The sequence below is a fragment of the Trachypithecus francoisi genome, unplaced genomic scaffold (genome assembly GCF_009764315.1).
Source record: "Trachypithecus francoisi isolate TF-2019V2 unplaced genomic scaffold, Tfra_2.0 Lachesis_group3, whole genome shotgun sequence".
In the NCBI taxonomy this organism is placed as follows: domain Eukaryota; kingdom Metazoa; phylum Chordata; class Mammalia; order Primates; family Cercopithecidae; genus Trachypithecus; species Trachypithecus francoisi.
Window position 1 is genome coordinate 133,431,703 of NW_022681468.1, and position 144,179 is coordinate 133,575,881.

At 37.0% G+C, this 144,179-nt stretch overlaps 2 protein-coding genes across 11 annotated transcripts; one reads left to right on the top strand and one right to left on the bottom strand.

Annotated features, from left to right (window-relative positions):
• Positions 1-245: 245 nt before the first annotated feature.
• MNS1 (meiosis specific nuclear structural 1) lies at positions 246-36,867 on the top strand. Of its 2 annotated transcripts, none has more exons than XM_033190013.1 (10): positions 246-416; positions 1,133-1,354; positions 8,866-8,993; positions 20,569-20,671; positions 22,825-23,054; positions 23,636-23,852; positions 23,950-24,057; positions 31,324-31,581; positions 34,241-34,366; positions 36,475-36,867. In XM_033190013.1, the coding sequence occupies exons 1-10, from the start codon at positions 414-416 to the stop codon at positions 36,565-36,567; spliced, it is 1,488 nt and encodes a 495-aa protein (XP_033045904.1). In that variant the 5' UTR covers positions 246-413; the 3' UTR covers positions 36,568-36,867. The 2 variants fall into 2 exon arrangements, with proteins under 2 accessions (XP_033045904.1, XP_033045905.1); XM_033190014.1 differs by having other exon boundaries at positions 263-324.
• Positions 36,868-37,115: 248 nt separating this feature from the next.
• Positions 37,116-116,745, bottom strand: TEX9 (testis expressed 9). 9 transcript variants are annotated; one of them, XM_033190018.1, is made up of 12 exons: positions 107,775-107,883; positions 107,336-107,427; positions 99,341-99,404; positions 89,813-89,892; positions 84,673-84,721; positions 83,802-83,884; positions 81,762-81,937; positions 78,963-79,045; positions 78,376-78,549; positions 58,624-58,758; positions 38,097-38,231; positions 37,116-37,422 (listed from the first exon to the last, which is right to left on the bottom strand). In XM_033190018.1, the coding sequence occupies exons 4-12, from the start codon at positions 89,848-89,850 to the stop codon at positions 37,345-37,347; spliced, it is 951 nt and encodes a 316-aa protein (XP_033045909.1). In that variant the 5' UTR covers positions 89,851-89,892; positions 99,341-99,404; positions 107,336-107,427; positions 107,775-107,883; the 3' UTR covers positions 37,116-37,344. The 9 variants fall into 9 exon arrangements, with proteins under 9 accessions (XP_033045909.1, XP_033045906.1, XP_033045911.1 ...); XM_033190015.1 differs by lacking the exon at positions 107,775-107,883 and adding an exon at positions 107,529-107,733; XM_033190020.1 differs by lacking the exons at positions 107,336-107,427; positions 107,775-107,883 and adding an exon at positions 116,575-116,745.
• Between the last annotated feature and the right edge of the window lie 27,434 nt (positions 116,746-144,179).

Consider the following 144,179-nt stretch of genomic DNA (forward strand, 5'->3'; position numbering starts at 1 on the left):
TATTTCTCTGTGCACAGTTTTCACAGGCCTGATCTTCGCTCCCAAACCCACTCAAACCAGAGTTCGGCCGCTGGAGGGAAATCGAGTTTCCCTAGCCCACTGCGAAGTGCTTGGGGTCAGGCCGCAATCTGAACGTCCCGCTTTTGTAGTTTAGACCTATAGAAGTAGCCCTCCTGCCCAGTTCCTAAGAAGCTCAATGCCGATTGGATCTTGCCGCGTCCAATGGGAGGCCACGCTCTGCGTGGGTCAGTCTTGGTCGAGCGGAGGGCGCGCAGCTCCACCGTTGCCAGGACGCCGCGTAAACACCCGAGCGCGCGCAGCGAGGTGCCCTCCTAGGGGCTGCTGGCTGCTGCGTTTGCGGTGGGAGGTGGTGGCCGCGGTCCCACGAGAGGGGGTATTTTTCGTCAGCCAAGATGGTGAGCCAGTTGGGGGACTCGAAACTACTTGTTTATTTGTTGATTTAAGTCTAGTTTGGCGCTCATCTGCTTCTAAAAAAGGATTTTAAGTGCTTAATCTGGGCATTAATGGGGAACTTGTATTTGCTTTCGGAGGCCTCAGGTGCTATTAGAAGGGACGGTCGCGGTGATTTCCAGGCTTTTTGGCTCTTTTCGGATAGTGTATTAAATACATCTTTAAATCTGCCCAATAGAACCTCTGAAGAAATAAGTAGAAATAAAAGTGTAGGAGAAAGCGAATGGAGAAATAGCAGCAGCGAGCTGACCTGTTACACTTATATTAGGAAAACCTGAGCAGCTTCTGAACAGCACTTTATGGCCCTGTGTGGTAGTCGTGGTGGTGGTGGTGGGTGGAATGAGGGGAGGAGAAATTCCCGGGTGGTAGTAAGGATGTGGGTCTGTAGGGTGCGATTAATCCTAGTACAGCTATTTTTTAGCTGCAGAAACTTGGGTAAAGTTACTTTTCATGTTTCATCCATAAAATAGGAAATAATAGCAGTACCTCTTTGATTGATATGTGAACATATTTATCTACCACGTTTACTTTTTATTCGGTATACTCCTTTGAATTTAGGAAGGAAGCCAGGCTCTTTGTATCCTTTGTTACTAAGGTTTATATCAATTTTTTTTTAGATTTTGGAATATCAAAATACGCATCTTTCTTTCTTCCATCGTAGGCTTCCAAAAGGAGAAATATGAGCTGTAGTGAAAGGCATCAGAAATTAGTAGATGAAAACTACTGCAAGAAATTACATGTCCAAGCGCTAAAAAACATCAACAGTCAAATCAGGAATCGAATGGTGCAGAATGAAAATGATAACCGTGTTGAGCGCAAGCAGTTTTTCAGATTATTACAAAATGAACAATTTGAGTTGGATATGGAAGAGGCCATTCAAAAGGTAAGTTTTACTATTCATTGTTACATTTTGTTTTCTTGGAAATGATGAAAGTGAGCTGCTAATGCTGGAAATGAGCAGATAAACGGCAGCAGCAGGTAAGGGATGCCGGATTGTGCCTCAGCTCAGTGTAATCGGAAAGAGCTGGGTTTCTGGAGCCGGCCTGTCTTTGAATCCTACTACTGCTATACCTTAGCTACGGACCCTTGAGTAAGTTGCTTTTACTTTTTTTTTTTTTTTTTTTTTTTGAGACGGAGTGTCACTCGGTCACCAAGGTTGCAGTGCAGTGGCACGATCTTGGCTCACTGCAACCTCCGCCTCCGGGGTTCAAGCGATTCTTCTGCCTCAGCCTCCCGAGTAGCTGGGACTACAAGCGCCTGCCACCTCGCCTGGCTAATTTTTTAATTTTTAGTAGAGATGGGGTTTCACCATAATTGACCAGGCTGGTCTGGAACTCCTGACCTCGTGATCTGCCCGCCTCGGCCTCCCAAAGTGCTGATATTATAGGGGTGAGCCACCACGCCCGGCCTGCTTTTTTATGCTTTTTCTATAAAATGGGGAATAATAATAGTACCTCCTACTTAGGATTGTTTTAATAATGAGTTAATACATGCAAGGCCTTTGGAATAATGCCTGATACAGAATAAGCGCTCAGATTTTTTTTTTAACATAAATATGAACTCAGTCATTACTACAAGTTTTGTTCATGTAAGTACAGTTGTGTTGCCTTTACATAAATTTCTAAAAACAAAAGTTTAAGGGTGCCTTTAAAAAATGTACTGAAATTAACGTGTACATTATTAAATGGCAGAAAATGAACACTTTCGTATATCTCAACATTTTAAGGGATTAAGGTGGTAGAAAAGGGAAACTAATAAGAATGGAGACATGACAGAAGTGAATTCTCATAAATACATAAAAGGTATTCTGATATGTCAGTAGTTTTTGAGTACCTGCTGTATGTTAAACATTTTGGAGGATTTTGTGGAGAATAACAAAAGCAAATTTAAAAAATGGTATCCACCCTTTCTGTGTTCCAAATTCAAAAGCTTAGATACGATTTTTTTTTTTTAACTCTGCGAAAGCAGATCTTAGGGGTTGGATATTTTTCCTATTCTTTTTATTATTTTTTCTTTAATCTGAAAGAAAATCCCAGGTATCAACACCAACACTCTCCTACATACTTAAGAATACATCTAACAAAATATGGATGTTTTCTTATATGGAGTACCATACTATTATCTCGCCCATTCCATAAACACATTTCTGTGGTTGTATCAAAAATCTGCTTTTACAGTTGGTTTGTTTTAACCAAGATCCAAGCAAGGTTCATACAGTGTATTTGGTGGTTATGTCTGTTTAAGTCCCTTTTAATTGAAAACAGCCCCTCCTTCACCTTTTTTTTTTGACTTCATGTTTTTAGCTTGTTAAACTAAGCCAGTTGTTTTATCCAGCAGCCCACATTCTGAATATACATGTTTGCTTCCTCATGTTCATTCAATTTATTTCCCTAAATTTATATTTCCTCTAAATAGAACCTAGCCATAAAGACACAATTAGATTGCGGTCCACCTTTTTTGGCGAGAATGCTCCATAGGTGATGCTGTCCTTGTCATTGTGTCACAACAGGGAGCACATGAGGTCTGGTTGTTCCACTTTTAGTGATACCAGTATTGATCAGTGCGTTTAGGGAGACAGTCGTTTTTCCACTGTAAAGATTCCCATAAACTTTCATTTGTGGTTTCACAAAAGAATTTTTTCTTTCATTAGTGGTTACAAAAACTGATTTTCTGATTCTTTTACTCCTTTCACATTTAATTAGCTGAAATTCCTCTGTAAAGAACGTTACCTCGGGCCAGCGCAACTGCTCACCCCTATAATTCTAGCACTTTGGGAGGCCAAGATGGAAGGATCGCTTAAGCCCAGGAGTTCAAGGCTGCAGTGAGCTATGATCTTGCCACTGCACTCCAGCCTGGGTGACAGAGACCCTGTTCCCCTGCCCCTGCCCTGCAAAAAAAAGAAAAGAAAAAAAGAACTTGTATTATTGACTAGGGTTATTTATTCTTACTGAAAAAGGAAACAGTTAATTTTCAGAGTAAGGAGTTGGTGTCCTGTTTTCTTCCATTGGTGTCTACCTATGTTGTGGTTGTTTTTAAAATTTTGTTTTATTTAGTTTTTGATTTTGTCTTTTTAAAAATACCTTTATGGACTAATAGATATTTATGTACTTAATTGCATTTATTATTATTTTTGATGCTCAAATTATCTCATCCTTGGCTAATGGATGCCCTTTTATATTGCCTCTGTCTTTTTTTTTTTTTTTTTTTTTTTTGAGACAGAGTCTTCATCTGTCTCCCAGGCTAGAGTGCAGCTACACCATCTTGGCTCACTGCAACCTCTGCCTTCTGCGTTCAAGAGATTCTCCTCCCTCAGCCTCCCAAGTAGCTGGGATTACAGGCCTGCACCACCATGCTAGGCTAATTTTTGTATTTTTAGTAGAGATGGGATTTCACCATGTTGGCCAGGCTGGTCTTGAACTCCTGACTTCAAGTGATCCGCCTGCCTCGGCCTCCCAAAGTGCTGGGATTACATGTGTCAGCCACTGTGCCCGGCCCTCTGTGCCCTTTTGATAATATTTCCTTAATCTTTGATACCTTCCTTGCTTTCTGTCAAAACAAAATGTTCTAGGCTTGTGATAATTTTATGTGTCAACTTGACTGGGCCTTGGGGTTTCTAGGTATTTGATAAAACATCATTCTGGGTGTTTCTGTAGCTTGTTTTGGATGAGATTAGCATTTAAATCTGTAAACTGAGTATAAAGCACATTGCCCTCTCTAATATAGGTGGGCCTCATCCGATCAGTTGAAGGCCTGAATAGAACAAAAAGATTGACCTTCCTTTGAATAAGACAGAATTCTTCATGCCTGATTGCCTTTCAGCTGGGACATTTGCTTTTTTTCTTGTCATTGAATTCAAACTAAAACATTGTCTCTTTCTGGGTCTTGAGCCTGCTGGTTCTGAGGTTTTAGGACTCAAATTAGAACAAAACCATTAGTTCTTCAGCTTGCCAGCTCACCTGGCAGATCTTAGAACTTGTCTGCCTTCATAATCACTCACTCTAGAGAACGCTGACAAATACAAAGCTTATCTCTTATATTTCTTGTCATACACCTGGAATCAGCCATTGTGCCAGGAAGCCCTGTTATCATTTAGTGGAAATAATATTTCAAGAAAATTTGGGTGCTTGGTTTACTCATAATTCTTGGGTTATAATTGCTTCCAGGTCTCTTCAGTGAACAATCTTGGAAATATGCATATTTTTAACTTTTTATTTTGAGATAAGTTTAGATTTATAGGAGAGTTGCAAAAATAGTGTAGAGAATTTGCATATACCCTTCACGTGACTACTTCTTAACATCTTATGTAGATGAAAATCATAGAAAAGTTACCAAAATGGAGAATTTAGCTTTGATAGAATACTGTTAACTATGAGATTTATTCAGATTTCATCAGTTTGTCCACTAATGTCTTTTTTTGCTAGTTGAGGACCACAGATTGCATTTAGTTGTCATGTCTCCTTAGTTTTTAGCCTTGAGAGGAATATGACTATGTCCTGAGTCACATAGCATGCTGCTACAACTTCTGCTTTTCCAATTACAGATTAAATCCTCCTTATTCTTGTTCTGTAAATGATTAGGAAAGACACCAGAGATAAGACCCCTCAAGATCATTACCCTTTCTCATGGAATGTTCCTTGGAATGCAACTAATTAAATTGCTATAATATATACACTGACCTTATATGGAAAATGTTGCAACCCTGTTAAGCTTCTCTATCTCTGCCTATATAAGTGAAACCTTAACTTCCCCACGTTGGAACAATGACCCATTATTTTGCAGTTTGCGTTTCCTGAGTGACTATCCTCAAGCTTTGCACTTGAATAAACTATAGTCATATACACACACACACACATATATATGTATTTTTTTTTTTTTTTTTTTTGAGGCAGAGTTTTGCTCTTGTTGCCCGGGCTGGAGTGCAATGGCACAATCTTGGCTCACTGCAACCTCTGCCTCCTGGGTTCAAGTGATTCTCCTGCCTCAGCCTTCCAAGGAGCTGGGATTATAGGCATGCGCCACCACGCCCGGCTAATTCTGTATTTTTAGTAGAGATGGGGTTTCTCCATGTTGGTCAGGCTGATCTCCAACTCCCAACCTGAGATGATCTGTCCTCCTCCGCCTCCCGAAGTGCTGGGATTACAGGCATGAGCCACTGTGCCTGGCCAGTCATTGTTTCTCCTCCATTCTTTGTCTCCTCTAGTTTGTAAGAATTCTTCGCTTTTTCCTGTCTTTCATGACCTTGACAATTTTGAAGAGTACACGTTAGTTGCTGTAGTAGTTTTCAATTGCTAAGTAACAAATTACCACAAACTTAGCAGCTTAAAACAACACCCATTTATTATCTCAGTTTCTGCAAGTCAGAAATCTAGGTGTGGTGTAGCTGGATTCTAAATATATTCCTGAGAGATAATTGAAGACATATATCTACATAAAAACTCATACATGAGTTTCTATAGCAGCATTATTCATAACACCCAAAAAGTAGAAACAACCCAGATGCCAATCAGCTGATAAATGGATAAACAAAATGTGTTACATCTATACAATGGAATATTACACAGCCATAAAAAGGAAAGAATTACTGATACATGCTACAACATGTATGAACCTTAAAAACATTATGCTAAGTGGAATAAACCAGATACAAAAGGCCACATATTGTGTGAATTCATTTATATGAAATATCCAGAATATGCAAATCCATAGAGACAAAAAATAGATTAGTGGGTGGCAGGGATTGGGGGAAAAGGTGAGAGGAATAGTGAGTGACTGCTAGTAGGTTACAGGTTTCTTTTGGGGTGATGTAAATATTCTGGAGTGTTGACATTTTATGCCACACACAAATGTAGACACGGATGTGCTATATATAGTGTGTACACACAATCATCTATATAGATCTATGGCATTTATTAAAATATATAATATTTATAACATATGGCAGCTTTATAGCTGCCATAGCACAAATGTTTATAATATGTAGCAGAATTATTCATAAATGTCAAAATTTAGAAGCAGCCAAGATGTCCTTCAATAGATAATGGATAAACTGTGATACATCCAGATAATGGAATATTATTCAGTGCCAAAATGAAATGAGCTATGAAGCCATGAAAAGATGTGGAGGAACTTTAAATGCATATTACTAAGTGAAAGAAGCCAGTCCAAAAAGGCTCCATTCTGTATAATTCCAACTATGTGATGTATAATTCCAACTATGTGACATTCTGGGAAAGGCAAAACTATGGAAACAGTAAAAATGTAAGTTGTTTTTAGGATTTTAGGTGAGGAAGGTTTGAATAGACAGACCACAGAGGATTTTTAGGGTAGTAAAATGATTGTGTACAATACTATTATGGTAGATACATATGATTATGGATTGCCAAAACCCATAGAATGTGTACCACCAAGAATGAACCTTAATGTAAACTATGGACTTTGGGTGATAATGATGCATAGGTTTAAGTAATGTAAATACAGCTTTATTGAGTGTAACAAATGTACAGTCTAATGGAGGAGGTTGACAGTAGGGGAGGCTGAGCATGTGTGGGGACAGGGAGTATATGGGAACTCTGTGTACTTTCTGCTCAATTTTGTTGTGAACCCAAAACTTCAAAGTCAAAGTCTATTTTTTTTAAGGATCTGGAACGAAATAGTGGTTATAGACACACAATATTGTGAATATACAAAATCATTGAATTGTGAATTGTAAAAGGTGAATTTTATGCTATATGAATTATGTTTCAATTATTAAAAAATAACATGTACCAAGAATGTTACATAAATAGCATCAAACTGTATGTAATCTTTTGGAATTAGCTTTTTTCACTTAGCATAGTTCCTGGAGATTCATCCAAGTTTTGCTTGCATTCTTTTTTATTGCTTCATTTCTTTTTATTGCTGAGTACTATCCCATAGTATGGATGTACCACAGTTTGACCATTCACAGGATGAAGGATGTCTTGAGTATTTTCAGTATTGGCTATTATGAATAAATCTGCTGCAAACATTTGTATACGGGTTTTTAAATAAAAAGTTTTCATTTCCCTGGGGTAAATGGTTAAGAGGTACAGTTGTTGAGTTGTATGATAATTGCATGGAGACTTTTTTTTTTTTTTAAAGAGACACGATCTTGTTCTGTTGCCCAGCTGGAGTGCAGTGGCGTGATCATGGCTTACTGCAGCCTTGAACTCCTGGTCTCAGGTGGTCCTCCCACCTCAACCTCCTAATGTAGCCAGAACTACAGATTTGTGCCACCACACCTGACTAATTTTCTGTAAAGACGGCATCTCTCTATGTTGCCCAGGCTGGTCTCAAACTCCTGGCCTTAAGGATCCTCCTGCCTTAGCCTCCCAGAGTACTGGGATTACAGGTGTAAGCCACAGCACTCAGCTGCATGTTAGTTTTATATCAAACTATCAAGCTGATTTTCAGAATGCCTGTACCATTTTACATTCCCACGCAGCAATACATGAGTAATAGTTTCTTGCCAACATCTGGTGTTGGCACTGTTTTTTGTTTTAGCCATTCCAATAGGTACGTACTAATATCTCATTGTAATTTTAATTTGCATTTCTTGATGGCTAATGATGTTGAACGTCTTTTCATGTGTTTTCATTAGATACTGAATTTAATCAAGCCAAGATCTTTCTGCCATTTTACAGGAAATATAAAAGAGAAATAAGTTCAGTGATATATCCTGGGGAAGCAGTCAGTCAAATGCAAAATGTAGAACATTCTACAGGATGTATGTCCTAATTTCTATAATAAATCAGTGGCTTGGGGGAAGAATGTATGTTGAGAGGTGATTGTTACAGAATATATAAGAGACTTAAGAAAAATAATAATTAGATGCAATATGTGGATCTTGTTTGGATTTTGATTTGAGCAAACCAACTAGAAAAGTATCTTGAAACAACTGGGGAAGCTTGAATATGGACATGGTATTAGACATTAAGGAATTATTGTTAATTAGACATGTTGACGACATGATTGTTTTAAAAAATTCTGATCAGGTAGATATTTGTACTGAATTATTTACATGGTAAATGACATGATGTCTAGGATTGTTTTAAAACACCCTAGCAGAAAAAGGGAAAAAAGAGTGAAATGGAAGGTAGAGAAAAAAGATTAGCAGAATGTTGACAGTTTTTGAAAACATGGGTGGTGGGTACCTGAGAGTGTACTTTAATATTCTTCTTGCTATTGGCAATACTTGAAATTTTCCATGATAAAATGTTTTGAAAAAGTATTTATTAAAACAACATTTTGTATTTTAAAATAAAACATCAATTGTTGGCCTTAAGGAATTTAGTTTTCTGTTATAAAACAAATTCAACCTTGATGAAAAAAATCTGATTCTAGAGCACAAACAACAAAGTTACATTTTTCCTTCAGGCAGAAGAAAACAAGAGATTGAAAGAACTCCAGCTCAAACAAGAAGAAAAACTGGCTATGGAATTGGCAAAACTAAAACATGAAAGTCTAAAGGACGAAAAGATGAGGCAACAAGTAAGAGAAAACAGGTATCTTGGTTTCTCTAAATTTCATTTATTTAGTCTTTATCTTTAAACTCTTACATAATTCTTAGCGCCTGAAAGTGAAATTTCTTTGTTTATATCTTTTCACTTAGTTAATATTTTGCCTGAAAATACTTATTGCTTTAAGTTCTATAAATATTTATTTGAGAAAATAAGTTGTATTCATGGAAGTACGAATATTTACAGTGAAAAATAAGTATCAGTCCCCCTGCTCTTTCCTTTACGCATAACTTTTAAAATGACCTCTTATAAAAAATGAATTCCTAATCTTAAGAGAAACCTTAGGTAATAACTAGTTTAATTTTATACCTCTACATACATTTCCTACAGTATTTCTGGAAGGACTTGAGCCTGTGTTTCAGTACCTCTAGTAACTGCAGTAGGAACTTTTTAAAAGTTTAATGTTAAATAATCTTCCCCCCCCCATTGTTTTAAAATTAATTTCTCTGTAACTTCATGCATCTATCTTCTTTAGGATGTCCTTTCATACATTTGAACACACTAAGTGTTTTCTTCTGTAAGTTAACTATCCCTTATTCCTTCAGTTGTTTCTTATATAACCTGGCTTTAAGTTTATTCATCATCCTGGTTTCTTCTCTGATTACAGTTTAAATTATTAGTGTTCCTTAGTGGCCCCCACCCTTCTGTATAATACTCCAGGAAAGACTGCCAGCTACTCCAGATGACAGGACATTATTCTAGAATGTTTCTTGATCCTGCCTAAGGTCGAATTACTTTTTAGGAACAGCCTTGTCACAGTGTTCATCAAAACTCAGGGCCAAGTAAATGCTAATCATATACTTATGTAATTGAATATATTGGAAATTTACTTTGATAGTTATTACATTTTATCTTAATTGAGCAGGATATCTACAGAATATTACAGGAACCATGGATGCGCTTCAGGGATTTTTGAACCTTGTTAAATTACATTAATATGTTTGGCAAATGTATCCATGTGTATTTTTCTGGCTCCACAACTCTAATCAGATTCTCTAAGAGATTACTGATCCTTAGAAAAGAAATTTAGAATTACTGCTAAAATCTGCATATTGTTCTAGTCTCATACTATCTTTTTGGACCCTAATTCTCCAGTCATCATTAGCTGTTACTCATGGTTTTTTTAATCACCTGAAGATGAAATATTTCTTATCTCTAATTCACTGAAAACAAGAATTAAATAGAAGAGCTTTTCACTTGTAGCAATTGCAGATTAGGTTATTCAGATAAGTATTCCTCCTGAGAAAACGTCTAGGGAAAGCATAAAATTAAGATCTGTGAAAGGAAGGAAACCAGAATGTGAGCTTGGCATTTGTAGTGGCATTTCCTCTAGAGGTTTCTGCTGATTCCAAAAAATGGCTGAGAGTTAAGTGAAGCAGAGCTTGGCCAATAAGCATACGGCAGTATGTTCAACAGCGTTCTACAAGCTGTACACTTAAGATTTGTGCACTTTAGTGTGTGTTTTACTTCAATAATACAGAATTAGATTTTATTAGATAGACATAGATTAAGGGATAATCCGTGAAAAGGTTCTGGAAAATATTCAGAATAAAGCATGGAGAGACAAAAGGACAGAAAAATACAGATGAGAATTTAAAAGAGGTATGGGCTATGGTACAAAATTCTAGCAGATGTATTAATATAATTTTAGTCTTGGTAGAGAGGTGAAAGAGGATAATACAGAAGCATTATTTGAAGAGATGCTGGCCAGGAATTTTCAGAAAATTGTAAGTAATGAAAACTATACTTTCAATAATCCTAATAAAACTTTTAAAATCCAACAGTAATAGAAAATCATAAAAAAAGCAGCCAGAACAAAAAAGATTATTACCTCCAAAGAGACAACAGTAAGAAGTATGACTTAATCCTGAATAGAAACAGTTGAAATTAAAAGATAGCAGATTTACCTGGGTATGAAAAAAATAGAATGAACGAGTAAGACCTAGTATTTGATAGCACAACAGGGTAACTAGAGTCAGTAATAATTTCACTGGACATTTAAAAATAACTGAAAGAGTATAATTTGATTATTTGTAACACAAAGGATAAATGCTTGAGGGGATTGATACCTCATTTTCCATGATGTGATTATTATGCATTGCATGCCTACATCAAAACATCTCATGTACCCCATAAATATATACAAATATATACTGTGTACCCACAAAAACTAAAAGGAAAAAAGTGCTTGAGTATATACAAAAAAATTTACAAATCACCCAGAATTGTATACCTTGTGAAAAATTTTTTCAAACCAATTCATTCAGTTGAGTACTCTTTCACATAGAGTATGCTCCCTTTCAGCAGTGTCAGAATTGCTAAGAGTTTTTTATTTTGTGCAAAAGCCATACTAAAATTTTGACTGTCATGCAGAAATGGACCATATTTCAAATTGGTATATTAATGTGCAAATTGGCAGGTCTAAATTCAGGGAAATGCTCTGGTGCTTAAAATGTATCCTAATTTATTTAAAATCACCTATATTAAGATTAAGCTTTTTTAATGTAAAAGAAATTAATTTTTTAAATGCATGGCACATTTAAAAAATCTTTGAAGTTTATTTTGAAAATATTTCTTTGAGCTCAGAAATGATAAGACTCCTGTTAATTGATTTTGGAACACATGGTTTTGTACTCCAAGAAAGTACTTAAAGGATAATTTAACTTTAGTGCTGTTTTTAACTGGAGTTGGGAAACTTACTGTTTATTTTCAGGAATCCTATTTTAAATTATGGCACTAAACAATTAGTAGTTATAATTAATTGCCCAATTAATTAAATGTATTTATTACACAGTTAACACATACTGTTATGAAAGCAAAAGCAAGTACCTCATATCTCATTTATATTTAAGGTCAGTAAAAACCATTTCAAAGAAAAGACAGACACAGTTTTTCCTTCTTAATACTATTACCATTACCTTGCTAATACCAGTACAATTATGTTCTGGACTGATAATCAAGCTGTTAATTCATAAAATAGATGAGATGAATTAAAAGAGCACAAAATAACATTTTCTGATAATGTTATTCTCAGAAATAACAGAAGATTGATCACCAGTACTCCTGCATTAAAGGGAATACTAGCAGTTCTTCATTAGGTATTGATAGAAGAAGAAAAATGATCCCAAGCTTAATTTTGGAACTGCAAGAGGTACATATGTAGTAAATTTCGGTGAAATTTGAATGTATAAAACATTATGTCTTTTGGGAATTAAAACATGTACGAGTTAAAAATATGACAAAAATGAGATAGGAAGTAAATGAAGTTAAAGTCAAGAATCTTGCATTGTCAAATAATAATGGATAAATTTATTCTCCTGGAAGCAAACATGCTGTAATATCTGTAATAAAAATTTGGAAAAGAAAATATAACTGACTAATAGAGAATAAAATGTGATAATGGGAATTGATGATTCCAAAAAAGTCATGTAAAAAAGAGTTAACATAGCAGGCTTGAGGCTGCTATCTTAGAAAGTCCTGCTTGTAAGTTTGGTCCTTGGGTGGTGTCTGGAAACTGGGCTTTTGAGAAGTTTCTTACCACCTTAACTGCTAAGAGCGACTCACTGTGCCTAAACTGTGAAAACAATATGGATTATACTGAAAACCCATTTTCTTTCTGGGAGTCTGAGATACTGGTACATTTTAAGTAGAGGGTGCCCCCCAATTAGAACCCTGGGCACTGAGTCTGTGATGAGCTCTAATGGTGTCTGGCAGACATTTCACACGTCACAACTCATTGCTGGGGAATTAAGCATATCCTGTGTGTTTCCACAGGTAGAGGCCTTTTCCACCTAGTTTTCTCTGGATTTCACCCCATGTGCCTTTTTCCTTTGCCAATTTTGCTGTGTATCCTTTCTTTAAAGTAAATCATAGCCGTTGAGTATAACTATATGCTGAGTCCTGTATCCTCCTAGTGAATCATCTAACCTGATGGTGGTCTTGGGAACCCCCAACACAGAAGCAAAAGCGAGAGAAGAGAGAACACAGGACAGGGAGGACAAGTAGAAAGAAGATACAAGCTTGTAAATGGAAACCCAATTATATTAGTAGTTATAGTAAACATATTTGAACCATTTACCAAAATTGATGAAATGTTGTATCAGAATAAAAATAGCAACAGATTTTCAGAGGAATCAATTTATACACAGTATTTTCTCTGTCCGTAGTGGAATTAAACTAGATGTAAGCAATTAAAAAAAAAAAAAAAAACTAGGCAATCTTTATATGCTTAGGTATTTAAAAATGTGCTTCTACCTTACCCTTTGGTCAAAAAGTACAGCTGCTCCTTGATGTACGATGGATTCATGTCCCAATAAACTACATTTCCAATTTATGACAGGTTTATTGGGATGCATCCCCATCGTAAATTGAGGAACCTACTGTGAATGCATATGGTTTTCTCACCATTGTAAAGTCAAACCATCATTAGTCAGAGACTGTCTATAATCCAAATTGAAATTAGAAAGTATTTTTAACAGAATAATAATGAAAATACCACATAGTGAAAGTGGCAGGATTGGATTGACATTAGCAAAATAGCAGAGTAGGCAGCTCCCAGCTCCCAGCCCATCCCTCCACCAGAAACATCAGAAAACAAGCAGAAACTCTCCGAACCAATTTTATAAGAACTTTAGACAGCATTCAAAGGTTTACTGCAATCAAGCGAATGCTGAAACAAGAAAAAGCCTAAAAATGGTAGGAAAGTTTTGTGGTATCTTCACTTGCCCTTTCCTCATTCTCTCCTAGCTCAGAGGCAGGTAGTCCTTGTTCCCAGTGTAGGACCTTGGTCCCTGTTTCAGGAGGAGCAGAGCAGATCTTATTCACAAATTGTTGGGCATGTCTGTTCTAACCTACCTTGGAGCTACCTGAAAACCTAACACAAGGCACCTGTTTTACCTCACTCAGAACTCATTTAGGCCAGAAGGACAAATTGTATCTCTGACAAGGATTTAGTATCTGAAATATATAAAGAACTCATACAATTCAATAATTTTAAAAACCCAGTTCATAAATGGACAAAGAACTTAGACGTTTCTCTAAAGAAGATGTTCAGTGAATGATAAGTACATGAAAATATACTCAACATTATTTGTCATTAGGGAAATGTAAATCAAAACCACAAGAAGAAACTGTTTCACATCTAATAGGCAATTTTAATAAAAGTAGTGGAAAATAATAGGTATTGCCAAGAAAGTGGAAAAATTGGAACCCTCAGAAGTTGCTGGTAGAACTGTAAAATGATGGAGGTGCTATGGGAAAAAGTTAAACATAGGATTACCATATGAGCCAGCAATTCCAATCCTAGGTATAAATATACAAAAAATTCAATAGTGAGACTTAAATGGATACTTGTATACAAGCATTTGGTGCAGCATTATTTACAATAGCGAAAATGTTGAAACAACCTGAATGTCTATCAGATAGGTAGATAAACAAAGTGCAGCATATATACACTATACAATATCCTTCAGTTATAAAAAAATAATGAAGCACTGATACATGCTAAAACATGAGTGAACCTTGAAAACATTATGCTAAGTAAGCCAGACATAAAAGGACAAGTATTGTATAATTCCACTTCTGTGAAATACCTAGAATAGGCCAATAGACAAAATGTAGATTAGGAATTACCAGGGGTTAGGGAGAGGGAAGAATGGGGAGTTATTGTTTAAGAGGCACAGCATTTCGCTTTGAGGGGAATGAAAAAGTTTTGGAAATAGTGTTGATGATTGCAGATCACTGTGAATGTAATTAACACCACTGAGTTGTACATTTAAAAATGGCTAGGATGGCAAATTTTTGTTACCTATATTTTCACACGGTAAAAAATGGTATAGAGCTAAAAAAAAAAAAGAAAGAAACCAACTTCTGGCATATAGTTAAGGCTGTTCCTCAAGGGTAGGTCTTAATCTGAAATAACTATATTAGAAAGGAAGACTCCATCTGGAATTATTAGAAAACGAACTGCAAATTCTCTTCTGGAATGATTACAAAAAGAAAGTAGGAGGAAGGCAATAATAAACATAAGAGCAGAAACGAATGAGTTAGAATATAAACAGAGTAGAATAAATAAAGCCAAGAATTGTGCCATAAAAAGGTGAATAAAATTGATGACCCCTTGGTAGGAATGATAGAGTAAAAGGGAATGCACAAATAACTAGTTTTTGGAATGGATAATGGGATATCACTATAGATCATACAAACACTTAATGGACCAAAGCAGGATATTGCAAACAATTTTGTGAAAATAAATTTGAAAATGTAGATGAAATAGATAAATTCTTAGCACATTTTACCAAACTGATTGGCACAAGAAGAAATAGCTAAATGTTCCTATAACTTTTAAAGATATTGCATCTGTAATTTAACCTTGTCCACAAATAAACCTACAGGGCTATGTGAATTTTACCATTCAGGACAAAGTAACACCAGTCTTACATAGTTCTGTAGAACAGAAAAAGAGGAAGCACTTCCCAATTTGTTTTAATCAGATCAGTACCTGAATAGGATATTATGAGAAACCTGCAGACTAATCTCTCTCATGAATTTAGCTCCTGTAATCTGAAGTATTAGTCAATATGAAGTCCAGTGCTGTATAAGAAAGATAAATCATCCTGACCAAATTTAATTTATTCCAGGAATGCAAAGGTGGTTTAACATTTTTAAAAGTCAGTAAATGTAATTCATTTTATTAAAAATTATATGATTAGAAAAAGACCATTGATATGAATCATCACTCTATGATTTTAAAAAAAAGAGTGTAGCAAACTAGGGATAAAGGGAATTTACGGCAATATTACCCTTAATAGCAAAATGTTAAACACTTTTCCTCTGACATTGAAAAGAAGACAGCGATGCCTGCTCTGACAACTTCTAGTCATCTTTGTATTATACATACTAATCAGTGCAGTAGGGCAAGAAAAAGCAAAGACAGGTGCCAGGATTGGCAGTAAAGGAATAAAACTTTAATTATTCACAGATGATATGATTATATGTGTAGAAAATCCAAAAGCATCTACAAATAGCTGGATGCAGTGGCTCATGCCTGTAGTCCCAGCACTTTGCAAGGCCAAGGTGGGTGGATCACCTGAGGTCAGGAGTTTGAAACCAGCCTAGCCAACATGGTGTAATTCCATCTGTACTCAAAACACAAAAAATTAACTGGGCATGGTGGCACACAACTGTAGTCCCAGCTACTCGGGAGGCTGAGACGGGAGAATTACGTGAACCTGGGTGGCGGAGCTTGCAGTGAGCTGAGATCACACCACTGCACTCCAGCCTGAGTGACAGAGCAAGACTCCGTCTCCACACACACAAAAAAAGAAAGAATCTAAAAATAAGAATAATAAATCATTCTACCAAAAAAGTATATGCACTTATATGTTTACTGCTGTGCTATTCATAATAGCAAAGACATGGAATCAATCCAGTTGCCCATCAGTGGGAAATTGGATGAAGAAAATGTGGTACATATATACCATGGAATACTCTACAGCCATTAAAAGAATGAAATTATGTCCCTTGCAGAAACATGGATGGAGCTGGAGGCTGTTATCCTAAGCAAATTAATGAAGTAACAGAAAACCAAATACTGCATATTCTTACTTATAGGTGGGAGCTAAACATTGATTACACATAGACATATATGGGAACAATAGACACTGTGGACTACGAGAGGGTGAAGGAGGAGTGGGTTAAAAAACAACCCATTTGATTCTGTGCTCACTACCTGGGTGACAGGAGCTGTACTCCAAACCTCAGTATCACACAATATTCCCATGTAACAAATCTGCACATGTACCCCCAGTATCTAGAAGTTGAAATAAAAACTTAAAAACCACTTTAGTAGACAGTTTGGCAGCTTCTTAAAAAGCTGAACATGCGTATAAGAATGCTTGTGATTTTTGCACATTAATTTTATATCCTGAGACTTTGCTGAAGTTGCTTATCAGCTTAAGGAGATTTTGGGCTGAGACAATGGGGTTTTCTAAATATACAATCATGTCATCTGCAAACAGGGACAATTTGACTTCTTCTTTTCCTAACTGGATACCCTTGATTTCTTTCTCTTGCCTGATTGCCCTGGCCAGAACTTCCACCACTATGTTGAATAGGAGTGGTGAGAGAGGGCATCCCTGTCTTGTGCCAGTTTTCAAAGGGAATTTTTCCAGTTTTTGCCCATTCAGTATGATATTGGCTGTGGGTTTGTCATAAATAGCTCTTATTATTTTGAGGTACGTTCCATCAATACCGAATTTATTGAGCGTTTTTAGCATGAAGGGCTGTTGAATTTTGTCAAAAGCCTTTTCTGCATCTATTGAGATAATCATGTGGTTCTTGTCTTTGGTTCTGTTTACATGCTGGATTATGTTTATTGATTTGTGAATATTGAACCAGCCTTGCATCCCAGGGATGAAGCCCACTTGATCATGGTGGATAAGCTTTTTGATGTGCTGCTGAATCCGGTTTGCCAGTATTTTATTGAGGATTTTTGCATCGATGTTCATCAGGGATATTGGTCTAAAATTCTCTTTTTTTGTTGTGTTTCTGCCAGGCTTTGGTATCAGGATGACGCTGGCCTCATAAAATGAGTTAGGGAGGATTCCCTCTTTTTCTATTGATTGGAATAGTTTCAGAAGGAATGGTACCAGCTCCTCCTTGTACCTCTGGTAGAATTCAGCTGTGAATCCATCTGGTCCTGGACTTTTTTTGGTTGGTAGGCTATTAATTATTGCCTCAATTTCAGAGCCTGCTATTGGTCTATTCAGGGATTCAAGCTACCAATGAGTTTCTTCACAGAATTGGAAAAAACTGCTTTAAAGTTCATATGGAACCAAAAAAGAGCCCGCATTGCCAAGACAATCCTAAGTCAAAAGAACAAAGCTGGAGGCATCACGCTACCTGACTTCAAACTATACTACAAGGCTACAGTAACCAAAACAGCATGGTACTGGTACCAAAACAGAGATATAGACCAATGGAACAGAACAGAGTCCTCAGAAATAATACCACACATCTACAGCCATCTGATCTTTGACAAACCTGAGAGAAACAAGAAATGGGGAAAGGATTCCCTATTTAATAAATGGTGCTGGGAAAATTGGCTAGCCATAAGTAGAAAGCTGAAACTGGATCCTTTCCTTACTCCTTATACGAAGATTAATTCAAGATGGATTAGAGACTTAAATGTTAGACCTAATACCATAAAAACCCTAGAAGAAAACCTAGGTAGTACCATTCAGGAAATAGGCATGGGCAAGGACTTCATGTCTAAAACACCAAAAGCAACGGCAACAAAAGCAAAAATTGACAACTGGGATCTAATGAAACTAAAGAGCTTCTGCACAGCAAAAGAAACTACCATCAGAGTGAACAGGCAACCTACAGAATGGGAGAAAATTTTTGCAATCTACTCATCTGACAAAGGGCTAATATCCAGAACCTACAAAGAACTCAAATTTACAAGAAAAAAACAACCCCATCAAAAAGTGGGCAAAGGATATGAACAGACATTTCTCAAAAGAAGACATTCATACAGCCAATAGACACATGAAAAAATGCTCATCATCACTAGCCATCAGAGAAATGCAAATCAAAACCACAATGAGATACCATCTCACACCAGTTAGAATGGCAATCATTAAAAAGTCAGGCAACAACAGGTGCTGGAGAGGATGTGGAGAAATAGGAACACTTTTACACTGTTGGTGGGATTGTAAACTAGTTCAACCATTATGGAAAACAGTATGGCGATTCCTCAGGGATCTAGAACTAGATGTACCATATGACCCAGCCATCCCACTACTGGGTATATACCCAAAGGATTATAAATCATGCTGCTATAAAGACACATGCACACGTATGTTTATTGCGGCACTATTCACAATAGCAAAGACTTGGAATCAACCCAAATGTCCATCTGTGACAGACTGGATTAAGAAAATGTGGCACATATACACCATGGAATATTATGCACCCATAAAAAAGGATGAATTTGCGTCCTTTGTAGGGACATGGATGCAGCTGGAAACCATCATTCTTAGCAAACTATCACAAGAACAGAAAACCAAACACCGCATGTTCTCACTCATAGGTGGGAACTGAACAATGACATCACTTGGACTCGGGAAGGGGAACATCACACATCGGGGCCTATCATGAGGAGGGGAGAGGGGGGAGGGATTGCATTGGGAGTTATACCTGATATAAATGACGAATTGATGGGTGAACATGGCACAAGTATACATATGTAACAAACCTGCACGTTATGCACATGTACCCTAGAACTTAAAGTATTAAAAAAAAAAAAAAAAGCTGAACATGCATCTACTGTATGACCTGATCATTCCACCCCTAGCTATTTATCCAAGAGAAATGAAAGCCTATGACCACAAATAACTGGTACTGAGATTTCCATAGCAGCTTTATTTGCAATATCCACATACTTGAAAGAACTCAAATGTCTGTCAGCATGCGAATAGATAAGCATGTGAGTGGATATCAATAATCTAAAATAATATCCTGCAATAAAAAGGAGTAAGCAATTACTATATGCAATAAATGGATGCATTTGAAAATACTGAGTGAAAGAAGCCAGAGAAAAAATGGTACCTGCAGTATGATTCCATTTATATGAATTCTGGAAAATTCATAATGCCTAAAGTGACAGCAAATTAGCTTGCCTCAGGATAAGTACAAACATAAAGGGGTAGAAGAGAGGTACCACAGGTTTATAAGGAAATGATTGGGATGTGTTCATGATCTTGATTGTAGTGATGGATTCACAGGTGCATACATATGTCAAAACTTAACAAACTATCCTTTAAACATGTTCAGTTTATTGAATACTGTACATCCATAAAACTGAAAACTAAAAAATTCAGTGATGTTGGATATAAAGTTAGTATATAAACATTGTATTTCTGTAAATTATCAACAATTAGAAAATGAGATTTGAAAAATCTGTACAAGAATATGAAAAATACCTAATGAAAAGTATAAAACTACCAAAATAAAACACAGATATAAAACACTAATAGACTTTTAAAAAACTAAATAATTAGAAGGATATACTATGTTTATTGAAGACTCAGTAATGTAAAGATATTGGTATTTTCCAAATCAATTTATGAATTCATTACAATCACAGCCAGTTTTGTTTATTGTGAAGTCTGACAAGCTGATTCTAAAATGTATATGGAAATGAAAGTATCAAGAATGGCTAAGACAGTCTTTAAGAAGATGACAAAAATTGGAGACTTATCCAGGATATGAAGATGTATTATAATTTACGGTAGTTGAGATAGTGTGGTATTGACATAGGATAAGCAAACAGATCAATGTAGTAGAACACAGCAGTCCTTTTCAACCAGAAAATGTAAGCCCTAATGCCCTAACGGCTTCCATTATATATAATGAATTATCTCTCCTATGGATCTAAAATAATAACCCGCTGTATTCCTTCTTTGAGTAAATTAAAAATACAGTCACTCAGTTTTCTGTGAGGTTTTCATTCTCTTATGGTCCTAACATTTAAATTTGTTTTTGTTTTTTTAAACAGCATTGAGCTCAGAGAATTGGAGAAGAAATTAAAAGCAGCTTACATGAATAAAGAAAGGGCAGCTCAGATTGCTGAAAAGGATGCCATTAAATATGAACAAATGGTAATCGGGTTTCTGGTCATTGTTTTTAGCTTCATTTAGAAAAGAAAAATTAGACTTGTTTCTTAAAAATTGTCATATTGTATAAAGAATTTACATTGCTAGATTTCTTAAATATTTGTAAATTTTCAGATCCTTAAGATGTAGAAAATCCTGAGTGATTTCATTTTTAGTATTAGAGCCTTTCGGAAACACAGGTTGCTGCTTAGAATGACCAGCTATATTCAGTAACTCCCAGCATTCTTTACAGTCTCTGATTATTCATTGACAAACTAGTACAGTACAGATTGTTAGCACGATAAGTATATTTTAGAATGTTATGAAATTTTTAAGTTTTTAAATGTGTTTAAGAGTAAACTACTTGATAATTTTATGTAGGAAACTTTCCTGTTTTATAAAAGCCGTCTCTTTTTCTCGTGTTTCTCTTTGCTTTTATCCCCTTTTCTAACTCCTGATAGGGTACCAAGTTGAAGATAAGAGTTACTGTTGGACATAGGAATCTCAGGCATACTCACTAGGAGTGTTACGCTGTATGAATATAAAATAGGGTTTACTGAATTAACAGTTAATTAAAAGGGTCCACATCATCCCTTGAGCTCTCATTATCAAACAGAAGGGCCAGACAATTATATATGAATGTACATATACACATACATATCTATTGTGTATGTCCACATAAACATATGTACACGCACACAGCCACTCTTATGGGGTGATATCAAAATACTTAACCAGTGCAGTGCAGTATGGGTATCAATTAAGAATAGATGCCATAAATGACACATATGTGTGTGGTGTGTGTGTACAATTGTGTTAGTATAGAAAATGTCTAGCGGGTACACAGCATGCTGTTAACAGCAATACCTTTAGGTGTGGCAGGTGATAAGAGAAGGTGGAGAGACTTCATTTGCTAAGACATAGTTCTGTCCTTTGAAAAAGAAAGTAGCACAAACAATATCCTGTTTGTCCAGTGGTTTGCAGTTTTAATTATCCCGATAGTTGAGGTTATTCAAGGTAGTTGTAGACGTTTTAATCTGACTCCTAAGAGAATGGTTGCTATTTTCCAAATAAAAATTGATCCACAAAATCAAAGTCAAATACTGCTAGGACTTGACGAGGTGTCATGTAAGTACTAGTTTTGGCTTTTTCTCTGAGCCTTAGTTTTCTTATCTGTAAAATGAGAACATTGTTTTCTGTAAGTGTGTGGTAATCTACACATAAATGTTATTGTCATCTCATTTTTTAAGAAAGAATTTAGTAGAGCATGTACAAAGAAGATAATCAGAAAAATTTTGGTCAAGTCATATTATCAGAGTATATGTTAAAGGCTTCAGTCATGTCAGGAATGACATTCAGTATTCATATTTTAATCTGTTTACTCTTTATGTTGCTGCTGACCATTCCATCATTTGGGATGTGATCATAAAAATAAAGCGTAGTTTAAAAAATTGCCTCAATATATTTCATTTAAAACTTATTTTATTAAATGATTTGAAAATGCTCAAAAGAAATAAGGGGTTTAACCCATCCAAGAAGAAAGACTGTCTCTTGACAATGAGAATGGTCTTGAGTGAATCAAAAGCTGCAGAAAATAGGCATAATAGCATCTGTGATTCTTTTCAGATAAAGGGCCTTTAATAAATCAGAAAGGGGAAATGTCAAGGGCCAATGGCAGGAAAGAAAGTTTAGGCTAGGAGAAACTTAAGAGCTGCTCAAAGCCATTTAATAGCAGACCTGTAAGAAAGAGGTAGTACCATCTTTAAATAGCAGCTGATAAACGATGAAGCTAAAAATGATGAAAATTGCCTAGCTCACTTTATAAATAGAATAATAAGATAATGACTGCTTTAGCAGCTAAACAGTTATTAAGAAAGTACTTATAATTTTATTCATTGTTTTTTGAATGTGGAGTTATTAATAAACCTTATCAGGTATTGTCCTGAGAGAGCTACTTGAAAGGATAGGAAAGCTTCTTTCGGGTCTGACTCATTATTCACACCCTTCAGGTAATAATAACTTACTTTTGCTTTTTAACCTAGACAGATGAAAAAATTTATATAAAAGACTTTATAATATTCAGTAACATTGGTGTAAATTATACTATCGTACTATGTTCAAATTTGAAAATGGAAAGATCAATTTTGTTTGAATAACAGAAACGTGATGCTGAAATAGCCAAAACCATGATGGAAGAACACAAGAGAATAATAAAGGAAGAGAATGCTGCAGAAGACAAACGAAACAAAGTGAAAGCACAATACTATCTTGACTTAGAGAAACAACTTGAAGAACAAGAGAAAAAAAAGCAGGAAGCTTATGAGCAGTTGCTAAAAGAGAAACTCATGATTGATGAAATTGTTAGGAAGATCTATGAAGAAGATCGGTTGTAAGTTTATCCTAACTTTCTTACATGCCTAAATGTTCACTTTAGATTGATCGTAGGTTTGTTGTGAGGAACTGAAACACCTAGAACAGTGCCTAATACATAGTAAGTGCTCAATAAATATTAGCTATGAACACATAAATTGGGACCAACTCCTTGTCATCTCTGTTAGCATAATTAATAAATGAATTATCTGATGATTAATAAATGCTTATGATTGAATGACCTAAACCTTTGTTTTTCTTATATATGCCCATATCATATGTCAGAGGACATGTATTCTGATGAATTTTTTTGGTAGACAGCTTAAGTATAGAGTGCTGCAAAGCTAATGTTTGTAGCATTTATGAAATAAGATGCATAAAACTTCATTAATAGGTTAGAGGAGACTATCACAGTATTTTACCCAAAGAAAAATTCATACCTGGCATTATATTTAGCACATAGTAAGCATTCAAAATGTTTGTTGCATGCACGAATGAAAAAAACTATAGTGTTTTTCTGTACATTATTGTGAACAAAATGAAATTACTTTTTTATATTTTATTGTTTGTGTTAAATCCGTACTTGTTATTGCTTTTCAGGGAAAAACAACAAAAGTTAGAAAAAATGAATGCAATGCGAAGGTATATAGAAGAGTTTCAGAAAGAGCAGGCTCTCTGGAGAAAAAAGAAACGTGAGGAGATGGAAGAAGAAAACAGAAAAATCATAGAGTTTGCTAACATGCAGCAGCAAAGAGAAGAAGATCGGATGGCAAAAGTTCAAGAAAATGAGGAGAAAAGGCTACAGCTTCAGAATGCGGTATTAAAATAACCACTTCTTTAACACTACTAAATTCTGAAATATTAGTTACAGAATTTGGGTCCTATAAATATTTGTTTTTTAAAAAATTTAATAGTTGACACAGAAATTAGAAGAAATGCTGCGGCAACGTGAAGATTTGGAACAAGTGCGACAAGAATTATACCAGGAAGAACAAGCTGAAATATATAAGAGGAAGCTAAAAGTAAGTTTCAGAAATGGAAAGAATGATTAACATAAAGAAGAATATAATTTTGAGATGAAGCAGAAGAGAAATAGTACATTTAAATCCAACCATACTGGTAATTACATTATATGTAAATGGTATACTACAGTTAAAAGAAATTTTCAAGCTGGCTAAAAAGATAGACTCAGGCATCAATTTATAAACTATTAGAAAAAGCATGATGCAACTATGTTGTCTGTAATCGTAACTTAAATATGAAGACACATAGTTTAAAAGCAAAAGGATGGTGAAAGATATATAACATACAGACACTAATCAAAAGCAGGTTGGAGTTGCTATGTTAATATGAGACAAAGTCAACTTCAGGACAAGCAATTCATGATAATACAGTAAATTCATCTGGAAGATGTAATAGTCCTAAAGGCGTGTGAACCTAAATAATAAAGCTTCACAATACATGAAGAAAAACTGAAAGGAGAAATAGGCAAATCCGCAATCAGAGTTCCAAGATTTTTTTTTTCTTTTTTTCTTTCCAACTTTTACTTTAGGTTCAGGAGGTACATGTGCTGGTTTGTTACAGGGATAAATTTGTGTGTCATGGGGGTTTGGTGTAACATTATTTTGTCACCCAAGTAATGAGCATAGTACTTGATAGGTAGTTTATTGATCCTCCCCTCTTCCCATCTCCACCCTCAAGTAGGCCCCAGTGTCTGTTTTCCTTCTTTGTGTCCATGTGTACTCAATATTTAGCTCCTACTTATATGTGAAGACATGTAGTATTTGGTTTTCTATCCCTGCATTAATAAGCATAGGCTAACGGCCTCCAGCTCCATCCATGTTGATGCAAAGGATGTGATTTTGTTCTTTTTATGGCTGTATGGTATTCTGTGGTGTATATGCACATTTTCTTTATCCAGTCCACCATTGATGGGTATCTAGGTGGATTCCATATCTTTGCTATTGTGAATAGTGCTGCTATAAATACACACATGCATGTGTCATTATGGTAGAATGATTTATATTCCCTTGGGTATATACCCAGCAATGGGATTGCTGGGTCAAATGTTAATTGTTTTCATTCTTTGAGGAGTCGCCACACTGCTTTTTACAGTGGTTGAATTAGTTTACATTCCCACTAACAGTGTATAAGCATTCCTTTTTCTCCACAACCTTGCCAGCATCCATTATTTTGTGACTTTTTAATAGCCATTCTGACTGATGTGAGATAGTATCTCATTGTGGTTTTGGTTTGCATTTCTCTAATGATAGTAATATTGAGCACTTTTTCATATGCTTGTTGGCTACATATGTATCATCTTTTGAGAGGTGTCAGTTCATGTCCTTAGCCTATTCTTTATTTTTTAATTTGTTATTTATTTTTTAGACAGAGTCTCGCTTTGTTGCCCAGATTGGAGTGCAGTGGCGTGATCTCGGCTCACTGCAAGCTCCGCCTCCCAGGTTCATGCCATTCCTGGGACTACGGGCACCCAGCACCATGCCCAGCTAATTTTTTCTTTTGTATTTTCAGTAGAGACGGCATTTCACCATGTTAGCCAGGATGGTCTCAATCTCCTGACCTCATGATCCACCTGCCTCGGCCTTCCCAAAGTGCTGGGATTACAGATGGGAGCCACCACACCTGGCCAGCCTATTTTTTAAATAGGGTCATTAATTTGTTTACATTCCTTAGAGATTATGGATATTAGACCTTTGTCAAATGCGTAGTTTACAAATATTTTCTCCCATTCTGTAGGTTGTATGTTTAGTCTGTTGATAACTTTATTTCCTGTGAAGAAACTCTTTAGTTTAACTAGGTCCCACTTGTCAGTTTTTGTTTTCGTTACAATTGCTTTTCGAGTCTTCATCATGAAATCTTTGCCAGGTCCTATGTCCAGAATGGTATTTCAATGCATAGTTCTCATTAATCTATAGACTAAGTAGTCAGAACCGCAGGATATAGTGTTGAAAGCAATATCAATAAATTTGACCTGACATTTAGAGAATACTCCACCCAACAACAGCAGAATACAAATTCCATTCAAACATGGAACATTCACCAAGATAGATCATATTCTAGGACATAAAGGAAGTCTCAATAAATTTTCAAGGTTTTACATAATACCAGATATGTTTTCTGACAACAGTGGAATGAAATTAAAAATCAGTAATGAGGCCGGGCGCGGTGGCTCAAGCCTGTAATCCCAGCACTTTGGGAGGCCGAGACGGGTGGATCACGAGGTCAGGAGATCGAGACCATCCTGGCTAACACGGTGAATCCCCGTCTCTACTAAAAAATACAAAAAATTAGCCGGGCGAGATGGCGGGCGCCTGTAGTCCCAGCTACTCGGGAGGCTGAGGCAGGAGAATGGCGTAAACCCGGGAGGCGGAGCTTGCAGTGAGCCAAGATCGCGCCACAGCACTCCAGCCTGGGCAACAGAGCCAGACTCCGTCTCAAAAAAAAAAAAAAAAAAAAAAAATCAGTAATGAAAATATACCTGCAGAATCCTTAAATATATTATAATTAAACAATATATTTCTAAATAAGCAATAAGAAAAGGAATAAATCATAATGGAAATTAGAAAAATATTTCAAACTAAATTATTTTAAAAACAGCCTATCAAAATATGTGATGTGCAGTTAATGCAGTGCTTAGAGGAAAGTTTCTATCTTTAAATGCATGTATTAGAAAAAATGGTTAAAAATTAATGAGCCTATGTCTGCCCACTTACACAGACATGTTTATGCAGCAGCATTCATAATAGTCTAAAAGTAGAAATAACCCAAAAGTAGAAATAACCCAAATGTCTGATGAATGGAAAAACAAAATACAGTATATCCATGTAATAAAATGTTATTCAGCTATTAAAAGAATGACAGACTGATCATGGTAAAACATGGATAAGCCTTTAATTACAAATGTAAAAGTATGTGCCTCAAGAATGTTATATAAATGATATCAAACTGTATGTAACTTTTTTGAGTTGGCATTTTTATTCAGCATAATTTCCTGGAAATTCATCCAAGTTGCTTGTGTTGATCATTTGTTACTTTTTATTGCTGAGTAACATTCCATTGGTATGTATGTACCATTTCATTTGACCGTTTGCCCACTAAAGGGCATTTGGAATGCTTCCAGTATTTAGCTCTGATGAGTAAATCTGCTGTGAACATTCAGGTAAAGGTTTTTGGTTTTTGCTTTTGTTTTTGGTTTTTTTTATTATACTTTAAGTTCTAGGGTACATGTGCATAACGTGCAGGTTTGTTACATATGTATACTTGTGCCATGTCGGTGTGCTGCACCCATCAACTCGTCAGCACCCATCAACTCGTCATTTACATCAGGTATAACTCCCAATGCAATCCCTCCCCCCTCCCCCCTCCCCATGATAGGCCCCAGGGTGTGATGTTCCCCTTCCCGAGTCCAAGTGATGTCATTGTTCAGTTCCTACCTATGAGTGAGAACAGGTAAAGGTTTTTGTATAAACATCAGCTTTCATTTCTCTGCAATAAATGCTCAAGAATGTATTAGCTGGGTTTTGTGGTAATTGCACGTCAGCTGTGTAACAGACTACGAAAGTGATTTCCAGAACAGCTGTAGCATTTAACATTCCCATCAGAAATGTGTGAGTTACGCAGTCTGTCTGTGTTCTCACCAGCATTTGGTGTTGCCACCGTTTATTTTTTAATTTTTTTTCTCCTCTGTCCTCAGAAGCTCAACAATTTTTTATTATAGCCACTTTTAAATATCCATGTAGTGATATCTTGTGGTTTTATTTTGCATTTCCCTGATGGCTAATGATGCTGAACATCTTTTCACGTGCTTATCTGCCATCCTCTTCGGTGTAAGATCCCCTTTGATGAAAAAGTTCTTCGTGTCTTTTGCTGATTCTCTAATTGGGTTGTTTGTCCATTTATTGTTGGGTTTTGAGAGTTCTTCATATATTCTAGATGCTAGTCCTTTGTCAGGTGGGTGGTTTGCAAATATTTTCTCCTACTCTGTAGCTTTGTCTTCTCATCCTTTTAACGTGATCTTAGAGCATGGTTTTTCTTAGAGCAAATGTTTTCCATTTCTATGAAGTTCACTTTATCAGTTTTTCTTTTTATGGATCATGCCTTTGGTGTCAACTCTAGAAACTCTTTGCCTAGTTCTTGAAGAATTTCTCCTTTTTTTTCCTAAAAGTTTTTTTTTTGTTTTTGTGTTTTGTGTGTGTGTGTGTGTGTGTGTGTGTGTGTGTGTTTGCTTTTCCATTTTACATTTCAGTCTGTGATCTGTTTTAATTTTTGGTACAAACTATGAGACTTAAGTCAAATACAGTTTTTGCCATTGGATTTAGTCCAATTGTTTCACACCATTTGTTGAAGTGGCTGTTTCTCCAACATTGAATTGCTTTTGCACCTTTCTTAAAACACAGCTGGCATGTTTGTATGGGTCTATTCCTGTGGTCTTTATTTTGTTCTGTTGGTCTATGTATCCATCCCTCCACCAATACTACACAGTTCTGAATACTGCAGCTATACGGCAAGTCTTAAAATTTTTTTTTTTTTTGCTATTCTAGTTCCTTTGCCTTTCCATATGAATTTTTGAAGAATCTCTATAAATAATTTTTGCTGGGATTTTGATAGGAATTGAATTAAATATGAATATCAGTTTGGGGAGAATTGAAAAATTCACTATATTAAATTCATGAACACAATTCGGCTCTCCCTTTATTTAGATCTTTGAATTTTTTCATCAGGATTCTCTAGTTTCAGCATACAAATCCTGTATGTGTTTGGTCACATCTAAGTATTTCATTTTTTGAGCGATTGTAAATGGAATGTTAGCTTTTATTTTGGTGTCCGTGTACTCATTGCTAGTGAATTGATATTTTTGTGTTTATCTTGTATCTTACAACCTTGCTGAATTCACTTGTTAGCTGTAGGAATTTTTTTCCCTACATAGTCAGGCATGTCTTCTGCCCAGAGATACAGGCTGTTTCTTCCTTTCTGATCTGTATATTTTTATTTCCTTTCCTTACCTTACATGATGGCTAAAACTTCCAGCACCACTGGCTAGAGCTATGTTGAAGAATAGTGATGAGAGTAGACATCACCTTTCCTTATTGCTGATCTTAGGGGGAAGCATTAAGTTTTTAACCATTGAGTATAATGTTAATTATAGGTTTTTTGTAGGTGTTCTTTATCAAGTTGAGGAAGTTCTCTTCTATACCTGTTTCTCTGAGGGCTTCTTATCATGAAGGAGTGTTAAATTTTGTTAAATGTTTTTTTCTACTGATACGATTATGTACTTTTTCTTCTTTAACCTAGTATATTACATTGATTGATTTTTGAGTATTGAACCAGCCTTGCATCCCTGTAATAAACACTACTTGATCATGGTGAATAATTCTTTTAATGTATGATCTGTTTTCTAATATTGGGTTAAGGATTTGTGCATCCATATTCATGAGGAATATTGGTCTCTAATTTTTTATATTGGTAGCAGGGTAATACTATCTTCATAAAATGAATGGGGAAATGTTTCCTCCTCTTCAGTTTTCTGGAAGAGATTGTGTAGAATTGGTGTTAAACGTCTGATAGAATTTTCCAGTGAAACCATTCTGACTTGGGGTTTTATTTTGGGGGAATTTCAAGTTATTAATTCAGTCTCCTTAATAGTGATAGGACTATTCAAATTACCTTATTTCATATTTGGTGAGTTTTGGTAGCTTGTGTTTCTCAAGGAAGTGATCCATTTCATCTAAGTTGTCAAATTTATGTGTGTATAATAATTTCTAGTATTCCTGTATTATCCTTTTGCTGTCTGTAGGGTCTCTAGTGATATCCTATGTTTTATTCCTGATATTGGTAATTTGTTTATTCATTAATTTTTTTTTTCTTGGTCAGCCTTGTTAAAGGTCTGTCCATTTCACTGATTTTTTTAAGAACCAGCCTTGGCCGGGCGCGGTGGCTCAAGCCTGTAATCCCAGCACTTTGGGAGGCCGAGACGGGCAGATCACGAGGTCAGGAGATCGAGACCATCCTGGCTAACACGGTGAAACCCCGTCTCTACTAAAAATACAAAAAACTAGCCGGGCAAGGTGGCAGACGCCTGTAGTCCCAGCTACTCGGGAGGCTGAGGCAGGAGAATGGTGTAAACCCGGGAGGCAGAGCTTGCAGTGAGCTGAGATCCGGCCACTGCACTCCAGCCTGGGAGACAGAGCCAGACTCCGTCTCAAAAAAAAAAAAAAAAAAAAAAAAAAAACAACCAGCCTTTTGTTTCACTGATAATTGTCTATTTTCTATTTTTAATTCCATTGATTTCTATAGTTTTCTTTATTATTTTCTTCCTTCTGCTTATTTTTGGTTTACTTTACAGTTCTTTTTATAGGTTCTTGAAGTGGGGGCTTAGATTATTGAGACTTTTATAGATATAGGTATATATAGATATATATATTCAAATATAGATATTTGACTTTTCCTACACACATGCATTTAGTGCTATATATACCTTTTCCTAAATGTATGCATTTAGTGCTATAAATGTCATCTTTTGTGAGATGCTTTAGCAGCATCTCACAAATTTTGCTATCTCATTTTTATTAACTACAATGTATTTATTTTCCTTGGCATTCCCTCTTTGGCCCATGAATTATTTAGAAGTGAGGGACCATTGTAAAATTATATTTTTTAGTATGTATGAAATTTTTCATAATAAAATGTTCAGAAAATAAAAGCTTATAGGAAAGGATTTAACTGCTCCAACTATATTTGAATTTCCCTAAAGAAGTACTGATTGTCATTGAGAGATCATTGTCTTTAAATTTTAGAGAATTTTGGAGAATGAAGGGAATATTAGAAAACTAGAGAGGGGTAAGTGCAGTTTTGATTTTGAGGAGGGAGTTGGAAACTGAAAAATACTTATGGGTGGTTTGGACAGCTTTTGTAATCAACAATCTAGAATGATTCATAGTTACCATAGATTTCAGATGCATAAACTCAGGTGTGCAAAAAAAGCTTCTGTAACAGCTCTTTTCAAAGCAGTTATGTGTTAAAACTGAGTAGAGAAACAAAATGGTAAATATAAAATTTATTCATGAGTAGCAGAAAACAATCCAAAGGTAAACATATTCTTTATCCAGCTAGTTTTAAAGGGATAGACAATGTATTATCATGAAAAGCCTTATAATTTTCTCAGTTTGTAATACTAAATTTAACCAATACTAATTTAACCAAATTTTCCCTTATAAATCTGGTGTAAGGAAATAGTTACTAAATTAACTTTTAGCTGTATTGTTGTTTAGGAAGAAGCAGAAAAGAAACTGAGAAAGCAAAAAGAGATGAAGCAAGATTTTGAAGAACAAATGGCCTTGAAGGAATTAGTACTACAGGCTGCAAAAGAGGAAGAGGAGAACTTTAGAAAAACTATGCTAGCTAAATTTGCTGAGGATGATCGAATAGAATTAATGAATGCTCAGAAACAAAGAATGAAGCAGCTGGAACACAGGAGGGCTGTGGAAAAACTTATTGAAGAGCGTCGCCAACAATTCCTTGCAGACAAAGTAAGAAAAAGTTGTGGGGTTTTTTTGGTCATTATCATTAAACAGCAATTAGCTCATGTATCATCCACTAAACATTTACTGAGAAGCTTTATATGCCAGACAATGTTAGTATGTTTACTAATATATATATAAATTTTCTGACCATTTTTGCTTCTAGAAAATATTTATTGATGCTTTCTATGTGCTAAACACTGGTTGGTATTGAGAACATAAAAGGTAAATAAAACTAAGTCCATGTCACCTATGAATTTATGGAATATATAAAAAGTAATTATAAATATGTCACGTACATGTGATAATAGGTTACAGAGCTATGGATGTTTTGGTATGGCAGAGAGAGAAACAGATCATGAACACCCTGCATGCTATTTTAAGAAGGTGGGCTTTTCTAAGGGAAGCCACTGAAGATTGGAAAGCTGTATAATTAAGATCTGCACTTTGAAAGACAATTCAAGTGAGAGCATTGAAGGTACATTAAGAGACGAGTAAGCTTGGAGATAGGCAGATCAGTAAGTAAGTTATTACAATAATCCCAGTGACAAGTGGTGAAACCCATGCAAATGGAGAGAGGATCCACCCAAGAGATATTAAGGATATGGAATTGATGGGGCTTGGTGACCAGTGAGATCTAGAGAGGTGAGTGAAGACTTAAGGATACTACTAATAAATAATACTATCGTTCCATCTTTTTAATTATTTTTTATTATTTTTATTTTAAGTTCCAGGATGCATGTGCAGAACATGCGGGTTTGTTACACAGGTATATACGTGCCATGGTGGTTTGCTGCACCTATCAACCTGTCATCTAGGTTTTAAGCTTTGCATGCATTAGGTATTTGTCCTAATGCTCTCCCTTCCCCTTATCCTCCCCTACCCCCCAACAGGCCCTTGTGTGTGATGTTCCTCTCCCTGTGTCCACGTATTACTACTGTCTTTAATGGGTGACTGGGTGATATCCTAAGGAATGAGTATAGAGGAAAAGAAACAGATTTTGAGGGGGCAAATAATTCTATTTTGTCCACCCAAAATGATTTGGGTGGCCCAGGGGAAGATTACTAGTTGGAAATGTAGATTTAAGTGTTGGAGATGGAATTAAGTTTTTGGCTTTGGACACATTGATTTATGTCTCATCCGTAAAACTAAATACTTATATTCTCTCACTTGATTTTTGTGGTTTAAGAACCAAATGGATAATATGTAGGTGTTTTGAAAATTGGTAGGAAGAGAAGAATTTACTTTTAAAAGGAAGACTCAGTGAGACTTACATGACTTCTTTTAAAACTATACAACGTAGGAGTCAAAATAATGCAAATGTTTCAAATATGAGAAATTCATGGGAATACAAGTGCTGTTATATTTCAGATTGGAGCTCATCTGTTCTCAGAAGCTAAGCAGAATCAGGCCTGGTTAGTACTTTGGATAGGAGAAAGCTCCTGGAAAAGTTAGCAAGACAACTAACTAGAAATCAGACTAAAACTAAATGGAAATCAGATAAAGTCACCTAATGCATAGACACTTATACAAATAATTTATGCCTTAATTTTTAAAGACTTATAAATGTTCCCAATATGAAGCTGTCGGCTTAGTTTTGTCAGTTCGATTGGGCAGCATTTTTGCTCTGCCCCCAAGGCAAGGACAGATCTTCATGATGAAACTCATTAACACCATTATACAATCCTATAAGGTCTAACTATGTTTTCTGGATTTCAGAGATATTCCTAAATAGGTATCTATAATTCTGTCTACCTCTACAAAAATCATATGGTCAGACAAAATCTGAAACTTCCCAGGAGGTAGTTTCCTACCACCAAAGCTATTCAGAATTTGTCCTAAATGGATACGTTGATTTCATAACTACCTAAACTATTTAATTTACTGTAAATTTTTCTTTTTAGGATAAACATTGAATGTGGCCTACCAGATCCTTCTTAGGAAATCCTGCATTAGCCCAAATTAGACTCTACCATTGGACAAAAACCTATCAAGTTTGCTTTCCCCTGTAACATTACAGAACTTTCCTGTATCTCCTCTTTATAAGGAATGGGTGAATTAAGATAGAATTAGGTTTGATTGCAAGTACAGTCTCAAATTAACAGTGGCTTAGTAGATTACTGTTCTGTCACGTAGTTCAAGTCATCTTTTCTATATGGCCCAGAATTTTGATGTGATTACGAGTATTCAAGAGCTCTTTCCTAAGAAATACTAGTGGAATTCTCATGCTTCATATCTTTTAATATATATATATAATATATTTTTAAAATATTTTAAATATATATTTCATATCCTTTAGATATTTCTGATCTTCTTTATTCACTTTTTGTTTTACACTGAAAACTCTTCAGCATCTGGCATATGGTAAGCATTCAGTAAATATTTACTGTATTAGGCAGTCACTCCTTTGAGTATTTTTTCCCTTGGTAATGAAGACACTTTCCTGAAAATATTTGTTTGCCTCCTTGTAATTTTAAAGGAATAATGATAGTAAAAAATACATAGATACGTGTACAGACATAAAATATATATTATCTAGAATCTTTTGAACTTAGTGTCATAAATAGTTCATCAGTTTGATCTAATTCATTGCATGAGTAGTTTTATTTGAACACTTCGTATAAGATTAATGTACTTTGTGATAACAAAATTTGATCTGCATTTCCAGCAACATGAACTAGAAGAGTGGCAGTTGCAGCAAAAGCGGCAAGGATTTATTAATGCAATTATTGAAGAAGAAAGGCTAAAACTTCTCAAAGAGCATGCTACAAACTTACTAGGCTATCTCCCTAAAGTAAGTGAGATTTATCTCAAGTTGTAATCTTCATGACCTTTAATAATGAAAAAAACATGGTATTTGGATTTTAGAGTGCCTAGGTTTTGCTCACTTCTTGCTCGGTTATGAAGCAGCGATGGGATCCTGTCCAGGCACTGAACCTCTCTGGGCCCATTTCAGTATATCTACAATGATTGGTCTTGGCACATTATTAGAGGTATGAGCTTGATTTACTGAATTTGTACTTTATTTACCACCCAGGCTGAAGTGCAGTGGCAGAATGTCAGCTTACTGCAACCTCCGCCTCCCAGGTTCAGGTGATTCTCCTGTTTCAGCCTCCTGAGTAGCTGGGATTACAGGCGTTTGCCACCACACCCAGCTAATTTTTGTATTTTTTAGTAAAGACAGGGTTTTGCCATGTTGGCCAGGCTGGTCTTGAACTGTTGGCCTCAGGTGATCCATCCGCCTTGGCCTCCCAAAGTGCTGGGATTACAGGCGTGGGCCACTACACATGGCATGAGCTTGTATTTTAGAGGTTCTTTTCTCCCCTTTTAGTGTATGAACTCTAAAGCTACCCTACAACAACTGTAGTACTTTTATGCCAAAGCTGAGAATGTGTATGAACACATTGTCATTGGTAACAACATAGGAACATGCTTGAACCGAGTTTGAGACAGATCTGCTCTATAGTAGGAAGTTGTAAGTAGTTAAACTTGATTTTTAAAATTCCAGAAGATAGTGAATTTTAATGTATACCGGAGACACACTGTGACTTCAAATAAAATAGTAACTGGCTGGGCATGGTGATGCATGCCTATAATCCCAGCACTTGGGGAGGCTGAGGCAGGAGGATCACTTGAGCCCAGGAGTTCAAGACCAGCCTGGGCAACATAGGGAGATCCCATTACTACACAAAATAAAAAGTTAACTGGATGTGGTGATGTACGCCTGTAGTCCCAGCTACTCTGGAGGCTGAGGTTGGAGGATTGCTTGAGCCTGGAAAGTTGAAGCTGCAGTGACCCATGATCTTGCCACTGCACTCCAGCCTGGGTAACAGGCTGTCTGTTAAAAGACCCTGGGTAACAGGCTGTCTGTTAAAAGACCCTGTCTTAAAAAAGTAGTAACAGTTTCATAGGACACATAAACATCTAGACTTATATAAATAAGATCATCATCTTTCAGCTATAGAAATGCCATTTCATATTTTATTCAGTAGAATCAAGTGCATATTTTACATTCAGTCTGGTGCTAAGGAAGGAAAAATATATAAAATATATAGGTAATTATTGCCTGGCCACAGGACTTTTGATAGTCTAATTGGTTACATAGGATTAAGGAATGCAAAATGATGATAAAATCCATATGTAATTAATAAATTTCATAAAATAAATTATAAATTGTAGGAATGTCTTTGGGATGTGATATTTTTGCAGAGGAAATAATTGTGGAGGCAGCAGGAGGGATTAATAAACTTGATATCCAAAAATGATCTTTATACTTTAGGTCCTAATGGCACCAAATGACCTCAGTTATCCTTAAAATTCTTTAGATTGCAAGATAAGTAAATATTTAATTTTGTTTTAAAGAGCCCTTTGCAGTATACTGTAGGGGAAAAGAAAAATAGAACAGTGAAGAATTCCAGAGGGTTTGCTTAAATGGCTTAGCTCCAAACCTGGATTCTTTTCTGCAACATTGATTGATTGATGATTAGCCATAGAACTGACGCAAGAAGAACCAATCCCACGCATGAATCTATCGAAGCTCACCCTTATATCATATTATAGAGCTATTTAAAGAAAAGGGTAGGGTACACTATAGATGAAGTGTCTTCCTATCTAGGTAATCCAAGCAGTAGAACTTGTAGAAGAGCTCAGATTCGTATGACAAGCTCCTACACTAGAGCTGATAAATCAGAAAATTGGGTCAGTCTAGGAATATTCACTATATGTGTAAAGTCTTATTTTTTTTGAAAAGTGTTGATTTTTTTTTAAAGTTTCATTAATCTATTGAATAGATTTCATTACCTTGGTGATAACTTTACTAACCTCATGTCTTTGTCAGTCTTAAAAGCATTTAGTGAAATATTCTGGTATTCAAAAGTAACCCACAAAATATTTTTCTTGTAGGGAGTATTTAAAAAAGAGGATGATATTGATCTGCTTGGTGAAGAGTTTAGGAAAGTATATCAGCAAAGGAGTGAAATTTGTGAAAAGAAATGATATCATCGAAATTGGGTAAACCCTAGATTTTTTGTATGTTACCACTAGATGTCAGCATAACTTTTGTTTTACAGTTCAGTGGCAGTAAGAATCCATTGTTTATTTGGATTTTGTAAGTCATCACTGAATTTATAACTTGTAAACAATTATCAGATAAAAATTAATTTTAATCAAACTGTTATGTTTTGTACTGATAATTTGAAAATCTGATTTCTACCACACTACAGAGCATTGTTTGCATCCCCATCCTCAAGACAGTATATTTACCTTGACTAATACAGAACTCTACCCCAAAGTGAACTAACTGCCTTCTCTCTGTGTTTAGAAACTTTACTGACTCGATTTAGGAAACTTGACTGACTCGATTTAGGCAGGGAAATAAATATTTGGAATTTTCTTTTAAAGCATCTTTTTCAGTCTACTTTAAAGGAGGAGAACTGTAAATGAAAAGAGTCAAGAATTTTATTATCTAATGTGCTTAATTGTCACGTTCAGTAAGAACTTAACAAACTCAAAAATAGCTAATAAGTCATAAGAGAGCAGAATCAAAATTTAAATTGTTGCTTTATTTTACAAAATATTTTTTTCTAATAACTACATATCAGAATAATGCATCAGTTTTATATCTCCCAAATCTAAAAAGGGAATTCTTTGAAATTATTTTGATTTCATAATCAAATATATTACTTATGAAGAGTAAAAATAATTCAAACCATTACAATAAGTAAAATGGGTATCCACCACATACTGTCATAGAGAGTAACTGAAGTAGATCACTTAGGAATCTCCCCATTCAAGTGCTTTCATAAATTCCTCCTCAGTGAAAGACAGCATCTTGGCAGCTTCAATATGCATCTGTTAAAAAAAAAATCAGTATTATCTGATTTAGTATTAAGAGTAGGCCACCAAACAACAGGAAGTTTGTAAAAATGTGTCGATAATATATTGTCAGAATGTAAGTTCTGTTGTAGGAATGTATACTGTTAATTCCAATAAGCATATTTGAAATGGTAGTAAGTACATTCAAGGACCAACCTATAGAATACTTTTTGTCTAACAGTAGTATTGAACCAACTTACTTTTAAGATAGATAATAATCCTATAATATTGTAATACCTGACCTTTGCAAAGAAGGAAAGTGTCAGAACTATGAATTTTTAGATAAAGCAGCAATAGTGGTTTGGAAGCAATGTTCACTCTAAGGTTTGAAGAGGCAAACAGTCCCCTAAGATAATAGTCGTTCTTTAATGCGGTACTTTCTGTAGTTGAGATGTACCTATACTGTATTTACCAGTCCCATTTTCTACACTAATTTACTTACGTGAAAATATCCACTTGCTTAGATGACACATACATAAATCTCACTATACATGTTAGATTTCATATGATTTCATATGAGTAATGCATTTTATATGAAATTCATTGCCTAAAGATGTCAAAAATTAAACATAGCTAAAGTGAAAAATGCTGAATTGTTTAGTAAGAAAGGTACAAATAATATGATGATTTAACTTTAATGACAGACTCACCTTTTGCCTTTTTAAAACATCAATTAATTTTAACTGTTTCTTGAACCCTATCATTAATTCTCCTTTTTGTTTTTCTAGCTTCTTGTTTTCTGATTTTAACACTTCAATTTTTTTGTGTTCTTCATTTGCTGTGTCCTACAAAAGGAAAAAAAGTGCCATATATTCTTTTTTAATATACAGCCTTTCAATGGAAAGAATTATAGACTATCGTCACAACAGTAATAAAAAGTACTTTTTAAAACTGAAATATAAATTTTTTTGTAGATAAAAATTGCTTTCCATTACTGAATTACTGGAATTTGATAGCTTTTAGTCATGCTTAGGTACTTCACATTTTAAAAAAAGTTTTAAAAATAACTCAGTTCTAATTCCAGTAACAGCAAAGTAGCTTGTATTGAACCAACATAAACTCTGGATTTGTGAATTTTAAAAAATATATTTGAAAAACATTTAAAAAATGTATTTGAAGGCATAGATGAATAATCAATAATAAGTAGAAACTGGAAGTGGTATGATCCTTGAAAGAGCAGAAATACTGGTTGAGATCCACATTCAACTAGCTTCTCCTGAAAGCGCTTTCCAGTTCGTGGGTTCACAGAGATGAGAACTCAAGCAAAAAGTAGTAGTCTTATTGGACTGAGGAGTCAGAGAGCAGGGCTGCCAAGGTGGTACAAATTTTTAAGTAGGAAATTCTAGAAAAAAGAGAGCCCTCAAAACATGCATACGTATTTCCCTCAAATGCTTGGCAGACATCTAAATACCATTTACAGGGTGAGACACCTAGGTACCTGTGAAAGGAAATGGCTGTAGTCTTTAGCTAAGCAGAGAATTTACCCACTTCCCATGACAAGGGGGAGACCAAGTTTGTAATCTTGGTAAAAATGGACTGGATAAGGTCTTTAGCAATTTGAGCAAAGCGGAAAAAGGGTCAGTAGAAATCATTAAGTATAGGAAGATCTATACTTGAAATGTTAAAGGAAGAAATTCATACAAAAGGAAAATGATACCAGAAGGAAATCTGAATCTCTGTACACACACATAAAAAAGATGGAGAAAAAAATAGAAATAGTAATGTGAAATCTATCTATAGATATGTGTGTGTGTGTGTGTGTGTGTGTGTGTGTATATGTATACACACCTTTTCTTTTCAAAAAAAAAAAAACACCTCTTTAAAAGATACAGTGTTGTCAGCAAAATGGTGGATTAGGAAGCTCCAGGCCTTTGCTCCCCCATTAAAAGACTGAATATATGATACACAGACCACAGTAGCTTTGGGAGAGCTCTAGAAACCAGTCAGTCAGCAGAAGCAACCAAGAGAATGCCTAACTAAGAGAAGGCCATACTCAAAATAGTAGGAAATGTCGTGGTGTTTTTCTCACCCTTTCCCCACATACTCCCTCGCACAGCACAGTCAGGAAGAAGCCACCCAATTCCCAGTTCCCTCCCTTGGAATGGAAGGAAAAGAGTAGACTTGCTTGCAACATTCTGGTTTTTCTGGGGCCTGCCTGAGGGACTGGTATCTGTCTTGCCTGACTCAGTACTGACGGGAACAGCTGCGTCATTTGGATATCAGGTTGGAAGTTGCAGAAACAGGTGGTTGGTACCACTGAATGTGAGAGGTGCAGTGAGTCCACAGAACTGCAGGAACCTGGTGGCAAAAAATTATAGGCAGAGGAATACAATACAGCATCTAAATCTGTGAGAAGTAGTGAGACTTTTAGGTAATTAGGACATTTAAAAGAAGCCATGTGTATAGAAAACTGGAATTAAAACACACAGGCCAAGGAAAGACACATCCCCAGAAAAGGTTTGAAGAGAACCTCAAGACTTTACTCCATGCTGATTAGTGAAGGTCTTTGCTTGCATGCAGCCAGTCTGCAAGACCGAGAGAACTGTTTTTTCAAACATCCATTTTTCAACGTTAAGATCACAAGACATCCGGCCGGGCGCGGTGGCTCAAGCCTGTAATCCCAGCACTTTGGGAGGCCGAGACGGGCGAATCACGAGGTCAGGAGATCGAAACCATCCTGGCTAACACGGTGAAACCCCGTCTCTACTAAAAATACAAAAAAATTAGCTGGGCGAGGTGGCGGGCGCCTGTAGTCCCAGCTACTCGGGAGGCTGAGGCAGGAGAATGGCGGGAACCCGGGAGGCGGAGCTTGCAGTGAGCTGAGATCCGGCCACTGCACTCCAGCCTGGGGGCAGAGCGAGACTCTGTCTCAAAAAAAAAAAAAAAAAAAAAAAAAGATCACAAGACATCCAAAGAAACAGGGAAACATGGACCATATTAAAGGAACAAAATTAATATCCAGAAATTTATCCTAAAGAAACAAAGGCTTCTCACTTATTAGACAAGGACTTTAAAGTAACTGCCATAAATATGCTGCATGAGCTGAAGGAGAATATTGACAACTAAATGAAATCAGGATACCTATATAATAATAAAATGAGACTATTAACAAAAATTACAAAAAAGAACAAAACAAATTCTAAAGCTGCAAAATACAGTAACTGAATTGAAAAATTCACTTGAACGGTTCCAGCAGAACAGGTCTTATACCTGCTGAACAGGTATAAGAAAGAATGAGCGAGCTTTCAGACAGGTCATTTGAAATGAGCAGGTCAGAGAAGCCAAAAGTAAAAGAATGAAGAAGAAAAGTGAACAGCAGCTAAGGGACACCATCAAGTGGGCCAATATGTATATTAGTGTAATCTTAGGAGAGAGAGAAAAGGAGACAAATTACTTATTTGAAGAAGTAATAGCTGAAAAATTGCCAAATTTAAGGAAAAATGGATATACAAATACAAAAAGCTCCATGAACTCCAAGTAGGATAAACCCAAAGAGACCCACAGCAAGACACATTTTAATCAGCCGAGTGTCAAAGAGAAAATCTTGATAGCAACAAGACAAAAGGGCTCATCACATGCAAGGGAGCATCTGTAAGATTATCAACAGATTTTTCAGCAGAAACTTTGCAGGCCAGAAGTCAGTAGGATGATATATTTAAAGTGCTGAAAGAAAAAACACCTAGAAGAATACTATATCCAGCAAAGTATCCTTCAAAAATGAAAAAGAAATAAAGACATTCCTAGATAAAAGCTGAGGAAATTCATTACCACTATAGCTTCCCTACAAAATCCTAAAGAAAATCCTTCAAGTTGAAACAGAAGGACACTAGACAATAACAAAGCTATATGCAAAGATGAAATTCTCCAGTAAATGTAAATATTTGGACAAATATAAAGGCCTGTATTATTTTAATTTTGGTTGACATCTCACTTTTCATTCTTTCATAGAATTTAAAAGACAAAAGCATAAAAAATACTATAAATCTTTGTTAATGGGTACATAACCTAAAGATCTAATTTGTGACACCAGTAACACAAGGTAGAAGAGGGGCTGAAAAGGAATAGAGTCTTTATATACGATTGAAGTTGCATCATTACACAAAATGAACTAAACACTAAGGAAGGCAATAAGGGAAGAAATGAGAGGCTAAAAGTCCTCAAGACATACAGAAAACTGTGAACAAATAGCAACAGGCCTCCCAATAACTTTAAATGTAAATGGACAAAACTCCCTAACCAAAATAAATTGAATAGAAGAATGGATTTTTAAAAACTAAAATCCAACTTTATGCTGTCTACATGCAACTAACTTTAGATCCAGAGATATGCACAGATTGAAGGTAAAAGGATAGAAAAAGATAATCTGAAATTTTGTAACCAAAAGAAAACAGAAGTGACTACAGTAATATCTGACAAAATACTTTAAGTCAAAACTGTTAAAACATACCAAGAAGGACATTATATAAGAACATATGAGCCAAACAAAAGGGCCAGTTCAGCAAGAAGATAGATACAATTATATATGTACCAAACATTAAAGTGCCCAAATATATGAAGCCAAGCATTGACAGACTTGGAGAAAAGACCACTCTACAATAAAAGTAGACGTCAATACCCCACTTCCCATAATCGATGGAACTACTGGATAGAAGACCAATAAAGAAATAAGGGACTTGAACAACATTATAGACCAATTAGATTTAAAAGACATAAAAAACAGTTCTCTAACACAAAGGCGTAAGAAGGATATAATGGACTCTAGGGACTTATGGGTGAAGGGTGAGAGGGATAAAAGATTAATTGGGTTCAGTATACATTGCTCGGGTGATGGGTGTACCAAAATCTCAGAAATCACCGCTAAAGAACTTATCTGTGTAAGCAACACCACCTGTTCCCCCAAAACGACTGAAATAATAAAGAAAAAATAGAATCATATGCCACAACAGACAAATATGGAGAGACAGGAAGTAGATTAGTGGTTGCCTAGGGCTAGAATGTGGTGCAGGGTGTTGGGGGAATACAGAGTGGCTGTGAATGGGTACAGAGGTTCTTTTTGGGGTGATAAAATTGCAAAATTGATTGTGGTGATGGTTGCACAACTTTGTGACTACAAAAAACAACTTATTTGTATATTTTAAGTGGGCTGTATGGTATATGAATTATATCTCAACAAAGATGTTAATGAAAATTAATGAGGAGAATACAGTTTTCTCAAGTGCACATGGAACATTCCCCACATTTTATAAGACTGAAATCATACAAAGTATATTTTCCAATCACAGTTGATTCATAGAAATCAATAGTGGACAGAAAACTGGAAAATCCACAAATATGTGGGGATTGAACAAAAAACTCAAACTACCAAGGGCTCAAAGAAGAAATCACAATGGAAATTAGAAAATAATCATGAGACAAATTAAAACAAAGCTACAATATGCCAAAACTATAGGACAGAGTATAAACACTGCTAAGAGGGAAATCTGTAGTTGTAAATGTTGACATTAGGAAATGGAACAGAACAGAGCCCTCAGAAATAACACCACACATCTACAGCCATCTGATCTTTGACAAACCTGACAAAAACAAGAAATGGAGAAAGGATTCCCTATTTAATAAATGGTGCTGAGAAAATTGGCTAGCCATAAGTAGAAAGCTGAAACTGGATCCTTTCCTTACTCCTTATACGAAAATTAATTCAAGATGGATTAGAGACTTAAATGTTAGACCTAAAACCATAAAAACCCTAGAAGAAAACCTAAGTAATACCATTCAGGACTTAGGCATGGGCAAGGACTTCATGGCTAAAACACCAAAAGCAACGGCAACAAAAGCAAAAATTGACAAATGGGATCTAATGAAACTAAAGAGCTTCTGCACAGCAAAAGAAACTACCATCAGAGTGAACAGGCAACCTACAGAATGGGAGAAAATTTTTGCAATCTACTCATCTGACAAAGGGCTAATATCCAGAACCTACAAAGAACTCAAACAAATTTACAAGAAAAAACAAACAACCCCATCAAAAAGTGGGCAAAGGATATGAACAGACACTTCTCAAAAGAAGATACTCATACAGCCAACAGACACATGAAAAAATGCTCATCATCACTAGCCATCAGAGAAATGCAAATCAAAACCACAATGAGATACCATCTCACACCAGTTAGAATGGCAATCATTAAAAAGTCAGCAAACAACAGGTGCTGGAGAGGATGTGGAGAAATAGGAACACTTTTACACTGTTGGTGGGACTGTAAACTAGTGCAACCATTGTGGAAGACAGTGTGGCGATTCCTCAAGCATCTAGAACTAGAAATACCATTTGACCCAGCCATCCCATTACTGGGTATATACCCAAAGGATTATAAATCATGCTGCTATAAAGACACATGCACACGTATGTTTACTGCGGCACTATTCACAATAGCAAAGACTTGGAATCAACCCAAATGTCCATCAGTGACAGACTGGATTAAGAAAGTGTGGCACATATACACCATGGAATACTATGCAGCCATAAAAAAGGATGAGTTCGTGTCCTTTGTAGGGACATAGATGCAGCCGGAAACCATCATTCTCAGCAAACTATCACAAGAACAGAAAACCAAACACCACATGTTCTCACTCATAGGTGTGAATTGAACAATGAGATCATTTGGACACAGGGAGGGGAACATCACACAATGGGGCCTACTGTGGGGAGTGGGGAGGAGGGATAGCATTAGGATATACACCTAATGTAAATGACGAGTTAATGGGTGCAGCACACCAACATGGCACGTGTATACATATGTAACAAACCTGCACGTTGTGCACATGTACCCTAGAACTTAAAGTATAATAATAAAAAAATGTTTTAAATTAACAATGTAGTTTATAGATAAAACATATGACAATAGCAGAAACGTGGGGGGTAATGGAAGTATACTGCTAAAAGGCTCTTAAATTATTCATAAAATGCTATATTACTTGAAGTAGACAGTGATAAACATATATATAACAAATGCTGAAATGCATACAAAGAAGTACAGATAATGAGCTAATAAAGGCGATAAAATGGAATCTTTATAAAAGCAATTCAAAAAGAAAGGAAAGAAAACATATGGGCCAAATAAAAACAATAGCTAGCTAACAGACTTAATCCCAACCATATTATTAATCATTTTAAATGTAATGGTGTAAGCACCTCAATTAAAAAGAGACTGTCAGATTGGATTTTGACAGTCTTTTGTTTTGACAGGATTTTGACAGATATTGAAGCAAAGTCAACTAAATGCTAACGGGAAGACGCAAAGGAGTTACAAGTAAAAGAACGGTAAAAGATAAGACAATGCTAACACGAACTAAAATAAAGCTTCAGTTGCATGAATATCAAATAAAGTTAATACAGGTTGAAGTCTGAAATCCAAAATGCTCTAAAATCTAAAACTTTTTGAGTGCTGACATGATGCTCAAAGATGAAATGTCCACTTTAGCATTTCTAAAACACTTCTGGTACCAAGCATTTCTGATAAGGGATACTCAACCTGTATCAGAATGCAGGAACAAAAATAAATATAAATAAATAATAAGAGGTCAATTCATTCAAGAAGATTTAACAATCTTCTTAGATATTGGGTATTAGTATACCTAATAACCAAGTCTCAAAATACATGATGCAAAAATTGAGAAGACTGAAAGGGAAAACAGACAAACTCACAGTTCTATTCAGTTCAGTACCCCCCTCTCTTTTATCACTGATAGAGCAAGGACACAGAGAATACATAAGATACAGAAGTGTTGAACAACACTATCAAGCAATTTGACATAATTGACATTTATAGAATACTCCACCTAACAAATACAGAATGCACATTCCTATCAAGGGCACATGAAATATTTACCAATTTAAACCATATTCTGGGCCAAAAAAGTATCCACGCATTTAGAATGATTCAGATAAAACCAAGTGCATTCTCTGTCCACAATGGAATTAAAAATCAGTAAGAATAGTATCTGGGGAAAATCCCCAAATATTTGAAAAATGAAATGACAAACTTTTAAAGTCTGTCATGGCTCAGAGGAAATAAAAAAGAAAATTAGAAAGTATTCTGAATAGAATAAAAATGAAAATACAAAAAATCTAAATTGGTGGGAAGTAGCTAAGGAAATTCATAGAGAAATATTTACAGTATTTAAAATGCTTATATTAGAAAAGATGAAAGGATACAAATCAACAGTCTCCACTTCCATTTTAAAAAAATTAGAAAAAGAGGCTAGGCGCAGTGGCTCACATCTGTTTAATCCCAGCACTTTGGGAGGTCGAGGTAGACAGATCACGAGGTCAGGAGTTCGAGACCAGCCTGGCCAACATGGTGAAACCCCCTCTCTACTAAAAATAAAAAACTAGCCAGGCATGGTGGCGGGGGCCTGTAATCCCAGCTACTCAGGAGGCTGAGGCAGAACTGCCTGAACCCGGGAGGTGGAGGTTGCAGTGAGCCAAGTTTGCACCACTGCACTCCACCCTGGGTGACACAGCAAGACTCTGTCTAGAGGGAAAAAAAAAAGAAACCAGAAAAAGAACAAATTGAACCCAAAAGTAAGGAGAGGGAAAGAAGAGCAGAAATCAATAAAAAAATAAAAAACCAGTAGAGGAAAATCAGTAAAACCAGAATTAGTAAACCTCTAGTAAGACTGATCAGAAAAAGTAAAAAAGACACAAATTATCAATACAAGAATGTGAGGGGGGAATGACCCACGGGAATGTAGGAGGAATATTCAAAGGAAAATAAGGAACTAGTGTAAAAAACCGTATGCCAGTAAATTTGACAACATAAATGAAATGGACAGATTCCTTGACAGATACAAACACCCAAAACATAATAAAATATAGCCTCTATAAAGAATACTTCTATATCTATTAAAGAAATAGAATTTGAAGTATAAAATCTTTCCACAAGAAAACCTCAAGCCCAGATGGCTTCACCTGTGAACTCTACCAGACAAACAGAAAATAATACCAACCCTACAAAAACTTCTCTGAAAGTTGAGCTTCTCCAGAAGAATGATTTGGAAGTTCATTTAATAAAGGCAGCATTACCCTGAAACCAAAACCAAAACAAACACAAAGCAAAAAACCTAAAGATGAAAACAATGTGTAAGAAAACTAAAACAGGCCGGGCGCGGTGGCTCAAGCCTGTAATCCCAGCACTTTGGGAGGCCGAGACGGGCGGATCACAAGGTCAGGAGATGGAGACCATCCGGCTAACATGGTGAAACCCCGTCTCTACTAAAAAATACAAAAAAAAAAACTAGCCGGGCGTGGTGGCGGGCGCCTGTAATCCCAGCTACTCGGGAGGCTGAGGCAGGAGAATGGCGTAAACCCGGGAGGCGGAGCTTGCAGTGAGCTGAGATCCGGACACTGCACTCCAGCCTGGGCGACAGAGCCAGACTCTGTCTCAAAAAAAAAAAAACTAAAACAAGACTACAGACTAAACAGACTAGAACTATGTTCCCATGTATAGAGACATTCACAAAAATGTAACCAATAATATATAAAAGAGATGATACACCATCACCAAGTGGAGTATATCCCAGGAATACAAGGTTGTTTTAACATTTGAAAGACTAAAAAAGAAAAATATAATTTCAATAGATCCAGAAAAAAGCATTTGACAAAATTCAACATTCATTCCTGGTAAGATCTCTCAGGAAATTGCAGTCAGTTTTTCTAAAACTTGTGAACTAAAAATGATTTATTTTGAAGGTGTTAAATAAATTTTAAAAAAGAAAAACAGTGAAGAATACACAAGGGACCATATGTAGCCCACAAAGCCAATGCATTTACTAGTTGGTCTTTTACAGAAAAAGTCTGTAGAAAATCCTAAGGCTTCTAGAGTAAGTGAGTTCAGCAAAGTTGAAGATATAGACTCAATATGCAAACATAAATTGTATTTCTCCATTATAGCAACAAACAATGGGAAACTGGAATTTAAAGAACATTTATAATATCAAAAATAGGAAATACCAAGAGGTAAGTTTGAAAAAAATGTGTAAAACCTGTATTCTCCAAACTATATAGATAGCTATATAGTTTGGAGAAATTGAAGAAGGCTTAAATAAACAGATATTTTCTATTCATGATTTTAAAGACACTATTAAGATGTCAATTTTCCCAAAATTGATCTATAGATTCAATGCAATGCCAATCAAAACTCCAACATGTGATTCTAAAACTTACATGGAAATGCAAAAGAACTAGAATAGCCAGTTGTAATAAATGCTCATTGGATCTTTAAAAAAAAAAAAAGGCATTTATTGGCCATTTATTGGCTTGGTTACTTGCTCAAAGCACCATATACTTCCCACAGCATTTATTGCAGTTGCATCTTAGCTTTGATAGATTATCTAAATTCGATAATTAGGTTTTGCTTCATGGATTATCTAAACATTCAATTTCATTATAAGATAGGTGCACAGCTACAAGGATTACATCTGGTTTTTTTTTTTTTATTTTTATATCTTTACCCTCCACTAAAGGTCTGGCAGGTACCTAGCAAGTCCTCATAAATATTTCTAAATGAATTAATAAATAATTAGAAATTACCTATTCCTAAATGAAATAACATGAACTCTGGTGTCATATTTTAAATGGATTTCAAGACACCGTCTATCCCAATGCCCTGTTTTTAGGTAGAATTCCAGTTAAACTATACTTCCATCATTGCTCCCTTCAGTATGTTTCGGAGCACTCGGACAGCATCTGCTTTAAGTTTACTGACTTTTAATTTCAAAAGCTACTGTTACTTTAAAGCATAATTACTTATTTCCTAACCTCTGTGGAGAAAAAGGTTATCATTTTTTTAAAGTAGATCTTTAACTTTCTGATGATGATGAGGTAATCTTGTTCTATTTTTTGAAACCTTACTATCATATCAAACCCTGTCATATTTTCTTAAATGTATAGACTTGAATAATTTTAATTGCCTATTAACTATTATATGTCTATTCAGAATGGGAAGCAAAGTACAAATAATTAAAATGGAAAAAATACACCTGCTCACAAAAGAAAATTTATATACAGATTAGACTCTCCGGAAAAAGTTATTGCATATCCCAAAAATCTCCCTCAAAGATAGAGCCTAGAAATAGGCAAAATAATTGAAAAATCAAAAGTCTGAGATACACAGTTTTTCAGAAACGTAAAATAAGTTACATTTAAGAATTCTGACATCAGACTGGGCACGTGGCTCATGCTTGTAATCCTAGCACTTTGGGAGGCCGAGGCAGGTAGATCATTTGAGGTCAGGAGTTCAAGACCAGCCTGGCCAACATGGTGAAACCCCACCTCTTCTAAAAATATAAAAATTAGCTGGGCTTGGTGGCGGGTGCCTGTAGTCCCTAGTACTTGGGAGGCTGAGGCAGGAGAATCGCTTGAACCCGGGAGATGGAGGTTGTAGTCAGCAGAGATCATGCCACTGTACTCCAGCTTGGGCGAAAGAGCAAGACTCTGACACACACAAATAATTCTGACATCAAAAGTCTACTTTCTAGTAAATAGTGGGCTGGGCACAGTCGCTCACACCTGTAATCCCAGCACTTTCTGAGGCCAAGGTGGGAAGCTTACTTGAGCTCAGGAGTTCAAAACCAGCCTGAGCAACAAAGTGAGACCCCCCCCGTCTCTACAAAAAGTAAAATAAATTTTAAAATAAAATTTAAAATATGATAAATAGTAATGCAATATATACACAAAATGTTATCCCACTGTGGTAATTTAAATCAATTACCCATAGTGCAGAGCTGAGGTCAGAATTTTGTATCTTGAACACCTCTAGATTATTTTTAGTATTGATGGTTCTATTCTGAGTTGTTCACATACCAAGTTCTCATTACTTGAATTTTCAAAATGGGGGACTAACCAGGGAAACAACTTGATCCATGAAGAATGAAGAAAAGACAGGACAATAGTCCACCCAGGAGTAACACAGAGCCAGAGGATGCTCCCCCGCCCAGGGGAGCAGTGAGTGAATGTGTGATGTCGGGAAACCACGCCTCTCCCAGGGCTGTTTGTAACCTCGGGTCAGGAGATCTCTTTGTGAACCCACTCCACCAGGGCCTTCAGTCTGACAGACAGAGCTACTTGGAATCTTGGCAGAGCAGCCACTCAGGTATGCGTGGAGACCCTGGAGCTTAGATACTGGGGCTTTCTCGAAAAAGTAGCTGCAGCTCCTGCAAAGTAGGAGGTTAGACCCACATACATACCCTTAAGAAAGAGAGGCTGAATCTACAGGGCTGAGCGATAGCCTGCAGGCCCCACTTCCACGACACGTCACAAGATAAGACCCACTGGTTTGGAACTCCAGCCAGCCATTGGTTAGTGGCATTGCACCTCCCTAAGAAGGAGCTCCAGGGGTGGAGAGGTAGCTCTTTTTTAAAGGAGGCATGGGGTGGGCTGCCATCTTTGCTATTTGGGCAACTGAGCCATTCCAGCCCTCCGGCTTTGCAGAGTCCGAGCCAACCAGGGGCAGAAGGGCTCCCCCAGTACAGCACAGCCCCTCTCCCAAAATGTGGCCAGACTGGTTCTTTAAGCAGGTCCCTGATCCCACTCCTCCTCACCAGGCCAATTCCTCCTGGGACAGCACTCTCAGAGGCAGAGGGGCAGGACACCATCTTTGCTATTTGGGCGACTTAGCTGATCCAACCTTTGGGCCTCAGAGTGTCTGAGGTGACCAGGTACTGAAGTGGAACACAGCATAGCTACTCTACCAAAATATGGCCAGGCTGCTTTTTTCAACAGGTCCGCAAATCCCCTTCCTCCTCACTGGGTGGGACCTCCCAACTGGGGTCTCCAGCCACCTCCTACAGGTCTGGCAACAAGCCCATACCTTCCTGGGATGAAGCTTCCAGAAGGAGGGACAGGCCATAATCTGCTGCTTCACAGTCTTCACTGGTGATACCTCCAGGTTCTGGAAAATCCGAGGTCACTAGGGACTGGAACAGGCCCCCAGCATACCATAGGAGCCCTATAGAAAAGTGGTCAGACTATTATGTGGGTACCCATTCCCATATCGCCTCACCAGGAGGGTACTCTAGGCCTGAGCCTCTAGCCACCCCCTACCAGAGCTATCAAGCCAGTGGCAACTTGGCAACTTCCTGGACAGAGCCTCCAGGGGCAACTGAAAGCCTCTCTGCCACTGCCTCTGCAGCTGCCCTTGCCACTCTCAAACTAATGAAGGAGCAAAGACCCTAAGTCCTTTATCCATACCTCCAACAAGCTGCAGTCAACCCAAGGAGAGGAGGCCAGTCCCTCTCCCATGGGTCTGACAACACCCCAACCCCCACTGCTCATCACCAGACAGGGAACCCCTGGCTTGGGCCTACCGCACAGACCCACCATCCTGGGCTGATTGTACTAAGCAATTGCTGACCTGCATCTCTCTGGGGTGGAGCTCCCAGTAGACAAGCAAACAACCTCTGGTCACAACCACTACTAAGATTCCCTTCCTCTGCTTCCTCCAAGTTGGGGAAGGAACATAAACACTGAGATAGCCCCAGAACTGCAGTGGGCATCCCAGGAGTGCCAAGTTGTGATCTACAGCCAGCACTCAAGCGAAGAGGAACCCACACTTTCACAGCATTAAGAAGAAACATGGCTACAACTGTGAGGAAACATAGGGGAGCCACACAACCAAGCAAGAGTCTACCAAATGACCAATAAGCCTAAGTGCCAACTACAGGATCACATTCCCCAAAGTTTTAACACCAAAAATACCTGAAACATACCCTTCTGTGAAACCAGATACAAGAGGTCAGCTTCAAATAAAGACCCCGAACAAAGCATCAGCCCAGTGAAAGCATCCAGAAAAGAAATGTACTGACTATATTCAATCTACACTGCAGTTAAAGGAACACCCACACACACAGATGACAAAGAACTAATGCAGAAACTCCAGTAACTCAAATGGCCAGAGTGTCATATGCCTTCCAAACAACCATACCAGTTCTTCAACAAGAGTTCTTAACCAGGCTGAACTGGCTGGAATGACAGAAATAGAATTCAGAATACGGATGGGAACAAAGATCATCGAGATTCAGGAGGATGCAAAACCCAATCTAAGGAAAATAAGAATCACAGTAAAGTGGTACAAGAGCTGAAGGATGAAAGAGCCAGTATAAAAATGAACCTAATGGGTCTGACAGAGCAGAGCTGAATAACACAATTAAAGAATTTCCCAATGCAATCACAAGTATTAACAGCAGAAAAACCAAGCTGAGGAAAGAATCTCAGAACTTGAAGATTGGTTCTCTGAAGTCAGACAAAAAGAAAAAAAATAAAAAGGAATGAACAAAACCTCCAAGAAGTATGAGATTATATACAGAGACCAAATCTATGAATCACTGGCATCACTGAAAGGGAGGGGAGAAAACAAACAACTTGGAAAATGTATTTCAGGATATTGTCCATGAAAACTTACCCAAACTTGCTGGAGAGGCCAACAGTCAAATTCAAGAAATACAGAGAATTCCTGCAAGATTCTACACAAGAAGATCATCCCCAAGACACATAATTGTCAGATTTTCCAAAGTTGAAATGAAAGAATGTTAAAAACAGCTAGAGAGAAAGGGCAGGTCCTCCTACAAAGGGAATCCCATAAGGCTAATAGCGGACTTCTCAGTGGAAACCCAACAAGCCAGAAGAGATTTAGGACCTATATTCAATATTCTTAAAGAAAAAAAAAGTCCTCAAGAATTTCATATTAAGCCAACTAAGCTACCTAAGTGAAGCAGAAATAAGATCCTCTTCAGATAAGCGAATGTTAAGGGAACTTGTTACCACCAGACCTGCCTTACAAGAGCTCTTGAAAGAAGCATTAAACACAGAAAGCAAAGACCACTACCAGCTAAGACAAAAACACACAGACCAATGTCACTGTAAAGCAATCACACAAACAAGTCAACCTAATAACCAGCTAACAGCAAAACAGCAGATCAAATCCACACACATCAATACTAACCTTGAATATAAACAGCCTGAATGCCCCCACTTAAAAGGCATGGAGTGACAAGCTGTATAAAAAAGCAACACCCGGCCGGGCGCGGTGGCTCAAGCCTGTAATCCCAGCACTTTGGGAGGCCAAGACAGGCGGATCACGAGGTCACAAGATTAAGACCATCCTGACTAACATGGTGAAACTCTGTCTCTACTAAAAAAAAAATACAAAGAAAAAAAAACTAGCCGGGCGAGGTGGCAGGTGCCTGTAGTCCCAGCTACTCAGGAGCCTGAGGCAGGAGAATGGCGTAAACCTGGGAGGCGGAGCTTGGAGTGAGCTGAGATCCGGCCACTGCACTCCAGCCTGGGCAACAGAGCGAGACTCCCTCTCAAAAAAAAAAAAAAAAAAAAGCAAGACCCAAATGGTATGCTGTCTTCAAGTGACCCATCTGACATTTAATGACTCTCAAAGGCTCAAACAGATAGAGGAAAATCTACCAGGAAAATAGAAAGCAAAAAAAGCAAGGTTGCAATTCTAATTTCAGACAAAACGTTTCAAACCAACAAAGATCAAAAAGACAAAGAAAGGCATTACAGAATGGTAAAGTACTGAATTCAATAAGAAGACCTAATTAGCCTAAATATACATGCACACAACACAGGAGCACCCAGATTCATAAGGCAAGTTCTTAGAAACCTACAAAGAGACATAGACTCTCACATCATAATAGTAGGAGATTTCAACACTCCATAGTATTAGATCATCAAGGCAGAAAATTAAAGATACCTGGAACCTAAACTCAACGCTGGACCAAATGGATATTATAGACCTTTACAGAACTCTCCACCCAAAAACAACAGAATATACATTCTTCTTAGTGCCATATGGCACATACTCTGAAACTGACCACATAATTGGACATAAAACAATCCTCAAAAAATGTTAAAGAACCGAAATCATACCAAACACACTCTTGGACCACAGCACAATAAACTGGAGTCAAGACTATGAAAATTGCTCAAAACCATGCAATTACATGGAAATTAAACAGCACGCTCCTCAATAACTATTGGGGTAAATAATGAAATTAAGTCAGAAATCAAAAAGTTGAAAATAACAACAAAAAGTACAACATACTAGAATCTCTGGAACACAGCTAAGGGAGAGTTAAGAGGGAAATTCAGGCCGGGCGCGGTGGCTCAAGCCTGTAATCCCAGCACTTTGGGAGGCCGAGACGGGCGGATCACGAGGTCAGGAGATCGAGACCATCCTGGCTAACACGGTGAAACCCCGTCTCTACTAAAAAATACAAAAAAAAACTAGCCGGGCGAGGTGGCGGGCGCCTGTAGTCCCAGCTACTCGGGAGGCTGAGGCAGGAGAATGGCGTGAACCCGGGAGGCAGAGCTTGCAGTGAGCTGAGATCCGGCCACTGCACTCCAGCCTGGGGGACAGAGCGAGACTCTGTCTCAAAAAAAAAAAGAGGGAAATTCATAGCAACACTAAATGCCCACATCAAAAAGTTAGAAAGATCTCAAATTAACAATGTAACTTCAGAACTGAAAGAATTCAAGAAGCAAGAAGATATCAACCCCAAGGCTAGCAGAAGATGAGAAATAACAAAAATCAGAGCCGAAGTGAAGGAAATCAAGACATGAAAAACCAGTCAAAAGATAAATGAATCCAGGAGTTGTTTTTTTGAAAAAATTAATAAAATAGACCACTAGACTAGTAAAGAAGAGTGAAGATCCAAATAAACACAATTAGAAATGACAAAGGGAATGTTACTACTGACCCCACAGAAATAAAAACAACCATCAGAAACTACTATGAACACCTCTATGCACACAAACTAGAAAACCTAGAAGAGATGGACAAATTCCTGGACATGTACACCCTCCCAGGACTGAACGAGGAGAAAACTGAATCCCTACACAGACCAATAATGAGCTCCCAAATTGAATCAGTAATAAAAAGTCTACCAACCAAAAAAGCCTGGGACCCAGTGGATTCACAGCCAAATTCTACCAGATGTACAAAGAAAAGTTGGTACCATTCTTACAGAAACTATTACAAAAAACTAAGGAGGGACTCCTCCCCACTCATTCTGTGGAGCCAGCATCATCTTGATACCAAAACCTGGCAGAGAGACAACCAAAAAAGAAAACTTCAGGCCAATATCCTTGATGAACATTGATGCAAAAATCCTCAACAAAATATTTGCAAACCAAATCCAGGAGCACATCAAAAAGTTTATCTACCATGTTCAAGTAGCATTCATTCCTGGGATGCAGGGTTGGTTCAACATACACAAATCAATAAATGTAATTTATCACAAAAACAGAACTAAAGACAAAAACCACATGATTACCTCAATAGATGCAGAACAGGCTTTCAGTAAAATTCAACACCCTTGATGTTAAAAACTCTAAATAACATAGATATTGGAGGAACAGACCTCAAAATAATAAGAGCCATCTACGGCAAACCCACAGTAAACATTATACTAAATGGACAAAAGCTGGACGCATTCCCCTTGAAAACTGTCACATGACAAGGATGCCCTCTCTCAACACTTCTCTTCAATGTAGTGTTGGAAGTCCTGCCAGAGCAATTAGGCAAGAGAAAGAAATAAAGGGCATCCAAATAGTAAGTCAAACTATCTCTGTTTGCAGACGGCATAATTCTATATCTAGAAGACCCCATAGTCTTGTCCCAAAAGCTCCTTTGGCAGATAAACAACTTCAGCAAAGTTGCAGGGTAGCAAATCAATGTACAAAAATTACTAGCATTCCTACACACCAACAACAGCCAAAACGAGAGCCAAATCAGAAGAGCAATTCCATTCCCACTTGCCACAAAAAGAATACCTAGGAATACAGCTAACCAGAGAGATGCAAGATCTCTACAATGAGAATTACAAAACGCTGCTCAAAGAAATCAGAAAAAACACAAAGGAAAAAACATCCCATGCTCACTGATAGGAAGATTTATTAAAATGCCTATACTGCCCAAAGCAATTTACAGATTCAATGCTATTCCTACCAAACTACCAATGACATTCTTCACAGAATTAGAAAAAAACTATTTAAAAATTCACATGGAACCACAAAAGAGCCTGAATAGCCAAGGCAATACTAAGCAAAAAGAACAAAGCTGGAGGCACACTGCCTGACTTCAAACTATACTACAAGTCTACAATAACCAAAAGAGCATGGTACAAAAACAGGTACTGTTACAAAAACAGGCACATAGACCAATGGAACAGAATAGAGGGCCCATAAATAAGGCTGCACATCTACAACTGTCTGATCTTCAACAAACCTGACAAAAGCAATGGGAAAAGGCTCCCTCTTCAATAAATTGTGCTGGGATAACTGGCTAGCCATTTGCAGAAGATTGAAGCTGGACCCTTTCCTTCCACCTTATACAAAAACCAACTCAAGATGAATTAAAGACTTAACTGGAAAACCCAAAACTATAAAAACTCTGGAAGACAACCTAGGCAATACCATCTTGGACATAGGAATGGGCAAAGATTTCATGACAAGAGAGAAATAGCAACTGCAACAAAAGCAAAAACTGACAAGTGGGATCTACTTAAACTAAAGAGCTTCTGCACAGCAAAATAAATGATTAGCAGAGTAAACAGACAACCTGCAGAATGGGAGAAAATTTTTGCAAACTATGCATCTGATAAAGGTCAATATCCAGCTTCTATAAGGAACTTAAACAAATTTACAAGAGAAAACCCCATTAAAAGGTGGGCAAAGGACAAGAACAGACACTTCTCAAAAGAAGTCATACATGTGGCCAACAAGTATGAAAAAAAGCTCAATATCACTGATCAACAGATAAATGCACATCAAAACCACAATTAAATACCACCTCACACCAGTCAGAATGGCTATTACTAAAAAGTCAAAAAGTGAGGTTGCAGAGAAAACAGAACACTTACACACTGCTGGTGGGAGTGTAAATTAGTTCAACCATTGTGCAAAGCAGTATGGTGATTCTCAAAGAGGTAAAAGCAGAACTGCCATTGGACCCAGCAATCTCATTACTGGAATTATACCCAGAGGAATATAAATCATTCTACCATGAAGACACATGCACACAAATGTTCACTGCAGCACTAGTCACAATAGCAAGGACATGGAATCAAGTAATGACAGATTGACAATCTGTAATGACAATCTGTCATCAATGATAAAGAAAATTGGATAAAGAAAATTTGGTACATATACACCATGGAATACTATGTAGTCATAAAAAAGAACGAGATCATGTCTTTTGTGGGAACATGGATGGAGCTGGAGGCAGTTATCCTTAGCAAACTAATGTAGGAACACAAAACCGAATACTGCTTGTTTTCACTTATAAGTGGGAGCTAAATGACAAGAACTTACAGAACACAAAGAAGGAAACAAAAAACACTGGGGTCTACTTGAAGGGGAGAAGGCAGAAAAAGGGAGAGGAGCAGAAGAGATTACTGAGTACTGGGCCTAATACCTAGGTGATTAAATATATGTCAACAAACCCTCATGACACCTGTTTACCTACACAACCTTCACATGTACCCTCAAACCTAAAAAAAATTAAAACAAAACAAAACAAAATGGCTGGCTAGAATATGGAGAGTCATCTGTTTCATGAAACCATTTTCCTTCTGTTTTCTTAATATGTGAACTAATACAATATAGACGTCAAATCTACAACAATTAGGAAATCCTGATACCTAGGTGGTTATTCTTCTTTTTATTTTCTTCAAAATCCCTTTAAAATGCACCAAATTGGAAATAACACTCTAATAACAGGCGAATTACTGGTAAGTCTATAAAGATGACTTCCTAACTTGTTAATTTAATAACTTCCATTAATAAATCCCAGTTATATCATCACTGATGGCCCTTGAATATGAAAATGACCTGACCATATAACAAACTACCTCACAGATGGCATCTTAAAACTCTGTAATCACTATGCCACATATTTGCCTCTCAAACATGTTAGAGGACATATCAAGGTCACTTTCAGTCTATTCCTGTTAAGTGTAACTAACTTAATCCAAAATGTATTGTCTGTGTATATAATGAAAGTGGTTCCTAATTTCATTATCCAAGTCATGGTTAAATTATTAAATATTGTTCTAATTCTTAAGTAGAGTTCAATGGACTATCACTTATTACCCTTTTAGGTCAATACAGAACCAAAAAGTAACCAATATTTATAGAATGTACAAAGGGCTTTCATGAATACTGGTATCTGAACTTTCACTTATTCAACAGATATTTAAGGCACCGCATGCTAATTCTATGCCAAGCATTGGCTAGACACTGGAGTTACGGTGATCCTTACAAGTTCCCAGGTAAATTTTTGTTAAAACTGCAAATTCTCAGGCCTCACTCCAGACCTATTAAATCAGAAATTCTGGGGATGGGCCCCAGCAATCTGATTTAACAAGCCCTCCCAGAGATTCTGATACATGCTCAAGTCTGAGAACCACTGCCCTGTAAAATAGAGCCTTACTTTATATATTAGAAAACTGAGGTTCAGAGAATAAAAGACTTGAGATACAAAAGATACTTTTTTTGTTGTTGTTGTTGAGACAGAGTCTCCCTCTGTCGCCCAGCTGGAGTGCAGTGGCCAGATCTCAGCTCACTGCAAGCTCCGCCTCCTGGGTTGATGCCATTCTCCTGCCTCAGCCTCCCTAGTAGCTGGGACTACAGGCGCCCGCCACCTCGCCCGGCTAGTTTTTTGTATTTTTTTTTTTTGGTAGAGACGGAGTTTCACCGTGTTCGCCAGGATGGTCTCGATCTCCTGACCCCGTGATCCGCCCGTCTCAGCCTCCCAAAGTGCTGGGATTACAGGCTTGAGCCACTGCACCCAGCGAAAGATACTTTTTTCTTTTTTAAAACAGCTTTTTCTAAGAGCTCAGAAAAGTGTCTGACATATAATATAGGCACCTGATAAAACTGGTTGAAGAAATTAATGTTCCAAAGAGTTGTGCCATCACCCAATTATGGCGATAGATAAGCATATCATCCTAATATGTTAGAAATGTGTATATTGCTAATGAATATATTTCTTCTGAAAAGACAAATGTTCAGCATGACATCAAGAATTATAATTTAATATTATTTTTGACATGTTCATAAAAGAAGTAGTTACCAAAAGGGATCACTACAAAAGCTATTCAATTTTTCCATACCTTGTTATTTTGCCTTAATTTACTTAACTCCAGTTTATACTTTTCTGCTTCTTCTAGAGCTCTATTCAAGCGAACCTCTGTGGCACTTTGACTACTTGCAGCCTGTTTTTGCAGTCTTCTTTTATTTTCTAATTCCTGTATAGTAAAAAGATTATGGAACATTTATAAATATATCATAGGTTCCCCCTTGATCATTTTGCAGTATCTTCCATATCCATATTCCTTGCTTTCTCTCAAACTTTACACACACACATACACACACACATGCATGCACGCACGCATGCACACACGGGGGTAGAGGCTGAACACTAAGTGTTAGAGGTCTCAAGGAATTCTTGCCCCAAATTAGTATTAGAGAAACATATCCTAAAAAATGTAGTTGTGAACTGGGCTTTCAAATTACTTTTTGTTTGGAATTTTGTCTCTCTTTATTGACTCAAGACACAGTATACCTGTCCTCTATTTTATAAACAACTCTTTATAACTGTATTTCTTCTTTTGCGAACCTCCCAAAAAGACCAATGTTAAGAGAAACTCTCCACTGTTTTTCTGTATACCTGACACAGTAAATCATTTAAGAATATATTCATCACAACATTCTATATAGCCCTATAGGAAAATCCCAATTCTGAGTAGAAACAACAGATCTTATAAATTATTTTCCACATCCTGGGGTGAGTTTAGTCTTATATTTCTGCAAACATCCTAGGATATTCTGTTGCAGAGTCAACAGGCCAACATCTGAAGAAACATGAACGTAGAGGATAAACTCTGAACTCCACCATAATCTTTCCCCTGTCAACCAGCTTCATCTCCTGCCAAAGATGTTACTTTTAGTAATACCAGCAGTAACTGGATCTCTCCCAAACAGCCATGGTGTTTCCTGCCTCGGTCTTTGCTTGTGCTCTTCCTCCTGCCCTGATCTCTGCCCACTCATTTTCACATAACTAGCACCTGCTGACTCAGCTAGGTTTGTACTCTAGGGCATTAGCTCCCCCAAGACATATTTCCTTTCTAATCCTCACTATCCACCCAGATTATATTAAGTGCCCGCTTCAAAGTTTGTATAGCACCTTAAGACACATTTATCATCGTATCTGCTATGTGGTACTGAAACTATCCCTTAACTTTATTTCCCCCACTATAGTTTAAGCTCCTTGAAGAAAAGAACTGTCTTAATTTCTGTATACTCAGCACTTCAGTGGGATATAAAAGACACTAACACATGTTAGTTAAACAACTTATTTTGTAATACTAAACCCACTCTTCTTTATATCCCCTACAAAGTAAGGCCTAGTCCAGAGCCTTACTCAATAAATTGAGCAGATACTCAATAAATATTATAGAGTTGAAATGATGCAGTTGTCTATTTTTTTATAATTTTTTCCTGGCTATATCACTGCATTTTATTTAAAAACTAGTCTCCCTGGCTCTGAGTAATTAAGGGGAAAAACAAAACAAAACACATGCTGCTCTTTATGTAGGTTTCTAAACAAATCAAACTGTGTATGGATACCATCTGCTATCACAGCCTTCTTCACAGCTTTGTGGGTGGTAGCAACAGGAAGAGCTAGCTTGATTTATCTCACTGTTCACATAGAAAAGGCAAAGATTCTCATTAGCTACAAAGTCCACATTCCTTGCTGCCTCATTTTAGTCTTCCTTCTTAAGAATATATAACTGAATCTTTCCTCTTGCCTGCTGATGACTCTGTAACCTATTTCACAGAAAAATGAAAACCATCCTGTACCACATGATGTCCCCTATCCCTGAATCAATACTGCCCTCTTCTTGGGAGGTGTGGGGAAAAAATGATAGCCAGAAGAATAGTAAAGTAGGAAATAAAGTTTTTCCATATGAGTAATCCACTAAACAAATTTCTACTGTTATAAAACTTTAAGCATTTACATGTCGCTAGACAAAAATTTCATGACAAATCTGAAATCCTGAGTTGCACATTAGTTAAAAAAAAAAAAAAAAAACTAAGAAAATCAAATTTAACATTAAAATTCAAATACTGTGAGCTTCAGGAGGAAATGATGTACCACTCTCTCATGATTATTAAAGCATTCATAAAAGGCACTGGGGGAGAGTAAGAAAAGAGAGGGGCATGCATCAGCCACAGCAGAAGACAAAATGTAATAAATGCTCTGGGAATAACACAAAGCACCACAGAAATTCAGATAAGAAATAATCAGATGAGGTTTCAGAAACAAGGGGCTAAGGTAGAAAAGAATGGACTTGGAGTCAGAAAACCTGCCAGCTGTGGTAGACTTATTTCCATATCTGAAATTGTGAGTAATATTATGTGTACCTAATAGGTTTCATTCATTTATTCAACACATTTATTAAGCACTTACTACATGCAGGATACTATTCTATATCATGGGCACACAAATTAACCAAATTTCCTCCTCTCATGACGTTTGCATTCTAGAGGAAGAGACAGAAGATGAACACATATTTACACATACATATATGTAATATCTGGTAGTGATAAGGGCTATCAAGAAAAAAAAGGGTAAAGGGAAAGAACAATGAAGGAAGGGTATAACTATTTAAAATAAAGTGGTCAGGGAAGTCTTCCAAATGAAGTGAGGTAATGATTTAAGTTAAAATCTTGGGGAGGCCAGGCACGGTGACTCACGCCTGTAGTCTTAGTACTTTGGGAGGCCAATGTGGGAGGATGAACCGAGGAGTTCGAGACCAGCCTAGGCAACATAGGGAGACCTTGTCTCTACAAAGAATTTAAAAATTAGCTGGGCATTGTGGCGTATGTATGTGGTCCTAGCTGCTTAGAAGACTGAGGCAGAAGGATTGCTTGAGCCAGGGAGGTGAAGGCTGTAGTAAGCCATGACTGCACCACTCCAGCCTGAGCAACAGAGTGAGATCCTCTCTCTAAAAAAAATACAATAGGCCGGGCGCGGTGGCTCAAGCCTGTAATCCCAGCACTTTGGGAGGCCGAGACGGGCAGATCACGAGGTCAGGAGATCGAGACCATCCTGACTAATACGGTGAAACCCCGTCTCTACTAAAAAATACAAAAAACTAGCCGGGTGAGGTGGCGGGCACCTGTAGTCCCAGCTACTCGGGAGGCTGAGGCAGGAGAATGGCATAAACCCGGGAGGCGGAGCTTGCAGTGAGCTGAGATCCGGCCACTGCACTCCAGCCCGGGCGATAGAGCGAGACTCCGTCTCAAAAAAAAAAAAAAAAAAAAAAAAAAAAAAAAAAAATACAATAATCAAATAAAGATCTCAGGAAAGAATTCCAGATAATAAGAACAATAAAGACAAAGATCCTGTAGTAGGAATCCACTTAATACATTAAAAAATCACCTAGAAGGTCAGTGTGGTTTCAGCTGAGTGACATAGGCACAGCGTTAGGTTTTGAGATACGAGAAGTGGGCAGGGCAAGCCTAGGTGAACCTTGTAAGCTTTACTTATAAATTTGGATTTTATTCTCAGTGACACAGGAAGCCTTTGGAGGATTTTAAGTGTGTATGCATATGTGTATGTGTATGATGATCTGAGTTAATTTTTTTTTTTCGAGATGGAGTCTCACTCTGTCCCTCAGGCTAGAGTGCAGTGGTACAATCTCGGCTCTCTGCAAGCTCCGCTTCCCGGGTTCACGCCATTCTCCTGCCTCAGCCTCCCAAGCAGCTGGGACTACAGGCACCCGCCACCATGCCGGCTAATTTTTTGTACTTTTAGTAGAGACGGGGTTTCACCAGGTTAGCCAGGATGGTCTCAATCTCCTGGCCTTGTGATCCGCCCACCTCGGCCTCCCTAAGTGCTGAGATTACAGGCGTAAGCCACCGCACCCGGCTCTGACTTAAATTTTATAGGGATTGCTCTGGTCGCTGTGGTATTGCCAATCTAGGAGGTTATTATAATAGTTTAAATAAAAGACAGTGACTTGGGCTTGGGTAGAAGTAATTAATGTTTTGAGAAGTGGTTTATTCTATGGATTTTGAGGACAGAATTGACAGGACTTGTTGGTGAGCTGGATCTGGATATAGGAAAAGAGATAGATCAAGATGACTCTTCAATTTTAGACTGAACAACTGGGTGATGCCTTTTACTAAGACAGGGAGAAGGAAGAGAAGCAGGTTTGCTAAGGGCAGGGAAGCAAGAGCTTCCTTTAGGACATGTGAAGTTTAACACACAATAGAGATATCAAGTGGGCAGAAAGGAAGAGGTAAGGGCAAGAAACAGAAATGTGAGTATGAATAACATATACATAGATGGTATATAAAGCCATGGAACTGAATGAGATCATCTAAGGATTAGATATAAAGAGACTTGAGCACTCTACTATGTAAGGCCAGGAAAATGAGGGAAAATCATGACTGTGGTGGTCTAGAAGCCAAATGAATAGTGTTTCAAGGAAAAAGTAATCAACTATTTCAAATATTGCTGAGATATAAATTCATGTCGGCCGGGCGCGGTGGCTCAAGTCTGTAATCCCAGCACTTTGGGAGGCCGAGATGGGCGGATCACGAGGTCAGGAGATCAAGACCATCCTGGCTAACACGGTGAAACCCCATCTCTAATAAAAAATACAAAAAACTAGCTGGGCGAGGTGGCGGGCGCCTGTAGTCCCAGCTACTCGGGAGGCTGAGACAGGAGAATGGCGGGAACCCAGGAGGCGGAGCTTGCAGTGAGCTGAGATCCGGCCACTGCACTCCAGCCTGGGCAACAGAGCAAGACTCCGTCTCATAAATAAATAAATAAATAAATAAATAAATAAATTCATGTCAGGAATAACTGACCAAGTACAATGGACCACAACTGCAATGTGGATTACTGGTGACCTTTTTAAGAGTAGTTTCAATGGCAGGGTAGAGATGGAAGCCTAAGCAAAGTATTTTCAGGAGAAAATGGCACATGAGGTATAGAGATATTGAATATAAACAATAATTTTGGGAAGCTTCACTATAAAGGGGAGCAATGATATAGGACTGGAGGTAGATGTAAGATCTAAAGAAGTTTTAAAATAAATGAATATATGAATGATTTTATGAAATGTTTGTACACTAATGAGTATAATCTGATAAGAGTAAATTTGATTTTGCAAGAGAAAGGACAATTGCCAGTGCGAAGTCCTTGAGGAGAAGAGAGTATATGGAATCCAGTGCACAAGTGAAGGGGCCAGCTTTAGATAGAAGAGGTACTAATTCACTGTAACTGGAGTGGGAGTGGTATAGAGGCAGCGAGGTTGTAAATTTAGTGAAAGGATGATAAAGTTATCTTTTGATTCTGTTTCCTTAATGAAAAAGGAATCTGAGTCATGAGTCAAGAATAAGGAGGTTGGAAGGGGTGTTGGAAAGCTGAGGAAAAAAGACCAACTGTTTAATAATCATCTCCAAAAATGGGAGAGGGAATCGACTTCTCAGAAAGTGAGGGTAGAAAATGCACTATTCTTGAGATTTGTAAATAAATTTAAAGTAGGACTGATTAAGAAAAAATGACAGAAGAGACAAATTATCAGTATCAGAAATGAAAGAGGGGCCATTATTACACATCATACAGGTATTATAAATATAATAAATATAATAAAGGAATATTATGGACAAATTTAGGCCAGTAACTTTGACTTAGATGAAGTGGACAAATATCATGAAAAACAGAAATTAGCAAAGCTGACTCAGAAAGTAGCAGAAAATCAGAATAGACTTGTATCCATTAAATAAACTGAATTGGTAACTGAAATCCTTCCAAAAGAAAACTCCAGTGCACGTGGCTTTCCTAATGAATTATATCAAATGTATATATCAATATAACAGAATAGTTCAAAGAAGACTCATACATAAATACAGCCAGTTCATGTCCTTCACTGGTGCCATGGTAAGCAAATGGGGAAAGAACTGTATTATTATCCATACGGAAAAAAGTGAACTCTGACCCTTATCACACACAAAATGAACTTGAAATAGATTACAGGTCAATTTATATATGATTTTGAGGTGCACACACACACACACACAGGTCAATTTATATATGATTTTGAGGTACACACACACACACACACACACGAACATTTCTAGAAGAAATCAGGAGAAAACTCTCATGACTTTGGAGTGTATCAAGATTTCTTGGATAGAATGGGGGAAAAAAAGCACAAATCCCAAGAAAATAATATTTTGGGGAAAAAAGCACAAGCCACAAGAAAATAATATTTTGTAATTCATCAAAATTTAAAACTTCAAACACACTGTTGAGAAAATAAAGCCAAGTCAGATTGGGAGAAACTATTCAAAATATATATTCTTCTAATAAAGGAATTACATAGGGAAACAAAGAATTCACAACTTAGTATTTTTGAATGGGCAAAAAAAATTGAACAAATACATCACAAAAAAGGATATATGAATGGCCAATAAACACATGAAAAGATGTTCAATATCCATTATAACTATGGGTAACTAAAGGAAATACAAATTAAACCACAATGAGATACTATTTCTTCCCCTCTAGAATGGCTAAAATTAAAAAGATAATAATCCCAAGTGTTGGTGATGATACAGAGTAACTCTAATTCTCATATATTGCTAGTGGGAATGTAAAATGGTACAATCACTGTGGAACACAGTTCAGCAGTTGCTTAAAAAGTTAAGCATACACTTTCCACAAAATTCACAAATTCCACTCCTAAGTATTTGGTATACACAAAAACATGTGTTCACACAGAATACTTGTACATGGAAATCCACTGTAGATTTTTGATAGCCACACTCCATAAATAAATAATATGGAGCAATACAAGGAAATTAACCACAAAACATGTAACAACATTGATGAACCTTAAAAATATTATGCCGAAGGCCGGGCGCGGTGGCTCATGCCTGTAATCCCAGAACTTTGGGAGGCCGAGGCAAGCAGATCACGAGGTCAGGAGATCGAGACCATTCTGGCTAACACGGCGACACCCCGTCTCTACTAAAAATACAGAAAAATTAGCCGGTGTGGTGGCGGGCGCCTGTAGTCCCAGCTACTCGGGACTCTGAGGGAGGAGAATGGTGTGAACCCGGGAGGCAGAGCTTGCAGTGAGCCAAGATGGCGCCACTGCACTCCAGCCTGGGCGACAGAGCAAGACTCCGTCTCAAAAAAACAACAACAAAAAATTATGCTGAAGAAAAATAGCCAGATATACAAAAGTCCATATTCATGATTCCATTGGTATGAAATATTAGATAAGGAAAATCTAATTTATAGTGAAAAAATATAGCTCAGTGGCTGCCTGGGGCCATGGTTAGAGGTCAGAGATTTATGGGGCAGGAGTACAAAGGATATTCTGGGAGGGTAATATAAATTTTCATTATCTGAATTACAGTGGTAGTTATGAGGGAATATTAATTTCTGAAAACATTGAATTATAAGCTAAAAACAAGTATATTTTATTGTATTTAAGTTATTCTTCAATAAAGTTGATTTTAAAGAAATCACTAACAGAAAAACAAAATCCAATGCTGAAACAAATTGCTTTCTGTTTTTGTATTTTAGAAAACTCCATACTGTTAGCATTAGAAGCTTAAGTTATATATAATAATTTTTAAAACGGTTGGCTTTTGCAGATTTATAAAAGCAAATCCATCAAACTTAAGCTCTGGCATTTCTGAGAACTGTACACTGAGGTTTGTTTGTATAGAGATATAAAATGAGACTTAGCAAAGAATGATTCAACCTTGAGTTCTCATGGTTACATAACCCATGAGAATTATTATGCCTACCTCGCAAGGTAGATAGGGATGCAAGCTGGAAAGTTCAGAGCCAATGGAAGTTTTTATAAAAGCCTTCAGATAGCCAAAATATCATAACCGCTTAGTACATTCATTGTGAAATAAAAGTTTAAAGTATTAAACTCTTAAACAGTGATAAGATTTTGGAATAGCTGGTACTTACGTTCATTTAATTTTGGGGGATTCAAGAATGATATGATTTGTGGAAAAAACACAGATTTTGGTGTCACAGTCTGAATCCTATTCTGCCACTACCTATATATAAACTTGGGTAATTTGCTTAACCATCAAACTCAGTTTCCCTTTGTATTTTTTTGTTGTTGTTGTTGTTTTTTGAGATGGAGTCTCGCTCTCTTGCCCAGGCTGGAGTGCAGTGGCGCCATGTAGGCTCGCTGCAAGCTCTGACTCCCGGGTTCACGCCACACCATTCTCCTGCCTCAGCCTCCCGAGTAGCCGAGACTACAGGCGCCCGCCAACGCGCTGAGCTTTTTTGTATTTTTTTAATTAATTTTTTTTATTATTATAGTTTAAGTTCTAGGGTACACGTGCACAATGTGCAGGTGTGATACATGAGTATACATGTGTCATGTTGTTTGCTGCACCCATCAACTCGTCATTTACATTAGGTATTTCTCCTAATGCTATCTTTCCCCCAGCTCCCCAGCCTCTAACAGGCCCTGGTGTGTGATGTTCCTGCCCTGTGTCCAAGTGGTGTCATTGTTCAATTCTCACCTATGAGTGAGAAGATGCGGTGTTTGGTTTTCTGTCTTTGTGATAGTTTGCTGAGAATGATGGTTTCCAGCTTCATCCATGTTCCTGCAAAGGACATGAACTCATCCTTTTTTATGGCTGCAGAGTATTCCATGGTGTATATGTGCCACATTTTCTTAATCCAGTTTATCATTGATGGAGATTTGGGTTGGTTCCAAGTCTCTGCTATTGAGAATAGTGTTGCAATAAACATACGTGTGCATGTGTGTTTATAGGAGCATGATTTATAATCCTTTGGGTATACACCCAGTAATGGGATTGGTGGGTCAAATGGCATTTCTAGTTCTAGATCCTTGAGGAATCACCACACTGTCTTCCACAATGGTTGAACTAATTTCCACTCCGCCAACAGTGTAAAAGCGCTCCTATTTCTCCACATCCTCTCTAGGCATCTGTTGTTTCCTGACTTTTTAATGATCGCCATTCTAACTGGCATGAGATAGTATCTCACTGTGGTTTTGATTTGCATTTCTCTGATGACGAGTGACAATGAGCATTTCTTCATGTGTCTGTTGGCTGCATAAATGTCTTCTTTTGAGTCATGTCTGTTCATATCCTTTGCCCACTTTTTGATGGGGTTGTTTTCTTTCTTGTAAATTTGTTTGAGCTCTTTGTAGATTCTGATTATCAGCCCTTTGTCAGATGGGTAGATTGCAAAAATTTTCTCCCATTCTGTAGGTTACCTGTTCACTCTGATGGTAGTTTCTTTTGCTGTGCAGAAGCTCTTTAGTTTAATTAGATCCCAGTTGTCTATTTTGGCTTTTGTGGCCATTGCTTTTGGTGTTTTAGTCATGAAGTCCTTGCCCATGCCTATGGCCTCAATGGTATTGCCTAGGTTTTCTTCTAGGGTTTTTACGGTTTTAGGTCTAACATTTACGTCTTTAATTCATCTTGAATTAATTTTCATATAAGATATAAGGAAGGGATCTAGTTTCAGCTTTCTACATATGGCTAGCCAGTTTTTCCAGCACCATTTATTAAATAGGGAATCCTTTCCCCATTTCTTGTTTTTGCCAGATCTGTCAAAGATCAGATGGCTGTAGATGTGTGGTATTATTTCTGAGGGCTCTGTTCTGTTCCATTGGTCTATATCTCTGTTTTGGTACCAGTACCATGCTGTTTTGGTTACTGGAGCCTTGTAGTATAGTTTGAAGTCAGGTAGCAAGATGCCTCCAGCTTTGTTCTTTTTGCTTAGGATTGTCTTGGCAATGCGGGCTCTTTTTTTGGTTCCATATGAACTTTAAAGTAGTTTCTTCCAATTCTGTGAAGAAAGTCATTGGCGGCTTGATGGGGATGGCATTGAATCTATAAATTACCTTGGGCAGTATGGCCATTTTCACGATATTGATTCTTCCTATCCATGAGCACAGAATGTTCTTCCTTTGTTTGTGTCCTCTTTTATTTCGTTTAGCAGTGATTTGTAGTTCTCCTTGAAGAGGTCCTTCACATCCGTTGTAAGTTGGATTACTAGGTATTTGATTCTCTTTGTAGAAATTGTGAATGGGAGTTCACTCACAATTTGGCTGTGTGTCTGTTATTGGCGTATAGGAATGCTTGTGATTCTTGCACATTGAGTTTGCTGAAGTTGCTTATCAGCTTAAGGTGGTTTTGGGCTCAGACGATGGGGTTTTCTACATATAAAATTGTGTCATCTGCAAATAGGGATACTATGACTTCCTCTTTTCCTAGTTGAATACCCTTTATTGCTTTCTCTTGCCTGACTGCCCTGGCCCGAACTTCCAACACCACACCATGTTGAATAGGAGTGGTAAGAGAGGGCATCCTTGTCTTGTGCCAGTTTTCAAAAGGAATGCTTCCAGTTTTTGCCCATTCAGTATGATATTGGCTGTGCATTTGTCATGAATAGCTCTTATTATTTTGAGATGCGTTCCATCAATACCTGGTTTATTGAGAGTTTTTAGCATGTAAGGCTGTTGAATTTTGTCAAAGGTCTTTTCTACATCTACTGAGATAATTATGCAGTTTGTGTCTTTGATTTTGTTTATGTGATGGATTACGTGTACTGATTTGCATATGTTGTACCAGCTTTGCCTCCCAGGGATGAAGCTGACTTGATTGTGATGGATAAGCTTTTTGATGTGCTGCTGCATTCAGTTTGCCAGTATTTTATTGAGGATTTTCACATAGATGTTCATCAGGGATATTGGTCTAAAATTCTTTTATGTTGTGTCTCTGACAGGCTTTGATATCAGGATGATACTGGCCTCATAAAATGAGTTAGGGATTCCCTCTTTTTCTGTTAATTGAAATAGTTTCAGAAGAAATGGTATCAGCTCCCTTTGTACCTCTGGTAGAATTTGATTGTGAATCCATCTGGTCCTGAATTTTTTTTGGTTGGTAGGCTATTAATTATTTCCTCAATTTCAGAGCCTGTTATTGGTCTAATCAGAGATTCAACTTCCTCCTGGTTTAGTCTTGGGTGGGAGTATGTGTCCAGGAATTTATCCATTTCTTCTAGATTTTCTAGTTTATTTGCATAGAGGTGTTTATAGTATTCTCTGATGGTAGTTTGTATTTCTGTGGGATCCGTGGTGATATCCCCTTTATCACTGTTTATTTTGTCTGTTTGATTCTTCTCTCTTTTCTTCTTTATTAGTCTTGCTAGTGTTCTATCAATGTTGTTTATAGACAAAATTCAAAAAGTCAGCTCCTGGATTCATTGATTTTTTTAATGGTTTTTCGTGTCTCTATCTCCTTCAGTTCTGCTCTGATCTTAGGTTATTTCTTGCTTTCTGCTAGCGTTTGAATTTGTCTGCTCTTGCTTCTCTAGTTCTTTCAATTGTGATGTTAGGGTGTCGATTTTAGATCTTTCCTGCTTTCTCAGCATTTAGTGCTATAAATTTCCCTATACACGCTGCTTTACATGTGCCCTAGAGAGTCTGGTATGTTATGTCTTTGTTCTCATTGGTTTCAAAGAACAACTTTATTTCTGCCTTCATTTCATTATTTACCCAGTAGTCATTCAGAAGCAGGTTGTTCAGTTTCCATGTAGTTGTGTGGTTTTAAGTTAGTTTCTTAATCCTGAGTTCTAATTTGATTGCACTGTGGTCTGAGAGACAGTTTGGTGTGATTTCTGTTCTTTTACATCTGCTAAGGAGTGCTTTATTTACAATTATGTGGTCAATTTTAGAATAAGTGCGACGTGGTGCTGAGAAGAATGTATATTCTGTTGATTTGGGGTGGAGAGTTCTGTAGATGTCTATTAGGTCTGCTTGGTGCAGAGCTGAGTTCAAGTCCTGGATATCCTTATTAACCTGTCTTGTTGATCTTTGTAACATTGACAGTAGGGTGTAAAAGTCTCCCATTATTATTGTGTGACAGTCTAAGTCTCTTTGTAGGTCTCTAAGGACTTGCTTATGAATCTGGTTGCTCCTGTATTGGGTGCATATATATTTAGGACAGTTAGCTCTTCTTGTTGAATTGATCCCTTTACCATTATGTAATGGCCTTCTTTGTCTCTTTTGATCTTTGTTGGTTTAAAATCTGTATATCAGAGACTAGGATTGCAACCCCTGCTTTTTTTGGCTTTCAATTTGCTTGGTAGGTCTTCCTCCATCCCTTTATTTTGAGCCTGTGTGTGTCTTGCACATGAGTTGGGTCTCCTGAATAAACCACACTGAAGGATCTTGACTCTTTATCCAATTTGCCAGTCTGTGTCTTTTAATGGGGGTATTCACCCATTTACATCTAAGGTTAGTATTGTTATGTGTGAATCTGAACCTGTCATTATGAGGTTAGCTGGTTATTTTAATTGATGCAGTTTCTTCATCGCATCGTAGATCTTTACCATTTGGCCTGTTTTGCAGTGGCTGGTACCGGTTGTTTCTTTCCATGTTTGGTGCTTCCTTCAGGAGCTCTTGTAAGGCAGGCCTGGTGGTGACAGAATCTCTCAGCATTTGCTTGTCTGTAAAGGATTTTATTTCTCCTTCACTTATGAAGCTTAGTTTGGCTGGGTATGAAATTCTGGGTTGAAAATTCTTTTACGAATGTTGGGCCAGGCGCGGTGGCTCAAGCCTGTAATCCCAGCACTTTGGGAGGCCGAGACGGGCGGATCACGAGGTCAGGAGATCGAGACCATCCTGGCTAACACGGTGAAACCCCGTCTCTACTAAAAAAATACAAAAAATTAGCCGGGCGAGGTGGCGGGCGCCTGTAGTCCCAGCTACTCGGGAGGCTGAGGCAGGAGAATGGTGTAAACCCGGGAGGCGGAGCTTGCAGTGAGCTGAGATCCAGCCACTGCACTCCAGCCTGGGCGACAGAGCGAGACTCTGTCTCAAAAAAAAAAAAAAAAAAAAAAAGAATGTTGAATATTGGTCCCCACTCTCTTCTGGTTTGTACGGTTTTTGCCGAGAGATCCACTGTTAGTCTGATGGGCTTCTCTTTGTGGGTAACCCGACCTTTCTCTCTGGCTGCCCTTAACATTTTTTCCTTCATTTCAAACTTGGTGAATCTGACAGTTATGTATCTTGGTGTTACACTTCTTGAGGAGTATCTTTGTGGTGTTCTGTGTATTTCCTGAATGTGAATGTTGTCCTGTCTTGCTAGGTTGGGGAAGTTCTCTTGGGAAGTATCCTGATGAGTGTTTTCCAACTTGGTTCCATTCTCCCCATCACTTTCAGGTATACCAATCAAATGCAGATTTGGTCTTTTCACATAGTCCTGTATTTCTTGAAGGCTTTGTTCATTTCTTTTTACTCTTTTGTCTCTAAACTTGTCTTCTCACTTTGTTTCATTAATTTGATATTCAATCCCTGATACCCTTTCTTTCACTTGATCGAATTGGCCATTGAAGCTTGTGCATGCATCACAAAGTTCTCATGCCATGGTTTTCAGCTCCATCAGGTCATTTAAGGTCTTCTCTACACTTTTTATTCTAGTTAGCCATTCGTCTAAACTTTTTTCAAGGTTTTTATCATCCTTGTGATGGGTTTGAAAATGCTCCTTTAGCTCAGTTTGTTATTACCGACCTTCTGAAGCCTACTTCTGTTAACTCGTCAAAGTCATTCTCCATGCAGCTTTGTTCTGCTGCTGGCAAGGAGCTGCAATTCTTCGGAGAAGAGGCACTCTGGTTTTTAGAATTTTCAGCTTTTCTGCTCTGGTTTCTCCCCATCTTTGTGGTTTTATCTACCTTTGGTGTTTGATGTTGGTGACCTACAGATGGGGTTTTGGTGTACATGTCCTTTTTGTTGATGTTGATCCTATTCCTGTTTGTTAGTTTTCCTTCTAACAGGTCCCTCAGCTAAAGGTCTGTTGGAGTTTGCTGGAGGTCCACTCCAGACCCTGTTTGCCTGGGTATCACCAGTGGAGGCTACAGAACAGCAAATATTGCGTAACAGCAGTTATTGCTGGCTGATGCTTCCTCCGGAAGCTTCATCCCAGAAGGGCATCCGCCTACATGAGGTGTCCATCAGCCCCTACTGGGAGGTGTCTCATAGTTAGGCTACTTTGGGGTCAGGGACCCACTTGAGGAGGCAGTCTGTTCATTCTCAGAGCTCAAATGCCGTGCTGGGACAACCACTGCTCTCTTCAGAGCTGTCAGACAGGGACGTTTAAGTCTGCAGAACTTGTCTCCTGCCTTTTGTTCAGCTATGCCCTGCCCACAGAGGTGGAGTCTATAGGGACAGTATGTCTTGCTGAGCTGCGGTTGTCTCTGCCCAGTTCAAGCTTCCTGGCCACTTTGTTTACCTACTCAAGCCTCAGCAATGGCGGACACCCCACCATCAGCCAGGCTGCCGCCTCGCAGTTCGATCTCCGACTGCTGTACTAGCAGTGAGCAAGGCTCCGTGGGCATGTGACCCGCCAAGCCAGGCATGGGAGAGAATCTCCTTGTCTGCCGGTTGCTAAGACCTTGGGGAAAAGTGCAGTATTTGGGCGGAAGTGTCCTGTTTTTCCAGGTACAGTCTGTCACAGCTTCCCTTGGCTAGGGAGGGGAAATCCCCCAACCCCTTGCGCTTCCTGGGTGAAGCAACACTCACCCTGCTTTGGCTCGCCCTCCATGGGCTGCACCCACTGTCCAACCAGTCCCAATGAGGTAAAACAGGTACCTCAGTTGGAAATGCAGAAATCACCTGTCTTCTGCGTCAATCATGCTGGGAGCTGCAGACCAGAGCTGTTCCTATTTGGCTATCTTGGAATGGCTTTTTTTTTGTATTTTTAGTAGAGACAGGGTTTCACCATGTTAGCCAGGATTGTCTCAATCTCCTGACCTCCTGATCCACCTGCCTTGGCCTCCCAAAGTGCTGGGATAACAGGCATGAGCCACCACGCCTGGCCACTCAGTTTCCCTTTCTATAAAATGCATTTTATCTGGCATATGGCACTCAAAAAATCATCCCCATACAAAGGGAAAAAAATTATCCCTCTACAAAGGGAAAAGTATAATCAATGTAACCTTTTGGGAACATTAACTTACTGACAAAGTACAGGATACAATGGATAAGAAATGGAAAATGGACACAAAATGGGAATTGAAAAGAAGGGATGAATGAAAAACATTTGGAAGAAAAATTGCACAGGATTGGAGATGATGGCTAAGAACATGAAAAGAATCAAAGATATAACCAATGTTTCAAGATTATGTGAGACTAGAACAGTGATGTGACCAGAGCTTGGGTGCATAATGGTAAATTATAAAGTCATGACAAATTAAAACATGGATGTTCCCCTAGACACTACAGCTTTTTCCCTTTACACCCATTATATATATTTCTTAGACCAATAGAAATAGAATACAGCATACTTACGTAATTACAAAATTTCTACTAGCCACTTTAAAAGGTGAAACAGAGACTGGTAAAATTAATTTTAGTAACGTATTTCACTTAACCTCATATATTCAAATATTATTTTGACATATAACCAATACAAAAAATATTAAAGAGATTTTGATATATTTTACATTCTTCATTCCGTTTTACGTGAGTTTTTCAAAATCTGATTTTTACTTTACACTTACAGCACATCGCAATTTAGCCACAAATGTAAGTGGCTACCATATTGGAAACACAAGTTTAGACTATTAAATACTATAATTAAGTTTTATTACTAGATGACTGGGGAAACAAACTGAAGTATATTCATTCAATGTTTACACTACTCAGCAATAAAAAGAAATGGACTATAATAGGGATAAATACTGCATGTTGTATTAGTCCGTTTTCATGCTACTGATAAAGACATACCCAAGACTGTACAATTTACAAAAGAAAGAGATTTATTGCACTCACAGTTTCACATGTCTGGGGAGACCTCACAATGATGGTGGAAGGTAAAGGCACGTCTCACATGGTGGCAGACAAGAGAGAGCTTGTGCAGGGAAACTCCCATTTTTAAAACCATCAGATCTCCTGAGACTTATTCACTATCATGAGAACAGCACAGGAAAGACCTGCCCCCATGATTCAATTACCTCCCACTGGGTCCCTCTTGCAACACATGGGATTTCAAGATTAAATTTGGGTGGGGACACAGCCAAACCATATTCTACCCCAGGACCCTCCCAAATCTCATGTCCTCACATTTCAAAACCAATCATGCCTCCTAGGCCTCTGGGCCTGTGATGGGAGGGGCTGCCATGAAGACCTTTGACATGCCTTGGGGGACATTTTCCCCATTGTCTTGGTGATTAACATTCGTCTCCTCATGACTTATGCAAATTTCTGCAGCTAGCTTGAATTTCTCCTCAGAAAATGGAATTTTCTTTTCCACTGCATTGTCAGGCTGCAATTTTCCAAACTTTTGTGCTGTTTCCCTTTTAAAACTGAATGCCTTTAACAACACCAAGTCACCTCTTGAGTGCTTTGCTGCTTAGAAATTTCTTCCACCAGACACCCTAAATCATCTCTCAATTTCAAAGTCCCACAGACCTCTAGGGAAGGGGCAAAATGCTACCAGTCTCTTTGCTAAAACATAACAAGAGTCACCTTTGCTCTAGTTCCCAACAAGTTCCTCATCTCCATCTGAGACCACCACAGCCTGGATTTCATTGTCCATATCATTATCAGCATATTGGTCAAAGCCACTCAACAAGTCCCTAGGGAGTTCCAAACTTTCCCACATTTTCCTGTATTCTTCTGAGCCCTCCAAATTTTTCCAACATCTGCCTCTTACCCAGTTCCAAGGTCACTTCAACATTTGCAGCAGCGCCTGACTCTACTGGTACCAATTTACTGTACTAGTTCATTTTCACACTGCTGATAAAGACATACCCAAGACTGGGCAATTTACAAAAGAAAGAGGTTTATTGGACTCACAGTTCCACATGGCTGAGGAGGCCTCACAATCATGTTGGAAGGTGAAAGGCATGTCTCACACGGCAGCAGACAAGAGAAGAGAATTTGTGCTGGGAAACTCCCCCTTTTAAAACCATCAGATCTCCTGAGACTTTTTCGTCATCACAAGAACAGCACAGGGAAGACTTGCCCCCATGATTCAATTACCTCCCACTGGCTTCCTCCCACAACACGTGGGAATTCAAGATGAAATTTGGGTGGGGACACAGTCAAACCATATCAAATGTTTTATGCTAACTGAAAAAAAAACATCAGATTCAAAAGGCTATATCCTACATGATTCTATTTATGTGACATTTGGGAAAAGGCCAAAATTTAAAAAGCAGGCCAGGCGCGGTGGCTCAAGCCTGTAATCCCAGCACTTTGGGAGGCCGAGACGGGCAGATCACGAGGTCAGGAGATCGAGACCATCCTGGCTAACACAGTGAAACCCCGTCTCTACTAAAAAATACAAAAAATTAGCCGGGCGAGGTGGCGGGCGCCTATAGTCCCAGCTACTCGGGAGGCTGAGGCAGGAGAATGGCGTAAACCCGGGAGGCGGAGCTTGCAGTGAGCTGAGATCCAGCCACTGCACTCCAGCCTGGGCGACAGAGCGAGACTCCGTCTCAAAAAAAAAAAAAAAAAAAAAAAAAAAAAGCAAACACATCAGTGGTTGCCTGGGGCTGGGATTAGGGAAGGCCTTGACTAAAGTCACAGGGAATTTTGGGGGGCTGATGGAACTGTTGTATATCTCAATTATAGTGATAGTTATATTACTGCATACATTTGTCAAAACTCATAGAATTGTACACTAAAAAGTGTGAATTTACTGCATATAAATTATATCTAAGTGAATCTGATATTAAAATTTATTACAAGATAATGCTAATTATATAAGACCAAAATGTTTAAAAAGCAGGGTTTTTAAATATGACCATACAAAAGAAAAATGTAAGGGTATTAATAAAGGGGGCACATTTTCTTACTAAATCTCAGGATGTGCTATATTACATAATTCTTTTTGTTGTTGTTGTTGTTGTTGTTGTTGTTGTTGTTGTTCAGACGGAGTCTCGCTCTGTCGCCCAGGCTGGAGTGCAGTGGCCAGATCTCAGCTCACTGCAAGCTCCGCCTCCCGGGTTTACGCCATTCTCCTGCCTCAGCCTCCGGAGTAGCTGGGACTACAGGCGCCCGCCACCTCGCCCGGCTAGTTTTTTGTATTTTTTAGTAGAGACGGGGTTTCACCATGTTAGCCAGGATGGTCTCGATCTCCTGACCTTGTGATCCGCCCGTCTCGGCCTCCCAAAGTGCTGGGATTACAGGCTTGAGCCACCGCGCCTGGCCTATATTACATAATTCTTATCACATTTTACAAAGCAATCGCAAACAGTATATTTTTATTTTCACAATGGTACACTAATATAAAATGTTTTAAGCTAGGATAGTTTATTTAAAATGCATTCTCCCCTTAAATATGACACCAAAAGCATAGGCAACCAAATAAATGTTAGATAAACTGGACTGCATCAAAATTTAAAACTTTTGGCCGGGCGCGGTGGCTCAAGCCTGTAATCCCAGCACTTTGGGAGGCCGAGATGGGCGGATCACGAGGTCAGGAGATCGAGACCATCCTGGCTAATACGGTGAAACCCCGTCTCTATTAAAAAATACAAAAAACTAGCCGGGCGAGGTGGCGGGCGCCTGTAGTCCCAGCTACTCGGGAGGCTGAGGCAGGTGAATGGCGTAAACCCGGGAGGCGGAGCTTGCAGTGAGCTGAGATCTGGCCACTGCACTCCAACCTGGGTGACAGAGCGAGACTCCGTCTCAAAAAAAAAAAAAAAAAACTTTTATGCCTCAAAGAGTACCATAAAGAAAGTGAAAGACAACCCACTGTATGGGAAAACTATTTGCAAATCATATATCTGATAAGGGACTTGTATCTAAACATATAACTTAAAAGTTCTTATTATTAATTTTTAAAAATCCAATTTAAAAAATGGGCAAAGATCTTAAGGATATTTCTCCAAAGAAAATAGACAAATGCCATTAAGCACATGAAAACATGTTCAGCATCATTAGTTATTAGGGAAATGCAAATCAAAACCACAATAAGGTAACTCTTTTATATTTGCAGTATGGCTATAATCAAAAAGATAATCTAGTAGATGTTGGTGAGGATGTGTAGAAATTAGGACCTTCATGCACTACTGGTAGGAATGTAAAATGGTACAAGCAGTTTGGAAAACAGCAATTCCTCAAACACAGGATTTCCGTATGACCCAGCAATTTCATTCCTGGCTATATAACCAAGAGAAATTAAAACATATGAGCACACAAAAACTTATACATGCATATTCAAAGTATTTAAAATTGCCAGACAGTAGAAACAATCCAAATAACCCAAAGCTACCAACTGATAAACAGGTAAATTAAATGTGTTATATATAACAGAATATTACTTGCCAATAAAAAGAAATAAAGTACTGATAGGTGCTGCAACATGGATGAACCTTGAAAATATCTTAAGTAAAAGTCAGTCACAAAAGACCACATGTTATATGATTCCATGTATATGAAATTTCCAGAATGGACAAATTTATTGAGACATAAAACAGATTAGTGGTTGCCTAGGGCTGTAAGGGATTGAGGGGAGCAGGGTCAGGGTGTGGTGGCTAAAGGGTATGAAGTGTTCTTTAGGGATTATGAAAATGGTTGTGGTGATAGTTGCACAATTCTATGAATATACCAAAAGCCACTGAATTGTATACTTTAAAAGGGTGAATTACATTACATCTCAATACAGTTGTTAAAAAATATTCTATGTAAGGGGAAAGAGTTTTCAGTAAATACTAATAAAATAACTGAACTGTCAAAATGGTATCTATACAAATGTGTAACCTTAACAATTTTATTGTATTTTTGGCATTAAGTTAGGAAAAATACTAAAATAATTACCCTTTCTACTGAAGACAACTGCTGCTGTAATCCATCACACTTTTTGTTTGCTTCTTCGAAAAGAGTCTTATATTTTTCTGCTTGAGACTGCTGCATATTAATTGTTCGCTGCTGTCTCATAAAATCTTCTTCAAATTTTTTTACTTGAGACTTTAAATTCTGAATTTCATCCTCCTGTAGTTATGAAATTATAGATTATGTGAAAAAATATGTAAGATTTGTTATCAAAACAAAGCAGAAAAAAATAAGTTTCATATGTTCGTTGACATTTATACACATTTCATGAAAAACAAATTACAGTCTATTCTTATCTTCAAAAATGGAAGTCAAATGTTTTATTTGCATTTAATAGCTTACGCTACACTTGTAAGACTAGTATAGAGAATTCTAATTATAACAAGAATGTAAGATATTTCAGCTCTGTGAAAATTCAACATATCAGAATAAAGTTCAGTACTTATATACAATTTTTGAATTCAAAATTTAACTACGATTTATATCTAAATAAAGTTATTCAAAATGTAATTGAAATTGCTCCTAAAATGTCTTTGAATATTACAGCCTTTTAAGAGGTTTTTAAAGCTTACCTTTTTATTGCATTCACACACAACATTATCCAATTCCTCTTGCATAACACGGAGTTTGGCCTTTAGAAATCTGATCTGTGCTTCTGTAAATTTAAATGATTATATTTACTGTCTTTTGCTGAATCTAAGATGACACCAATTGTAAGACAGGCCATTACTTTATAAAGAAGAAAATACTCAAGATGGGGAGTCAAATAGGAGATATCACTTAGGGGGCACTATAGGTACTAAACAGTCCTAATGAAAAGGTCAATGACGAATAAATCCACTCAACAGAAAGAAATCACAGGTAGTATTCAACTAAGTTTGCAGACTAAATTCACACTCACCAAGGTGGTCCAAACTACATCAGAGAATTTAAAGTGTTCTCAGGTCAATAATGTCCCTGAGTGTTTGGTAGAAACAAACATAAATCTTCTCTAGCAAAACTCAGCTTCAATCCAGTCATTGTGATTACAAAATGCCACTGACTGTAATGCAGATGCCAATTTCTGAGCAGTTAAAATGTAGTATATGTGTCTTTGAAGCAAAAAAATACACTAATACCTTACTGTATAAGCTTTCTCCCACAAACCTTCAAGACCTATCTTTGGTATTTTACTGCCAGCAAAAGTTCATTATTCAATAATATCAGCAGTAAATCTTTGAAGTTTATAGGTCCGTAAAGTAAATAAAGTGAAAAGTGAACTAAGAACTCACCCATAAGTCATTCAGTCATTTGTTCAAAATGGCATAGTAGGAATATTATAAAACAATCATGAAATTTATCTTGAGGAAACACTTGGAACTGCTCTGAGAAGTCATTAGGACAAATCCCACTAAGCCATACACATGTGATGTGCACAGCATAAAACATCTCCATACACACTTCCGGCTTTTTTAAGTGCCCTCAGTGTTATCATGGAGCTGATGAATTATGGTTGGCTCTAACTCTACCTAGGTCTCTTTGGCCTCAACTCTCCTACCAGCCACTCATGTAACTCCAGGTGAGCAGGGAATAGAGGGAAATGACAAATTAAAAAGTGTGAAGTTGACAGTAGTTGGCCTCTGGGGGAAAGAAGGAAGAAACAATAGGAAAGCATGACCTTTCCCATTTCTTTTTCTCCCTAACTCTAACCTTAGTAACTCTACCTCAACTCTAATTCAAGGAGCAGAGTGCTCCCATGTCTAGAGGCCCACAACACTAAACTCTGCTCCCCACTTGACCCTAGCTTTAATCTTACAAAGTAATCTGTGCTCCCAAACTACTTCTTGATCTTTTTCTCCCACACATAACCAAACCATTCCAAGCAATCACCTGAAATAAGAGAAAATTCTCCCAAAAAAGAAGACACCTAGACCAGTGACACTAAAAAGGGAACACAGGGAGGCAGTTCTAACAGGGCCATGGGACCTGGGACCATGTTCCTCTACCAAGGAACAATCAACGCCTGGGTGTCACATCCTCAAAAGCATCTTAGAGAGACCTAAAGGCAACTTACTGCTCCACTCACATTTCCTTACCATAACTAGCCCTAGAAAGCTTGATTAGGTCAGTAAATATAGTAAGTGCAGAAGCAAATTGCTCCCTACTTATGACTAGTATATAACACAATAATTATTACACATATAAATTATGATTTCTCACAGAGTCAGATAATTTTAAAGATAAACTGATATGGCTTGGATCTGTGTCCCCACCCAAATCTCATCTTGAATTGTAATCCCCAGTGTTGGAGGTGGGGCCTGGTAGGAGGTGAATGGATCATGGGGGTGATTTCTCATAAATGGTTTAGTATCATCCCTTTTGGTACTGTCCTCATGATAGTGAGTTCTCATGAAATCTGGTTGTTTAAAAACATGTAGCACCTCCCCCCTCTATCTCTTGTTTGTGATCCCACTGTATGAGGTGCCTCACTCCCTGTTTGCCTTCCGCCATGATTGGAAGTTTCCTGTGGCCTCCCCAGAAGCAGAAACTGCTATGCTTCCTGTACAGCTGACAGTACTGTGAGCCAATTAAACCTTTTCTTTATAAATTACACAGTCTTAGGTATTTCTTTATAGCAGTGCAGGAACAGACTAAATACAAACTGCTAAATTTTCAAATGAATAAACTGCTATTACAGAGGGGCTAAGTGGCTTGCCTGTAGTCACAATTAATTGTATTATAGTTCGGCAGTAACTAGTTCATATATACTCAATTGTCTTACTTTTTTGTTTCAATAGCATAGGAGGCTCCTCATAAATTTAGTAATGTTTTTAGTCGATTGAAATTTAGTATTATTATTCTAGTGATATGCAAAGAATGAGTTAATAAGAAAAATTATATACATTAGAAAATTCATTTGCTTATTTTACCTGATGCAACGTCAATTCATTTGTCCTTTTGCATGTGTTGATTTAACATGCAATTAATAAAATATAGTAACAGTAAACGAAAAAATTCAGAAAAACTTTTTAAATATTGTAACAATAAGCAATGGGTATTTTACCTTAAGTTGAAATGTATTCAATCAAACCAGTAAATACAGTCTTTTTTATTTTTACTTTTTATAATGGAAAATATGAAACATAAAAGTAGGCAAGTTCAATGAACCCCATTTACCCACTGCCTATCTTTAACAATGACTGACTCATGGCCAATTTTATTTCATCTATAATCCCATTCATTCCTCCCTCCACCACATCCTACTAGATTATACTGAAACAAACCAAGACATCACAATACATTTTTTAAATGTAAGAAATAGTTCCCCAAGACTTATTCTTCTAAGTAACTGTGCTATAAAGATAAAAATAAGAAAAAAAAAGAAAGTCTACCTGTTCCAATGTCATTACTAACACCAGAAAAAATATCATCTGTATATTCAGGTAAGCCTTCTTCCTCCAGTTGCCCTTCAATTTTGCTAATTGTTTTTGCAAGGGAAAAGTCTGAGAAGTCCTCTGGAATGGCAACATCGTCGGCAGTTTGGACATCGGAGTATTTCAATTTAACACTAAAAAATAAAAATTAAATACATATGTATGTATACACATACATGTGAACAAAATAGAAAGGTAGAAAGGATATATGCCTTTTACCCAAATAAGCAGATCAAAATTATTATAAATTTAAATTTATGATGAAATCTGTAATGGATATTAAGGCTTATATTACAAGAGACTACTATTACACATTTTAAATTGATGATGAAATCTACATATGATACTTTCAAGGACTATATTATAAGAGACTTAGCAGATTTTTGGTCTTTATGAATCGCATGACCACAGAGCTAGAGAAGGCTTTATGAGGCCAGATGGTCTAGACTTTGCCTCCATATAAGGGAATACCAAAACTAAGAGTACTGCACTTGGCCTCCTAGGTCAAATCCAGCCCGTGGCTTTGAAATTTACATGCCTCTGGAGAAAAACTGTACAAACTGACATCACCCTGGCCATAATTCTGCAAACAGCAAAGAAAAATACCCCTTGAGAAAGAATTACAGAGTGAAGAGCTAATAGCTCAATCAAACAACATTTTCTTCTACCCAAAGAAACACATTCTACCACGATCAATATTAACCAAAAAGTTGGATTTGATTTTTTTTTTTAATGAAATGGAGACCGACAAAATAAAACTCATTTCTAAAGGCACTGAGGAATGGGCCAGGCCTAATTCATTGACACATCAACAAATTTATGGTTCTGAAAGCCAAATTCACTTTTAAAACATAAGCAAATGCTTCAGAATTCTTTTCTTTTCATTTTAATTTTTTGTGGGTACACAGTAGGTGTACGTATTTATGAGATGTTTTGATACAGGAATGCAATGTGAAATGAGCACGTTATGAAGAAGTGGGTATCCATCCCCTCAAGCATTTATTGTTTGAATTACAAACAATCTAATTACACTCTTTAAGTTATTTTAAAAAGATAATTAAGTTATTATTGGCTATAGTCACCCTATTGTGCTATCAAATAGTAGGTCTTGGTCTTCAGAATTCTATTTGAAAAATCAACTTTAAAAAAAAAAAATTTGAAGTCTGAAAAGGTAACCCTTTCCAGTTAGGTATGCATGTATGTGGCCTGTAAGTTCTTTTCTTCAATCTATTGTAATTTTCTGTTCCTTATCACTTTACTCTATTTTTTTCCATCCCTTTTATTTAAAAAAAAAAAAAAAGTTATTTAAACAATTAAAAGACACAAAAATGAACAAAGATTTTTCCAAAATTACAATGCAATGATCAGTTTGGGTAAGTAATAGACATATAAATGTAATAACTGACTGATGATGGTTGGTGCAACTCAATCCTCCACCTTTTCTAGAAAGCATCCCATCCTAGGGAGCATCTTGGGTCCCTTTTTATGCCTATAATACTAAGAACTGTCTTGAATTCTTTCTCACCAAAAACAATAAAATGTAAATTATAATTATATTACAGTCCTAGTTAGAGCATGGCGAATAATTCTGTAGCTCAATAGACAAAATAATGTATGCACTTTGTCAAATACTCAAAACCTAGACTATTGAGCCTATTTGAGAGAACTAGGCAGCGATCAAAAAACAAAACAAAACAAAACAAAAACCTCAGTTGCAGTCACAGTTCCAAGAGAATAAATCACTAGAAATAACATTTATAAAAATTTTAGATTTAGAATTTTTCTTGAGAACAATATAAAATATTTGTTAACTGCTGCACAACATTTCTGAGTAGAAAATGTTCTAAATTACTGAATGTGGATAAGACATATGCAGGGTAACTTAATGTTTAGGGTACAAAAAGATCTGGAAAACAAACAGAGCTTAATAATTAAGAATGATGGTATTGTGAATTATAAAACTAAAAAAAAAGAAATACTTTGAAAACTATACTATACCTTGAATTTGTTTTCCTTCCTTTATTTGCAGAGTGTAATTTGTTTTGAACCTTGTTTACAGGATCAATGTTTTTGGTCTTTGGCTACATTAAAAGAATTGAAAGTATTGATTAATTAGAGTCTAATCATTTGCCAAAGAAAGCAATTCTGTAACACATAGAATGGCTATTTTGCTACACAGAAAAACTGCTATTTTGATGGAATTACCAAAAATGTGTTTTCAAGAATATCACAACTCTATAGCTGGAAAAGACCTAGATAATACCAAAACCAAGAAATTCAAGGATAAGGAAAATGAGTCCTAACGATTCAGTGGTATTCAGCCAGCCAGTGGACTGTCATGAATAAATCTGGACATTCTGACCCACAGAATTTAGTTCTCCTCACGAACCAATTATTCCCCAGGCAGGCCTTCTGTGGCCTTCAGGTATACAGTTCCCTTGGCTTAGGTCTCCATGGATGGGAAACATAGATCCCAGCATGTTCTACACCTAGAAGAGTGATCTCTACACTGTAAATATTTAAATGAACGAACTTTTCAAATCACCTTCTTTGCATATGAGTATCATTCTTTTTCAGGTCTTCGCTCTACTAGATCTAAGCTTCAGAAAAAAAATAAGCCTCAGTTTACAAAGTCATTTCGCCTAGAATTTTTTCCACTGTACCTCCAAATTATTCAGTGAAATTATGAGACAACAAAGGATTCCATTTGTTATATGAGTGATATTTCATAAATGCATCCCTCTAAGTATCAAGGTTTATATTGTTTCTGTTGAGTCATACCCCTTCTCTGCTTTGTCTAAGAAAAGTCTAAAAAAAAACCTAAGTTCTACAGAATATAATTGTATTCAAAGAAAGTTTAATTTCATACCTTAGTTTCTGAATGAAGATGAACTATCCCTTCAGATGGTAACAGACCTCTACAGACCAAAAATAAACATTATACATTAATAATAGATGACATTGAGCTGAGACAATGATATTCAACTTTGCTATAATTCTAGTTATCCACATGTTAATTTATTTTCAATGAGTACCATAAACAAGAAAAATGCTTTCGTTAAATAATTCACCTTTGAGAAGATACACTATAATGCCAATATTCTAGTAGGAAACTAGCAAAAATTTTAATGAATGGAAATCATCAAGAGTAATTGTGGGCTATCCACAGTGATTACCCATTTTACAAATGATTCACCACAGAGCTTTTTATTATGAGCCCACTCAATGTTACCGTTCTTTTAATCCACTTAAAACACTTGGTCAGTGCCTGTTTTCCTCATTATACTGTGAACTGTATGAGGGCAGAAATCATGTCTGCCTTGTTCAATATTCTATGCCTAGTCAATTTAAAAGCTTATATGCCAGGTACTACTGGCTTAAGTATTTGTTGAGTGCATGAATAAACACATCTAAAATGCAATTTATTTTTATACACAAGGTTTTCAAAATATATTTGTAGTTTAAAACAAGGAGTGTTGGCCGGGCGCGGTGGCTCACGCTTGTAATCCCAGCACTTTGGGAGGCCAAGGCGGGCGGATCACAAGGTCAGGAGATCAAGGCCATCCTGGCTAACACAATGAAACCCCGTCTCTACTAAAAATACAAAAAATTAGCCAGGCGTGGTGGCGGGCACCTGTAGTCCCAGCTACTTGGGAGCCTGAGGAAGGAGAATGGCATGAACCCAGGAGGTGGAGCTTTCAGTGAGCCGAGATTGCGCCACTGCACTCCAGAGCGAAACTCCGTCTCAAACAACAACAACAAAAAAACAAGGAGTGTTTATGGAGGTCTGCAAACTATGGCCCACAGGCTGAATCCACCCACTCATTCATTTATGTATGATCTATGGCTGTTTTCACACTACAACCTTAAAGTTAAGTAGGTACAACACAGACTAACCCACAAATCTAAAAATATTTGCTATCTGCCCCTTTACAGAAAAAGTTTGCCTAACACATTGTCTTGGGCATTGTATTTACATCTCTGAAAACATACCATGTTAGCATCCATTATTGCTATGAAAAAAACTCCATCATATCCCCTGAGAAGTCCTAACCATTGGAGAGGACATACAACTAAAATTATTTTCCATCAGGTGCCTCCCAGTGAGTTAGCCATGCATAAGTTTTTTCAGTATTAAATACAAAGATACACTTAGATAAATAAACCTCTTAACTATTAGAAATACCTCTGGGAAGAAAAAAAGGCTTTCAAAATATGTTAAAAATTACAGAAACTAAAGAATCACTCTCACAAATGACATGAAAATGTTTCCAAATATTATACAAATTTTAAGTGTCCTCTTGAATCTTCCTCATTTTAAATTAATGTTTGTCATTTCTTTAGTACATTTTCTGTACCTCTCATTCCATTCCCCAACACACATGCATACATATCAGTCAAAAGACATTTAAGGGTTATCTGTCTCCATCAGATTTTGCAATGATATTACTTTGCTAGTGTATTTCCATGAAAAATAAGCCATAATATGGTATTCTTACTTTTGTTTAACTCCATGAAATGTTTGTAATATGATGGAAATGACTGTATGGTAAACCATGTTTCAAGCAGACTGGAGGATATGTATACTACGTTATTAGGAAATTAAACTCTGGTTTCCCATCACATTTTTTGACAGAGTCATCCTGGGTGTTGAAGACCTATTTAAATATATTCTTCCTTATTTAGGTGGAATATCATTGTTCCAACCTGAAATGAATGGTTTCTTTACAGAATTATCTCCCATATTCAGCAATTCCCAACTGATCACCAAATGCCATGTTTTACATGGTAAAAGCCATCTGTTCAAACAGTAGCATTAAAAAAACTGATAGATAAACAGAGCATTATCATCACAACATCATCTGTTGTCAGTATCATTTCAGTTCTTCAGTTTACTGGATAAACACCATGTTAAATCTTATGTATAATCCAAATTTTGGAATTTTTATAACTTAAATCTTTTTTCACAGAATATCAGAGTATTACATCTAATAAAGTGGTTTCATGTTATATGTATGCATACATATGTATATCAAAATACAAAAATGTGTAATTGAGGTACTTAAAAAATACTCAAAAGCAACACATATTAACTTCTTGGAAGCAAGATCAGGTCTGTTTACTCATCACTGTAATACCAGTAGTTATGCCTGGCACTAACAGTGTTCAAAAATTATTTTTTTCAGGTTTGAGACAATTGATATATCATACAATATACTCTTTTTACATATACAGTTCAATATGTTTTAGCAAACATATACTGTCACATAACCACCACAACCACAAGACAGAGAATATTTCCATCATCTCAAAAAGTTCCCTTGTGTTCCTTGGTAGTCCCCTAACCCCTACTGAAGCCCCAGACAACCACTTTGATTTCTGTCCCTAAAGCTCTGCCTTTTCCAGAGCATCAAATAAGTGGAAACATAGATTATGTATGTTTTTTAGCCTGACTTCTTTCACTTAGCAAATATGTTGTTATTCTACTAGTAGTTCATGGCTTTTTATTGCCAAGTAGTATTCCACTGCATGGATATACCATAATTTGTTCATCCAGCCACCATTTGATAAACATTTGAATTATTTCCAGGTTTTGGTAATTATGAATAAAACTGATCTAAAAATTCACATGCAGGTTTTTTCATGGATATATGTTTATATTTCTCTTGGGCAAATATCTAGGAAGGGAAATACTGGATTGTGTGCAATAATTATTTTTGAATACATGAATAATATCCCAATATTTCACATAAGCCAAATATACTGCCATGTAGGAATAAACTTCTCTTTTGTCTCTAAACCCTGTAGGGCTGTGCACCTCTTACAGCCTGCTTCTCGATATTAGAATACTGGGAGGTGGGGTACCCATAGCTGTTTTAATATTTTAAAAGCCACAAATAATTTTAGTCCATTCTTAGAGTTTCTTTGGGGGAACCCAAACTAGTGAGTTTCTTCCCTATTTAATTTCAGTCAGTTCTACATGCCATTACATCACCTACAATTCTTTCCAAAACTAATTCTTTATTTATTTCTTCACCTGACCTCTCTTTCTCAATTTAAAAATGGGTTACTTTTGATGGGTGAAGCACACCAACATGGCACAAGTATACATATGTAACAAACCTGCACGTTATGCACATGTACCCTAGAACTTAAAGTATAATAATAAAATTAAATTAAAATTTTTAAAAAATGGGTTACTTTAACACTGTCAAGCTTCTAAGGAGAGACTATAACTTTAGTTAGGTCTTTGCCGTGGGTCATTTTACCCAAATGAAAAGTTTCACTATGTGCCATTTAATCTGATTCTTGCCCTGAGAAGCCTTAATCCATTGGAAAATTTTAACAATAGTCATAAAGTCCACATGTTTAGTCTGATATTTGCCTCAAGGTTGAATTTTGATAGGCTTTTGTTCCTTATAGATTTTCTCGATTTTACCTTGTAATTCTTGAGTTTACTCCACAACTTGACAATTACAACAAGGGTAATCAAGAGTGTGCTGCTGGCATAATGACAGCTATATAGATCAATGGAACAGATATGAAAGTCCAAAAATAAAACCATATGTCTACAGTCAACTGATTTTTGATAAGAGTGCTAAGAACATTCAATGGGGAAAGAATAATCTTCTCAACAAATAATGCTGAGACAAATGACTATCCATATGCAAAAGAATGGAGGTTGACTCTTATACCACATACAAAAATTAACTCAAAATGGATCAAAGAACCTGAATCTAAGAGTTAAAACCATAAAGCTCTTCAAAGAAATCATGATTGTAAACCTTTGTGACTCTGAATTAGATAATCAGGTATTCCCTTTTATTTCTGCTTGTAAATCAGCCAAATCTTTCCCAAACTTGTCTCTTCAAGAGCACATACTGAGGCTGGGCACAGTGGCTCATGCCTGTAATCCCAGCACTTTGGGAGGCCGAGGCGGGCGGATCACGAGGTCAGGCGATCGAGACCATCCTGGCTAACACGGTGAAACCCCGTCTCTACTAAAAACACAAAAAAAATTAGCCGGACGCGGTGGCGGGTGCCTGTAGTCCCAGCTACTCGGGAGGCTGAGGCAGGAGAATGGCGTGAACCCGGGAGGCGGAGCTTGCAGTGAGCTGAGATCCAGCCACTGCACTCCAGCCTGGGCAACAGAGACTCTGTCTCAAAAAAAAAAAAAGACCACATACTGCTAATATTGTGTTTCAGCCTCTTTCCCCAGAGAACAAGTTCATTAGACACCTGTTGTGCCTCCCAATTTACCACAGATGACAGTTTTACTAAATTCATTGCCACTACATAACATTAATCCTTTATCTTTTCAGCCTCCAATATCAGTTTCCTTGCTGGTTCCCACCTAACTGCTAAGGTAATGCCATACTTCTGAGTTTTTGTTACACAGCATTCCATTCCCAATACCAATTTCAACATTAGCAAAGATAAGCAGGCTAGTAACCTAAAAATTCCAGCGGCTCAACCCATTCAATGCAGCCATAGTGAGGAAGAAGGACCCTTTTTTCTACATGTTCCACACACGGTCACCCAGAGACCAGGCTAGGAGATTTTACCAATTGGAATTTTACTCATCTTCATGGCTGGAAAGTCAGCTGGAGGTTCACACACCAATTGTTGTCTGTTTTGGCTTGGAAAAGATTAACTAAACTTCTATTCATAGCCCACTGACAACTGTAAGAGACCTGGAATGTTTGGTGATCATCATTGTGTCTGCTACAATATGATTTCATAGTTTTATTCACATCAATTATATACTATTTCCTGTTTCCTCTCTAAAGTTTTTAAAATGAGGACAAGAATATACATTTCAAAATAATATATTGAAAATTACATGAGATAAAGGGCTTACACTGTGTCGGATTGGTATAAGCCCCCTATATATACATTATTCTTAAAATTATAGAATTTTCAATGTTTGCATGCAAAAAGATCTTACATAGTTAAAGATCCATGTACATCATTTTAAAAGAAGGTGCTTGAGAATTTAAGTTACTTACCTTAAACTGTAATCATCTTCATCATCACATGATTTCATTTGTTTTGAAACAGGCCTAGATCGTATTTCTTGCCGATCTCTCTTAAATGAGTAAAGAAAGGTCATATATCATACAGAAAAAAACCAAACCACTAAGATATATTCAAGTGCCTCTCTGAACATTCATCATTTCAGAACTGTCCTAGGTTTCCATAACATAAAGGCACAGAATTCTAAATGCTATAGTATGAAGATAAGGTCTATAACACTAGTTGCACCTTTCATTTGTTATGGGTTAAAAAATTCCATCCTAAGGGGAAAATGTAAGAATATCAAGGCCTTTACACAATATTTCTAATTCCGGCTTCCCCACCCCTTTAGAGTCTTCCAACTTACACAGCATACAATTAGAAGTAGGCACAAGACGTTTTTAAAAAAATTCACTTAATGGGTAGAAAAATTTGTCTCAAATCAGGAAAATCTTCAGTGTTGAGAAGACTGTGAAGATGCTAAAAGTGAAGTATCAGGAGTAAAAGCTTTTGACAAAGACACATCAAGAAATCAAAGTGAGGCAAGATGGTAGAATAGAAGCCTACACTATTCATACCCTCTGCAGGAACACCAAATTTTAACAACTACCTGCACATAAAAACATCATCATGAGAGCTAAAAATCAGGTGAGCAATCACAGTACCTGGTTTTAACTTCATATCATTGAAAGTCATTGAAGAAGGTTGGAGGGACTTAAATTGCTGACACCACCCCTCCCTGACTCACTCCTGTGCAGCCTGAAGAGTCTGTGCACTTGGGGAAGGGACAGCACAGTGAATGGGGGACTGTACACTGAACTCAGTGCTGCCCTGTCAGAGTGGAGAGCAAAGTCGTGTGGGGCTGAGATAGTACCCATGCATGGAGGAAGCATTTGGACCAGCTACATCCAGAGGAAAATCGCCCATCTTGTGGGTCAGAACTCCAGTTTGTCAGCAAGTCAGCACCACTGGCCAAAGTGCTCTGGGGTCCTAGGCAAACCTGAAAGCAGTCTAGGATACAAGGACTCCAATTTCTAGGCAAACCCTAGTGCTGGGCTCGGCTCAGAGCCAGAGGACTAGGGTGGCACATAGGGAGACACCAACTGTGACCTAGGGAAACACCAACTGGGGCACTAAAGGATTGCTTCTGCCATGCCTTCCCCAACACCAGGCAGTGCCGTTCACAACAACAAAAGTGTCTCCTTCCTTCTGTTTAAGGAGAGGAGAGGGAAGAGTAAAGAGGACGTTATCTTGCATCTTGGATACCACCTCGGCCATGGAAGGCATCCAATGGGGTGCCAGGCAGAGTCATACAGCCACCATTACAAGCCCTAGCTCCTGAACGACATTTCTAGACACACCCTGGGCCAAGAGGGAACCTGCTGCCTTGAAGGGAAGGACCTAGTTCTGACAGCGTTCATCACCTGCTGGCTAAAGGGACCTTGGGCCTCAAATACCAGCAGCAATACCAAGGTATTAATAGTAGGCCATGGCCCTTGGGCTCTGAGACACACTGACTTCAGGGGTGGCCCAGCACATTCCCAGTTATAGTGGTTACAGTGAAAGACTCCTTCTGCTTGTGAAAGCAGAGGGAAAAGTAAAGCGACTTTTGTCTTGCACCTTAAGTACCAGCACAGCCACAGCAGAGCAGAGTACCAAGTGGACTCTTGGGGTCCCTGATTCTAGGATTTGACTCTTAGACAGCATTTCTAGACTTGCCCAGGGCCAGAGGGGAGCCCATTCCCTTGAAGGGTGAGTCCCAGGCCTGGCAATATTCACCACAACCTGACTGAAAAGCCCTTGGGCTTTAAGTGAACACTAGCAGTGGCCTGGCAAAACCCTGCTATGGACTGGTGGTGGTGGTGACCACAAGGAGAGGCTCCTCTGCCTGTGGAAAGGGGAGGGGAGAGCGTGAAGGACTTTATGTTGTAGTCTGAGTGCCAGCTTAGCCACAGAACACTAGAGCACCAGATAAATTCCTAAGATTTCTAACTTCAATCTCTGACTACTAGACAGCATCTCTGGACCCACCCAGGGCCTGGGGGAACTCGCCACCCTGAAGGAAAGGACACAAACCTGGCTGGCCTCAACACCTGCTGATTGTAGAGCTCTAGGGCCTTGAGTCAATATAGGTGGTAGCCAGGTAGTGTTTATAGCAGGTTGTGGGCAAGATCCAGTGCTGTTCCGGCTTCAGGTTTGACCCAGCACAATCCCAGTGGTGCTGGGTGCAGGGGTGCTTGCATCACCACACCCCTAGTTTCAGACAGCTCAGCACAGAGAGAAAGAGACTCCGTTTGTCTGGGAGAAAATAAAGGAAGAGAAAGAGTCTCTGTCTGGTAACCCAGAGAATTCTTCCAGCTCTTATCCAAGACCACCAAAGCCTCTACAAGTCGGCAAGAACCTTAGTGATATTGGGCAGGGGACCCAAGTCCCTTTAAATAACTGGAAAGCCTTCTCAAGAAAAACTGGCACAAATAAGCCCAGACTGTGAAGAGTACAATACTTAACTCTTCAATGCCTACACACTGACAAACATCTACAAGCATCAAGATCATCCAGGAAAACATGACTTTGCCAAATGAACTAAATAAGATACCAGTGACCAATCCTGGAAAAACAGAGACATGTGACCTTTCAGACAGTAAATTCAAAAGAGCTGTTTTGAGAGAGCTCAAAGAATCTCAAATAACGGAAAAGGAGTTCAAAATTCTATCAGATAAATTTAACAAAGAGATTGAAATAATTAAAAAGAACCAAGCAGAAATTCTGGAGTTAAAAATGCACCTGACATACTGAAGACTGCATCAGAGTCTCTTAATAGCAGAACCAATCAAGCAGAAGAATTAGTAATCCTGAAGACATGCTATTTGAAAATACAAAGGAGACAAAAGAAAAAAGAATGAAGCATGCCTACATCTAGAAAATAGGCTCAAAGGGACAAATATAAGAGTTATTGGTCTTAAAGAAGAGGCAGAAAGAGAGATAGAGGTAGAAAGTTTATTTGAAGGGATAATATCAGAGAACTTCCCAAACCTAGAGAAAGTTATCAATGTTCAAATAAAAGAAGATTATAGAACACCAAGCAGATTTAACACAAAAAAGACTACCTCAAGGCATTTAATAATCAAACTCCCAAAGGTCAAGGATAAAGGATCCTAAAAACAGCAAGAGAAAAGAAACAAACAACATACAAAGAAGCTCCAATACATCTAGCAGCAGACTTCTCAGTGGAAACCATACAGACCAGGAAAGAGTGGCATGACATATTTAAAGGGCTGAAGAAAAAAAAATCTTTTACCTTAGAATAGTATATCCAGCAAAAATATCCTTCAAACATTAAAGAGAATAACAGATCTTCCCAGAAAAACAAAAGCTGAGGCATTCCATCAACACTAGACCTGTCCCACAAGAAATGCTAAAGGTAGTTCTTTAATCTAAAAGAAAAGGATGTTAAGCAAGAAGAAATCATCTGAAGGTACAAAACTCACTGGTAATAGTAAACATACAGAAAAACACTGAATATTATAACATTGTAATTGAGTGTAAGCTGCTCTTACGTAGAAAGACTAAATGATGAACCAATTAAAAATAATAACTACAACAACTTTTTAAGACATAGACAGTACAAGAAGACAGAAACAGTAACAAGTCAAAAACTAGGGAGATAAAAGTGTAGAGCTTGTATTAGTTTTCTTTTTGCATGTTTGTTTATGCAATCAGTGTCAAGTTGTCATCAGCTTTAAACAATGGGTTATAAGATAGTATTTGCAAGCCTCACAGTAACCTCAAGTCAAAAAAACATACAATGACCACACAAAAAATAAAAATCAGGAAATTAAATTATACCACAAGAGAAAATCACTTTCAATAAAAGGAAGACAGGAAGGAATACCACAAGACAACTGGAAAACAAATAATGAAATGGCAGGATTAAGGCCCTTATCAGTAATAACATTGAATGTAAATGGACTAAACTCTTCAATCAAAAGACGGACTGGTTTAATGGATGATAAAACAAGACCCTATGATCTGTTGCTTACAAGAAACATACTTCACTTATAAAGATATATATAGACTGAAAATAAAAAGGGTAGAAAAAGATATTCTACACCAAAAAGGAAAAAAAAAAAAGCAGGAGAACCTATACTTAGACAAAATAGATTTCAAAACAAAAACTGTAAGAGGAGTCAAAGAAGGTCATTATATAATGCTAAACAGGTCAATCCAGCAACAGGATATAATGATTGTATATATATGCACACAACACTGGAGCACCCAGGTACATAAAGCAAATATTATTTGAGTTAAAGAGAGAGCTAGACTGCAATACAATAATAGCTGGAGACTTCAGCACCCACTTTTGGCACTGGACAGATTTCCCAGAAAGAACTCAACAAACATGAGACTGAATCTGCACTACAGAACAAGTGGGCCCAATAGACATTTACAGAACATTTCATCCAAAGGCTACAGATACACATTATTCTCCTCAGCATGAATATCATTCTCAAGGACAGACCATATGTTAGGTCACAAAACAAGCTGTAAAATATTTTAAAAACTGAAATAATATCAAGCATCTTCTCTGACCACATGGAATAAAACTAGACATTAATAACCAGAACTTTGGAAACTATAAAAAGACACAGAAATTAGATGACATGCACCTAAATTACCAGTGGGTAAATGAAGAAAATAAGAAGGAAATTGAGAAATTTCTTGAAACAAATGATAATGAAAACACAACATGCCAAGATCTATGGGATATAGTGAAAGCAGTACTAAGAGGGAAATTTATGCAGCTGTAAGTGCCTACAACAAAAAAGAACAAAAACTTCAAATAAATGACTTAGCAATGCATCTTTTCTTCCCTTTTTTTTTTTTTTGTTTGTTTGTTTGTTAGTTTGAGACAGAGAGAAACTCTGATGCCCAGGCTGTAGTGTAGTGGCATGATCATGGCTCACTACAGACTGGACCTTCCTGGGCTCAACCATCCTCCCTCCTCAGCCCCCCAAGTAGTTGGAACTACAGGCGTGCACCACCACATCTGACTAATTTGTATTTTTTTCTAGAGATGGACTTTCACCATGTTGCCTAGGCTGGTCTCAAACTTCCAGGTTCAAGTTGCATGCCTTGGCCACCCAAAGTGCTGGTATTACAGGCATCAGCCACCACATCCAGCCAGCAATGCATCCTAACAGAAAAGCAAAAGCAAACCAAACCCAAAATTAGTAGAAGAAAAGAAATGAAGATTAGAGCATTTGAGATTAGAGCATAGAGAATTTGAAATGAAGAAAAGATTGATGAAACAAAAAGTTTGTTTTTTTTAAGATAAGCAAAATTAATAGACTAACAAAGAAAATAAGGGAGACAACTCAAATAAATAAAATTAGAGATTAAAAAGGAGGCATTACAACTGACAATGCAGAAGTTCAAAGGCTCATTAATGGCTATTATGAGCAACTATATGTCAATAAATTGGAAAATCTAGAGGAAACAGATAAATTCCTAGACACATACATACAACCTACCAAGATTGAACCATGAAGAAATCCAAAACCTAAACAGAACAATAATAAGTAATAAGATTGAAGCCACAATAAAAAAATTTTCCCAGTAAAGAAAAGCCCAGGACCTGATGGCTACACTGTGAATTCTATTGAACATTTAAAGAAGAACTAATACCAAACCAACTCACACTATTCCAAAAATTGGAGGAGGAGGGACTACTTCCAAACTCATTTTATGAGGCTAGTATTACCCTGACACCAAAACCAAAGACACATCAAAAAAAGAAAACTACGTGCCAATATCTCTAATGAATATTGATGTAAAAATCCTCAAAAATACTAACAAACAGAATTCAGTAATATATTAAAAAGATCATTTGTCATGACCATGTGGGATTTACCGCAGGGATGCAAGGATGGTTCAGCATACACAAATCAATCAATGTGATACATCATATCAACAGAATGAAGGACAAAAACCATATGATCATTTCAACTATTCCTGGAAAAGCATTTGATAAAATTCAACATCCCTTCCTGATAAACACACTTCAAAAACTGGGTATAAAAGGAACAGACCTCAATATAATAAAAGTCATATATGACAGACCCACAGCTAGTGTAATACCGAATGGGAAAAACTGACCGTCTTTCCTTTAAGATCTGGCCTACTTTCACCACTGTTATTCAACATAGTACTGAAAGTACTAACTAGAGCAATCAGACAAGATAAAGAAATAAAGGGCATCCAAATCAGAAGGAAGAAGTCAAATTATCCTCATTTGCAGATGATATGCTCTTGTATTTGGAAAAACCGAAAGACTCCACCAAAAACTATTAGAAATGATAAACTCAGTAAAGTTGCAGGATACAAGATCAACATACAAAAATCAGTAGTGTTTCTGTATGTCAACAATCTGAAAAAGAAATAAAAAAGTAACCCCATTTACAACAGCCACAAATAAAATACCTAGGACTTAATATAACCAAAGCAGTAGAATATCTCTACAACAAAAACTGTAAAACATCAATGAAAGAATTTGAAGAGGACACAAAAAATGGAAAGATATTCCATGTTCATGGATTAGAAAAATCAATATTGTTAAAATATTCATACTACCCAAAGCAATCTACAGATTCAATGCAACCCCTTGCAAAATACCAATCACATTTTCACAGAAGCAGAAAAAACAACCCTAAAATTTATGTGGAACCACAACAGACTCAGAATAGCCAATGCTACCCTAAGCAAAAAGAACAAAACTGGAGAAATCACATTACCTGGCTTCAAATTATACTATGGTGCTATAGTAACCAAAACATCAGAGTGCTGGCATAAAAACAGACACACACACCAATGGAACAGAATAGAGAAAATCCAGAAACAAATCCATACACCTACAGTGAACTCATTTTTGACAAGGTTGCCAAGAACATACACAAAGGGAAAACGGAATATCCACATGCAGAAGAATGAGACTAGACCCCTACCTCTTGCCATATACAAATATCAAATCAAAATGGATTAAATACTTAAATCTAAGATTTCAAAACGATGAAATTACTATAAGAAAACATTGAGGAAACTCTCCAGGACATTGGAGACAAAGATTTCTTCAGTAATACCCCACAAGCAAAGATCACCAAAGCAAAAATGGACAAAAGGGATCAAATAAAGTTAAAAAGCTTTTGCACAGGGAAGGAAACAATAAAGAGACAGCCCACAGAATGGGAGAAAATATTTGCAAACTACGCATCGACAACAGAATACAAGGCAGAAAATATAAGGAGATCAAACAACACTATAGGAAAAAAAACTAATAATCCAATTTAAAAATGAGCAAAAGATGTGAATAGACATTTCTCAAGAAAAACATACAAATGGCAAACAGGCATTAAAAAGGTGTTCAACATCATTGTTCATCAGAGAAATGCAGCAAATCAAAACTACAATATCATCTCAACTCTGATAAAATGGCTTATATCCAAAAGACAGGCAATAACAAGTGCTGGTGAGGATGTAGAGAAACGGAACCCTGGTACACTGTGGGTGGGAATGTAAATTAGTACAACCACAAAGGAAATAGTTTGGAGGTTCCTCAAAAAACTAAAGTTACCATATGATCCAACAATCCCACTGCTGCGTATAGGTCCAAAAGAGGGGAAATCAATACATCAAAGAGATATCTGCACTTCCATGTTTGTTGCAGCACTGTTCACAATAGCCAAGATCTGGAAGCAACCAAAGTGTCCATGAACAGATGAATGGATAAATAAAATGTGGTACATATACACAATGGAGTACTATTCAGCCACAAAAAACAATGAGGCCCTGTCACTTGCAACAACATGGATGTAACTGGAGGCCACTGAGTGAAATAAGTCAGGCACAGAAAGACAAACTTCACATGTTCTCACTTATTTGTGGGATCTGAAAATCCAAACAACTTAACTTATGGAGATAGAGAGTTGAAGAATGGTTACCAGAGACTGGGAAGGGTAGTGGGGGATGCAGGGGTGGGAGACAAGGATGGTTAATGGGTACAAAAAATATAGTTAGAAAGAATGAATAGTACCTAGTATTTCATAGCACAACATGTTTATTATAGTCAAAATAACTTAATTGTACATTTTAAATTAACTAAAAGAGTATAACTGGATTTTTTTGTAACACAAAGGATAAATAGTTGAGGGGATGGATACCCCATTTTCCATGATGTGATTATTATACAATGCATGCCTGTATCAAAATATCTCATTTACCCCATAAACACTTACTATGTAATCACAAACATTAAAAAATTTAAAAAGAGAAAGTGAGTAAACAAAAATTAAATATGAGAAACCTTATATTGTTCGCTTCTGCAGGGGTAGGAATCCACTCCCCAACCCCTTTCCTAGCTTGTCCGTATTCTGTTCTGTTTTTTATTTGCAGGGGGAGTTTTTTGGTTTTTTTGTTTTTTTTTTTTTTTTTGAGACGGAGTCTCGCTCTGTCACCCAGTCGGGAGTGCAGTGGCCAGATCTCACCTCACTGCAAGCTCTGCCTCCCGGGTTTATGCCATTCTCCTGCCTCAGCCTCCTGAGTAGCTAGGACTACAGGCGCCTGCTACCACGCTCGGCTAGTTTTTTGTATTTTTTAGTACAGACGGGGTTTCACCGTGTTAGCCAGGATGGTCTCCATCTCCTGACCTCGTGATCCGCCCGTCTCGGCCTCCCAAAGTGCTGGGATTACAGGCGTGAGCCACCGCACCCAGCCAAGGGGAGATTCTTTTTATGGGGCTCTCTGAGCAGAAAACGTAAGGAATCCGTCATCTACTATAAAGTGGGGTCCTTTTGTACAAGTATTTTCCTGCTCTTCAGACACTGGCAAAAACTAAAAGATGAAATAAAAATATTTTTAGTAAAACATTTAATTATAAATTAGTAAAACGTAATTATAAATTTAATTATAAATATTTTTAGTAAAACATCTACTTATAAAATACAAATCTGTAACCATTATCAAAACACAATTACTTGAAATGTTATATATTATACATTTCTTATTCCTAAACTAACAAATAATTGTAGATTTGTATAAGGCATTAAGATAAAATACTGCCTAGGTTTCCTTCCCTGCTTCCATCAACTCTATTGTGGGGGACAGGGAGGATAGAAAGTAAGAATCAAAATTAGGTAAGAACTGGTAAAAGTTTTAAAGTAGACTCTACTCCTCTAAGGAGAGTCACTCCTATCAATTAATAATGAGAATTTATAATGAGAATTTAGATGACTGGAGCATCTAAATGGAAAGTACTTTTTCAGTGGCTTTTAGAAAATGTGTGCTTACTAAAAACATATACATATACACATTCCTATACCTGTGCATATACATTCATGTTCAGTTTGTAATAATTCATTGAACTGAACACACATTCTTTGGCTAGTTTTTGTATATATGTCATATATCAAATGAAAAAGATAAAAAACTAGCATTTATATGGAATTATTAATAATTGTACATTTACTTACTATTATTTCCTTAGCTTGTCGAACCACATCAGCTGTTTTTGCCTGTAATTCTGCATTTAAACGCCTAAAAGCAGAAAATAATTGGGATATACTGAAGATCCTAACAAAAATAAAAATTAAACTTCAGCAGTTACACATTATCAAGTGACCTAATCAACAAATGCCAAAATATACATATGGCATTCTTACTCTAAAATGAACACAGCCATTAAGAATTTATCCTCAACTCCCCATGATTCCTCCTTCCTTGTGGTAGGACCTCAAACACTAAGTGTTAGCCTTTCTGTGGCCCTCTATTAATTTCAAGTGAAGTAACTTACTTAATATATTTGGGAAGAATAAGCTGGGTGAGTTCAACAGAGTTGTTATTAGCCTACCTGTAAAGAATACAAGTTCTAATCTTACTTCTCCAGAGACAGGCCCTGTTCTAATTGTGGGCAGAAGTGGGCAGGGTATGAGGGAGACCTGCTCTGGTTTGGGGTGTTGCTTTAACTGGGGAGCTAAATGTGAGGTTTAGTGAGCAGCACACCAGCTGCGGTGTGAGGTGGCTCACACCTTAGCCACACACTTTAACATCAAGCTTCCTTGGAAATAAAGGTGACTATCTTGACCTCAACCTGTCACTCCTTTTTTAATTATGATTTTTCATTCTACCTAGAATCTAGCAAGAAAAGGAATACTATTTACTTGGTTCTATATTAAGACTGCAAGAATGACATTATTATTGAAAGAAATTGTTTTTAAAGGAAAAACTGCCCATAATCCTACCACCACCATCCATTTTTATTTTTAATATTCCCTTCCAATTTTCATCTATAGCATATACACAATTTTGTACTGTTTGCCCACAGCAATATAAAAGGAATATCTATCTCCATGTAATCTTTATAAGCATGTTAAACGGCTATACAATTCAATAAATTGCAATGAACATAATGTACTGAACTCTGTCCCTATTGTTAAGTCCCCTTTTCACTTTTAAAGGTTAACACCATAATAAACATACTCAAAAGCATATAACTTTTTTCTCCTGTTGAAATGTCACATTTCTAGACCACCTAGGATCTTCTGAGGTTATGTGAAGGAGACATGATAAGGATTTGAAAAATTAATTATCTTGTTTTTCTTAGACATATGATTCACAAGTAACACAAAACACAACCTCCAGCCCAAGGAAAAAAAAAAAGAGGGAGATCAGTACCATATCCTTTAACAGTCTGAAGCTTTAAGAAATATTTTCATATCTTAGGATTACGTGGTCAAAAGAAAAATATCGAAGAAAGACTTAAAGGTGCCTTTAAAGTGCCATTACCTGATTTTTCAAATTTCCCTAACAAGGACTAGATCACAAGGACTTAAATGGAAGTTTCCAATTAATATAGTGGACCAAGATGACTGAGAAGACTATTCTACTCTAAATCCATGGACATGCCAGATAAAATGTAATGGAGGAAATATTGCTAAGCTCAAACTCAGGCAAGGGAAATGCCCTGGCACTAAGAATAAAGCAGCAATTCAAAGTGAGAGCAACAAACAGGAACAGAAGCCAAAATAGCTTAAAAGCTAGAAGCTGATGCATGTGAGTCATGAAGGGATACACCTGTGAAACACAGGCTACAAAAATTCTACCCACAGCCTTAGGTGAGCAGAAATGAAACTAAACCATGGGTAGAAAAAGATTCTCTTGCGAGTAATTAAAACAAACAAGAGGGAAGTCCAAATTCATCTTACCTAGATGATACATGCCAAAACTTTAAAATAGAAGAAAGCCGATGTGGAATCAATGAAAACTTGAAACTAGCAAAGGTAAATTGAAAACCACCCTATAGGGACATTTACTCATCTAGAATATATAGGACTCTCTCAAAAAGCAAACTGCTAATGATGATTTCAAAAAGGTAACAAATTGCGTAAACAAACAAGCTGTGGAAAGAAAGAATCAGCAGATGTGAGGAAAGGGAAAATTTCTACTATAAGAAGAAGAGATAATATAACAATTCAAAAAAGATTTTAAAATTAGCATTAATTTGTAAAAAAAAAATGCTCACAAAAAAACATTAGGCAAGAGCCAATTTTATCACAAAAAAAGTTGAATTTGAAAAAGATCGAAATAATAAATTACACAAATGAAAAACACAGTCACTGAAATTAAGAAGAACTCAAGGAAATTTGACGGATATGTTGAACAATATAATGGACATAGAAGGAATGAGTGAATTAGAAGGCAGATATAAAGAAATCACCTACAAAGAGATACAGAAAACAAGGGGATAAAAACACAAAAGACAGGTTAACATCCATTGAAGACAGATGTTCTGTCCCTACTATAACAGAAGTTATAGAAAGAAATCCCAGAGAGGCCCGGGCGCAGTGGCTCACATCTGTAATCCCAGCACTTTGGGAGGTGGAGGAGGGAGGATCACTTGAGGCCAGGAGACCAGCCTGGCCAACGTGGTGAAACCCTGGCTCTACTAAAAACACACAAATTAGCCAGGTGTGGTGCTGCATGCCTGTAATCTCAGCTACTCGGGAGGCTGAGGCACAAGAATCGCTTGAACCTGGGAGACGGAGACTGCAGTGAGCCAAGATCATGCCACTGCACTCCAGCCTGGGCAACAGAGTGAGACTCTGTCTCCAAAAAAGAAAAAAAGAAATCCCAAGAGGAGTGAATGACAGTATTTTAAGAGCTAATGCTGAGAATTTCCCAAACTGAAGACATGGATCTTATGAAGAATAAAGAAAACAAATCCACCTGTGTATACATCACAGTGAAAGTACAGAATTTTAAAGATAAAGAGAGTACTCCCTAAACTACCAAATCATTATTTTAAAAGAACAGAGAAAAATAGTCTAATAGCATAATTATCTAAAAAGCTGACAGCAGATGGCTCATTAACACTTTCTTTTTTTTTTTTTCTTTTTTTTTTTTTTATTATACTTTAAGTTCTAGGGTACATGTGCATAACGTTTATATCATGTATAACTCCCCAATGCAATCCCTCCCTCCTCCCCCCTCCCCCTGATAGGCCCCAGTCTGTGATGTTTCAACATTGTAATATTTATATTGTCTGTTGACAATATAAGGATATCTTTAACCGGCTGAGAAGGAAAAGTTGGCCATCTAGAACTATATTCAGATAAACTGTCATTGAAGAATAAGTGCAAAGTAACAATTTTCAAAAAGACTGGAGAGTTTAAGACTCAGGTTTTCACAGAAAATAACGAAGGGTCTACACTTCAGGAAGCAAGAAACTGAATCTGGAAAAAAAGAATCATGAAGATATCAGAAAACATGATAAATCTAAATTAGTACAGACTATAAAAATACATTGATGATTAACTGGGTGTGGGTGTATTCAAAACAACAAAGTAAAATATTATCTAACTTAACAGACAGAGGAAACCAAGTTAAAGAATTCTAACATCTTTCCAAACCAGTAAAAATAAAGACATAATGAAAACCCATTCAATCCAGCAGAAGACAGACAAGAACCAAAGACATGACATAATAGAAAACATAAAAAATAAGGTGGCTAAGACAACTTCAAGTTATGTAATAATGTAAAGAAATTAAATTCACTTATTAACAGGCAGAAATTAGACTGGTTATAAAAAGAATGCTCTTACTGATAAATGACATACAAAGTTTGAAAATAGAGGGATGAAGAAAGATATAACAGACACTGCACAATAATGAAAGGAATCAAGGAGACTTCAGTAAGTCAAATAAGACACTCCCAAACAAAAATGGCCACAATCATAAGGATTTTTTAAAACTATAATTATAATTGATGATTTTTAATACACTTCTAACAGAAACCAATAAAGCTGCAACAAAAAAAGGCAAGGATACCGATGTCATGAAGAACAAATATAGAACAGATTAGACAACAAATAATGAATACATTTTCTATCAAAGAACACATAGAACTTCTACAAAAAGTGAACATGCACTTGGCCACAAATAAGTCTCAATACATTTAAAAACGTAATATATCAATTCTCTAATCATAATGAAATTGAAAATAAACTAGGCTGGGCCTGTAATCCCAGCACTTTGGGAGGTCAAGGCTGGTGGATCATTTGAGTCCAAGAGTTAAAGACCAGCCTGGGCAACATGGCGAAGCCCAGTCGCTACAAAAAATATAATACAAAAATAAGCTGGGCATGGTAGCACATGCCTGTAGTCCCAGCTACTCAGGAGCCTGGGAGGTGAAGGTTGCAGTGGGCTGAGATCACACTGATTGCACTTCAGTCTGGGCAACAGAGTGAGACTCTGTCTCAAAAAAAAAAAAAAAAAAAAAAAAATTAGCATGGCATGGTGGCATGCGCCTGTAGTCCCAGCTCCTCAGGAGGTTGGGGTGGGAGAACTCTTAAGCCCAGGAGGTCAAAGCTGCAGTGAGCCATAATCACAACACTGCTCTCCAGCCTGGACATCAGAGCAAGACCTTGTCACATACATACTTAGAAAAATAAAAACTAGACAACAGTAAACAAACAACCCTATGTGCTTGCAAACTAAAAAACACACTTCTAAAAATTACTATGAAAATCATATACTATTTAGAACTAAATAACCATAAAAGAAATATACATCAAAACAAGTCCTGGAATATAGTTAACCTATAGTTGAAGAGAAATTTAAAGACACAAATATATTTATTTAAAAATAAGAAAAACAATAAATGAGGTAAGGAAATTAAAAAACAAAAAATCAATCCACCCCAGGTAGAAGAGATCATTTGTCTTTATTTCTATAAAGATTAATGAAATTTTAAAATAGCACAGATTAGCAAGATAACCAAAGCTGGTTCTCTGGAAAGAACAATAAACAGATAAATCTCCCAGGAAGCGTGATAGAAAAAGAAAAAGACAAAACTAAACAATATTGGAAAGCTACCAAAAGGAGGGGTGTACATAGTTATGGATACAGTCAAGATTTCAAACATACCACCAGAGTCAGTTTATGCTAATATATTTTAAAACATACATGATATGAACACTTTTCTAGAACCAAAAATTATTTTAGAAATAACCAAAAACTATTCTAGAAATAGTACATCTAAATAATCATTAAAGAAGCTAAATTCAGAGACAAAAAGAATCCCCTTGAAAAAAGAACACTAGACTCAGACAGTTTCACAATTTTAATCAAAGGGCAGAAAATCTGTAATTATAAAAAGCTTCCAAGAAAAGAAACAAAAAAGGAAAACTATTTGGCTTCTTTCATGTAGCCAGAATAATATTGATACCAAAAATGGAAAGGAAAAGAACTAAAAAAAAAAGTTTAACACCCATTTCACTTTTGTTCATAGATGCAAAAAACCTACATAAAATTATAGCAATCATATCTAGCAGTCTTTAAAGCAAAACAAGAAACCTGCCTTTCTAGTTCAGTATGTTAAAACATTAAAGGAGGGGAAAAGAACATACCAATACCTGAATTAATTGGGGAAAAAATAAGTTTTGATACATTTAACACTCATTCAAATTAGGAAATAAGGGGAAGAATTTTAAACATAATAAAAAGAATCTACCAAAACCCTAGGGAAAATCTCAAATGTATTGATTATTAAAAGTGGGCTTCTCAAAATCATAAACAAGGAAGCTCAGCATCACTTTTTCTATTCCATATCACACGGGAAGTCCTAAACAGAGAAACAGAGACAATGCAGGAGAATTATCAAGGGACAAAATGATCAAAATTTGCATATAATTGTCTTCATCAAAAATCCAAGGGACTTCACAGAATGAATAAGAGAGCCTAGCAGGACTGAAGATCTGTGTGTATATAAATACAGATGTAGCATCAACATCTAAAAATTCTACATTTATAACCAATTAGAAAATGTAATAGAAAAAATTCCACTTATTATATAGCAACTAATCAGTACCTTGAAGCAAATTATATATGCAAGAATTTTATGTAGTAAAATGATAAAACGCTATTAAAGGTCAAATAAAACCCATAAATGGAGAAGTATCATATTCATGGCAGATTCAATAGCATAAATAAGTCAGTTATCTGCAAATTAATCTGTAAATCCAATGTAACTGGGATTTATGAGGGGGCTTGCCCTACCAGTTATCATGTTATCTTATTGTTAGCTATCTGTATTATAATACAGGAATGAAGCTTGAAAAATCTATCCACTTGAGCGATTACCATCTTCCTTAGTCTATCCTCTTAGATAGTGATTATTTCCTCCAACAGGAGCAGAATTGCAAAGGTTTTGGATTAAGGTCCCTGAGAAGTAGCATTCTAATGATTAATGCCAAGACAACAGGTGGCAAAACAGATACCATACTGTTATTTCATATTCTTGCTTACAGGGATGGCCAGACATTTTACTCTTCTGCATGACACAGAAGTACTCTAGAAGATTCAGGTATGTAGGGAGTTATTCTGTTCATATGCTTCAGATGTGCACAACTCAGAGTACAGAAAACAGAACAAGTAACAGCTGGCCACCATGTAATACTGTTTAGCTATCTCGTTTTATAAAACAACTCGTGCTAGAATAGAATAATGGTCCCTGTATATTTCTCATTTTAAGCAGGACTATGTCCCTAATGATGCACCAGAACCAGGTGCAAAATACACTCTCAAATAACTGAACAAATAAACCTAATCCAGGTATTTAATACTATATGGTTAATGATAATGAAAATAACCGTTTTGATTCAGGCACAGCTAATAAAGAACTATATATAGAAAACAGATTAAGTTGCTTAAGCACACTTTTGAACTGGGATAATCTGCCCATTTCATAAGAGAGAAGAAGATATGATTATCTTCCTACTTGCTGTGGTAAATTGGTCGGTGTATAGTTCATCTAAACACAGTACCCTTCAGTTTTAATTTCAAATATGCTTTAATTTTAAATATAAATCATATGTAGATCATACGGTAACTCTAGTTTAACCCTCTGATACAAACTGCCAACTATTTCCAAATTTTAATCTAGTTATTTTATATTAAATTAAAAAGAAAGGGAGTTCTTAAAAAGCACTTTTTTGTAAGGGTATGTACGATGGCAAATAAAACAGGCATGGTCTCTGCCCTTAGAACTTACAGTCCAATGGAGGAGACAGACAAAAAGGAAATTCACAAATGAATTTATTGTAACAAATTATGCTAATTAGAAAGAAAAATCAGTGAGATAATGAAAAAGATAAACAAGGGAGCATACTTAGCATGGTCAAGGAAGGCCACTCACATTACAGGTTGAAGGCGTGTGTGACTGCCTTCTTTCCAGAGACAGAAAGAAAACCTGAGAGTTCTCAGAACCAAAAGGCCAGTGAAGCCGGCGAGTTTTAAGGTGAAAAGGGGAAGAGGGAATAAGATCAAATACTGGAGGCAGGAGGAGCCACATTGATCAGAGCTTTTGAAACGCAACAGGAAACTATTGTACAATTTTAAGCAAAGGAATGATATGATCAAATTAAAAGATTACACTGACTGCTGTGTGAAAACTTGGGGATGAGGAGTGGAATGGGCCAACACTGAAAGCACCGTTGTCAAGATAGTTGTAATTACACCGAGAACAGATAAGAAAAGGAACATCTGAACGAGAACGGTAATTCTGATTGCAGTGGGAAGCATCCTTTCAGTTTAGAAACCAACCTAAAGGAAATTTACGCAAGGTAAACTCTATGAACTTGAAATTAAGCGAAATAACCTAAACTATCAAATGAACTATTCGTGGCAATTCCTGCTACCCGAGTAACTTTCAACAGTATCTTGCTGTTTCCTTGAGCTACATTTCAAATTAAACATGTTTACTTGGGCTAAATTTTCGCCCACTTCAAATATCTTCTAATACGCAGGCGAATTACTCAGATCAGAGATAAAAGGATCAACGGCAGGTGAACGAGATGACGAGAAGGGAATGCTGCAGAGTGAGTGGTCCCGAAGATCCAGCCAGTCTCCAGGAAAAAAAGCCTCATTTAGATGAAAGAAAGAAGAAAAAGCTCAACCGCTGAATTTCTTACTTATATTCTTCCTCCAAGGCGAGGAGGTCGGGTCCAGGTGTACAGGGTTGCTGAACGGGTGGCGGGAGCGGAGTCCCTGGAACGCTGCTTCTCTGTAAAAGAGCCAGAGACTTTCAGAGCCAAAGTTAAAGGATGTTAGGCGTCCTAGTCGCCAGAGCCTAGATGCTCCCCAGGAGTCTGGAGTTAAACTAACCGTAAGACCCAGACTTCGCCCCGCCATCTTTGGCGACTGCGACGCGGTTACCGAGGCAACGACGCATCTTCCCGCGAGAGTTTCCACATCCCGGGCAGCCTCCCGCCCGGTCGCCTACGCCTTCCCACTCCCAAATTCTATGCGGAGAGCCGCGCGAGACTCTGGCAGCGGGCCCGACCTTTGCTCGCACCACTCGGCACTGCCCCAGGAACGCAGGAAGTCTTCCTAACTGGAAATTCGACTTACAGCCGGTGCAAATTCTCAACTTGGGGGTTGGAGGAGTTTCAGCCCAAAGAGGCAGGTCCGTTGCTGCTACTCTGTAGAAAGCAAGCTGGTGAGGCAAGTCCCTCCCTGTTGTGCTCTTCAAACCGTTAGTGGCTAATCCGACCTTCACCCCGTTTGCTTAAAGTGAACTCTTCAGTGGTATTCAGAAGTTTTGATTTCTAATTTTTGTTTACAGCATGCATGGCTAAGACTCAGGCTCTCAAGTTAGTAAACCTAAATTCTTATTAATAAGCAACTGGCACTGCCACTTACTAGTTATATGGCCTTGCGCAAATCACTCTGTATCTTGGCCACTTCATTCGTCAAATGGGAGTGAGAATAGTGCCCACTTCACAGTTATGAGAAGCAAATGAATTCGGGCTTAGGTTCATGCCTGAAACACATAAGCAGTTAATTATTTCAGTTGTTTTGATATAAAATTGACGTCCGAAAATAAAGCGTGATATGTATGGTCAACTGATCTTTAGCAAGGGTGCAGGACCATTCAATGGGAAAATCGTCTTCAACAGATAAGGAGACAACTGGATATCCAAATTCAAAACAATGCAGTTAGACCCTTACCTCACAACATATACAAAAATTTAAATGTATCAAAGACATAAACTGAGGAGCTAAAACTCTAAAACTCGTCAAAGAAACTGTTGGTGTAAATCTTTATGACCTTGAATTACAATTCTGAGAATCCTTGATGGATTCTTAGATATGAGACCAAAAGCATTAGCAAAAAAAGAAAAGAAAAAAGAGCCTGGGCACAGAGGCTCATGCCTGTAATCCCAGCACTTTGGGAGGCCGAGGCGAATGGATCACCTGAGGTTGGGAGTTCGAGACCAGCCTGACCAACATGGAGAAACCCTGCCACTACTTAAAAAAGTAAAAAAAAAAAAAAAAAAAGCCGTGTATGGTGGCTCATGCCTGTAATCCCAGCTACTCGGGAGGCTGAGGCAGGAGAATCACTTGAACCTGGGAGGTAGAGGTTGCGGTGAGCTGAGATCACACTCCAACCTGGGCAACAAGAGCGAAATTCTGTCTCAAGAAAAAAACAGAAAAGAAAAAGAAAAATAGATGAACTAGACATTATCAAAACTTTTAAAAACTTTTTGTTTCAAAAGATACCATAAATAAAGTAAGAAGACCACAGGAAGAGGGGAAATTCTTGCAAATTATATATCTGATAAATAACTTGTGTCTGGACTATAGAAGGAACTATTAAAATTCAAAAATAGGTGAGTGCAGTGGCTCATGCCTGTAATCTCAGCACTTTGGAGGCTAAGTCAGGAGGATCACTTGAGCCCAGGAGTTCCAGACCAGTCAAGCCAACACAGAGAGACCCCATCTCTACAAAAAAAAAGAAACAGATAAATAAAAATTAGCTGGGTCCAGTGGTACATGCCTGTAGTCCCAAATACTAGGAGACTGAGTTGGGAGGATCGCTTGAGCCAGGGAGATCAAGGCTGCAAAGAGCCATGGTCACACCACTGCACTCTAGCCTGGGTGACAGAGTGAGACCCTGTCTAAAAAAAAAAAATTTAAAAAAAGACAGCCCAAGTTAAAAATGGGCAAAGAATCTTCAATAGGGACTTCTCCAAAGAACATATACAAGTAGCCAAAAAGCACATGAAAAGATGCTCAATATTATTTGTCTTCAGGGAAATGAAAATTAAAACCAAAATGAAATGCCACTTGACACCCACTAGAATGGCTATAATCAAAAGGATGGACAGCCAGACGCAGTGGCTCCCACCTGTAATCCCAGCACTTTGGGACGTTGAGGCAGGCAGATCACCAGAGGTCAGGAGTTTGAGACCAGCCTGGCCAACATGGTGAAACTCCATCTCCAAAAAATTAGCCAGCGGTGGTGGTGCATGCTTGTAATCCCAGGTACTCAGGAGGCTGAAGCTGGAGAAGCGCTTGAACCCAGGAGGTGGAGGTTGCAGTGAGCCGAGATCGTGCCACTGCACTCCAGCCTGGGTGACAGAGGGAGACTTCGTCTCAAAAAAAAAAAAAAGAGGATGAACAATAACGTGTAGAGGAGGATGTAGAGAAACTTGAACCCTCATAAACTGTTAGTGGGAATAGGAAAATTGTGCAGCCACTGTGGAAAATGGTCTAGCAATTCCTCAATAGTTTATACACAGAGTTACCACACAATCCAGCAACCAGCAGCCACTGCTAGGTATACCCCACGCAAAATGAAAACACACCCACATGAAAAGTATATATACAAATGTTTATATCAGGATTATTCATAGCAGCCAAAATGCAAAACGAACCCATAATGGTCATAAACTGATTAGTGGTTGAATAAAAAGTGGTATATTCATACAATGGAATATTATTCAGAAACAAGAAAGAACGAAGTACATATATACCACAATATGGATGAACCTTGAATATATTATGCTAAGTGAAAGAAGCCATTCATAAAAGACCAAGTATTATCTAATTTCATTAACAAAAGATCACATACTATAGGATTCTATTTCAATATGACTACATATTGTAGAAAATGTCCAGAATAGGCAAATCCATAGTGACAGAAGTAGATTAGTAGTTGTCTAGGCTTGGCAGATGATGGAGAGTTAGCTAAGGAGTCACAGGGTTTGGGGGGTGCTAGTGAAAATATTCTAAAATCAATTGTGTTGATGGTGTACATGTCTGTGAATACATTTAAAGCCAATAAGTAGTACACTTTATATGGGTAAATATAGATATGTGAAATGAACCACTCAAGCTGTTAAAACATCTTAAAAACAACAATTATTTACAACATCAAGGGATAAAGAAAGGAATACTATGCAAGCACTAATTAAAAGGAAGCTGGAGTAACTATATTAATTTCAAACAAAGATGACATCAGAACAAGTAAAATTATCAGGGACAAAGAGGAGCATTAATGATAGAGGTCAATTCTCCAAGGGGATAGAACAATCCTGGTGTATATGCTCCTAACAATAGTGTCAAAATGCATGAGGTAAAAACTGATAGGACTTGCAAAGAGAAATAGACAAATCCATCATTATATTTGGAGACTTCAGCATTACTCCTTCAGTAATTAACAGGTTAAGCAGGCAGAAAATCAGCAAGAGTTGCTCTGGACAGCACCATCAATCAACTTGATCTCATTGACATTTACAGAATACTCATTTCAATAACAGCAGAATACACATTTTTCTCAAGGTCACATGGAACAGTCACCAAGCTAGAAAACATTCTAGCCATAACACACTTTAATAAATTTAAAAGAATAGAAATTATATAGTTTAGGGTGCTGTAACAAAGTACCACCAAGTGAGTGGCTTAAAACAACAGAAATTTATTGTTTCATGGGTCTGGAGGCTAGAAGTACAAAACCACAGAATCACCAGGACTATGTTTTGCTTGAAACCTGAAGGGGAGACTCTTTCTTTGCCTCTTTCTAGCTTCTGATGGTGACTGTCACTTCTTGACATTCCTTGGCTTGCAGCTGCATCACTACAACCTCTCTTTGCCTCTAATCATGTAGCATTTCCCCTGTGTGTTTCTGTCTTTGCATGGCATTCCTGCTTTTCATAAAGATTCCAGTAGTATTGGATTTGGGCCACCCTAATGACCTCATCCTAACGTAATTACATCTGTAAAGACCATATTCACAGGTACTGGGTGTTAGGAATTCAATATATGGTAGGGAGTGGGAGGTGACACACTTTAACCTATAACAGAAATTATACAAACTGTGGTCCCAGACCACAATAAAACTAAACTAAAAATCAATAACAAAACAGCTGGAAACCCACAAAATATTTGCAAATTAAATTCATACTTCTAAATAATATATGGATCAAGTAAATATCTAGAGGAATTAAAAAAACATTTTGGGCTGGGCGTGGTGGCTCATGCCTGTAATCCCAGTACTTTGGGAGGCTGAGGAGGGAGGATCACAAGGTCAGGAGATCGAGACCATCCTGGCTAACATGGTGAAATCCCATCTCCATTTTAAAAATACAAAAAATTAGCTGGGCATGGCAGCGGGCGCCTGTAGTACCAGCTACTCGGGAGGCTGAGGCAGAAGAATGGCTGAACCCAGGAGGCACAGCTTGTAGTGAGCTAAGATCACGCCACTGCACTCCAGCCTGGGCGACAGAGCGCGACTCCATCTCAGAAAAAAAAAAGAAAAGGAAAAAGAAACATTTTGAACTAAATAAAATTTGAAATATAACTTATCAAAACCTGTGGAATGCTATGAAAGCAGTGCTTGGAGTGCGTAGCACTCAAGGCATGTATTAGAAAAGAAGAAAAATCTAAACTCAATCTAAATGTCTACCTTCAGCAGCTAAAGGAAAAATATTAAACTTAAAGAAAGCAAAAGAAAAGTAACAATAAACATTAGAACATAAATCAATGGAACTGAAACAGGGAAACAATAGAGAAAATCACAGAAACCAGAATCTAGTTAAAATCAATAAACTTATAGCTGTGCTAACCAAGAAAAAGAGAAGATCCAAATAACCTGTTCTGTGTTCTTTTCTGTGATGGTCAGGTGTGGCCATGAGAGGAAAACAACGTTTATTATACTCACAGGTTCTAGAAATAGAAAACATGCCATGTCATACAGGGTTACATGGGGAACCTGGGGGTAGTCAGGAGGCAGAAAACAGGAGGAAGAGAAAAGCCTAGACTAGAGCCTCTATTGGAGTTTCCACAGGAAAAGCAAGGTAGGGCAGAGTAAACCGATTAGGATTGGCTAGTATGAATAATTTCAGATGGCCTCGTAGTATACAGGTTATCTGATATATAGTATACTTAGTTATCTGGTACATAGCTCTGCAATGGCTAGGACAGAGGAAGGCCTGTTGTATATGGGCCAGACAGAGGAGGTAAGGCTTCATATTAGTTTTTTTATATATCAAAGCCATGCTCCCTGACTAAGCCCTTTTGCTTAGCTAAGAATTGGCTTGCCCCAGGGGGGAGCAGTTTTTCCCAAGCCAGAAAGGATTTTTTTAAGATGTCAAACATCATAATATACAGAAAATTTAAAAATCTAAACAATACAGTACCAATAAAGTGGAATATAAGTCATCATCAGTTGTCCCATGAAAATAAAAGGATAATAAAGGAATACTATGAACTCTATACCCCAACATTTAATAAATTAGATGAAATGGACCAATTACTTGAAAGATACAAACTACCAAAACTCATGCAAGGAGAAATAGATAATGAGTAGGCAAGGACATTGAGTCAATAACCTTCCAAGAAAGAAATCACCAGTTCCAGATGGTTTCTCTGGTGAATTCTAACAGACATTTTTTTTTTTTTTTTTTTTTTTGAGATGGAGTCTCGCTGTGTCGCCCAGGCTGGAGTGCAGTGGCGCGATCTCGGCTCACTGCAAGCTCCGCCTCCGGGGTTCCCGCCATTCTCCCGCCTCAGCCTCCGAGTAGCTGGGACTACAGGCGCCCGCCACTGCGTCCGGCTAGTTTTTTGTATTTTTTAGTAGAGACGGGGTTTCACCGTGTTAGCCAGGAGGGTCTCGATCTCCTGACCTCGTGATCCGCCCGCCTCGGCCTCCCAAAGTGCTGGGATTACAGGCTTGAGCCACCGCGCCCGGCCTCTAACAGACATTTAAGGAAGAAATACCAATTCTACATAATCGTTTTTTTGGAAAATAGAGGCAGAAGGAACACTTCCCAACTCATTCTATGAATCTAGCATTACCCTAATACTAAGAGCAGTTAAAGACATTATAGGACAACTACAGACTGATATCCTTCATGAATATAGATTTTTAAATCCTTAACAAAATTTTAGCCAATATAATCCAAAAATGTCTAAAAAGGATTATGCAACACAATGGAGTGGGATTTATTCTCAGTATACAAGGATGGTTCAGTATTCTAAAATCAATGAATTCAGCACATCAAAAGGATAAAGAAGAAAAATTATATGATCATATAAATTCATGCAGCAAAAGCGTTTGACGAAATCCAGCACCCTTGAAGGTACAAACTCTCAGAAAACTAGGACTAGAGGGAAATATCCTCAAGTTGATAAAGAACTTCCACAAAATATCTACAGCTTAATGGTGAGAAACTAGATTTCTCCCTAAGATCAGGAACAACACAAACATGTCCTTTATCATCATTATTATTTAATATTACATCTGAAGTTCTAGCTAGTGCAATAAGACAATAAAAGGGAATAAAGAGTATGCAGATAAGGAAGGAAGAAATAAACCATCTTTGTGTATAGATGACATAAATGTCTATAAAGGAAATTTTTTTACAAAGGAAAATCCGAAAGAAGAAATAAAACTCTCCTGTAACTAATAAAATGGTAAAAATAAAATTTGTGGATTCATAGGAGACAATACAATAGTATTCAACCTTAAAAAGGAATGAAATTCTGAGACATGCTACTACATGAATAAACCTTGAAAGCATTTTGCTAAGTGAAATAAGCCAGACACAAAAGGACAAACATTGCATAATTCCACTTATTTAAGGTGCCTAGAAATGGTTAATTCACAGAGACAGAAAATAGAGTTTACCAGGGACTAGGGAGAGAAGAAGTTAGGGAGTTATTTTTTCATGTACAGAGTTTCTGTTTGAGATGATGAAAAAGTTCTGAAAATGGATAATGACTATTAAATCATTACACAACTTTGTGAATATATTACACTTAATACCACCAAATTGTATATTAAAACGTGGTTGACATGGTAAATTTTATGTATATTTTACCACAATAAAAATTTCCAGTAGAGGGGTATCCTATAAAATATCCAACCAGTACTCCTCAAAATTGTCAAAGTCATCCAAAACAAGGCTGTGAAACTGTCACAGCCAAGAGGAGCTCAAAGAGACATAACAGCTTTGTAAAGTGATTATATTAGTCTGTTCTCACACTGCTGTAAAAAATACCCGAGATTGGTAATTTATAAAGGAAAGAGGTTTAATGGACTCAAAGTTCTGTTTGACTGGGGAGGCCTCAGGAAACTTACAATCATGGTGGAAGGGGAAGCAGGCATGTCTTACATGGTGGCAGGAGAGAGCAAGTATGTGAAAGAGGAAATGTTAGACACTTATAAAACCATCAGATCTCATGACAGATCACTCTCTATCACGAGAACAGCATGGGGGACACCACTCCCATGATCCAATCACCTCCGACCAGGTCTCTCCCTCAACACGTGGGGATTATGGAGATTACAATTCAAGATGAGGTTTGGGAGGGAATACAAAGCCTATCAGCATATCAATGATATACTGGACCAAACCCTAGAATAGGAAAAGACATAGTAAAAAAACAAGGAATTCTGAATAAACTTGGACTTCAGTTAATGTATCAGTAATGTACTAATTTCAACAATTTAACCATATTAATGTAAGATCTTAATAACAGGGAAAACTAGGTGCAGGGTGCATGCGAACTCTCTGTATGATATTCTCAGTTTTTCTGCAAATGTAAAACTTCTAAAAAAAAATCTTTTTTTAAAAAAAGTTAAAAGGGGTTTTTTTCTTCAACAAAATTGTGAGCTAGATGATCTGGGACATCCTTCCACTGCACAACAACCAGATTCTGAAAAAAAAAAAATAATAATCCTTATCTATGCATTACTGAACTTGAAGAAAGCAGGAGAAATTTCCATGTGTCCTCCTGACATCTCGTTCTCCAGATCTCTTCCCCACAAATAAACAAAACCTTCTGATAGTATGCAGTTAAGAATAAAAACGTTAAACTGAGAAAATACCCAGGGAATTGTATTCAGCAAACAAGGTTTACACCAACAGCAATATGGAAGAGCTGAATCTGAGACCTCTGTGCTAAGCTAGAAACCGAAAGAGAGTACAAGTCGTTTAGACTGGTAGTGCCCCAATGGTCGTAGGAGATTCAAACACAAATCTTCTTCAAGAAAACGTTTCTAGTTAAGCCCACTAGATTCCCAGGTTAAGATTAAGAAAATGTGAATTCACCATCAAAAATCATCAGACATAAAGGAAGTAAGTCACCATAAGTGCAAAATTAGAAGAAATAACAAATATTCAGACTTTCAAGAAATTCAGATATTAAAATTTTGTCAGCTGTGAAATATAGAAAATCTATTTTAAAAAAATAGAAATAAGGGACAGAATCACAACAATGAACAAGCAACAAGAGACCATCAGGAATGACCAGGCAAATGTGATAAATAATCAAATACAGCTTTTAGATATTAAACACATATTTGTTGAAATGAAAATACTCAGTGAATAGCAGTGAAATACTCAGTGAAAATACTCAGGTCGAATAGCAGATTATAAACAGATAATTAGTAAACCATAACGTATCTGAAAAAATTGTTCAGAATGAACAGAGAATGGTTCAACAGTATTAAAGTTCGACTGAAAAGATCTGACATATAAAAAATCGAATTTCAAGAAGGACACACTTGAAAAATTGAGAAGCAGTATTACAAAAGTTAATTCCTTAGAATTTTCCAGAATTTAGGAAAAATACAAATATAAGTTCAAGAAGCACGGTGCATCACAAAGAGGATAAATTTTTAAATATATTCCTGGAGCTGTCATATATGCCAAAACACCAAAGAAAAAAGAGATCTTTAAAGCAGCCAAGAGGAAAAAAAGACAAATAACCTACAAAGAAGCAATTAGATTAAAGTAGGTGTTTTAATAGCTACAATGAAAGCCAGAAAGAGAGTAAGATAATTAGCAGAATTTGATAATAGGCCCCATTATAATGAAAATTTGGATCAAGCATGCTTGGTTATAAATGACCAACTACTCACTAATGATTGGCAGCCTTCTGTCTAGTTCTACTCTCAAACTGGGTAGGATAAACTTCTATCTTCTGAATTGACAGGGTGGGGGACATAGTAAAGCTCGGTGGGAAAAGTCAGCAGTCTACCTCAGGAAACAGGGAGCCTGAGGATGACTCCTTTATTGCCGGTATTCTTATAGCCCTATCTCTTTTGATTAGACCAACTAAATGGGACCCAGCTAATCACTACAGTTGCTGCGACTGTTCTGGAACTGGAAGTCCTAGCCCGTGAGACAGGATCCAGAATTGGCACCATTTGACATTTATTTTGGAGCAGATAGTCACCATCACCACCATGTGATGCCAAACCACAACCAGGATGAGCAAATATTTTAATTATAAAGCCAGACCACTGGAACTTCTAGTCAATCAGCTAGACAGGCTCAGGTGACTCATTTCTTTAATTATCACAATAATCCCACTCTTCTTTTTATGAAGTTAAAAATATTCATCCTCACTAATCTCATTATGAGGGGATTTTATTGTGTCTTAAAAGTGATCAAAGAAAATAATTTCTGTTTAGAACTGCGCACTTATTCACCAATACTGTATTGCAAGATGAGAGTGAAATAAAGATATCTTTAGATAAATAAAGCCTAAGAAAATTGGGCACACACATATGCCTACCAAAGGCACTTCTAAAGTACATGCTTTAGGAAGAAAAAAAAATACTAGTGAAGTATTGTGAAACACCAGAAAAATGGTGAGCAAACAAGATGGTAAACATGCATGTAAACATCATCCAACTAAGAATAGAAGGGAACTTCTTCAACCTAATAAAGGGCATCTCAAAAAACCCTACATCTAACATTATTTAGTGATTTAAAAATCAAATACCTTCCTCTTATTGTCAGAAACAAGACAGGTATTTCCACTGTCATCACTATTTATAATTATACTGAAGAACTGAATTTTCCACCTTATATGACGAGGTCAATCAATTGATAATCTTAGAAATGAAGAAATAAAACTTTCTGTTCATAGATGACATGATACATACTTAGAAAATACCAAAGGCTCTACAAAATATTCATGAAACTAGTTGGCGAGTTTAGCAAAGTTTTAGGATGCAAGGTCAATATACAAAAATTAATTATACTTCTATATACTATACTATCAAATTATATTCTATAAAATTAATTATAGTTTTATATACTACAAAATTTGATTTCCAATTATTCATAATTAGTATGTTCATAATTAGTATGAACAATTGGAAATCAAATTTTAACATGCAGTACTATTTATAATAGCACCAAAATATGAAATGTTTAGGTATAAATCTACCAAAACGTACAAAATGTGTATGCTGAAAACTGCAAAACATCCATCAGAAAATATAAAGGATAACTAAACAGAAAGATATACTGTGTTCATGGATTGGTAGACTCAACATTGTTAAGATGTCAGTTCTCTTCAATCAACATCCCAGAAAACTTTTGTAGAAATTTATCAGCTGATTCCAAAATTAGATGGAAAGATAATAGAATGACTAGCTGAAACAATTTTGAGAAAGAATAAGAATAGCAATTTTGAAGAATTAACAATAACTGATTTCAAGATTACAGAAATTAAGACGGTTTAGTGCTGATAAAAAATGCAGACACATAAAACAATGGAAAAGAAGAGACGGTCCAGATGTAGAGCCACCAATTTTAATAAAATGAAATACAGAAAGGATAATTTTTTAACGAATACTGCGGGGATAATTGTAAATCCATATTTTAAAAAAGTTAATTTTGATCCATATGTCATACCATATAGAAAGTAATTTGACAGAGTCTCATAAAGTTAGACATACACTTACAGTACAACACAGCATTCTGAGTAATTACCCAAACAAATGTAAGCTTGTGTCAAACACAAAAGCACATATACTGAATTATTTCACTAATATTAAATTATGGAAAAGGTAAAACTATACTGACTGAAACTAGATAGATGCTTGCCTAGAACTGGGAATGGGAGGAAGGTGCTGACTGCAAGGGGCCACGAGGAACTTCTGGTCATGTTCTATATATTGATCGTGGTCATGGATACATGACTGTATATAAATGCCAAAGCTTACTAAACTATACACTTAAAATAGGTAAATTTTATTGTATGTAAATTATTCCTCAATCAAACTAGGGAAAAATAAGTTGGCTAAATTATTCTTCAACCTTCCTCGAATTCAGTTTGACTTACTTGAGTCACTTTTTGACTAGAAGTCATCCATGTCCACCCTTCTTCATACAGTACTGCCTTCTGTATAATCAACTGCTGTTCAGCCTTTATTAAGAGTGCACCACTATTTTCTCCAGAATTTTCTTCCATGCCTCTAAATAACACCCATTCTACAAGTTTTGATGTAAATGTTCAAGCAATTATAATCATATTACTTTTGCTGCTTGCCTGACTGTAAGATGCCTTCTGACTTCAGATATATTAAAATGTGGGAAAAAATGTACATCTTGGAATTGAAATGTGATAGAAGGGAACAAGGTTTAAATGCTGGTGAAATAAACTTTCTTATTATTATGTAATAATCTCTTTATCGCCAGTAATGCTTTCTCGTTGGTCACTTTTACCTGATATAAATATAACTAACATGACATTCTTTTGATTTTCCTGGTATATTTTCCCCCACCTTTTTACTTTGAGAGATCAATCTTGCTTTTACAATTAAAGGACTCTAGAGACCTAGTGTTGGTGTTCAGCAGTGTCCATGATGACTGGTGGAGGCAGATAATTTGACAGAGCAGTAACAGTACCTTTAAGATAAGACTTGTATACAAGATACACCTCCAGGGACCCCCAGAAATACTTGGGGGAACATTGCAGAAGTGGCTAATGTCCTCTGCAAGCACATGGAGCAAAAGCCAGTGACATCTGAGTATTAATGTAATAATGATTCCTGTCTCTGTCTTCAGTTGACTTAATTCAGAATACATGTATATAACATATAAAATGTACTTAAAAGCCAGGAAGGAGTCTACTAACATGTTAGCCTGGATTATTATAAATAATCAAATCTGCATGTTCTATTTCACTATAAATAATACATATTATCTTTGGAATATTTAGAACACTAGAAGTAAAATGAGAGAAAAATAAGATAACCCATCTAAAATATAATGGAAAGACTGAGCAATAGGCAGACTGGAAAAAAGGCCTCTAAATTTGGCAAGAAAGAAGTCACTGATGGCCTCAGGAAAGATGCTTATAGTAAAGTACAAAAACTAGGAGCCATATTAGAGGGAAATTAGTGGAAAGCAATTACTCTCAACGATATATTTGAGGAATTTGGTGCCAGCGGGTGTTGTATATTTCTTTTGAATCAGTCCATATCCAAAAATCCAAGGCATAGGCCTGACCAACTAAATTGCCTCATGCTGATTTATGTCTGTATGTCGCTTTCAATTTTTACCATGTCATCTCTTTTTATTAGATTTTTTTCACTTTTTGTTAGATTTCATTTCAAATAAGTAATTTTAAATCACAATTTTAATCATGGTCAAAAATTGCTTTTAATATTATTTGATTCCCTTTAAATTAATGTAACCTTAAAAAGAAGCTGTTATTCACAACTCAGAAAGCTGTAATTCTGAAAAGTGTACACTGTTAATTCAGAGTACTAAGATGATTTTACATTTTTCCCCAATGGTTTTATAAAAGTATCAGAAATTGTGGTTTTATAAAAATACTGGAAATTGAGTAATAAATGCTATTTTTATTTTTTACTTAAAAATATTCAAAGCTAAATATTTTTTGTGGCATCCTTAGAAACTGACTATTCATTTTTTAACAGACTAGTCACAGCTGTTTTGAGAAGTAATCAAAATCAAAACAATAGCATGTACATTAATTTAATTAAAACAAGCTTACATTTTTATTTTTTCTTGACAAACTTTGGGTTCAATCAGCTGTGGTCATGGTATTGACCTCCTAGAAACCTCAGTAGGGCTCCCCGTACTTAAGGGGTGCTTCTGATCTATTTATACAGAAAGGGGCTGTGAGCAGGTCAGCCACCAAAATATTGTGCCCTACCTCATGGAAATTCAAATATTTGCTTATCAGTTTTACATAATTCCTCTAAGAATAGGAAAGTCAGGGAAAGACAATTTAGATAATGCACCAAGTGGGAGAGAAGATGGAGAAGAGAAAATAGCAATTTAAAGATATTTAGAAATGTATTTTCCAAAGAACTCTCATATAGTATGAAACTATATATCAGAGCTCAATTTTTATTAACTGACCAAACATCTTATTTCAGAGTTTCGGGGGAGTAACTAAAATTTGCTGCATAAAAAGGTAATTTCTAAAATGCTAAAATAATATATCTCTGATATGACAACAAATATGTTTGCTGCTTTCCAGTAACCTGATATAAAATACCATCTGGTAAAAATACTGAAAATAACACAGAAAATAAACAAAAACAGGAGTGCCATCAGCCATTGTACTGTCAAAAGAAGAGTAAATTATTTAAATAGGTTTATACTAATTGTAGACAAATGGCAATGCTTGAAATAGAAATACAGGGCCAGGCATGGTGGCTCACACCTATAATCCCAACACTTAGGGAGGCCAAGGCAGGTGGATCACCTGAGGTCAGGAGTTCGAGACCAGCCTGGCCAACATGGTGAAAACCCATCTCTACTAAAAATATGAAAAATAAAATTAGCTGGGCATGGTAGTGGGCATCTGTAATCCCAGCTACTGGGAAGGCTGAGGCAGTAGAATTGCTTGAACCCGGGAGGTGGGGATTGCAGTGAGTCAAGATTGTGCCATTGCGCTTCAGCCTGGGTGATAGGGCGAGACTCTGTCTCAAAAAAAAAAAAAAAAAAGAAAAGAAAAAGAAAAAAGAAATACAGCAATTAGCTTCTGGGTGTGCCTTTATCTAACACTTCATTACTCAACACTTTCCAACCCACTCCTGTCTGGGATTCCTTCTAAAATTGCACATGCCAAATTCCTAGAAATGAAGTTCATTCCATAAAGTGTTAAAGTTGTGAGGTTTTTTTTTTTTATTCTTGTTCATTTTAGAATAGCTTTAAGCTCACTTACAGGGATGTCCTTAGACCAAGAGGTTTCTTATGTACTTATCTTGCATCCTCTTCCCACCCAATCTCAAATACTAAAGAGGATGATAATAATGTCTAAAATGACTTGTTAACAAAGTTATGTACTGGGACTTAGAGAAACCAAAAGAAAGAATTTTTGTAGAGAACTCAACTTGATACTTTCTTTGAAATAACATTTTGAATTAAAGAAATACACAATGACAAAAAGTTAGAAGTTTTCTCTTTCACATAGAGGATATTAATCCAATCTTTGTGCCTACATTGAAAATGATTTTTTGAAACTAGAATTTTTTTTGAGTTCAATATTATGGTAACTGCTAAGTCTGATTATTTATGACATTTGCAAAAACTATAGGTAATGACCTGTAGCTAGGCCTTTTTCTTGCCTAATTAAAGACACAGAGATCGGTCAGGGCTTTTCCTGCTGTTCTCCTGCCACACTGGCTGCACTCCAGCTCTTGGGTGGTTTCAGTCCTCTGCATGTGACATAACTTTTTTTATATTCAAGTGGAACTACACACCCTAACTTTTTGAGGGCAAACTGAGAGGTTTTTGCCTGCAATAAGGTATCTTCTTTAAAGGAGGATGGCATTCTAACTCCCTTGTAATTGCATTTTGTGCTGAAATGTTCAACAGTGATGATTTCCTATCATGACTTCATTCTCTCATTTGAGACAGGTTTATTAGATAGGTCTTTCTTTGTCCTTTCCTAGAAACAATAAACAGAAACCTAGCACAAATTTCGGAACGATGTTACTTTGGATCTACACATCTCTTGTGTATTGTTATAATGTGAGATTTAACTTTCTTAGAAAGGTACACAAAATCGAGGTAAGACTTACTCTTGAATTATGATTAACATCCACAAATCATCATCTTTTCCTCAAGAGAGGGAAAACATTATTTGTTGTATCTTAAGTGTCTGGGGTTTGGCAGCCTATGAAGGGAAAATTGACCACTGGTCTTTAAAACAGTGAGTCTTAGTGAAGCTACGGAAATATTTTGCCATTGCCATTCTTCCACTCCATTGCCTTACCAACTCCATTGCCACACATACTAAAAATATCTTTCTTTAAGCACTCATCATATGTCACATTCTTGCCTGGTCTTGGCTTCAGCTACCTATCAGTTAATTGATTATCTTCTAAAGTAAATTATGTAAATAGGTTTATACTAATGGAAGACACAACAAACCCCTTCCATGACCATTGTCACTTTAGTCAGGGACCTTTTAAAGATCAATACAAGCTCAAGGCCTAGTGAAATGAATAAAAAAAAGTATGGTATTTATGGGACCAGGATTGCTATATTCCCCAACAGAATGAAACTAATGGTTGAAACTCTAAATTAGGCTAAATTAAAGTTCAGACTCACCAGGTCACAGGGCTATTCTAGATTAAGTAAGTAGAATCTGAAGTTACTTGGTGTGAAAGGCATTAGAACCTTCCAAGCATCTGTGGGCTCATGATATGGCTGCCTTCTTCTGTAGCCCCTTAGCACTAGTGCCTACTCAGCACGACATAAATTTTTTCTTAGTTACTAACTTCAAATGCCTTTCCCATTGCTGTTTCTGGAATCCTTAATAGGAATCCAGTCTACTTGGTTGTACTCCAAAATCATCCTATCATTAACAGGCCAAAGGTTATGTTGGACATGTGCCCTTGAACACTGTCATTTGAATATCCGGACATTACACACTTGCCAACAGGGAATCATAAAAAATAACATATGTATATATTTTGCATATTAATGCAGACATAATATTTAGCAACAAAATATTTAGCATCTATATACCAGACTTTGTACTAAGCATTGGGGATACAAAGATAAACAAATAAACTAGGGTCTCTGGGCTCAGATTCTTGAAAAAGAAATCTACACATAAGTAATTTCACTACAATATAAGTACTATAAGCAAACGTGGCATTGGGACCTATGCAAGCACAAGGGAGGGACACCTCACTTTCAACCTAAAGGAGAGGGGAGTAAGGGAGGGTTTCTCTGAGAAGGTAAAGTCTTAACCAATTCTTAACAAATGAGCAGATGTTCTTTAGGTTAAAAAGAGAGAAATGAGAAATGGGGCTCAATTTCTGGTATGGCTTAGTAATTTACTGGACCAACCTATTTGCAGATAACTATAAATCTGGGCACACACACACACATATATATGCACTCACAAGTATATACACATGTGTGTATATACAGACACATACATATATACGTGTGTATATGTGCTTATATACATACACACATGTGTATATACACACTCATATGCACAGAAAGCCACTTGTAAGCACTGAAGAATGACTAAGAACAGGCAATTTATGAAAGGAAAATGATACTTGGATGAAGGGAATAGCATGGGGTGGGTTTAGCTTTAGTCTGAGGGAAAGCCGCAGTTGTTACAACAGAGGGTTGCTAAAACGCTCATAGAAAACCCATAGTCTTTCAGACCTAAAGAACATGAGAGTAAATTTGGAGCAACTAGACAAGAGAGTATCAGAGAGGGAAATCCCAAAATTATGTATATAAAGTCTGCCCAAATCTCTAGCTGACCCCTGAATTACACATGCATGGGCAGATTTCAAGCAGCTCAGTTAATGATGAATATCAGATTTGAGCTGTTTCCCAAGAGATAAATTTTGCAGGTTGAGTTTAATCAAGTTAATTCCATGCTATAACAACTCTTTGGAAGAATACAAGACAATTCATAGTCTCTACAACACAAGCATTTGTATTATCTAAGACACAATCCAAATTTACTTGACATACAAAGAAATAATGAAATGTGATTCATTCTCAAAATAAAAAATCATCAACAGAGACTGACCTTGAGAAGGCCCATATATTGGAATTAACCCACAAGGAATTTAAAGCAGTTATTATAACTACTTGTGGAAACACTGAAAAATTCACTAGATGGGCTGAACAGCAGAATAGGGGTGACAAGGAAATGGTTAGTGAACCTGAAGATAGGTCAGTAGAAATTACTCAATCTGAACCAAAAAAAAAAAAAAAGAGAAAATGGTTAAAATATGAACTCAGAGACTTCTGAGGCAGTATCAGTAATTCTAATATATGTGATATATGAGTTATTGTAAAAATCACAGGAGGAAGGAAAAGATAGAATGAGGCAGAAGAAATATTTAAATAAATAACAGAAAGAAATTTCCCAGATATGGTGAAATAAGAAGCTAAGTGAACACCAAGCAGTACAAATACAAAGGAAAGAAGCCATGCCCACATGCCATAGTTGTATTTCTGAAAACAAAAGATGAGAAAATCTTGAAGGCGGTTGAAGAAAATTGGCACATAATATACATGGCAACAGTGATTTGAATCATAACTGACCTGTCTTCAGAAACAATAGAAGTGAGCAGACAATGGAACATCTCTAAAGTACTGAGAGGAAAAACCATCAACCCTGAGTTGTTTAACAAAAATTTATGTCAATAACGAAGGAAAAATAGACATTTTTGCATCAAAGGAAACTATGCAAATTTTTCATCAAGTCACTTGTACTACAAAGAATGCTATAGAAGTTCTTCAGGCTAAAATGAAATCGACTGTTTCTCTCTGGGTGTCCAGGAGTTGGAATCTCAATTATCCTGATTCCTATGATGCAATTTCCATCCCTAACAAACCACTTCCAGCAGTAGGAGCACTTCACAAACTTTCCATGACATAACAGATGTCAATGCAAGTTACCTTAATCCCCTCCTTTTAGATGAAAAACTCTTAACATTTTAAGATAATTTTATATTCACATTGAGTTGTAAGAAATAATACAGAAATTCTATGCATCTTCACTCAGTTTCCTCCAATGGTGATATCTTGTAAAATTACAATACATTATCACAATCAGGATACTGACATCGATACAGACAAGGTACAGAACATTTCCACTACCAACATGGATGTCTCACGTTGATTTCTATAAATACATGCTCTGTTCGAACATCCTCTGTCTTCTTTAGTGAAATGTCTCTTAAAGTTTTTTGCCATATTTAAATTGAATTGATTTTTTTACTGTTGGATTTTGAGAGCTCATTATATGTTCTATATACTCAGCCTTTATAAAAAGTGTTGTTTGTAAATATTTTCTGCTACTCTATAGCTTGTATTTTCACCCTCTTAACAGGTTCTTTCATGGAGCAAATGTCTTTAATTTTGATAAAGTCCAGTTTATCAGTTTTTCTTTTTGTAGATCATGCTTTTGCTAATAAATCTAAGAACCCTTTGCCTGGCCCTAAATCCTGAAGATTCTCACCTGTGTTATTCCTAAAAGCTTTACACTCTTACACTTTATGTTTAAGTCTGCAGTCCAGTTTGAATTACTTTTGTAAAAGGTATGGAACTTAGATCAAAGTTTTTGTTTTATTTTATTTTTTGTTAGTTTATTTTCTTCCTTTTTTTGCCTATGGGTTTCCAATTGCTCTGGAGCCGTTTGTTGAAAAGGCTATATTTATCCCATTTAATTGCTTTTGCACCTTTATCAAAAAATCAATTAGGCATATTTTTGTGGCTCTCTGGGTTCTCTGTTATATTCCACTAATCTATGTATCTATCCCTCTGGCAATAGGACATACCCTGATTACTATATATACATAATAAGCATTGAAACTAAGTAGACTTACCCTCAATTTATTTTCCTTTTTAAAAAAGTTTTAACCTGTTTTAGTTCCCTTGGATTTTCATCCAAATTTTAGAATAATATCACTCATATCCACAAAATAACTTGCTGGGATTGTGATAGGAATTGTATTAAATCTGTATATTAATTTGAGAAGAAATGTCTTTATTATGTTGTTTATCAATCCATGAACACAATATGACTTTTCATTTATTTTGTTCCTCTTTGAAATCTTTCATCAGCGTTTGTACAGATTTCACCATACAAGTCCTACGCATATTTGGTTAAATGTACACCTAAGTATTTCTTTTTCTGAAATACAGAGATTGTAAATGGTATCATATTTTTACTCATGGAGCCCAAGTATTCATTGCTAGTATACAGAAATACAATTTCTTTTGTATGTTTATCTTGTATTTTTTGAGACTTGCTTATCTCAGTTATTAGATGGAGATTTCTGGTCGATTTCTTAGGATTTTCTATGCAGACAAATGTCATCTACAAATAGTGACAGTTTTATTTTTTCCTGTAAGATTTTTATGCTTTTAATTTCCTTTGCTTGGCTTATTGTGCTGTCTAGAACTTTCCACATTATATTGAATAAGAGTGTATAGAATGGGTGGGGTTGGTTTCTTCTACCTGCAAATGTCCTAAAGAAAAACGTGTGGTTGAGTCATAAAGCATATCCCAAATGTGTTATCAATCAAGATGATTCACCTTGGGACTAAGATGGTAGAGAAATGGGTTAGAAGACTCAAGACTTTGGAGAGGATATCAGAACAGCAAATGGAAGTTGGGCTGACTTAATTCTGGGACTTTAAGTGCTTCTTTTTGTGCAGAGGTTAGACTTATTTAAAAGATTTGGAAAAGGATAGATGCCATCCTGGGCTCCAGGAAACACCATTTGCAATCCTGCCTCAGCCCATCCCTAGTAAGAGCCAGACACCCATCTTAGCTCAGTCACAGCTTAATTCTGGCAAACTCATAACCTACCTCCTCTTCTGAAGAATGAACTGAGATACCCTAAATCATACTTGAGCTCACTCCCTGCTTCTCTCCTACCTCTCTCAGGCGTCTTCTTCCAATCTCAGTTGAAAAATTCACTTTCATTTGGACTTCTTCTTGTCAATTGAGGGACTTCACTATATCTGTTTTTCTGAAGAAACTCTGAGTATTTATTGTGGTTGGTTAAATCTCAAAATATGTTAAACTCTACGAGAAGCAAGCACACAATGTTTATATTAAGTACTCCCAAATTTGTATTTGGCACTGCCATGTATCCTGATTCCCACTTATGGTAGGCACTCCACTCAGCTTAACTGACCAATTGTCCTTCCCAAGTGGTAACCCTATTGTATTATGAACGCTTTCATATTATGAATCAGAAAGGATGGGGCCCAGAATCCAGCCACGGACATCCAGTGGTTCCTGCAACAACATGCTGTCCAGCTGAATGTCTTTAGAGCAGCACTTCTGACTCCAAGTTTTTCCTTGCCTCAAAGCTATTACTAGCTTATCCACAGTCTGCTCTGTGCTTGGTTCCTTCGTGACAACCATCACCATAATCTGGGTCACACTATCTCAACCTTTTCCTTATCTTGGCGGTTGCTTTGTCCAGGTTTTTCTTCCACCCACAAACAGGCAACTCTTGCTCTAAAAACCTCTCCTGAAGGGATGGGACTTGGCTGACACTTCCCCTTTAAAAAGCTGGGAAAGAAGCTGGGCGCAGTGGCACATGCCTGTAGTCCCAGCCTATTTGGGAGGGTGAGGTGGGAGGATCACCTGGGCCCATTAGTTTGAGTGTCACTTGGGCAACATAGCAAGACCCCATCTCTTAGGGGGAAAAAGACCAGAAAACATTTTCACTTGAACCTGGGATGCAGGCTTAGAAGCCTCAACACAGTTCTTTAGGCACACATTATGAGTTGCTTGCCATTAGCAATTCCTACCTTTTAACCTTCCCCTCTTAGGGTTACAGGATTCTCCCCCCCTACACAAATATGTCAGAAAATTGCACTTCATGAAAATTGTCCATTCATGTCTATGCTTCCAAAATATCTATCCTTTTAACCCTCAATCCTTTCCCCACCCCCAATTTCTACTCATTCAGTGGAGGTCTCTTAATCTGGGAGGAGATAAGCTCTCCCAGAATATCTGCATTTAGAAGATTATCACTAATGTGTGGAAGAAAGTCAAACAATTCAAATTATATATATATATCCAGATAGATAGAAAAATGAGTAAGTAAATCAATAAACAACACAAGCAAACAAACAAGGTGAAGATACTGAGTAGACTGAGTTGGGGTAATAGTTACAGTCATTGTGGATGGGGTCTAGGTATTGTGTTAAACAGGGGCAAACAGTTCTGCTAACAAAGACAGATCTAACTTTCCTGTAATTCTGCTTTTTATGATCCAAGTGTATTCTTAATTTTTTAAAAAAAGAAAATAAACAAAAATTTTCTCATTAGACTTTGTATACATTGTATAATAGAAGCAAGTGTTTTCCTAATAATTTTTTTTCTCATTTCTCATTTGGCCAAATATCCAAATATGATGATATCCTACCTAATATGGCATCATTGGAGTATATAACATGCAATTCACCCATTTAAAGTGAACAATTCAGTAGTTTTTCACGGAGTTTTGCAACCGCCACCACAATCAATTTTAGAATATTTTTATTACCCAAAAAGAAACCCTGTGCCCATTAAGACTCACTTCCCATTTCCCTCCACCCACCTAGCTGTAAGTAACCACTAATTTCTGTCTCTATGGATTTGCCTATTCTGGAAATTTTATATAAATGGAATTATACAACATAGTCCTTTGTGATTGGCTTCTTTCATTTAGCACAGTGTTTTCAAGGTTCACCTTTGTTGTAGCATTTATCAATCCTTCATTCATTTTTATGGTAAATAATATTCCATTATATAGATATATCACATGTAGTTATCCATTATCAATTGGTGGAAATTTGGATTATTTCCATTTTTTGGCAATTATGGATAATGCTGTTATGAACATTCATGTACAAGCTTTAGAGTGAATATATATTTCCAGTTCTCTTGGGTATATATCTAGGAGCAGAATTGCTGTGTCATATAACTCTGTGCTTAACCATTTCAAGAACTATCAAACTGTTTTCCAAAGTGATTACATCATTTTACATTCTCACCAGCTGTGTAAGAGAGTTCCAGTTTCTCCACATCCTTGCTAACATTTGTTATTGTACATCTTATATAGATAGCCATCTCATGGGTGTGAAGTGGTATCTCATTGTAGTTTGGATTTGCATTTCCTGATGGCTAAAGATGTTAAAAGGTTTTTCATATGCTTATTGTCCATCTTTACATTTTCTTTGGATCTAATCCTTTGATCCCTTCTAAATATAAGTTATTTATTTTCTTATTTATTGGGTTGTAGGAGTTTTTGTATATTCTAGATACAAGTTCTTTATCAGATAGATATATGATTTAAAATAATTTTCTCTGACTCTGTGGGTTGTCTTTTCACTATCCTGATGGCAAAATATGTTTCTAAGGTGTCAGCTCCTTTCATCTAAATTGTAAAATTTATTGATGTGACGTTGTTCATAATATCCTCTTACTATACTTCTAATTAATACAGGATCATAGTGAAATCCTCTTTTTCTGCTCATATTGGTAATTTTGCCATTTCTTCTTTTTTACTTGATTAGTCCTGCTTGGAGTCTATCAATTTCATTAATTTTTTCAAAATACCAACTTTTAGCATGTTAATTTTTCTCTACAATATATTTATCTTCTGTTTTATTGATTTCTGTTCTTAGCTTTATTATTACCTTCTACTTTCTTTAGGTTTGATTTGCTATTCTTCTAATAGTTTATTTGAAAGTTAAAAAATTGGTATGTAGCCTGTCTTTTCTGGCTATCTAGATATATTTAAGGCTAACAATTTTCTCTAGGTACTACTTTAGCCTCCTCTGACAATTTTAGGTGATATGTTCAATATCAGTCAGTTCATATATTTTCTAATTTCTATAGTAACTTCTTCTTTGATTTATGAATTGTTTTATTTTTATAAACCCCCTCGGATTTTTCTTTCCCAATCGTATGTTTTCTTTTTCATGGCCTTAACTCCTTTCTCCTGCTATGTTACTGTTCTATTTTTCTTGCTTCAGTAGCCTTTTGAAAAGGCAAGTTGGAGCATTATACAGCATCTGAAGCCTTACAAGATAAATTGTTGCCCTTAGGAGAAGATTAAAATCATCTCTCTGGAGAGCTATGATTAATATTCTCTTCTTTCTCATCTGGCTAACGATGTTTGGACTTAGGTAACACGGGAGTTTACCCCATTAGGAAAGCACACGTCCTACTGACTGTTGGGAAACAACAGCTGAGAGATTCCATTTTCTCTCTCCAGGAGCTGCCACTTTGGGTACAGCTGCAGGAAGTTTCTTGAATAGACTCCTTAACTAAACCACATTTGTCCTTGTGGGTTGTGTTTCAATCCAACATAACCTTTCCTTATTTTCTTCCATGAAGGCTTTTTTAAAAAGTTCTTTACCGTTCTTTAGTGTAGGGACTCACTGCACTGGGCCAATGTTTAAGTGTGTTTATTTCTGCCACTCCCCGATAATACCAACTTTGCTGCTGCATACAAGAGCTTGTCTTTTCTTTATTTTAAATTAAATGTTAAATGCTCTGAACCGTAATGCTTGCTCTTCTTCTTCTTTTTTTTTTTTCTTGACCACACATAGGTGGATAGAAGTTTATTGTTGCAAGCGGCGATAGAAAGGACAATTTAAGGTTTGATTTTTTTAGTAGCCAGTTGTTTTGGGGCTGAATTTTCAAAAAATGAGTAGAGGTAGCCATGTGGCTCATTTATTTACTGACTATGTGTTCTTTTCACTTAACCTCTCCGAGCCTTAGCTCCCTAATCTGAAAAATAGGGATAATAACATTTCCTACCTCACAAGCTTATTGTGAAATGTAAGAGTAATGAATATGAAGTATTAGGAGAGTGCCTGGCATAGATTAGTTACTATTTTTATGGGACCACAAGAGAAGTACCAACTGATGACGGTGTTAAGTGAAAAGGAAGGAGTGATATTTTAGTTCTTAGCTGGATGGTCATGTCTGAACTTTCAAATTCCACACCCTAGGCTTCATCAAAGGGATTAGCAAGAAATTTAAACTATATCAATGTAATAGAAAAAGTTAACTTATCAAAAAAAAAAAAAACATAGCCGACAAGAAAATTTGAGAACAGCCACATAATATGATAAATTGGGGAAACCAATACAAACTCATTACTTAAAACAAAGAACTATCTTTTCCACCTCTATCTCTAAAATCGTCAGCATTTTTGCCCACCATCAACTCTTATGTGCACCTAGAACTGACATTAAAAATCTATTAAAGTCAATTTTTTGTATTTATGAGTACATTTTTATATTTTATATCAATGTTTTCGCATATTTATATCCACTCATGACCTTTCATGGATTCAACTTTTTAAATCAGTTATTTAAATAATAATTACTATTGTTTTTCTGCTCAAATGATCATAATTGACCAAGGGAAATATTGCATGGTCTTTTCCCTTCCTTACCTTCCCTCTTTCTTTCTTTTTAGGGTTTCCCCTGAAGTACACTCCCTGAATTCCCTTCTACCGGAATCCCTGTGTCAGCTTCTGTTTCTAGAAAATCCAACCAATGACACAACGGTATTAGGTATGGGGTAGAAGCAGACCCTAAGGGTGGTATTCAGGAGTTGAATCACCCCTGGCCAGCTGTCAAGAATACCCTATTGCTACTAATAGGTTGAGCATTGATAATTCAAGATACGTTAAAGCAGTAAAATTGTTAACACTTTTCAACTGTGGTTGAGTGCAATGGGATCTACTAGAAGGAGATGCACTGGCCTCTGTAATATCTCTGGCATTTAAGAAGTATGGGAGGAGGAGTAATCTTAAGGATTGTGGAATTGCATAACTGTTGCTAAGCGCCATGAATGCTTTGAAGAGAAGAAAAGAAAAGGCTAAAGGTGATTGCTCATCAATTCAAAGCCAGGTATAAAAACTAAATCTCTTCATTGGTATTATTTAAAGAAACCCTTGTCTTCACAGAACCTACTCTTTAAGAGTAGCAGAACTTTAGAAAATATAGCATTCCCAACCCTAGCAAGCCCCCATGCCAAAATCAGGGCCCCAAGATGGGAGTAATAAAACTCTAAGACTTGGGTTAAGAATTCTAAATAGACCTACTTCAGAATGTTGAATCCCAGGTGTGCCTGAACCCTATGGGCCTGCAGAAATGGCCCACTCATTTTTGTTAAAAGATGCATGCTGCTTTGCTTGAAGAATATGCAGATGTTTTAAATAGGCAGATGACTTATAAAACAGTGTTTGACCATTTCAGGATCTGTCATCCACTCCTGTCTTGGCAACCAGATTTGACTAGGGTCAAATCTCAGCATGATAAAGGAGAGGAAGGTCTGATAAGGAAGGAGATGGATGAGCTACAAATGAGCTGCAGGAGTTCAGTAACATACATGAGCAAGAACTAGGAAGTATATCCTGAGGATGTAGAATCAAGGGAAGTAGAGCATAGAGTGGAATACAAAAGTCTGTTGATCTAGGGCCTCTCCCATGACATTGGGCTTAACACCCTGGCAAGGATCTTGTTGTCCAGTTCTCATAAGCTAAGATGGATTTTAGGAGCTTGAAAAAAGCAATGGCTTATTTTAAATGAAATGGAAAATTCAACAGCTAACTAATTATGTTCCTTAAAAAGGGAATAACTTTTGAAAGATGTTGAACAAAAGTTCTGATTGAATACTGATAACCAATGATGTATTATGATGATTGTTAGAATAAAAGAGGATGTCAGGTAATAAATAGAGTATCGGCCCAAGTCTATCTCACAGTGAGCCCATTATGTTTATTGACCCACCTAATGGTCATTTTCATGATACCTAAATATATAATTGAAATGGACATACTTAGCAATTGGCAGAATCCTCAGTTGGTTTCTTGAACTGTGAACAAAGCTATTACAGCAGAAAACCCCTTAAATTTCCCTTACCATCCTTGGATGGTAAAATGAAAAACAATGCTAATTCTAGGGGGAATGGCAAAGATTAGTACCATACTTGACATGAATGATACAGGCTTAGGGGTACCCATTATATCCCCAAGTAATTATCCACTTTGGCCTGCAAAATACAAGGTCAAGGTGTTAATCTATTTGAGCTGCTATAACAAAATACCACAGACTGAGTGTCTTATAAACAACAGAAATGAACTGCGTGTAGTTCAGAAGGCTGCCAGCAGATTCAGTATCTGGTGAGAACCCACTTCCTGCTTTAGAGACAGTCATCTTTTCACTATGTCCTCACAAGTCAGAAGGGGTGAGGGAGCTCTCCGGAATCTCTTTTATAAGGGCACTAATCCCATTCATGAAGACTCTGCCATGATGACCTAATCACCTAATAATGGCCCCCACCTCCTAATACTATCACACTGGGGAGTAGGTTTCAACATATAAATTGGCGGGGAGATGTAAGCATTCAGTCTATACCTGTGAATAATGTCTCAAACTTAACTAAGTAGTAACCCTAATTGCAGCTACTCTGCTGAATGTGGTATTTTTATTACAATAGACTAACACAGCCCCTGATAAATGATATGGGGCTATTAATATGGCATATGCATTGTTTTCAATACCTAGCAGGCATGAATAGTATAAACAGTTGGCCTTACATGGGATGGAAAACAGTACAAATGAATGGTTTTGCCCAGGGGCTAAGTTATTCTCCTATTGTTTTTTTTTTTTTTTTGGAGACAGGGTCTTGCTCTGTCACCCAGGCTGAAGTGCAGTGGCATGATCAGGGCTCACTGCAACCTCCGCCTCCTGGGTTCAAGTGATTCTCCTGCCTCAGCCTCCTGAGTAGCTGGGATTACAGGCACACACCACCACACCCGGCTAATTTTAGTATTTTTAGTAGAGTCAGGGTTTCACCATGTTGGCCAGACTGGTATCGAACTCCTGACCTCAGGTGATCCACCTACCTTGGCCCCCCAAAGTGCTGGAATTACAGACGTGAGCCACCACACCAGGCCTGTATTCTCCTATTCTTTTTCATAACATAGTTTGAAAATACCAGGACTATCAGACCCTCCCACAGAACATCATGAGTAAGAAATGACAAGTATTCAGGATGCTTTTATAAAACACATGCACACCAGAGCATAGAGGACACCCCTATAAAGATTCAGGCCTACCACATCAGTGACTTTTTTTTTTTTTTGAGACAAAGTTTTGCTCTTGTTGCCCAGGCTGGAGTGCAATAGCGTGATCTTGGCTCACTGCACCCTCTGCCTCCCAGGTTCAAGTGATTATCCTGCCTCAACTTCCCAAGTAGCTGGGATTACAGGCACCCACCACCATGCCCAGCTAATTTCTCATATTTTTAGTAGAGATGGGGTTTCACCATGTTGGCCATACTGGTCTCAAACTCCTGACCTCAGGTGATCCACCCGCCTTGGCCTCCCAAAGTGCTGGGATTACAGGCCTGAGCCACCATGCCTGGCCAACATTTTTAACAGTCCAGTGGTCTGGGACTTGCTGAAACATCCCCTCCAAAATAAATAGTAACAACCATTTCAAATATAGGTTTACAGTTCTCGCACAAAGTGCCTCAGCCTACATCACTATACAAGGGATCACTGTCTCAGACCAAGTGAGCTATTGTACAAATAAGCTGTGGCAGTGGATCCATGACTATGAGATTCACTAGTCCTATCATATGCTGCACCACCCAAAACCTGCAGGTCTGATAGACAGGTGGAACAGACTTTTGAAAGAACAGCATCATGTGAAGATGGAGAATTACCCTTTAGGATAGGCTTGGCATCTTTAGTCTATGAACATTGAATGTACTATTTTTCCAAAGAGGAGAATCCAAGTGGCAAAAGTAGATTAGCTTTTCTCAGTAATACTCTAAGCACTTCCTGTACCTGCAGCTTCATGCTCTGCAGGCCTAGAGGCTCTAGTTTGCAGAAAGGAAATGCTTCCCAAAAGGGACACACTGATAAGAGTCTCAATAAACTTTAAGCTATGGCTGCCACCTGTTCATTTCAGATTCCTTGTGCCAAAGGACTAGCATGGAAGGAAAAGAGTCTCCATACTGGTGGGAAAATTAACTTGAAAGAAACAGGGTTTCTTTATTATTACACAATGGGAAGGAAAAACCATTTAGGATGTAGCTCATCTACTGGAACGTCTTATCAACCTGAAATAATCAAAAGGATCAGAATCCAGTTTTAAAGAGTTTATTTAAGCAAAATACTAGGACTAGCCACTTGGGAAACACAGACTCCTGAAATGAGGTCAGTGCTCCAAAATTAAAAGTTAAGGTGTTGCTTATATATGAAGAAAACCAAAAAATGTAACAGGATTACAACATTTTCTACACAGGGCTTGTTTATGAGTTACAGTAAATTAATGAATTACAGTTTGTTTTATTTTCCTTTCCAATTTAAAAGAGTGTTAGACAATGTAATAGCCATGAAGTCTTTCTGTGACAGGGGTGAGAGGGAAGTTCATCTATAATGAAGATGAACAGTAAGAAGGAAAGGGTCTTCCCTGGTGCCTTTTAGTCATTTACAACATTTTACAAAATACAGCAAGGAAAAAGGCTAATCTTTAACCACAAAAACCAAAGGTTACACCTGTCTCCGTTACAGTTGCTTGTACAGACTCAGGCCCTACAATCACATTCATTTAAGGCTCAAAATAATTTAGTTGCAACAGTTTATACTTTGAATTACTTGTTTTCACAGTCTCTTGATAACTCCCCTACCCAGTTTTGATGCCAGATGAATACATGCAGTATCCACAGCCTATGACAGATGTGGTAACTAGAGGGTCAGACCCCTCAAGGATAAGCATCTGAATAGCCCCACCAGACAAGCCACTTAGCCCAGCAGAAGTGCAAGTTGAATGTGAAGGGGATATAGAATGTGTGGAAGAGGAGGGAAATAATGAATTATCAGTTACAGCCTCAGGATGAAGTGTAATGTCAGGATTTGGAATTTTTCCCACTAATCTTTTTCTTGCAAATTTTTCCAGGAAAAAAAGACTAACCAGAATCCAGGGTAAGTTATTTCCAGATGTGAAATAACTATTACATGAAGCAAGAGAATACAAGCTGTACAAGCGGTAGACTATAGAAGATGTTGTCATGCATTGTTCAGATATCCTCTTCAGGGTTAAAGTACTTACACCCCTAGCTGCTGGGAGTGTCAAACGCTTGCGGTTCACAGCTGAGTCCTCTGCTGGGAATTGCCCTACGCTGAAAGGTAATGCCTTGCCCCAGTTTTCACTCCCCTCTCCAAGGTGCAGCCAACAACCAAAGACTGGCTGATGGAGGAGTATAAGGGCCCAATTCCCTTGCCTTAATTCAGGATAATTCTGAAGGGCCATATCAGCTCATTGTAGTATCACCTGAGGCTGTTGTTGCACCTGCATTGCAACTCAACTTCTCCAGCTGCCCAATCATTCTCATATAGGTAATGCTTATCAGACTACTCCCCATTAAATCTCCTGCATTCTAATTTCCATCTATCAGCTCAGGCTGTTATAACAAAGTACCATACACTGGGTGGTGTATAAACAATAGAACCTTATTTCTCGCAGTTCTGGAGGCTGGAAGTCTGAAATCAGTGTGCCAGCATGGTGGGGTTCTGGTGAGGGCCCTCTTCTGAATTGCAGATTACCAGCTGGTAATCTGGGAGGTATTACCAAAGAAATATTGGGAGATATTATAACAGGGGAGAAAGAGAGCTAGCTAGTTCTCTGATTTCTTACAAGGAAATCTTATTTATGCAGGGACCACCCTCATGATCTAATTACCTTCCAAAGGCCCAACCTTCAAATACCTCATATTGGGATTAGGGATTCAACATGAATGGGGGTTGGGGAATACAAACATTCAGTCTATTGCACCATCTCAGAGTCTATGTCCCAGAAAACCAACCTAAGACAATCACACCCACTGAACAAGTTGAGATTATGGGGATAAGATACATAATTTGCCAGTGCTACAAACTAACAAATAACAAGTACTCTGAGAAGAAATGAAAGTATTTCAGTGCTACAATTGCACATAGGAGACCATGATGGTACTGAACTGGACTTTATGCAGGTAAAATCCAAATCAATATTCATAAATGTAAATAAATGCATCGTAAGTTGAGGTAGCAGCAGTATATGAAACACATGAAGTTGAATCCCTGTAACCTAAATGGCTGTAATTTATGATACAATCATATAATATTTTGCATTTAAACTTACATAATATTTCTAAACTACAAAGAAAATATGAATCATTTGTGTTTAAAAACATGGTACACTGTAACAAATTTTTTTATTTTTAATTTTTGTGGGTATATACTAGGTATAAATATTTATGGGTTACATGAGATACTTTGATATAGATATGCACAGTGTAATGATTATATTAGGGTAAACGGGGTGTCCATCATTTCAAACATGTGTCCTTTATGTTATAAAAATCCAACTATATTCTTTTAGTTATTTTTAAATGTACAACTAAATTATTTTTTACTATAGTCACCCTGTTATGCTAGCAAATATTGTCTTATTTAATCTTTCTAACTATTTTTTGTACCCATTAACCATCCCCACTTCCCCTATTCCCATACCCTTCCCAGCCCCTGCCACCCTTCTATTCTCTATCTCCATGAGTTCAATTGTTTTAATTTTTGGCTCCCACAAATGAGTGAAAACATGTGATGTTTGTCTTTCTGTGCCTGGTTTATTTCACTTAATATAATGACCTCACGTTCCATCCATTTTGTTGTTGCAAATGGCAAGATCTCATTCTTTTTTATGGCTGAATAGTGCTCCCTTGTGTGTATGTACCACATTTTCTTTATCCATTCATCTGTTGATGGACACTTAGGTTGCTTGTATATCCTTGCTATCGTAAACAGTGCTGCAACAAATATAAGTGTGTAGATACCTGTTGAACATACTGATTTCCTTTCTTTTGGCTCTATTCCTAGCAGTAGGATTGCTGGATCATATAGTATCTTTATTTTAATTTTTGAGGAACCTCCCAACTGTTCTGCATAGTGGTTGTACTAATATACACTCTCACCAACAGTGTACCAGGATTCCCTTTTCTCCCCATCCTCACTAGTATTTGTTATTGTCTGTCTTTTGGATAAAAGTCATTTTAATGGTGTCAGATGATATCTCATTATGATTTTGATTTGCATTTCTCTGATGTTCAGTTGAGCACCTTTTCATATACCTGTTTGCTATTTATATGTCTTCTTTTGAGAAATGTCCATTCAGATCTTTTGCCCATTTAAAAAATCAGATTTTTAGATTTTTTTCCTAGGGAGTTGTTTGAGCTCCTTATATATTTTGGTTATTAATCGCTTGTCAGATGGGTAGTTGACAAATATTTTCTCCCATCCTGTGGGTTGTCTCTTCACTTTGTGGATTGTTTCCTTTGTTGTGCAGGGGATTTTTAACTTGATGTGATCCCATTTGTCCATTTTTGCTTTGGTTGCCTGTGTTTATGGGGTATTACTCAAGAAATTTTTGCCCAAACCAATGTCCTAAAGAGTGGCCCCAATATTTTCTTTCAGTAGTTTCATTGCTTTGAATCTTAGATTTAAGTCAGTAATCATTTTGATTTGATTTTTGTATATGGCATGAGGCCGAGGTCCAGTTTCATTCTTCTGCATGTGGATATCCAATTTTTCCAGCACTATTTATTAAAGAGACTCTTCTCTCCTTAGTGTATATTCTTGGCACTTTTGTCAAAAATGAGTTCACTGTAGGTGTACAGACTTATTTCTGGGCTCTCTACTATGTTCCACTGGTCTTTGTGTCTGTCTTTATGCCAGTACCATGCCGTTTTGGTTACAATAGCTCTGTAGTGTAATTTGAAGTCAGGTAGTGTGATTCCTCTAGCTTTGTTCTTTTTGCTTGGGATAGCTTTGGCCATTCTGAGTCTTCTGTGGTTGCATTTAAATTTTAGAGTTTTTTTTCTTTCTGTGAAGAATGTCCTTGGTATTTTGATAGGGATTTTATTAAATCTAAAGATTGCTTTGGGACATATAAACATTTTAACAATATTGATTCTTCCTATTTATAAACATGAAATATCTTTCCATTTTTTGTGTCCTCTTCAATTTCTTGTATCAGTGTTTTATAATTTTCATTGTAGAGGTCTTTGACTTCTTTGGTTAATTCTTAGGTATTTAATTTTATTTGTAGCTACTGTAAATAAGATTAGTTTCTTGCTATCTTTTTGCTGATGGAATATAAAAATGCTACTGATTTTTGTATGATTTTGTATCTTACAACTTAAATGACTATATCATTTCTAATAGCTTTTTGGTGAAGTCTTTACATTTTTCCAAATATAAGATCATATCATCTGCAAACAAGGATAATTTGACTTCTTCTTTTCCAATCTGGATGTCCTTTATTTCTTTCTCTTGTCTGACTGCTCTAGCTAGGACTTCCAGTACTATGTTGAATAACAGTGGTGCAAGTGGGCATCTTTGTCTTGTTCCAGCTCTTAGATGAAAGGCTTTTGGTCTTTTCCCATTCAGCGTGATATACCATCTATGATTCTGTCATCTATGGCTTTTATTGTGTTGAGGTATGTTTCTGTGTATCCAGTTTTTTTAGGGTTTGTTTTTTTTTTTTATCATGAAGGAGTGTTGAATTTTATCAAATGCTTTTCCAGCAACAATTGAAATGATCATACTTTTTTTTTTTCCTGCATTCTGTTGATATGATGTATCACATTGATTGATTTGCATATGTTGAACTATCCCTGCATCACTGGGATAAATCCTACTTGGTCATGATGAATGATCTTTTCAATGTGTTGTTGAATTTGGTTTGCTAGTGTTTTGTTGAGGATTTTTGCATCAATGTTCATCAGAGATAACAACCTGTAGTTTTCTTTTTTGATGTGTCTTTGTCTGGTTTTGGTGTCAGGGTAACACTGGCCTCATAGAATGGTTTGGAAGTATTCCCTCCTCTATTTTTCAGAATAATTGGAGTATGATTGTTATTATTTCTTCTTTAAATGTTTGGTAGAATTCAGCAAAGAATCCATCAAGTCCTGGGCTTTGCTTTGTTGGGAGACTTTTTATTATGGCTTCCAGCTTGTTACTTGTTATTGATATGTTTAAGTTTTGGATGTCTTTATGGTTCAATTTTGGCAGGTTTTATGTATCTAGCAATTTATCTATTTCCTTTAGATTTTCCAATTTATTAACATATAGTTGCTCATGGTAGTCACTAATGATCCTTCAAGCTTCTGCCTTATCAATTGTAATGTCTCCTTTTTCACCTCTGATTTTACTTATTTAGATCTTCTCCCTTTTTTCTTATTCTGGCTAAAGGTTTGTATATTTTTTCTTTTCAAAAATCAATTTTTTTGTTTTATTGATTGTTTTTTCATTTCAATTTTACTTATTTCTGCTCTGGTCTTATTTCTTCTACTTATATTGTGTTTGGTTTCCTCTTGTTTTTCTAGTTCATTAACATGCATCATTGGGGTGTTTATTTTAAATTTTTCTTTTTTTGACGTAGGTGCTTAAGGCTATAAAATTCCCTCTTAGTACTGCTTTTGCCATATTCCATAGGTTTTGGCATGGTGTGTTTCCACTATTATTTGTTTCAATAAATTTTTCAATTTCCTTCTTAATCTCTTTATTGAGCTACTTGTCATTCAGGAGCATATTGTTTAATTTCCATACGTTTGTATAGTTTTCAAAATTCCTCTTCTTACTGATTTCTCATTTTATTTCATTGTGGTCACAGAAGATGCTAGATATTCTTTCAACTTTTTAAAATGTTTTAAGACTTCCTTTGTTGCCTAACATACAGTCTATCCTTGAGAATGATTTGTGTGCTGAGGAGAAGAATGTGTATTCTGTAGCCCTTGGATGAAATGTTCTGTAAATATCTATTAGGTCTATTTGGTCTATAGTGCAGACTAAGTCTGATGCTTCTTTGCTGATTTTCTGTCTGGATGATCTGTCCAATGCTGAAAGTGGGGTGTCGAAGTCCCCAGCTCTTATTATATTGAGGTCTATCTCTCTCATTACCTCTAATAATATTTGCTTTATATATCTAAGTTCTCCAATACTGGCTGACATATGTTTACAACTGTTTTATCTTGTCACTGAATTGACCCTTGTATCATTACATAATGACCTTTTTTGTCTCTCTTTTTGTCTTGAAATACATCTTGCCTGATATAAATAGAGAAACTCCTCTCTTTTTTTGTTTCTATTGGCATGGAATACCTTTTTCCACTCCTTTATTCTCAGTCTCTGTGTCTTTTCAGGTAAAATATGTTTCTTTTAGGCAACAGATCATTGGGTCTTATTTTTTTCAATCCAGTCAGCTACTGCGTGTCTTTTTCTTGGAAAGTTTAGTCCATTTACATTCAATCTTATTATTAAAAAGTAAGAACGTACTCCTACCCTATTTTTTTTCTGGTGGTTTTGTGGTCTTCTCTTTTCTTATCTTTCATATAGTGATGGTGATTTCCTCTGGTGGTATGATTTGATTTCCTGCTTTTTATTTTCTGTGTATCTGCAGTGTGTATTTTGATGTGAGGTTACTATGAGACTAGCAAATCCTATTATATAATCCATTATTTTAAGCTGATAATAACTTAACTTTGCTTGCATAAACTAACTAAAGCAAAAAGAAAACTAATAAAAACTGTAACTTTGTTCCCCTACATTTTTACCTTTTTACTGCTTGTACTTATATCTTATTACACTATATCTTGAAAAGTTGTTGTACTTTTTATTTTTGATTGGTTCATCATTTAGTCTTTCTACTTGAGTAGTCTACACACCATACAGCGTAATAATATTCTGACTTTTTCTGTGGACTTACTCTTACCAGTGAGTTTTATACCTTCAGATAATTTCTTCTTGTTCATTAATGCCCTTTTCTTTCAGATTGAAGTACTCCCTTTAGTATTTCTTGTAGAGCAGGTCTGGTATTGACAAAATCCCGCAGTTTCTGTTTGTTAGGGAAAGTGCTTATTTCTTCTTCATGCTTGATATATTTTCACTGGATATATTATTCTAGGGTAAAATAAATTTTTCCTTCAGAACTTTAAATATTTTATGGTACTCTCTCCTGGCCCATTAGGTTTCCATGAAAAAGTCTGCTGCCAGACATATTGGACCTCCATTCTATGTTTCTTTTTTTCTTTTCTTTTTTCTTGTTGCTTTTAGGATCCTTTCTTTATTCTTGACTTTTGGGAGTTTATTAAATGCCTTGAGGTAGTCTTCTTTGGGTTAAATCTGCTTGGTGTTCTATAACCTTCTTGTACTTGGATATTGATAATATTCCATAGGTTTGAGAAGTTCTCTGATAGTATCCCTTCAAATAAACTTTCTACCCCCATATCTCTCTCTACCTCCATTTTAAGGCTAATAGGTCTTAGATTTGCCCTTTTGAGGCTATTTTCTTTTTATTTATTTAATTATTATACTTTAAGTTCTAGGGTACATGTGCACAAGGTGCAGGTTTGTTACATATATATACATGTGCCATGTTAGTGTGCTGCACCCATTAACTCGTCATTTACATTAGGTATATCTCCTAATGCTATCCCTCCCCCCTCCCCCCACCCCACAACAGGCCCTGGTGTGTGATGTTCCCCTTCCTGTGTCCATGTGTTCTCATTGTTCAATTCCCACCTATGAGTGAGAACATGCAGTGTTTGGTTTTCTGTTCCTGCGATAGTTTGCTGAGAATGATGGTTTCCTGCTGCATCCATGGCCCTACAAAGGATATGAACTCATTCTTTTTTATGGCTGCATAGTATTCCATGGTGTATATGTGCCACATTTTCTTAATCCGGACTATCATTGATGGACATTTGGGTTGGTTCCAAATCTTAGCTATTGTGAATAGTGCCACAATAAACATACGTGTGCATGTGTCTTTATAGCACCATGATTTATAATCCTTTGGGTATATCCCCAGTAATGGCATGGCTGGGTCAGATGGTATTTCTAGTTCTAGATCCTTGAGGAATCACCACACTGTCTTCCACAATGGTTGAACTAGTTTACACTCCCAACAACAGTGTAAAACTGTTCCAATTTCTCTACATCCTCTCCAGCACCTGTTGTTTCCTGACTTTTTAATGATCGCCATTCTAACTGGTATGAGATGGTATCTCATTGTGGTTTCAATTTGCATTTCTCTGATGGCAAGTGGTGATGAGCATTTTTTCATGTGTCTGTTGGCTGCATAAATGTCTTCTTTTGAGAAATGTCTGTTCATATCCTTTGCCCACTTTTTGATGATGTTGTTTTCTTTCTTGTAGATTTGTTTGAGTTCTTCGTAGGTTCTGGATATTAGCACTTGGTCAGATGGGTAGATTACAGAAATTTTCTCCCATTCTGTAGGTTGCCTGTTCACTCTGATGGTAGTTTCTTTAGCTGTGCAGAAGCTCTTTAGTTTAATTAGATCCCATTTGTCAATTTTGGCTTTTGTTGCCATTGCTTTTGGTGTTTTAGACATGAAATCCTTGCCCATGCCTATGTCCTAAATGGTATTGCCTAGGTTTTCTTCTAGGGTTTTTATGGTTTTCAGTCTAACATTTAAGTCTCTAATCCATCTTGAATTAATTTTCGTATAAGGTGTAAGGAAGGGATCCAGTTTCAGCTTTCTACATATGGCTAGCCAGTTTTCCCAGCACCATTTATTAAATAGGGAACCCTTTCCCCATTTCTTGTTTTTGTCAGGTTTGTCAAAGATCAGATGGTTGTAGATGTGTGGTATTATT

Excerpts from the sequence above, each read along its gene's own strand:
- MNS1 (XM_033190013.1), top strand. Across the intron at positions 8,994-20,568 it reads CAACAAGTAAGAGAAAACAG|CATTGAGCTCAGAGAATTGG; the intron begins GTATCTTGGTTT and ends TTTTTTAAACAG. Across the intron at positions 31,582-34,240 it reads AACAATTCCTTGCAGACAAA|CAACATGAACTAGAAGAGTG; the intron begins GTAAGAAAAAGT and ends CTGCATTTCCAG.
- TEX9 (XM_033190015.1), bottom strand. The coding sequence starts at position 107,555 with ATGGCGGGGCGAAGTCTGGGTCTTACG. Across the intron at positions 78,550-78,962 it reads TGTGTGAATGCAATAAAAAG|GAGGATGAAATTCAGAATTT; the intron begins GTAAGCTTTAAA and ends TCATAACTACAG. Across the intron at positions 38,232-58,623 it reads AATTAAGGCAAAATAACAAG|GACACAGCAAATGAAGAACA; the intron begins GTATGGAAAAAT and ends TTCCTTTTGTAG.